Source organism: Pleurodeles waltl, chromosome 4_1 (genome assembly GCF_031143425.1).
Source record: "Pleurodeles waltl isolate 20211129_DDA chromosome 4_1, aPleWal1.hap1.20221129, whole genome shotgun sequence".
Lineage (NCBI taxonomy): Eukaryota > Metazoa > Chordata > Amphibia > Caudata > Salamandridae > Pleurodeles > Pleurodeles waltl.
In genome coordinates, this window is record NC_090442.1 from 657,620,581 (window position 1) to 657,764,759 (window position 144,179).

Genomic DNA, 144,179 nt, shown 5'->3' on the forward strand with positions numbered 1-144,179 from the left:
GTGCGGGTGGGGATGCAAACTATGGCAGCCCGCCTAGAGGGGGTGTGTTTGTGGATGATGTCAACTGAAGAACAGGCAGAAGCTATGCAAGGGTGAATAACAATCATGCAGGAAGTTGAAAAAAGGTTGAAGGAAATCAGCTGTAATAGAGTTGACCCAACACCTACAACAACAATCCTGTCAACGCATGCACGAATGCAATATTGAACCCCTCAGGGCCGACCTGGCTGCCTACCACCGTGATGTGGCTGCTATTCTTAAGAACCAGCAGCTCTTCCTTGCTGCAGTACTGCCCTTAAGACCCACACAGTTAGCAGCTACCGGAATGTCTGACTCCATGTCTTCAAACACTGAGGTGTGTGTTGCCCCTTCACAACCACCACCACCATAGGCAGAGGGGACAACACACACATCAGAAGATAAAGACGTTGAGCAGATCACCTTCACCCGTAAGAGTACCCGGTAGCACTAGTCCCTGACACATGGCCACCTATTACCAAGGTCCTGTGCTTTGTAACATGACAGTCTTGCAACAACTGTACTCAAGCACTGTTCTTCAACCCACTGTTTATCTTGTCAGCCTGCACTGTGAATGTCTCTCACTAACTGATTGGCAAATCCTGTCCCTCTGCACTGTCTGACACTTCACCCCAGCATGTCCAATGACATATCCTTTTGCACTTTTGTAGCATCAAAATGGAAGATATCACACTAATGGAGTCACAATCATGGACAATGTGCATATAGCACTACAACACTTTTAAATAAATAGCACTTACACAACAAATTTGTCTGTGTAATGTGACACATCAACCGTGATGGTCATCAGTGATGCTAACCTGAGGTCAATGAGCAATGATTGTCTAGACACCTGACCTGAACAATTCTTGGCTGATAACTATGCACAGTGGCCTGGATTGTGCCATCATCTGCCCTCCCTGAGGGTTATTTCATAGCAAAATAGAAACTATGCACCAAAATGCTGTGTTGTACAGAATAACGCCTCCACAAGGGATGTCTAAGCCAGAAAAAAGTCCCTTCGATTGATTCTGAAAGTCAAAACTTACGTGTGTGACATATTTGCTAAATGTTACCTAACACACACCAAACAGCATGAAGGGATATGTATGAGTTTCCATACAAAAAAGTAACCGTGCTGAACATTGTAACAAATGATAGGTGTGAGTTATGTATACCATACTACATGAGAGCATACTACCACTCACCTTATAAGGAGTTGCTGGGACATCAGGCTGCAGGCAGACTTTACACTGTGTTCCCAATACCAAATGTGGTAGCAAAGTATGCTACCTTGAAAACATACAGCACAAAATGACCACACTTTGGGATCTATAGTAACCGTGAGTGGTGGGTGCAATGGATGTCCGAATCTTAGCTAAGTAGCTTTGGTGTAGCTGCCAATGTAACAGCTCAGTTGGGATGTGGTTGCAGCATGGGACACAAAAGCAAATACCAAAGAGACACTGTTCACTCATGGCAAGGCCCTGATCTACAAGCATGTGACACATACTGTAAAGGGTTACCTAGATATTTATTAAACAGTAAAAACAGAAACTAAAACCAGCGGAAACACCTAACGTAACCTATTCTACTCTAACTACACATTACCCACAACTGTCCCTAACTAACTGAAGCTAAACTTACTTATCACATTTAACGAAACAATCTAAACATCATCCACCCACCCCCCTTATAAGACGGGACACATGGAGGACAACAGATACTAACCTAAACACATACTATCTTATACTAAACAATGATATAAATATTGTTTTGTAATCTTTTTATATATATATATATTTTTTTTCATTTTTTAAAACACCAAAACCCCAACATTGCCCATCACCCACCCACCCACACACATAATAAAAAACAGTTGAAAAAAGTATGAAACCAACACCCGCCACCCACTACCACTAACTAAACTAACTGCCTGTACTAACTTAACACTAAGCCCCCTAAACCCACTAAGTTAAAGAACCTGTGAAGGGTAGGGAGGGGAGGGCATCGTGTCGGAGTCGAAGCCTACATGTTGACCCTCCTCAAGGTCTTTTTAATGGCACGCACCCTCCGGTTGACTTGTGCCACCTCCTGCTGCAGTCTGGTCATTTTCCGTAGGAAACGGTCCAAGTTCCTTTGCATCTGGGCAAAAGCTGCAGGGTCTATAGCTGCAGCAGGGGTGGTCTGGGTGCCAGTCGATGAAGTATGGGCCCTTTTCGGTGCCATGTCCGTAGACTGAGGTGCAGGTGGTGCTGTGACTGGTCCTGGAGCTGTTGCTGTAGATGGTCCAGCAAAGGTCCCAGTTGCTGTTGGGGCCACCTGGGTGGTAGTGGTGGTGCTGGTGGTGGTAACTGTGGTGGACACGGAAGGGCCCCTGTGTGCAAATGCCCTCCACACTCCGGAGGTTCTCTCACGGTGATACCGTCTTGCCATGTTGCGGTACCCATGCTCCACATCCAGAATGTGGCGGTAACGTATTGCCCTGCGTTGAAAGTCTCGAAGCTGGATGGGAGTCATATTGGCTGCTGTTAAGACAAATAGAAAACCAAACATTAGGTACTGCATTGTGTGAAATGGCTCAAAAAGTAAATCAGACAATACATCTAATGTACCTGTAACAGCCCATATCATCATACAGATCACTGATAGTCCCTGAGTAAGTACATGGCAAGCCATCCTACAAATGTCCTATCATCAAATAGCACATACAAACCCTACAAGATGGGTAACAACTGGAATGACTTTGGCATCATAGTTCTGCCAGTTATCAGGTACAAATCATGCTGCATATCCTCCACCACTGACAGGCCAACAAATTTCTATGTTCTGGATGGCAATCTAGGGCCACAAGATCTGCGAATTTTAAATGGACTTGCCAGTATAGAATGCATGTGCTAATCATGAGTGGGTATCCTAGGTTTGGACAAGTGATTTACTGATTTACATGTCTGTGTACCAAACGTGGATCATCAGTCCTAGGTACACTATTCACAACCCTACGCCTGTGTCTGAGGTGGGGGGTTGGACATGCAACTAATCATTTCTAACAACAAGGACACCCAGGAAGCTTTGGAAAGCTGTACATGGATTTGGCCAACACCCCACAGGTAAGGAGGAACTCCAAATAGGATACACCCAAACCTTGGACAATCCCATCAGCACTTACCTTTGGAAATGCAGACCATTGTCTACATCATTCCCTACCAGCAAGCCATGACTTACAACAAACAGATATATGCAAGCACACTTCTGCCCATGAGCTGCATGCACACCTAGGCCATTGTACTCGAGTGCCTCATACTCGTAGCACAACATGTGGAGCTACATGCTGCTAGGATGTTAAACATGCAGTCCAACATGTTCATTAGTGATTATGGAAGCTGAAGTCTGTGCTGTGGGTAAGACTTTGGCATCTCTATTCTGTGAAAATCAGGGTCTGACTTGCTGACTAATTAACTAATATTGTACACAGCTACATTTTCTGATTTCAAGTTTTATCCATATAACTCATCCCTATTCACATTGCCGTGCCTACACGACTGACCTAGGATCCCACAATATGCCAATAGGATAAGGATTGCCCAACTCAAAGATGGTGATACAATGATACTCCACTCAAGGAACAAAACAGATGATTGACTAGCGCATTACACCTTGCTATGTGTCCAACGCACAGGAGTCAATCACACATCATCAGCAAACACAACACAGAACATAAATATCAACACTTACTGGAGATGTCTGGGTCCACAAATCGAGCCACCTCTCCAATAGTGTAGGTTGCAGGTCCACCTGTACGGCATGGAAGGGAGAAATGTGCTCAATGTTTCTGCACTGTACAACACTTCAAAATACAAATACTATGGCCCTCATTACGACCTTGGCGGTATAGAACCGCCAGGGCCGCGGCACGCGGGAGCACCGCCGACAGGCCGGCGGTGCCCCGCGGGGCATTCTGACTGCGGCGGCTTAGCCGCGGTCAGAGAAGGGAAACCGGCGGTCTCCCGCCGGTTTCCCGCTGCCCCCAAGGAATCCTCCAAGCCGGCGCAGCTTGCTGCGCCGGCTTGGGGATTCCGACTTCCCCTCCCGCCATCCAGTTCCTGGCGGTTCTCCCGCCGGGAACCGGATGGCGGGAGGGGGAGTCGCGGGGCCCCTGGGGGCCCCTGCAGTGCCCATGCCAACGGCATGGGCACTGCAGGGGCCCCCGTAAGAGGGCCCCAAAATGTATTTCACTGTCTGCTGCGCAGACAGTGAAATACGCGACGGGTGCAACTGCACCCGTCGCACAGCTTCCACTCCGCCGGCTCGATTCCGAGCCGGCTTCATCGTGGAAGCCTCTTTCCCGCTGGGCTGGTGGGCGGCCTTAAGGCGGCCGCCCGCCTTCCCAGCGGGAAACTCAGAATGCCGGCCGCGGTCTTCAGACCGCGGTGCGGTATTCCTGCGGCGCAACTTTGGCGGGCGGCCTCCGCCGCCCGTCAAAGTTGTAATGAGGGCCTATGTGTAATATTAACTCAGAAAGTCAAGTCTCTCAGACATGATGATACTGCATCCTACATACCACTGCAAACATGTACAGACCCGGGGACTCCAGTGAGTGATACACACATATCTGCACACGTGCAGTGGCCCTAACTATCATGTGGTGGCAAACATGCTCCTTCATTGATGAGCAGACAAAATCATGGAGTGTATTCCTCTCATCATGTGAGAGACATCCAAAGCCACTTTCTGTGAGGACTACAATACCAGTCACCCAGACATTGTGACTAAGACCAATTTTAGACACACAGGTACAATGTACAGAGGGCCAGGGACAGTTGTTAGCCTTCAATTTGTATCATTTTCTTCATTTTATGTGCCACAGCTATGGTGAGTTGCACCAACCATAGAGATATGAACCCGTGTGCATACCTTTTGCCAGCCATCTCTAATTGAAAAGGGGCACTACAAACTCAAAATATCAGTCTAAGATGTTACCTGAGGTAAGCTATTACTTGTTACGTATGTGTCAGAATCCAGTTCAGACATGTATCAGAAAACAATTGAGGGACACAATATTTATGGAAAATTTTGGGATTTCCAATATATGTTTCCTGATACACTCACCGACCACACCTGAAACATATGTTTGAGCCAAATTGCCATCATCAATTGACGTGAAGCCAGCACTAATTTTCAGGCTCCTGTTGTGTTTAGAAAGTTAGTCTATCTGTTGCGTCAACAAATGACGGTAATGTGTAGGAAAGTTGTATATCTCACAGGCAACTGTGGCTCATATCTATACCTAATTTGCACCGCATTAGTGCTGCTGTTTGACACAAAGGCGGCGCAAACTTCCGAAATACAATTGTATTTTGTAAGTCTGCGCCGCTCTTGCTTCAAAACAGGTCACAATTGCAGTGCTAACAAAGTAGAAATATGGCCCTGTATGTTTCACTAGCATTCAACATGTTCAAAAACATTGCCGGCAGAATATGAACAAATACTGTCACTACAAAGCATTTAAACATGCACATTACTCTGATTTGTACTCACCAACAGGGCCACCAATTACAATCCCCAGGTGGTCCAGCAGATCTTGCTCCCTGGCAACAAGGTCAGCCCAGCGGTGCTTCAGTTGGTGGTCATTTTGCGGTGTGTTGTATATTTTCTGCAGATGGTACAACACCTTTGCACACCGGAGCCTCCTTGCCTCTGTGTGATAGCCTTGGATCACACAACCACTTGCCGCTATCATCAGGGGTAGGAAGTAGCACACCAGCCAAATAAACCCACCCAGCTCCTCCTCTCCCATCCTGCCAAGACGAGGCCTACCTAAAATTATTGTACCAAAAATAAAGAGGGGATAAAGGGGGACAAAGGAGAATAGAGGGAAAGTAGGACAGGAAACTACAAACACAGCCCAACTGTACCCAAACTACCACTACCCACAACAGACTCCCAACACAACAAAGACAAATGTTGACAACTCAACTGACCACAAAAACACTCAGACAGGATACCACAGACAGTTATTATACACAAATAGACAATGTAAAGACCACACTGGAGACAAAATCACAACATGCACAAAGAGACAGGTCTATACACAGCCACACAGTCAGGAAATATCACAGATTGGAAAGTGAAAGTGAAAGTACACCCACTGTACCAATTCTGTAAACAGGATATCCTATTACATCACTTCCTGCCTCAAATGCGGTGCGTTTTTCTTGTTATGCGTCAAAATATAAAGACGCTTACAGTCTGTGCGTAATTTATTTTTGATGCACATGATAAGAAATAACCCTGCATCCATATATTTAAATATGTGTTATACTTAACCAATTTCCGGGGGGACAGTGTGGGAATTACCACTCAGGGACAATGGATGTTCCAGGGCATTGTGCATCATATTTCGATGCATATGCGTCATTTTTAGATGCATGTGCGTCTTTGTTTGACGCATATGCATCAACATTTCTGGCATTAACAGGGTTTGGGTCATTTCTCATTTTGAATGGGACATGACAGTTGTGAAAATACAGAGATAGGCTGATTGCATCCACATTGGGCATTCCGGTGTGTAGGCACATGTGACAGATCATACTACTGCGGACCATAATCCTCTACTTGGTGTACCGGATTTTCACACATCACTGACGCAATAGATGGCCAAACGTGTGGGATACAATTATGTATTACCCAGTTTGGGCATGTTTTGCGTCAAGAGAGGATAGCAAGGCGACACAACTCACTACAATAACTCAAAGCCTATGGGTCAATGTGTCTGATTTGGCTACTATTATTGTTGTTGACCCACTGTGTGAACATCACAAGATGCATTTTTGCTAATCTGCTGGTAGGCATGTGGAGTCAATGTGTCCAACCCTCAGATGCAAGTCAGTGTGGAAATGAGAGAGGACATGTGTTTGTCATACACATAGCAAGAACTGATGTGTGCACTTCCTAGCTTTTTTGGAACATAAACACCACCAATGACAAAGCATGCACTGGATAGATAGCAGACGGTTGTTCATGTCAATGTTCCAAAACTTAGCCATCACATGTCCTGGAATGTTGGATACTACTTCCTAGGCACTTGTTTGTTAACACACCATGAATGAGGCATGGGATCATACTATGTGGGTACCGTGTTTGTGACACGGAGTCACTAATATAAAACACAATTGTAATGTTACACCACAGTTGGAGTCATATAAATGAGCCATGTCTCTCCTGTGGCAGTGGAGGACCAGCAGACCAAGCAGCACATGTTCACCTATTTCCAGTGGTAAAATGCACAGAGGTGTCTGGTTCATGTGTGTGGGATAATGTTTAGCCTGTATAATTATTGGGGTCTATGTTGTTACAGTTACGTGCAGGTCTAGTCATGAGTCTGTGGAGCTATTTCCTGTATCTACAAAGTATCCTTCGCAGATCAATAGAAGGAAAGCCAATGGGGATCTGAGAACATACATGGGGATGGTCCAACCCTGTCACTGCAGACGTGTTATGAGACTGTCAACAGGGCAACTTTGGTGTGCTGACAAAGTTAATGACTCAAGAAGCTTATACCGGCAGGTTTCCTGACAACATTTGTACACAGGTTGGCCTTTAAAATTCCCACAGCATCTGGGAACATCAGTGCCTCTGTGCTGATTACTCTCACAGTTATTCACCAAACAAGCCCCATCAATATGTTGGGAGCAATGTGAATCAGCGTGTGGACTGTCAGGGTCCTAACATGTGTAGACATTTCATTCACAATATCTGACGTTGTTTGTTGTGCTGGAGGCACCATACCCAATCTATGCATACAGCCATGGTACACTGTCGCAATTTGTCACTCATGCGTACATGAGACCCAGACAAGGGATAGGCCATGATTCGGCTATTTGGAGACAAGTTCCCCCCCATGGTGCAATAAATAAACTGATTATGCCATACAATGTATTTGAGTATGCATTGTAGACCCACCTGACACAATACCCCAGGAGGAATATGAGGGTTCGGAAAGCAACTATGATACAAATGTAGGCCCAAGGAACCTTTAGGGTAACGCTAAGACAGGAGCCAGTCAGGCTTACAGGATGCAGGGTCAATCAGGTTCCAAACATTTCACAAGGTAAATACACAGTGGTCAGACTGAGAGTGGTCAAAGGAGGAACAAGACAGTGGAAATGGAAAAGTATGTTGGTCCTGTGTGTTGGAAAGTAACACATTAACCCAAGGGCTGTGTTACACAGCTGATTTAAACGGGAAGGCATAACAGTGTTATGGATGAAATGGCAGCTTCTATGCTGTTCCAAGCAGCTGCAAGTGCAGTGCATGTTCAAATGGCTGGTGTCCATGGAGGTGCTCACAGGTGTGTGCAGCATCAGTCTCTCACAAGTCCTGTAGGTGAGATTCAAGTTCAAATGGCCCACAGTACCTTTCGCATGGGAAGCAATGTACAGGTGATAACAGGGCTTAGAGACTACAAGCCAGTGCATTATTTAACCTGACGTCCATGCAGACAGAAGTATAATGGCTATGGCATACCATACTAAAGAATTTGTGGATTGTTTTCTGCAACCTATGGTTTACAATCTCCCATCTTTCATCAAAAACACTACACATATTCTTAGTATTTTGAATGACACAGTTTGGGAGAACGCCATGTTATTAGTTACATTGGATGTGGTATCTATACCTGCATTAACCATGAATTAGGACTAGAGGCCATACGATATTTCCTCAATAAAAGATCAGCGAGTCTTTGGCAACACACCACAATGGTAATTGAGATGATTAATCTGATTCTCACCAATAATTTTTTTCTGTTCAATAAAGAGTGGTATCGACAAAAACGGGGTGTAGCGATGGGCTCCAAATTCTCTCCATCCTATGCGAATCTCTTCATGGGGTGGTTTGAACATAAATGGGTTTGGGGTCCTGATTCTACTCAATGGCAACCCTATATATTATTTTGGGGTCGCTATATAGACAATTGTTTTCTGATTTGGACTGGTGGGGAGGATAAATTGGTGGAATTTTGTACCTTTTTAAACTCAATCTCCATGAATGTGAAATTTACTTATCATTTTAGCTCTGTGAGTATTGAATTCTTGGATGTAGAGCTTTTTATTGATGATGGGAAAATTCAGAGCTGGCTTGTTCGTAAAGCTACAGCATGTAACTCTATTCTTCATGTGAAGAGTGCACACCCCAGACACCAGGTGGTATCAATACATTTTGTGGAGCTTGTAAGGGCACGACGTAACTGTAGTTTGTACAATGAATTCTTAGACCATGTTGAGGATATGGGTAGAAGATTTAAAGCACAAGGTTACTCGAACAAGGTAGTCAAAAGGGCACAATATCGAGCTAAACAATTGGTGAGGATTGATACTTTGAAAACTAAAGATCATAGTAATGTGGTGGAACAATCTAGTAGGGTACATTTCATAACAGACTACAATGGTGCCTCTCTGATTTTAAAAAGATTCATGATGAAACACTGGAATGTATTACTGCAAGATGAATCATTAAAAAATTTAATATCAGAAAGAGTGCTTACATCGTATCGGAAAGGTAGGACTTTGAAGAATATCTTGAGTGCTAGTTTTACTACTGCTTTCTCCAAGAACACCTGGCTATCTTCCAGAGGAACAGGTTTTTTCAAGTGTGGCTGCTGTGGAGTATGTCGTTGGGCATGCCATAAAATTAAAGAATTTTCTATTGGTGGGAGAACTTTTACAATTAATTCGATAATTGACTGTAATACCACTTATGTTATATACATAATACGTTGCAAATGTACTCGAATATATGTGGGGAGTACCATACGCCCACTTAAGGTCAGAATTGGGGAACATGTCAGAGTGCTTAAAAACTATGATGTAAGATATCCAATAGTGGCACACAGTGCAACTTGTGATTCACAATCAGCTCACAAAAGTTTCGAATTTTTCGGACTTGAACATGTTCCTAGAGATCCGAGGGGAGGCAGTAGGGAATTGCCTTTACGTAAGAAAGAGGCACTTTGGATCATGAGACTGAGGGCCGTGGAATCAGGTCTCAACTCTGATAGGGAATTGGAGTTCTTTTTGGGAGATTGAAATGTGTAATTTTATTTATGCACAAATTGTATTTCAATGTATTAGATTTATTTCATACTGCATTGATGTGTTGTTGCTTTCATGTCTAGCGATTATCACTTTGCTGACTCAGAGATGTTTTGAATCATTGGAGCTACCAACTAAAATTCTCAAACACAAATTAATGCAATCTTGACAGTGGGATGATGATATATCTATAATAATTTATTTGGGGTATAGTTTTTATTTGTTATTTCTGACGTTTGCTTAATGAGACTATGGGCATGTGATACACGGAGCATTCATGTAAGAAATTTTGGATTTCTACTTCCTAAATTTGGTGTTGAATATGGAGTAGGTCACTATTTTATAGCCACATGAGATGTTTGATTTAGTGAGTTGTGATTATCTATGTGTTACAATTGTCAATTGAATTTGTAGGTTCTTAATTTGAATAATGGGGATGGGTATTTGGATATTTTCAGTTTGCATATTTGACCAATTGCATTATTGGTATTGTACTGTTTACTAGGAATCTGTTACAGTTGCTATTAAAAGTAGATAGGCTTTATACTTGAATATTGGAGGCCGGTACCTATTTGTTTCTGAGTCGAATCGGACTGTTGGCATTTAGACGTTGTTTCCTATAATCTATATGAAATCCTTTGTCCTATTTCTATGACAATGGATGATAGTCCCTTTTCGGTGTTGGCGGTACTAGCAGCTCTCTTTATAATTTCCGGGGTGTACGAGCGCGATGAGCGTACTCGGGACCTCGGCGTTTTAATGGAAGGATGCCGGTTTCTCCAATTAATGAGGGTGAGTGGCTGAGGGTAAAGAGCGTTCTGTAGTGGTTTCCTTTGGTTGGTAAAGATTAAGATATGAATCTAGCAAGTTTGGTCGTCAAGGGGATTTTCATTGTGTAATACTTGTTTTCCTTTTTTACAGTTTGTGGACTAAGACGGGCAGTGGACCACTATATGAACGTGTATTACTTTTTTCCACTATTGGGCTTTAAACATCAGGTATCTTGGAGGTTGTCATTTTAGTGGCTACATATTGGAATGTGGATTGGTCATACATTTTGTATAATTTGTGTTTTCCTAGTAACCCGAATATATATCTATTTTTGTTTTCTTTTGAAATAGATTTGGACTATTTTTGATTCGTTGTTGGTATGTGTTGGCAACGTTGAATAGACGGACAGGATTTACTGTTGACACTGGATTTCGGTTTTGAATGAAGGTATTGTCAGGAGTTTTTAGGAATTTGCTAAATATAACCATGAGGTCAGCAATACTAATTCACTGATTTTGGTGCATGTACATTTTTTATGTGATATTATGTTCGCTAGACACCTATTTTGCTTCTTACTACTAACTCGAATAGTGTGCTTAAATGGTGATTTTGAGGCACAACACGGTTTGTGTGAGAGTATTTGGATAACTAGGATTTATATTTGATGAGTGGTTAGTCTCAACTATGGTTTAATTTCTTCTGAGTGAAATTTAATATTGGTTTAAAATACATTGAATTTCTTTCCTCTCACTTGTTTCGGGTGTTTAGAATTTTTGGTTTTAAATTTGGTTTTTTTTTGCACAACAATTAAATTTGATGTTTGAGCATTTTGGTTTTTAACTCTAATAATTTGCTTACAATTTCTAGCCCTGAAGAAGTCGTTTGGGATGAAAGAATTTCCCTTGACGAAACACGTGTTGGCTTGAAATGTTTTTTCCATGGATGAAGTACTGAGTTATTGGATGATTTGATTTAATAAATCATTTGATTGGACCGGATGCTACGGAACTGTGTTAAACTGTTAATGAACTGGTTTTCTACAACATTACTCACTTGAGTTATTATACACCTGGATTGTTGAAATTGTAATTATTGTGGGGTGCCTCATTTTGTTTTCTATATTGTGCTGGGTTTATTTATAAACCTTTAAGGGACAGGTGTTTTCCCTTGTGAGGGTGCCTCATAGGTTAATGAATTCTGGCTAACTTGTATCCAAAGCGCCTTTTTTCCCTTATGAATACACCCTATTAGCTAAACTAAAGAGGGTAGCACACTGGATTTACATTGTGAGTCTGGGAGTGTGTAGAGGAGGGATTATCTGGGGACACATATTACCATTCCAGGAACCTCTGACAAAGGGTGTGGTGAGACCGGGAACATGTGTGTGTCAGGACTTAGGGCATGGACTGCCATGTGCAGGGGATGTCATGTGAGCAATGCTAGTCATACCTGGGGCCCTTGTGCTATGACTTTGCTGCTTATATGGAAATCTAGTCACACATAGTCCTTGCAAAGATAGGTGATGTAACACTTACTGCTGTCAAGGGTCTGGTCATACATTCCTGTTACTAATGCAATAGCACATCCACTGCCTCATGTATGAGGCATTTTTTCCATTATTGACTGATGGTGTCTTAGTTGTGTGCCATATGCTGCAAAAAATCATGTTGCCAACATGTATGTGTGAAATAGGTGTGGTCCTCTGCTATTGCCCTTCAAATGTGACATGTACAGGATATATGTAATTTACAGTGTGAGTGAATGTGGCTGTACATTCGTACGCATCAAACTAGTTTAGGAATGTTCTGTGTCCTAATCGGTATTTCAGCAATGCTCCATGAGGCTACACTCTGATTCTGATAGTTAAAGCTAATGTTATGCAAAAATGATTATCCAGACCATGATAAGGTGATTAAAATAGGTGTTTATTTACATATGGTAAGACAGTGGTGATGGGTGAGTAGAGTTAAAAGAAATTTTGGGCAAAATCTTGTCTCCGACGCAATTCTGCAGCTGTGTTTGGATGGTCCCCCTCATGTTGATGGCCTGCATCCTCCTCTTCCTCCTCTTCAGGCATTTGTGGGTCGGGTTCATACAGGGGAATGTTCCTTCTTGCACATATGTTGTGCAGGATGCACATGTCAAAATTATTTTGCACACCATTTCAGGTGAGTATAGGAGGCTGCCTCCGGTGATGTCGAGGCACCTGAATCTTGACTTCAGGATGCCAAAGGTCCTCTCAACTATGGTGCGTGTCCTCCTATGTGCCTCATTAGAGGCACGCTCTGCTGCAGTGCTTGGGTTTGCAAATGGGGTCATAATGGCTGGATCCCATACGCCTGATCAGCTGAAAGAGAAAATGAGTGAGAACATGTTGATATAGCTTGCCCCATAAATATCACTTTGCATGGCAGTAGTTCTCTTCTGTTGTCTGTGACTCATTGGTGTTTGTGTTATTGTGTGGATTCCTAGGCTTCTAGGATGTACCATCAGCATTGGGTTGTTTCCTTATCTGAACGGGTGTTTGGCTGTTGACCGGATGTCAGCAGTATTTTTGGAGAGTTGCAGTACAGTGTGTACTCCCTTGCATTGTGACTTGTGAAACAAGTGTCCCTGTGTCTTAACTGGGGGTGAGATGATACTTCCATATACAGAATCAATTCAACAGTGGTGGTAACACGATTGCATCTATGTACCCTTAACATCCCATACAATTTAACATATGCAATAGACTAATTTAAGCATCAGTGAGACCCTTAGATTTTGCAAGGTGACAATGTGCAAAACATCTCCGTGTGTTGTGAGCACTGACATGTTAACAATTGACTATGCACTAATTTCACATGTGTGACAAGTTCACTGCAGACCTATCCCTCTGCCCTTGCCAAGTCGACTTAGGTTGTAACGTGTTCCTATACTACTGAACATGTTCAGATTCCGATGGCTAACTTGGTTGTGAGGTTGTCATTTAGAGTTTCAAAAGGTCCGTATGGCAGTACATCTGTTGTGTGTGTGTTAATTTGTTGCAATGCGTATGTGTTGGAATGTGCACTTTCAATATTGTCCCATCAAGATGTGTTCTTCGCACAGTCCACTTGCTTCTTGGTAGTGGACAATGTGAGAGCAGGAGTAATGTGAGATATTGGTACGGCCTCAATGATTGCACGTGACCTTCATTGTAGTCATCATCATGCTATGTGTGTCATGGTATTTGACCTGCAGCAAAAAACATTCAACACCCCTTACACAGTACGTATTGTTTTGAAGGGTGTTGGATTGAGTGTTATTGATGTGATATTGAAAGTTTAATCTTCCCAGATGTACTGCCAGTTGGGGACATGTGTTGTCATTGTGTTGTTTTACATTTTTCCTTGTGTCTGTGGAGTGGCATCAGTTATTATTTGGAACGGTCATTTGTCCCTAGGTGTGTCTCCCATTGGGTGAGGATATCAAACATGCCTAGCGGTGTCACAACCTCAGTGTGCACCTGTCCACGTGTTGATGTCGCAGTGTATGTGTTGTGTGTCCTAGAGGGTTGCTGTGCAGTGTGTATATAAGTTGGTTTCTGTACTTACCAACAAGTAGGCCATTTCCATATCATCCATCCTGGAAGTGTTGATTGATGGTGCAGTGACGAAAGATGAATAAATCATGTACACTCCCAGGATACTTTGCCACGATGTTGGTGATCAAACCCCGGTGATCGACAAAGGCCTGCACATTGATGGAGTGTGTGTGCTTCCTGTTGCGGTATAGATGTTCGGTTGCAGCAGGTGGCACAATGCGTACATGTGTGCAGTCAATGGCACCAAGGACGTGTGGGAAACCATTAATTTGGTAAAACCCCTGTTTGGTCTCCTTCTGCTTCTGCTGTGTGTTGGGGAAGCTGATGTGGCGGGTGTGAGGGAGATGATGGCATCCAGTACCTTGGGGAGGAAGGCAGAGAATGATGGCTGTGAGATCCCATCAACCAGGGCGCCAGTGGTTTGAAAGGAGCCACTTGCCAACATGTGTAGTACAGCTAGCAGCTTGGTTTCTGGTGGAATGGTGCAGGGTGTCTGCAAGCTGGGTGCCAACTGTGGCTCAATGTTGCGCAGCAGCTTCTGAATGGCTTGCCAGTTAAGCCTGTACCTCTGAATGATGTCTTGTTGGCGGAGTCCCATAAGGGTTGTCCTTGCGTGGAATATCCTCTCCTGCCTTCTGCGTTGCCTTTGGGGTCCCTGCTGGTGTTGTGGAAGCTGCTGTTGTTGGTCGTATGCGTGCATGCTGGATGAAAAGCACCTCCATGTTTTCCTTTTGGAGCTCTGCTGTTGCTTCTGTGTGTTTTCATTAAATACAGGCGTGTTTGCCCCATTTTAACGCCTGCCCTGACCCAGGCGTCATTTTTTTACGCAAATCGGGTTGTGTGTCATTTTCCGACTCCGCCTCCCGGCCGTGCATCATTTTTGCGCACAGGTGATTAAGTAATTTTTGGGACGGGAACGCCTACCTTGCATGTCATTAACGCAAGGCGGTTTCCCGCATCCAGAAAATTACGCACATGGTGGGATTTTGGCCTTCAAGGGGTCGGGCGTCAAAGTTTAAATATGGTGCACGGTTTGCGCCGATTGTGCGTCAAAAGTTTTGACGCACATTCGGCCCAAACAGAGTATAAATATGCCCCTTAGTGTCATAGGTGAATAACAAAGTAACTAATACATAATAAGTGAGGCAGTATATCATCAAGGTGGTTTAAAATTCTCTGATGTAACATTAGATACATGCAAAACATTTTAACGGTATTTAGGGTGTTTTGGGAGCCATAACAATCATGATATCAAAAACAGGGGAACCCGCAACTGCCCTGTCCAGTCTATGATAGCATACTGCATACAACCAAGCTTTACATGAAATATTTGAAGAACATTTCCAGTTGATTGTTATTTGTTGGAAAGAAATAGCTAACTAGTTATTACATAATACTTTTGTGTCATTGGGAGCAGAGACCCTAGCAAGAAATACATTAGTGATACTAAAAGAAGATGAAGTATGGAAAACTATCTTGATTAGTTTCTACACTATATGCCAAAAGGCTAAAGTATGTGGACACCAAAATAACAGGTGTAATAAATCAATGATAGTAATAGCTTGAGAAAATGTAGAAGACATTGAGGGAGGGATCTAAAGTCTATTATAAATGAAGAACAATGTCCGAGTAGTATTGGCTGTCCTATACGTTTTGTATATTTGTAACTAGATCTTGTCTAAAAAAGTGATCGGCCACATAAGACCAAACTCCTTCGTCCATAGTAGTTTAATTTAGATTTAGATTTTAATACAGGTGTGGACGGAAGAATGTTATATATATGGGAAGATTTAGGGTGAGAGGTTAAGATATGAGGCAAACCAATGGTAATAGGCGTTGAGTCTTGAAAATCATCAAAGGAATAAAGAACATCTAACACTATATTTAATTTAATGGAGATCCTAGTCTGAAATAAATTGGGAAATTAACCCCACAACTGAAATTAGGGAAAGGAGACAGGATCATTACCTTGAAAGAGATCCGAAACCCGTAAAATGCCTCATTCTCTCAATGACTTCCAATAAATTGGTCTATTATTAAGTTTACTAATTCTACTATGTCATAAGGGCAGGTAAAGGAAAGCCTTGCATGAAATGGATCCTCAATGAAAACTTGATGGTAACATAAACAAGCACGTTCAACAATTGGGAAAGTAAGAACAGGAGTCTGCAAGTAAAGGGAAATAACCTCTTGAAAAGAAGTAATGTTTTCTCAACATAAAGCCATACTGGGGAAAAAAGGAAGCTATCATTTGCAACCAAAGAGATGCCTAACAAAGACAAAAGGCCTTGTGATATTGATGAAAATCTAGGAAGTTAACCCTAGGCTCCCACTTGGCTTTTTTGAGTTTGCTCAACGAGATTCCAGATGTCTCCTTCATTAACAAAAAAGAAAATAAAGGTGAATCAAGTTTCTTAAAGTAAATGGGGGAACATTTTACTGGTTTTGTGGAATTGGTGTATTGTATAAGGGGCGAGATCATCAACTTAATAGAGTTTATGCAATCCCAGCAGGATAAGAATAAGGATTCCAACTCAAATGTAGGGTCTCAGATTTGGACAGAACTTCCTCAAGATTAAGCTGAACTATCTTGATATAGTTAGTGAACCTAAGACTTAAGTATTTAATTTTGGAAGAATTCCAGATAAAACCAGAAGGCTCAAATAGGTGTGTGGTGCAAAATTTATTTAGAGGAAGTATTTCAAATTTATTAGTATTAATTTTGTAACCCGCGATCGAAGAGAAAAGCGAGAATTAATTTAGTAAGGTTAATATTGGAAGGTCAAAATTGGAGACACAAAGAGGAATATCTCTACTAATTTCAAATGTTTGTCTCTGTAATAAAAACCAGAGATTAATTAATTATTCAGATCCGAGAAAGGAAAGGTTCCAGTGCAAGAAGAAACAGAAGTGGGGATAAAGGAAAGCATTAAAAAATCACCTCTTTGGAGTATGAAGAGATGGGATGTTTTCCCATTCACTACCACTGAAGAGCCGAAAGAATTGTATATTAAGGATATAAAGGAGATTATTTTAGGTCCACGACCATGCAACTGCAAAGATTTAAGCATAAAATCCCAGCCGTGTCTATCAAAGGCTTTCTCAGCATCAACTGTTATTGCTGATAAAGGGTAGGACCAAAGGGAGGGTTTTCATAGAATATTAAAAAATAATTGAGTATTGTCTTATGCAGGTCTACTTTTAAAAAATCTGATTGTTCCTTACCAAAGCGTTTAGGTAAAAAGCAATCTAGGCGTAAGGCTTATATTTTTTTTTTAATGTAATCAACATTGATAAGAGAAATTAGCAGCTAATGTTTTGGAATAAGCAAGATCTTTATCATCCATCTTTATGTATGAGACAGATTGTGGCTTCTTTAATAGCGCCATGACTTGAATTGGAATAGGCAAAAAAACTGGATAATTGCAAACATTTTGTTGTTAAGATACCAGAAAAATGAACTTCTACAGAGAAGCCATTTGGGCTAGGTGTTTTGCATTTCATTAATGAAGAGATGGCGTATATAATTTCTTGGAGGGATTTTTTTTTCTAGTGATGATAAATCAATGTCACTAGCCTTAGAATGTTTAATATCTCACAAGTAAGTGTCAATCTTTGATTGAAGTGGGACAATTTCTGAGGTATGTATATATTTGTAAATATTTTTGAGTTCTCCAAGAATGTTGTCATCTCTGAAAAGCTAAGACCCTTGAGAATGCTTCAGATACTCTATTGAGATGCGTTGTTTGTTAATCTTAAGGTAGTAAGCTAATAGCTTTCCAACTTTCTCACAAACACCAAAATAGCAAGGTCTATTTTTGAGTAAAATGGTGGAAGCAGTATGTGTAGAGATTCACTGAAGTGCATTTTGGCTTTAACTAAATCATGTAAAGTGGATTTGGGCCTAGATTAATAAAACTGTTGTTCTAGCTTTTTGATAGCAGAAAACAAAATTTTGGGCCCATTATAAGTTTTGTGGATGGAAAACTCCATCCGCCAAACTCCAACAGATTGCCCGCCGCCTACCGGCGACCACTCCACCGGAGCTATTATGGGTTTCCTGCTAGGTCGGTGGGCGGAAACTTAAACACACCATTGACACTGCACCCACACACGACACAACCACAACAACCAACACATCTATACAGTCAACACTCACCTGAATATGTCATATGGCAACACAACATACACAACAACATCGGTCTCACATTTAATTGACACAAATACAGGCACAACCACATCACCCACTCAAGCTTTCACCACCTCAACCAGCCAATCCACGCACACATACATGTACTGACTCACATACACAACAAAGAGCACAAACCTACCACCAATACAGATCCCCTTGCAATGCGCACACATGGACATAGTTGGCCAGTATCAGTGTACCGTTATTCGGAAATGAATGATAACACCAGAATGACGTGTTTATGTGTGCAATATGCGTGTTGTGCAAGTGTGTCCCCGACGTATGCATGTCACGGTGATTTAAAAAAATTACTATGACATGTATATGCCTGCAGTGGTTCCGACCTCTTGTGCTGTGCCCACCCAACGTACCCAACATACCCTGACAATGCGTCATCCCTACCTTCGAGTCCGGCGAAGGGGGTGGATCATGTTTTCTCCATGTAACAGTGGCAGTCGTGACAGCAGGTGTGGTCCAGTCGAAAACATAGGTGGCATGGGGAAAAAAAGTGAGTCTTTACCCCTTCCCCTCCCCGCCCCAAATCTGCCAAACACAGAAGTGGAGGGTGGACCACAACTTTTTACTTGACGGTGAGGCACATCCTAATCTGCACGGCTGGAAGGGTTGCTGGGGCCCTACAGCAGCCACTTTGTTCTCTCTCCTGCCATCAACGCAGGTGGTGTTTCTTGGCAGAGACGGCAGTTCGAATGCAGGCTTTTGGTTATGGCACCCCCAACATCTAAATACAGCATGCGGACAGTCACGGCGGTGGATGGGTTTTCAGTCAAACAGTCAACAGCAAGACAGTTACTGCCGACATCTAAATCAGGCCCTAAATACTGTCAAAGGAATCTTATTAATCAAAAATGTAACAATCCATCTACATTCATCATCAATTTCTTGAGATAAGACATTAAAATCTAATTTTTGCTACACAGAATAACAACATAATTTTCCCAGTTGAGTGCAGGGGAGACACAACCTGTGTCTACGTGACCTTGTTTGAGCTTCAATGCCTCATGTTCAGTTAGTAGAGACTCTTTTCAAATCAGATCTAGATTAAGTTTACTCAAACAAGAGAGAACTCTATGCCTCTTTCTAGGATTATTAAAACCTTTAACAGTCTAGGAATTTTGTTAACTATAAAACACATATATCTTACACAGTCTTAAATTTTGACAAAGTAAAGCAACAAAATAAATAACAAGCCACTGCAAAAAGCCTACCATAAGAATGATAACTAAAAAAGGAGATAGGGTAGGAAATTGAGAAAACCAGAACACAGAAGAGGAAGAGGGAAATAAGATAATGACAAAAAAGACAGTGCATGTCAAATGAATGACAACTGAGGAGAACGTACCTGGTTGGGATGAAAAAGGGGGATGGGTGGTGGCAATATAGAGTGAAGGAGGCATAAATAGGGAGCAAAAACATGCCAAAGTCGAAGTGGATCATAAACAAACAAGTAGTAACAAGTGAGCACTTCACATAATGTAAAAAACTGTAATGAAAAAAGGGGTTAAGCCACAGATACTACAAGCATGGTTACAATACAGATATTCTGGGGGAAACAAGAATATGGCAATAAAAACAGAAAGCCATATATAATAAAAAGTTTAACTTTGGAATATGCAATAGACAGGAAAAATTGTTAACATCGAGAGAGCTCTGATGTGTCCATAACCTCACTTCCATTGGTGCTTTATTAACTTCCAAGGTTTTAGATTATCATCATAGGTTGTAGTCTTGTTTTTTTATAGGGGACCTTAAACATACATGGATAAAACAGCCCTTAATTAACTCTTAAAGTGTGAAGGGATGGATGCAAATTAAAAAAAGATTTCCTTCAATTGCCTGTAATTCTGGCAATCTTCCTGCCTGACCAAATCAATTGTTTCTTCACGTTGGCAGCTTTAAGTACTTCGAGGAGTCCAGTGAATTCTAGAAATAAAATAACACAACCTGTGTGTATGAAGGAAGAAGCAGTTGAACTCATGAGTTGACCAAGTATGTGGGGGCCTTAGGATATTTAGTACAGTCATCAGCGGTATGTCAACAAGCTGAGGTTAAAAGGAAACAGAAAATGAGACAGGATCAGTGAACTCTATCTCTTTTGGAAGGCCAGAAATGAATATGACGTTACACCTACTCCTATTGTGCAAATCCTCTGACTGTCGTTTCAACAACACTTTCAAGATCATTTTGTCCATATAATCCTGAATGTCAGTTACTCTGAATTCCAGCTCAGAAACCCTACTTTCAGTGAAACACCATCTACGCTCTGGGTGCATGTATTAGTTTCTTCAACAAAATGGTGCAACACCGTGATTTCTTCAAGTAGTATTTCCATAGAAATGGGTGAAAATAACTTGCCAGGTAAAGGAGGGTCTTCCTTAAGCCTCTTGGTCTCAGAAAAGGCAGTGTGAGATTTTGAGGAGAAGGAGAACAATGCAACAGGTTTAGGAATGGCAGAGAGTATCATCTAACTAGAAATGAAATTAGCTGCCATTGGGTTCATACAAGATATTGAGTTTGGGGGCACAGACGTGGGGAGAGAAGATTTATTCTTTACCTGCTTTATTCTACCTGTGCAAGGTCACGCAGAAAGACAAATGGTGTAAAAAACATTAACAGTCCTGCAGGACGAAGAAAAATAGAGTCCAGAAAAAGAATATGTATTGAAAACTATACGTCAGAAGGAAGACTTATTTCAAAGTCAAAACGACATTTAAAAGATAAATATTCAGGTTATATTTTACAAAAGATAGACACAAGCAAAGGGACAAACTCATGTCCCTCACCACTTTATTGTGAAGTAAGGAACAATTTCACAGGCATTGTGTGTAAAAACAAAAGCCAAAAGCGCAAAGTCCACACTGAAGCATGAAAATACGTTTTTGTTCAGGTGGTAACACTAGGTGGAATAAATTAATTAGAGTTGAAGCTCCACAACAGGAATTCTGACAGGAATCATCAATGAGCTAAATGGCTGCCACAACCGGTGCCTGCCTCCGGAGCGATAGCCGCAGCGACAATATGTGATGAAGAAAAGTTGTTACATCAGAGCGAGGATGCTGTGATCACCTTAGCATCTTCACAAGCATTCAGCTCCATGGTAACATCCATACAGAGGCAAAAAGAGCAGCGCCAACTTCAATTCAGGTTCAACGCGGCACAGAGCTCTCCATCTTAGGTGACGACAAACCCACAGCCCCTTCATAAAGTAACTTTGATATGCAGGAATCTATAAAAACAACTTCCTAATATTTACATTCAGAATATGCAGCAGAAACATTCTAGGTCAAATTTACAATTAGGAAAAGTTTTTAGACATATGCCAAGTCAGGCTTAAGAGGTTCACTTTAGCATGGGTTCTTTGCGTACCCATATGTGGTATGTTCAGCATTCCAAATTATAACTTCCACAGATTATGAATGGGCAGACATGGTCATGAGAATGACAACAAAACTGAGCGGTGGATTAAAAATGAAGTTTTTTAAAATAAATATTGCACTCTCCCAATATCCGCTCCTGATAAATTGGAAACACAGCATGAACAGATAATATAAATAAAATTTGCAGTGGGACGACCAAGTTTAAGTGATGCTGTTGAAAGAGGTTATATTGAGTGCTAACATGACTATTCTATAATGATGTAGCTATAGCCAATTAAAAGATAATAGGAATTTTAAATTATTAATGATATTAAATCTATCAAGTATTGCATACATAGGAAACTGGATCAAATTGTTTAGAGCTAAACTTTTAAAATAATTAAAATTGAGCATTCTCAAAATGTGCAAATTCAATCACTTCATTTCATTGAAATGCTGCCTTATTAAAAAAAGAAAAATATATATGAAATAGAACAGCCAGCTGAATTGTATAAAAGTATCTGATAACAACTATTTTACTTTACTTTGAAATGTGTCTTCTGCTAACCTGGGTGTTAGACATGGCACCACTGGTGTCGTCCTCCCCTAACTTTTTGTCTTCTATCCTCCTGTTTTGCTGACTTTGTTTTTGCTGGCTTTAGGACTCTGCACATTTTACCACTGCTAACTAGTGCTAAAGGACTTGTGCTCACTCCTTAAAACATGGTAGGATTGTCTTAGACCCAGTTGACATATTTAATTTACTTATAAGACCCTAATAAAGTGGCAGTACATTTACCAGGGCCTGTAAAATAAATGCATCTAGTGGGCCCGCAGCACTGATTGTACCACCCACTTAAGTAGAGCTTTCAAACTGGTCTCAGGCCAGCCATTGCAGCCTGCGTGTGCAGGTTTACACTGCCATTTTGACCCGGCAAAATAAACCTTCTGTCAGAACCAAATCTATCTTTTTAATCCATGTAAGTCAGCGCTAGAGCAGGCCCTGGACAGCCCAGAGGGCAGGGTGTACTGCTTTTAAAAGTAGGACGTAAACTTTCAAGTTTTACAACCTGGTAGTGAAAACCGCTTAAATTTATTTTTCAGTATTATAAGGGCTACCTATCCCATGAGATAACATTAGAGTTACCTTGTTCAATTTGAGAAGTTGTAACTTCCAAGTGGGAACAGACAATCAGTTCATATTTCGGGCCTCATTACATATTTGGCAGTGTTTTCGGAAGACGGCTGTGGTGGCGACTGCCAAAAGACCCCCATGTTGGCAGTTGTCCGACCTCCGTATTAAGAGTCACATAATGAAGACAGACAAAAAACAGCCAAAAATCTGGGCTCGCCAGGACACTGGAGGGCAGGAAAGAGGCGGTTCCACCACCAGCACTGCCAGCCCAACTAAAATCTACCCACCAGATTACGAGCCACAAATCAGCACAGTGGTTCTTCCATGGCGGTAAACCATTGGTGGTGCAACCGCCACAGTCAAAACCCACATCAGGCAGAACACCACACCACATTGAATAGTCTGAATACCCCACAAATGACACACACAGACATACCTACTCACTATAAAACACATCCCTACACAACCCACAATCCTTTGCAACCAGAACGCCACCCCACAACCAGACACTAGCAAAGGAAATTATAACTAGCTAAACAAACAATAGCCATTATACTGAGCACACATCCCACACTTGCACAACATACACAACACACAATTAACAAAAACCACACAATGCACATCAATCGTCACCCACTCACATCACAGCACCCACACATCATCACAAACTTTATTTATCCTTATAATCACTTCCTCACTGCCTTTATCACCACTACCATGTCCCCACAAAAACACCCACATTTCACTGATGAGGAGTTGAGGGTAATGGTGGATGAAATTGTCAGGGTAGAGCCACAATTGTTTGGAGCACAGGTACAACAAACATCGATTGCCAGGAAAATGGATTTGTGGAAAAGGGTAGTCGACAAGGTCAACTCAGTAGGCAGCCATCCACGCACAAGGGATGACATCAGCAAGAGGTGGAACGACCTACGGAGGAAGGTGCATTCCGTGGCATCACACCACCAGATAGCCGTGCACAAGACTGGCAGTGGGTCCCCACCTCCTCCCCCATAATTCACATCATGGGAGGAGAAGGTTTTGGACATCCTGCACCCAGAGGCCTTGACTGGAATACTTGGGGGGACTGGAGTCTGGTAAGACAACTGTATTGTCCTGCATGCATCCTCACCACCCAAATACTCCCTAATTTACTAAATTACCCACTGCACCTCCCACCTATTCACCTAATTCACCTCTCCTGCATGCCACCACTCCACCCAGTCCAACTGCCCCACAGCCCTTGGCAATGGCACGTTAACGACTGGCAAATTAAATCACTATGACTCCGAGAATGCATTAACATGTTTTGAACACCTTGAATGTGCACAACACATCACATTTCGTGCATGTACAACTAAAGTACTACCTACACCATCTAGATTGACCTAGTGAGGACCAGTACATGGTAACGACAGAAATGTATTGGCACACTCACAATAGCATACAAAACAACATACAGCTACAGCTCAGTGACCATTCCTTATGGCCACAGATCAAATATCCCACGCCAGAAATAGACTGACCTGGGTAGGAAAGTAAAATGGCTAAGTCAATGAACATGCATAACATCTAGATACAGGACTATTATCCTTGCATACTCACATACTGTGTTCCCACTAGGACACAATTGTGCATTGTACAGCTATAATTTGTGACATCTAGCAAGCCTCACAAATCACTAGGTAACAGAGCTGAACACTCATGTCAATGATCAGACAATACCAGAACTCATCTGCAGTGTAATCTGTACCAAACCTGTAAGCCAGCTCCCAACATGGAGTATGGCAATCAAGTCACAGAGTAGTATGTACATCAAAGGTACGCTGTGCAGCATCTGTCAATGTCATTGCAGGGAATCATGTAGAGCCACTGTCATGCATTCCATTAAGAGGTAATCAAACACACATTCCAACCTGAACTCTGTGTCACTCTCTCCACAGGTAACTCAGCTATTGCCACCACGGAGAGGATACCAGACACTGCCAGTCCCCTCAGGATGAAGGCCCCAGTGAGGACAACATGCCTGGATGTCTGGACAATGATGAACAACCTGGCCCATCTGGGACACCTGGTCGGTCAACAACACCCTGCCTCGCCCTGCCTACATCAACACCCTCCACCCCTGGTGCAACCACATCACAAGCAACCATTCACCGCCCAACCTGTGTTCCAAGGCCTGTTCAGTCTATTTTGTGCCCCACAGTACTGGGTTCTGAGTCAAACCTTGACATCCCTGACAATGATGGCCCTGTTACCACTGGGCATGGGCACACCTTGCCAGCGGCACAGGCAGCTAGAGTGCATGGGAGGGATGCTGTGGGCCAGAGGATGAGGCCTCAAAGGAACTCCACTGACCAGGAAACCATTTCCCAAGTCCTGGGAGCATACCAAAGTTCCCAGGACACGATGGGCCAAATTATCACCATGTTGGGGGAGAATCTAAGGCTGCAAAGGGAATACCACCAGGAAGTCATGTAGCAGTGGCAGGCACATACTGCCACCATGGCTACCATTGCAGGGGTTCCTCAAAACACCATCAGGCCCCTTCCTCTAGCAACTTAACATCTGCCCCATCTACATCTGTGGCAGATAGTGGAATGGAGGCCCTGCCAGGGGAACCACAGGCCTCAGACACCCCTCTCTCTGCAGCTGCGAACCCCACCCTGCAAACATGGACGTCCACCCAGACATCCGGCTGGAGCAAATACCAAGACCAAACCCACTGCCAGGAAGTGAACCTCTCCTGATATGTCACTCTTGTGTGCCACAGAGACAACCTGTTGACTGTTCCGAGACATGACTGCATTTTCCCATAGTACAAGCACACTGGATCTGTGGAACCAAGTGTTCTAGCTGCTACTCTGATGAATCCATCTACCATGACCTAACTCATCACCTCTTTTTCATTTAACCACTTTGATTTTGACCTTATTCATCATGATATGCACAATAAATCACAATTGAGCACAGCTACTGTATATGTGTCTTTAATAATACATCAACAATTGCCATGCTTGCCAACTGTGGTGAGGTCATGCCCCCCTGCATCGAACAGCCAGTGTAATGGTCATCAGACTGAGGCTCCCACAGCATGAGATATATAACAGAGCTGTCACAGGACAGGTGTCAGAGGGGTTGCGATCCAGGGCAACACCATAGTATAGTCAGCATTCCAATCTGCAAATAGAGCATGACAGAGAGTACTATCAGGATGGAAGGCATGGTGGCACACATTTCACAAATACAGGTAACAGAAGTAATGGCCATGGTAACCCACCTACAAAGCAGGGCACTCAGAATGGAACTATATACCACCAGGTACAGACTCTTCACATACACATATCATAGCTACAGGATCACATATCCCATGGAACACAGATATGGTATCACTGAGGACCCAACACATTAACCATATACAAACATAGGGCTAATACCTGGAGTAATTACCTTACTGCTTTCAATGTTTGCAATGGAAGTACTGATTGATGAGCTCTGTCCTAGAGTCAGCTGCTCCTTCTTCCTCTTGCTCTTCATCACTTGCCATATCAGCATTACCAGCCACTGGTCTTGCTGCCTCCTCCTCATCTGCTATCAATGGTATCTGATGTCTCAGGGCTAGATTGTGGAGCATGCAACAGGCAGAGATTATTTGGCATAGCTTGTGAGGTGAGTAGAGGAGGGCACCTCCAGATAGGTCCATGCACCTGAATTTTGCCTTAAGGAGCCTGAATGTTTGCTCGATTACACACCTTGTCCTCCCGTGGGCCTCATTAAAACGGAGTTCCCCTGGCTGGGTACCTCATTGGTGCCAACAGCCAAGGAAGGTTTAGATAGCCAGAATCACCTGTGAACACAATGGTAGAACAAAACATAAATAGCTTTAGTGACTGGCTATGATGTGATGACAGGTGACATAACACTGAAACACACAATACAATGCATACTTAACAAGTAGCCAGGCCCTCTCTGTAGTCGTACCATCAGATGTGGGACATTGCTGTTCCGCGTTATGTAGGAATCATGCACTGATCAAGGAAATCTGACTGTAACTTGTGAAATGTATTGGTCTACCAGACACACTGCCTGTAGGTTGATTGAGTGGTAGTGCTTCCTGTTCCTTTATACCGGCTCATTGGCACTGGGAGAGACCAGTGCTACATGGGTGCCATCAATGGCTCCTACCACATGAGGTATATGTCCCATCTCATAAAACTCTGCCTTCACAAGTGGCAAATCTGATCTTTGGGGTAACCTGACGTAGCTGTCCAGGTGCTTCAACAATGCACACAGTACATCCTTCAACACCAGACTGAACATGGGCTGAGACATCCCTAATGTTAAGGCGACAGTATTCTGAAAGGACCCTCTGGCAAGGAAGTGTAGCACTGACAATGCTTGAATGATGGAAGGTATGCAATAGGGATAGCGAATGGATGGCATCAGATCTGGCTCCAACTGTGTACATAGATCCATGATGGTATGATAATTCAGGCAATTCAGTCCTCCATGGTTGCCAGGTGAACAAGTGGACGGTACACTGGTCGTTGTCTCACTGCTCTCAAGGCAGGATAACTATGTTGAGAGGAGAGAACGTACAATGAGTTATGCAGTATGCACTCATCACCAACACATTGTATATGACCTGACACCTAACATCTGTAGAGGTGGCATAGGACTGCTGACATATAAAAAACAGACCATAAATATGCACCTAATTCACCGTCATTGCTGAACATTGGCATACGTGTAAATTGGAATGTACATATTAAACTTACTTAATTGTACATGTGTGGGTGACTTTGCTGTCATAGACTCATTACATATATGTTTTGGTATCTACCTATACCTAGCTGTGGCCTATGTACCTCAGAGTCACTTTACATAGTTCTCAACATATAGACAGCCTGAACACGTCATTGTGTAAAGATTATCACAATATGTTGCACAATCATGATGGACCAACATACGGTTACACTGAAAAATAGGAGGAGTAAGGGACTTACGCAGATTGTTTAGCACATCCATCAATTACATGTGCCCAGAATGGCAGGTGTCTGACCTACTATAGTGAACAGTTGAAAGTGATCTAAGTCCGCCGGCAGAAGTCGTCATGGCGGTAGGCAGTTGCAACTTGCCATTGGTTAACATTTGCTCCCTTTGGCAGACTGTGGCCAATAGGTATGACTAAAAAACACAAAAAGGGTATGGGGTTCACTTGTAATGAGGAGCTATACCCAAAGGATATTATCCTGGGGTTCCTAGACCTCAAAGGGTGTGTGAATGAAGTGTGAGTGCTGTGGAGTGGTGATGGGTAGGGGGGAAAGGGGAGGGTGTTTCCTTTACGGACTAGGTGGTCTCACACACTATATAGTGTCATGCTTCATCATTTGACCACCTAGCCCCACCCAGGTAGGACAATGCCACTTGGGCGGACTCAACCTCACCGTTAAAGAAACGGGAGGGAGTGTGTAAATTACTGTTATCTGGAATAAGCAGGATCCAGCTAAGCTAGGGAAAGATATAAAAACACCTAAGCAGTTACCAGTGTGCAATCTACACTTTTAATAATGGTGTCTGCTGGTGTATTAAAAACAAGGTTGGGACACCACTGTGAGAACAAGGACTCACTGGGCCACCTATCTAAAAATGGCCGACATGTTTCTGCCCTCTACAATGAGCCAAGGAAGGTCTGGGGGCACTCTTCAGGGCCTAGGATCCCTAAACGTCATGCAATGCAGAGACAAACATCCAACATTCAGTAGGAGAGTGGGTACAGAAAAATAAGAAATGATGAGGCCTACCTGTGGCGAGGAACTACCTAACGCAGGCCCCAAGTCTAAAGGCTACTTGCCCCAGATTCCAGGAGGGGGAGTGTCCCCTTATAGTCACACCTCCAGTGGTCCAGTGAGGGGACGGACTAGGCGCATAGCTAGCGCCTCCTTTGACGTAAGTGTGAATGTGTTATCACACACTAATGCCCCCAGACTGGTTTCAGCCTACTAGACCTTGTCAGTGAAGCACAGTGAAGGCAACCCATGTCTGGGCATACCTGTGACACCAGTTTTAACAAACAACAACGTGACAGAAGGAATCCATAAATTCATTTCACCCACTAGCCTTCACTCTGGCAGCATTCCAATCCATTGTTTTTCACTCAGTATGCTACTCCGTAAAGAGACTAGCCAAAGCAGTCTTTGTTCTGCTTCAATAGGATTCCAATTGTTATATTCTACTTTTTCTATATGAGAGTACAAGCTTCAAACAGCAGCATAGGGAGGTCGCTGAAACCAGTAAATGACCTTGAGGAACAGCCATATGGAGAGGGAGTTGAGCCACAACATGGAAACAATGGTGGGAGTGATGCCAGGGTCCACAGCAGTGCAATAAGTTAAGACCAAGGAATCACAATTGAACGAAAGCAGTAGACAACTGGATCAAGAACTGCACAGACTCCCTCTCACCTACCAAACCCAATGGACATAGTAGATTAAACAAGCATGCCACCTGGCACACAGAAGACCTATGAGACACAAAACAACACTGTCTACAGCTAGAAAGAAAATAGAGAGCCAGCCACAACACCGCTGACACAACTATCTTCAGGACTGCACTCAGACTATATCGACAGATAATAAGAGACACCAAGAAAAAGCACTTGTGGACTGCATTGAAGGGAGAGATCTTCTCAATCGTTTCACTTCATCCTCATCCACTGTCAACAACATTGTTGCCTCCCACCACCTCTGTAACAACCTATCCAACTTCTTCCCCAGCAAAATCGCAAACATCTACACCAAATTCAAACACCAACCAAACCCCAGAGAACTAATTGCTAACCTACCCACTACCAACCAAGATGGCCAACTGACTGAATGGACAACCCTCACCAGAAATGACACAGTGACAATTATGTGGACCATCCATCACGTTCACCACTTTCCCAGATGAAAGGAAGCTTTCAGAAATCAACACCCTCCTCCATGAGCTCACAGCTGACCTGAATCAACTGAGCATCATCCAACCCATCTACCTACTCCTCTATCCAGCCAAAGTGATTGAGAAGGCCATCAACAAGAAACTCACAACCCACCTCAACTTCACCAATCTCTATACAATCAGGATTCGGGAAGAACCACAGCACTTAAAAAGTACTTATCGCGGCCACCGACGACATTCAAATCATCTTGGAGCAAGGAGAAACAGCAGCCCTCATCCTGCTCAACCCCTCCGTGGCCTGTGACACAGTCACCCATAACACTGTCATCCTAAGACTCCATGAGATTGGCATACAAGAATATGCTCTCAAATCGATCTCTTCCCTCCTCATAGGCTATTTTTCACATTGATTTCAATAGAAACCCTTTTAACCTACAAAGTAATGTATTTTCTAAAGACTTAAAAATTCACAACTCAAGTTGTACCAAAGCCACAAAGTTCATTTTGGTGTCTAAATTAAGATTAAGATCTACTCTATTTTTCTAACCTGGTGTCGGATTTCTGTTGGGTCGTGCCATTTACTTATTGTCCATGTTGGTATTGTGAAATGCTTTACACATGTTCCTCCAAGTAGCCTGACTGCTCTTTCCCACATAACTAGGACTGAGATAGGGTTTACTAAGAGTGAATCCGAGGTCCACTACTGGGTATTGTGTTGGTATTCTATGGTAAGACTACCTAGTCTTACCAAATAATACCTTCACCTTGCTACACTGGTGTTACAGCAGTGCAGATCTTGAACTTGTGTTTCACCTTACCACTGAGAGAAAAGTATATTTTTGAGTACACGAGAAATCTTTAGTTTACTTCTAGGCTCAAAAAGTATTTTTTAGATTTTTTCTAAAAAGCAGGGTAATTGGAATTGCTAGGACCCTGTGTTACATCCCCGTTCTAATGGGCCACAAAAGTTTGCAAATTAATTTTCAAAGAAGATAAGACAGTTAGGTAAAAGAGTTTTTCAAAAGTTAAAAAAGTTCCCAACTCCTTAGATAAACCAGTGCACACTGGAGAAGGTCCTGAGTCTCGATCAGCCCATCCTCTCCATCCTCAAGATCAATGATCTGTGGGCAATGTGAAAAAATGTGGGTATTAGATTAAAAGCATCTGCCAAGAGAGGATACCTCTTTTGAAGAGGAAAGAAATAGAGAAGCAGCATCCTCCTCTGAGCTAGAGCCTGTGAGAGAGGGGGAGGAGGCCTTAGTCCCACTAAGTGAAGGGGAAGGTGGAGAAGAACTTTATCTTCTGCCCTTCCCCAGACCTCCCTCTGCAGTGGTGGGAAGTGTCCTAAGTAACTCTAGTAACCCCCACTGGTAGAAGGAGTAAGATCCTTGACGACATGTTTCAGCAACTCTTCCTGGAATAGAAGAAACTTGGACTTGAGGAAAGAAGACTAGCCTTAAAAGAGAGGAGGGCTGGATTGGGACTAGTTCCCAGAGATGATGGGAAATGAGGGTTCTTGTGACCCTAAGATCCCCAAAGGGACTGTCTGAGCATACAGTGCAGGTGATGACATAGGCAAATGGTTTGCAACATTTGAGAGATATTGCAGGATAAGAAAGGTTCGTCCATAGCACTGGGGCTCTCTGCTTTGGGAGTTATTCCCAGCTAAGGGCAGAGATAGACTTCTGACACTACCTGAGAAAGTGACTAAGTCCTATCCCGATATGAAAGAGACCCTCATGGAAGGGTTTAGACTCACCACAGAGGAGTACAGAATCAAGTTTAGGGACACGGGAAAAGGCCACGACCAGACTTGGGTGGACTTTCTAGACTCCTCAGCCAAAGCACTAGAGGACAGGATAAAGGGCAATAAAGTTGACACTTATAAAGGGCTATATCATCTTTTAACGTTGACTAACTGTTTTATAGAGAGATTACAACAGCATCTGGTGGATTCTGAGCTGCCTTCTCCCAGACAGCTGGGGAAGATAGCTGGCAAGAGGGTTAGATCCAGGGTAACCAAATCCCAAGGTGTAGGCGACTCCAAGAAGGATGCTCAAACTTCTCAGCAGGAGAAGGGGAATAGCACTGACAAGTGTAAAAAGACAGAGTCCTCACCAGGCCCCTAAAAGCACTCCAAGGAGGGTGGGCCCAGAGGCTCTTCCCAGACCATAAGAAAGGGGTATTACGGGGAAGAATTGGGCTCCCAAGAAGGCTTGTACATGCTTTGACTGTAGTCAGCCAGGGCATAAGAGAGGTGATTCAGTTTGTACCACAAAGTCCGCCACTGAAGGGCAGTCCAAGGGCATTGTTAGTGTTGGGTTGGGAGAACAGTTTACTCTGCAGAGGCCAGAGGTTACACTCAGGCTACCTTGGTTTCCCTGGGTGGGGTGAACATTGAACCCTTGCCCGTCTTACCTTCCAATTGGAAAAATACAGACAGTGGCCAAGAATTAATGGGTCTGAGGTAGAGGTTCTGAGGGATACGGATGAAGGCCAAACTGGTTTCCCCAGAATCACCTTATTACCAACTCTAATAATGAGACTAGGTCACACCTAATGGCTTTGGTGAACCTAGAGTGGGGAGGAGTAACTGGCCCAAAGAAGGTGACTGTGTCTCCTGCCATTCCAGTTGAATGTTCAGAAATGATTTGGAAACTTTTGCCTGGCCAGAAGATGAGAAGAGGGCCCATACAGAAATGCTGGGTCTCCCTGGGAGGGTCCCCCTGCACTACTCAGCTCTGCCAGGTCAGGCAGAGCTACTCAGTGCAACAGGACCCTCCACGGAAGAGCTTTGAAAGGAGCAAAGATGTTGCCCTACCCTTGAGAGAGCCTCAGGCAGCGCTGCCAGGCAAGAACAAGGAGACACCAGTGGTTCTCACAGAGTCTATTGGGAGGTTGGCCTATTGTACACTGAGGCCAGGGACCCCAAACCAGGGCCAACCAGGAGTGTGATGGTCTCTCAGGTGTACAAATAATTAATTCTCACTTTGGCTCATGATATTTCACTGGCTGGACACCTGTGACAGTCCAAGACCTGGGACTAGTTAGTGGCCCATTTTTACTAGCCTCAGATGTCTGAGCGAGTGAAGGAGCTTTGTCGCTTCTGTGGGACCTACCAAGACAGTGGCAAGACAGGCACACAGGCAAAGGCTCCATTAATTCCACTACCTGTGGCTGGGACTCCCTTTGAGGGGGTAGGAATTGGCTTGGTTGGTCCTCTTGACCCACCCACTGCATCTGAGAACAGGTTTATTCTAGTGGGAGTGGACCATGCCACTAGGTATCCAGAGGCAATCCTATTTAGGACTGTCACTGCACATGCAGCAGCAAAGGCCCTCCTGGGTATCTTCACCATGGTAAAGTTTCCTAAAGAAGTGGTCACTGATAGAGGGACAAATTCCATGTCTGCATACCTAAAAACTATGTGGGATGAATGTGGTATGACTTATAGGTTCACCACCCCCTATCACCCTCAGACTAATGGCTTAGTTGAAAAGGTTCAGCAAGACTATTATGGGCATGATCATGGGACTCGCAGAGAAACTCAGAAGGAGGTAGGATATCCCCTTGCCATGCCTCCTGTTTGTCTACAGGTAGGTTCCTCAGAAGGTGGTTAGATTCAGCTGCTTTGAACTTCTGTTTGGGCACCCTGTGAGAAGTTGTCTGAGTCTTGTGAAGGAGGGATGGGAAAGGCCTCTCAAGAAGCCTAAGCAAGACATAGTGGACTATGTATTAGGCCTATGTTCGCGCATGGCAGAGTACATGAAAAAGGCAAACAAGAACCTTCAGGCCAGCCAGGATCTTGTAAAGCACTGGTATGATCAGAAGGCAGCCCTGGTTGAGTATCAATCTGGCCAGCTGGTGTGATTATTGGAGCCTGTGGCTCCTGGGGCCCTCCAGGACAAGTGGGCTGGGCCCTATCCCATTGAGAAGAGAAAGGAGGAGGTCACCTACTTGGTTGACTTAGGCACCCCCAGGAATCATCATAGAGTGATTCATGTCCAACACCTAAAACCACACCAGGACAGGGCTGACCTGGCCATGCTGTTGGTCACAGATGGAGGACAGGAGGAGGAGAGTGAGCCACTCCCACACCTCCTGTCATCTAACCCACAAGATGGTATAGTGGAGGGTGTTGAGCTGTCAGCTACCCTCACTGCACAGCAGCAGGCTGACTATAGAAAGGTTCTCAGTCAGTTAGCAGAGCTTTTTTCCTTAGCCTGTGGACAAAGAACATGGTGTACCCATGATGTGGACACTGGTGAAAGCCTCCCTGTCAAGAACAAGTTGCACAGACTGTCTGACCAAGTTAAGGATTGATTCGAGACAGAGGTCAAGAAGGTGCTAGGGGTGATTGAACCCTCTGATAGACCCTGGGCTAGCTCAGTGGTACTTGTCCCCAAGCCTCACTCAACAGGTGGGAAACCTGAGATGAGATTTTGTGTGGATTATAGAAGATGGAATGCAGTCACTAAAACTGATGCAAAGTTGATGAGCTTATTGATAAGCTAGGGGCAGGCACATTCCTAAGTACCTTTGACTTAACATCAGGATACTGGCAAACTGGACAGACCCAAGGAGCAAAGGCAAGATCTGCATTCCACACTCTGGAGAGCCACTTACAGTTTAATGTGATGCCCTTTGGCTTGAAGAATGCACCTGACACTTTTCAGAGGTTGGTGAATCGAGTTCTCCCAGGCTTGGAAGACTTTAGTGCAGCTTACTCAGATGACATAGCTGTCTTCAGCTCCACCTAGGAGGATCAGCTGGTCCACCTCAGAGACATTTTACAGGCCCTGCAGCAGACAGTCCTGACTCTCAAGGCCAGTAAGTGCCAGATAGGGCAGAATTCTGTTGTCTACTTGGGCCACCTGGTAGGTGGAGGCCAGGTTAGGCCTCTTCAGGCAGAGAATGAGACCTTTCTGGACTGGCAGCCTCTCACAACCTAGTCCCAGGTCATTAAGCCTGAAACGGTACTATAGGATGTTTGTGAAAGGGTATGAAACCATTGTGGCCCCTCTCACTGAGATGACCTCTAAGAAACAACCCAGGAAAATCGTTTGGACAGCAGCCTGTCAAAATGCCTTTGAATGTCTTGAAAGCAGCTATGTGTTTAGCACCTGTCCTACAAGAACCTGGTTATGGGAAACAATTCATTGTCCAGACAGACACTTCTGAACTAGGGATTGGGGCAGTGTTGTCACAATCCAACGATGAGGGTCAGGAAAAGCCAGTAGCTTTTATTAGCAGGCGATTCCTTCCCAGAGAACAGCGCTGGAGTGCCATTGAGAGGGAAGCCTTTGCTGTGGTTTGGTTCCTGAAGAAGCTGAGACCATACTTGTTTGGGACTCGCTTCAAGGTTCAAACTGACCACAGGCCTCTCAGGTGGTTAATGCAGATGAGAGGAGAGTACCCCAAGTTGTGGATGTTGTCCATTTCCCTACAGAGGCTGGACTTTGTAGTGAAACACAGACCAGGGACTGACCATGCCAAACCAGATGGCCTTTCCAGGTTCTTCCACTTAGAAGATGAGGACTACCAGAAGGGAGGTTAGTGATCATCCTCTTTCATCTGGTGGAGGGGCTGGAAAGTGCCCCTTTTTGGAGGGCCACCACCCACTTTTTGCTGTCAGATGCTGGGGTTTTTGACCTGTCAGTGTACTGAGGCCTGCTAACCAGGCCCCGGTACCAATGCTCTTTCCCTTAAATTGTATGTCAAATTGCATAGGCCAATTGGCAAGGACCTTTTAATCCCTCTAAGTCCCTAGTAAATGGTACCCAGGGCAAGGGAGGTAAAGGAATCGCCAGGGCTGCAGCACTGATTGTGCCACCCTGATTGACCCGAGTAAAAGAGAGACTGCAGAGCTGCCATGTCAGCCTGCATGAGCAGCGTGCTGCTCGAGTGAGACTCTGCCCACACCATCTTCAGGCAGACTCCCTGTTACTGCGCATGGACAGGTCAGTCACCCCCTAAGGCAGGCCTCCTCTAGTCCAGGAGGCAGGGTGCACTGTTCCATGAGTGAGGACATATGTGCAGGAGCACATATGCTCCTGTGCTAGCATTTAAAACGCAATACCCATTGGATGACCTGGGCTGGCATCTGACCACTGCTCAGATGTCCAGCTCTGCAATGACCTGGCCGAATCCCGTCAAGGTTGGTGTGAAACACTGCAATTTCTTAACCCTGAACATGATGCCCATGTTTAAGAGTAAAAAGCAGATGCCGAGGTGGCCCCCTTGGAAGGTGCCCACCAAGTTATTGAGTCCTGTACTGTTTTGGCAGGCTCTCCCGAGCCTCTGTGCCACCACAGACAAGAGTCTGACCTCCTGCTGGTGGTGCTAGCACCTTAGCAGGATGAAGTACAAAGGGCCTGAGCAGGGAGAGGTCACACCTCCTCCCTCCCAGGTTGGCTAGTCAGAAAAGCATCAGGGAAGTGAGCCGCAAATGCTTCACCCACTTTTGATGTGTAAGTAGCTGTCCCCCCCCAGTGGAGGACAAAGCCCTTCCTGCCCTTCTCAGCGAGGCAGGCAGGAAATTAGCTATGCAGGAGGCATGCACCTGCCCAAGTCTAGCCACACCTTAAGGTAGGCTAAGAGGTCTGCACAGCCGAGGGAGGGTTGTGCCATCTTGGCAGACCCTAGGAATAGTGAGTTCTGGGTAGAAACATGAGACACTCCCACTGGAAGTCGTCACTTCAGGGGCTGATTGGCCGCAGGGACTAGTAGCCCATTGGCCACTGTCCCTCACACCCTTAAATGCCCCCTAAACCAGGATTTAAGGGGCTCCCCTGGCACCAGAATTTAGATCTTACCTGGAAAAGAAGAAGAAGCACAAAGAGATGTCTGCACCAACAACAGGACCTGGACTCTAGCCAAAGCATGAAGAGAGGACACAGAGTGACCTACGGAGACCAGTACTGAAACTAAGTGGCCGACGTGTGCCCGAGGTGAAGACTCATTGGTCCGGGCAATTCACAAGGGAATCCAAGGAAGACTCTCCTGATTGGTGGTACTAACTTGCAGGAGTAAAGGCGGGCTGAGATCGAACAACTGAGATCCGACAGACTCTGTATGTCTGAATGTAAAGAAACTCAGTGCCCAGCATCTAAAGAGTGGGAATGAGGCCTGTGCCAAGTTTCAAGCCTCTACACCCCGCCAAACAACCTACAGCTGCCAGAAAGCCTGTGGACCACCCTTGCAGCTACCAAGGCTTGTATGTTGCCAGCCTGGAAACTGATGGCCACATGATGTTCACCGACTTCAGAGCGCCCCATCACATAGAGACTGCTGTCACCAGTGACCACTCTCCTGTGGGTTTGCAGCCCAAAGGAAGTGACTTTGGAGTAGCAAAGCATCTTTGGCACGACCAGCCCCATGATTGACAGCTCAAAGCCACCTCTGCATCCGGAGCCGCCAGCTGAGGTGGTGAAGATCCAACTGTTGATTCCTGGCCTCCCAAAGACTCCTACATCCGAAGGAAATGTAATGGATTGCAAAACACACTAGCCGCTGCGGAACGTTCAGCACCAAGGACAGACAAGTCACCTGTGCAACTGGACTCTCTAGGCAAAGAAACATAAGTTTGACTGTTGAATCTTGGTCTAGGTCCTCATAGAACTTTACGTTCCTGTGGGTTCATCAAGTGCCTGAGTGCACACTGCTATTTTTCCCATTGACTTCAATGGAAACCCTTTAAACCTTCAAAGTACTGCATTTCCGAAAGACTTAAAAATTCACAACTCTAGTTGCGTAGAAGCTAAAAAGTTGGTTTTGGTGTCTAAATAAAGATTAAAATCGAATCTATTTTTCTAAATTGGTGTCAGATTTCTATTGAGTCATGTCATTTACTTATCATCCATGTTGCTATTGTGAAATGCTTTTCACATGATCCTCCAAGTAGCCTGAGTGCTCTTTGTCACACTACCAGGACTGAGCTAGGGTTTACTGAGAGTGAATTCGATGTCCACTACTCAGTATTGTGTTTTACTTTCATGGTAAGATTACCTAGGCATACCATATAATACCTTCACCTTGCTACAACCTGTACCTGGAAGCAAAGCATTAAATGATATATCGTGAGGAAGATCATTGTCTCTTACAGCAATGGCACACATGAACTCTTATATGAGAGAAAGTTTGCTTTTATTTATGGAGCGATTGTTGCTTCACATAAGTCCAAGAGATTGGCAAGACACCCTAAGGCAGGGTGAACAGGTGAGGGCATACCTGCATGGGCATTATGCCCCAATAGTGTCTAAGTCTATTATTTGACCCTGTAAGTGCAGTGTAGCCATATTGAGTACATGGGCTAGGAGGTTGTCATTACAAACTCCACAGCTCCATGATGGCTTCAATGAAGACTGGGAAGTTTGGTATCAAACATCTCAGCTCAATAAACCCACACTTATGCCAGTGTTGGATTTATTGTAAAATACACATTGGCATCTTAGAGAGTGCCCCTGAAATTCATTCAACTCTCTAGTGTGTGGCTGACCGGTATATGCCAGCCTGCCACCACCAGACAAGTTTCGGAACCAATGGAGTGAGATCCTTTGTGCTCCCAGGAGTCAGGGACAAAGCCTGCACTGGATGGGGTGCTCCACACCTCCCCCATGCAGGAACAGCAACACTTTACAGTGAGCCCCAAAGGCTCCTGCCTTTTGGTATGTTGCCTCAGGGCACTCCAGCCAGTGGAGATGCCCGCCCCCTGGACCAGGACCCACTTTTTGGCAGCAGGTCCGCCGGGAAAGTTAGTAAACACCAGGAGGAGTATCCACCCAAACTGGGACCACCCCTAGGGCGCACACAGCTGAGGCGAACCACTCTTGGCAGAATTCTCCATCTTGTTTTGGGGGGAGATGGCCGATAGGGTTAGGTATGTGCCCCCATCCCCAAAGTGAGTGGGCACAGGAAGGTTGTAGCCACCCCTAGGGTCACTGGCCATTGGCTACTGGAAGACCTCTATATCTAGTATTTAGGGGCACCCCTGAACCTTGTCCTTCAGATTCCTCATGACCTTAAAGAAGAAGAAGGAATGAAGTGCCATACCTGTAGACTCCAGACAACAACTGACTTGGCCTCAGCCCTACTGGCCTATCTGCAGCTTCAAGACTCCTGCTATAAGAAGACGAGTCATCCTGCAGGACCAGCAACCTCTACAAACTCCCAGAGGACTGCCCGTCTACCTAAGGACCATGAACTCCGGAGGACAGCAGCCCTGCCCACAAAGAAACATCCAACAAGGACTCCAGAGCCCTCTGGATCAGCGAGTCCTGCCCACTCTGCACCTGACACCCACGGCCCAAGTCCAGGTTACCCACCTGACCAGTGAGAGTCCCCAGGCAATTCCGACCTCAAGTACACCACAGGTTGACCCCTCCTGGCCACCACCACGACGCCTGCAGCCTGAATGCAGAGGACGTCCCCTGATGGCGACCGGATCCAGTGATGATACCTGACGCCTAAAGGTTACCCTGCACCCACAGTCCTCTGGCCTGGGAAACTCAGTGGACAGTCCAATGATGACCAGAGGAGCATCAACCTACCTGTCTAGTAATTGATCTTCTTCAGCTGACCCCCTGGCTCAAGCCTGCAGCCTCTTTGTGAACCTGGGGTTCCTCATTGAAAAGCATTGGGTGCCCAACACTGTGTTTGCACCCTGCACCCGGCTGCCCCTGTGCTGTTGAGGGTCTGTGTTTGGTGCTGACCTGTGCCCCCCGCGGTGCTGGTCTAAACCCCCCAGGGCCCATGCCCTGAGACTGCGGGTACTTAACTGCAAACCATTCACTTCTAAGTGCCCCAGTCTCCATAGGATTTAATTGGGCGCCCAACACCAACTTTGACCTCGGCACCCGGCCGGCCCCATTTTGCTGGTGGTGCATCCTTGGTGTCTTCCTAAACATTGCCCTGTGGAAACCTTAACCCCCCAAAAACAGGAACTATAAGTCTAGTTCTTACTGTGTATGTGCTTTTTTCTCCCTCGGACTGCTTTTCCTTTAATGAAAATTGCACAGTCTACTTTTGATATTGAAAAGTATTACTTACCTGAAAATTGTTTCAACTGTCAATTACAAACAAAGTGCATTCAATACTTGAAAGTGATATATTCTTGAAACTGTACTTACCTGCAACAAAGATCTTTTTGGGTCTAGAAATAAAGTAAAAATATATATTTGTGATACATAAAACATTGGACTGGAGTTAGTCATTGAGTGTGTGCCTCATTTCTTGACTGTGTCTGTGAGAGCAATAGTATAATCTACTTTAGCCTCTGTAAAGCCTGTGGGGAACCCCTGGACTCTGTACATACTATACCTCACTTTGGTATAGTATATATAGAGCCAGCTTCCTACCCCACCACTGCCAAAACCAACCTACACGCTGCTCTCCTCGACACCGCCAACTGGATGACCACTAACCACCTCAAGCTCAACTCAAACAAAACCGAGATCATCATCTTCGGCCCCAACAAAACCACATGGTACGACTCCTGGTGGCCCACCGCCCTAGGCCCTGCACCCATCCCCGCAAACCACGCACGCAACCTCGCCATCATCCTCAACCCCTCCCTCTCCATGACACAGCAAATCAATGCTCTAACCTCCTCCTGCTTCCACACACTCCGCACACTAAAAAGATCCTTCAAATGGATTCCCCCAGAAACCAGAAAGACAGTCACCCATGCACTCATCAGCAGCAGACTGGACTACGGTAACGCCCTCTACACCGGCACCACACTCAAACTCAAACTCCAGAGAATCCAGAACACAGCTGCACGCCTCGTCCTTGGCCTCCCCCGCCACAAACGAATCTCACCACACCTCAATTCCCTTCACTGGCTCCCCATAGACAAGAGAATCACATTCAAGATCCTCATCCACGCACACAAATCCCTCCACAACACCGGCCCAACCTACCTCAATGAAAGAGTTAACTTCCACACTCCCACACGCAACCTCTGATCAGCCGATCTCTCCCTAGCCACAGTCCCCCGCATCCAACACACCACCACAGGAGGCTGGTCTTTCTCCTACCTCACCCCCAAAACCTGGAACTCCCTCCCCACGACCTTCGCAAAACCAAAGACCTACTGGTCTTCAGAAATAACCTCAAGACATAGTTGTTCGATCAGTGACCCTCCCTGCCCCCCCATGTTTCCCCTCCCCAAGCGCCTCACGGGTGAGTAGCGCGCTCTACAAATTTTTTTGATTGATTGATTCCTACACATATGTTATCTGAAAATAGTTGTTTGCTGTTGTTGGAGCTGGTTTCTATTATCAATGTCAGATTTCTCTCTTGGCCTGCCACAGTTGGTGGAGGTAGTGTCTGAGTGCTTCCTTGTAAGTGGTTCTGGCAGTGGTCTCTCGGATGGTTCTTCATCTCCTCTCCAGTTGCTTGCAGTAGAGCTTGGATTCCCTGAGGTTGTCATTGTTCCAGCTGGCTTGCTTGTTGTTTCTCCATTGTTGTGCTTGATGGAAGCCAGGCCGTTGGCGCAGTTTGTGATCCAAATGTTGAAATTTCTTATGCTGTTGACTAGATTGTTGGTGGTATCTGGTTGGTTGACTTGCAGGGCAATGAAACAGTCTGTTTCTGTTACTTTCTTCCAGCTGCATCCTGGTGCATTTGGCCTTACCAGGGGGCGACCTGTGGTGGTGTGATGAGGAAGTGGATGATGGAGTGACCCGTTCATATGAGAGCGGTTGCGTGTCGCTGGAGGTGAAGATGGGGCCCACCGTGTGTCTAGCATTGTGCATTCTGCCCTGGGCAAGCTGAGTGCCTCCAATGTTCTGCAGGCTTTCAAGCAGGTTTGTAGAGCTGGAGTCTGTGGGGTCATCCAGGTGGAAGTTGAGGTCACCCATAAGAATGAAATCTTTGGAGCTGATGGAGAGGGGGGCAATGAGGTTGGTGATGTGATTTCTGAAGATGTTCTGTTGTCCAGGAGGTCCATAAGCAAGGGATCCTTTGACTCAAAGACACAGAGAGATTTATTTGCATCATTTTTTGGCACTTTTAATGCCTGCTCAGAGCAGGCGTTAAAAGGAGGCACAACATTGTTTACCATGGGCCTCAATGGGCTTTGCAGGGTTCAAAGCTCCAAACTCGTGTTAAAAACTTCTGATGCTAGCTCCCTAACTACTGCCATGGTGCATCGTCTCTAAGTTACGGCGCACACATGGTTGCGTTAGGGAGGCACTAAGGGGCGCAAGTAAAGTGGGGCTGCACTGGGTGCAGCGCCACTTTCCTAAATCAGGCCCGATTGTCGTAGTAAACTTCAATGCAAAGAGTAGGCCCGGCTGTGAACTGGACTTGTGGTCCATGGATTACACGCAAACCTTTGCAGCAGCTGTTTACTCACTGGCCTTTATGTGAATAAAAGTGCATGGAGCTTTGAACACTGTGCGATGGGAGCCAGATTATTTCGGGACAATAAAATCCCTTCAAAAAGAAATGTTATCTTTGTACCCCACGTCTTTACCTGGGAGGCAGTTCAAACCAGCACACCTGCCCGGCTGCCTTGCACTGCCTGGGAGGCAAAATGTGCAAGGCTGGTGGCCCCTTTCATTAAGGCAGATCAAAGGCCCACGTCTTGTCCAAACAGTGCGCTCGGAGGCCCACATGAAAGGCCGCTCTCCGCCAACAAACACCACGAACCGGCCTGGAATCCCCATCTGGTCTGCCCGTCTGTCAAGCTGGGGCCTTTTAACATTTTCGTAATTTTTACAGGAGTACAAAGAGGATTTTTAATCGGTTCTCAGCTTGATCAATAGCAGGTCATTTAATGTTCGTTCTTGAAACTGAGCCGCCCGTCCTAGGGTTTTAGAGTGCGGCTCGTACAACCCTAACTTTTGGCTCTTCCACTAGCACTGCACCAGATTTGGCCGTTTTAGTAACACAAGGTGCCCAACGACCCTTCAGAAAAGCTTAGCTCTATCTTAAAAGGTCGTTGGATGTAGAGATGCTTTGGTTTTACATATATACCGGGACAGGCAGTGTATCCTTCCCCCGTTCTGCGCTTGGTGCACCTGCGCAGTGTGAGCTTCTAATACTGTCCGCAATGAGCTGGTTCAATGATGGTGGCACGCTACTAGCGCTGGCGAGGGATGTAGAGACCAGCTGTGGCGCATGCGGGGGGGAGGGGGGGGGGTGCGAGCCCCGCCTCCACACCCTGCTTTTTTGGTGTTTACAGTGCATTCCTATGACAAGGCGGCTGACATATTGAGGTCACGCATGACAGTTGTGTGTAGTCTGAAAACTGTTAACTGCTCGCATCAAAAGTAAAACAGGGATTTGAACAAAAATTCTGCTCCTCGTCGAGTTAGGCATAACAAGGAGAAATATTTTCATTCCTCCTCGTTTTTGCCACTTTGCCTGTCTGCCACATTGTACATCACATATGCAAAGTGGGAAATGCACTGAAACATAGTTTTTGGCCTGGAAGGGACGCTTTCCAGCACCAAACCTATGCTTCCCATAATGCAGACACCCTTACCTGTAGCGCAAGGGTCTCTGTTCTAGCTCATGCAGCCAAACTCTTAGATAGTTATGGAGCTGTTATGCTTCCTCCCATTCATACAAACACAGCACAGCAACTTTACTTGCTGCCTTGCATGACATCTATGTAAATCTGGACTCTAGTGCATGCAGGCCAGGGGATACCGGTTCAGGGTCTGGAGTCATCTGGTCATGGCCCACCCACACTTTAGTAGCAGCATTGCATGTCATCATAATCACTGGAAATGACTGCCACTCTACCAACAGCGCAGCTGCCAGGGACATGGCTATCACTAGGGCAGCAGGTAAAGTGGTGCCCAGGCCAACAGGTGGAAGGCCCGCACAATTTAATTATGTCTATTATTTAATTATGCACAGCAGCAGCCTTTGTAAGGCAGTGTTGACCATATAACCTCACTTCACCGTCTAGGTTACAAATAGAAAGTCAGAAAGCACTGATCAACATAAGACCACCAGGCACTCACTACTCTCTTTGCAGTTCTATAGTCTGGAGTTGCTTTAAGCAGGACGGGTATCCTCAGACATGGGTCCCATGCATACTGTGTCACTGGAAACAAGCCATACCTGCCTGGTGAGCCCTAACTAGGGTGAAACCGATTCTGAGTTGCTTGTGTTCCGGGTCAGGGAGGAACTGGCCTGGCAGTTCGGGCTGGACTGTTTCCATTCGAGCAAGCATAAGCCTGATATGCATATGGGTGGATCCAAACTGAGATGGCAAGGTGTGCACAATTAACAATGGACTGGGATGCTGCCCTGAATAGTTACCAGTGGCTGAGAATAATTCAAGCATTCCATCCATCACGTTGTGTATACTTTAGTGTGTCACCAGAAAGTGGGGCCAATATACATAGATGTGGGTCCCGGGGACACTGTTCCACTGGAACCAAGATACACCTCGTTAATGCACACTAACTAGGGTGGAACTGGTCCTGGGTTGCTTGTGCTCCAGTTCAGGGAGGGCCTGGCCTGGCAGTTCAGGATGGACTGCTCCCATTGGTGCAGTGTCAAGACTGATTTGCATATGGCTGACTGAGATGGCATGGTGTGCAAATAATGATGAACTGGGATGTGACATCAAGTAAATACCATTGGCTGAGATTAATTCAAGCATTTTATCCACCACTTTTTGTATACTTTATTCTTCAGAATTGTGGGCAGGAGTGGGTCTATGAGCAGTGTGCTGGTAGCTGGAGCATCACTTAAAGCACAGTTTAGCTGCTTCTTAGCATTAGCACTGCAGCAGGTCATTGCAAGGTTGTCAAACAGATTTGTGTGGGAGACTGGGCTCTTCTGGAGACAACCACTTGGGCATCCTAAAGTTAAAGTTAAGTTGGTGAGTGGCCAACGCGTGATCATGAATAAATGGTGGTTTGAATGGGCTCAGAGTTGAACTGTCGTAGCCAACCCAAGGAGTACGCCCAGGAGTAACATAAATTGATATTCCCACAATTGTATGGTAGTAGATTATACCCATTGCCACAGGGGTATAGTCTCCACATAGAAGCGACTACCAGGGCAGGGAGTGATTTCCCACCCTTGAAACGTTGTCTGACTACATTCTTACACACCCAATAGTGTGAATCCACATGCATGTCCTCACTCCCTGAACCGCTAATGGGGCAATCCAGTGAATGAAGTAACAATGTTACAAAACCTAAGTAGATGTCATCAAAGTAAAATTCTTAGAATGCTCATTGTTGGTGATGTGGGAATAGTGCAATACCATTTTAAAATTATAGAAATTAATGCAATAACTTACTGAATTAACATGTAGGCCTTAAACAAAATGAACTGCTTTTAAATCAAGTAAAAGGAGTAGGCTGTCATATTGATAGGTATTAGGTTTGAATAGATGAAGTACCACTTTCTGCAAAAGCTGACCTAGGGTAAGAATGTGAAATATTGAATTTTTGACAAGCTAACATGATGTGAAAGCTATGACTTAAATGCAAAAGAAGTTAGTTTTGACCTTCCCATTGGCATATGTTTCATAGAATATAATAAAAAAATAAAATATTTTAGCTTTAGTATAACTCTGCAAAATGTTTCAAAGCATACAATGGTTTATTATACGAAACCCATAGGTAGTTTGTGATTTAATAAAACGATGCAGAAGTTTAACCATGAACTGGCGTTTTCTCAAGCAGAACAAAAGATGAGACCACTCATAGAAGTATACAAAATATTTGATGTGGCATTTTAACATTGTTGTCTATGGACTATTGTTTCCGCGGTTAGACGACGGCAAAATGTTCACATTCCCATGAAGACGCAGAACACCGAAAGCTGATTGCCTGATGAAAAGAAGAAGAGTTAATATGTTGAAAAAGTTTAGAGTTATTGTTTTACATTAGTGCATGTTCCTAGGATAGGTTCAGACTTTTTTCAGACACTCTTGCTGTAAACTTTCCCAGACTCTCTGAGAGACTCATTCACTTTCCTGTCCAAATTTATGCTGCTCTGAGGCCCGACTGAGTTTCTTGAACCTCTCTTTAAGGGATGTTCTGCTTTGATTGATAGTTGATATTTGACTTTGAAGCTCTATGCTTTAACCTCTCTATATTATGCTCATTTCTGACGGACACCTTTTTCTCGTTCTCCCCAGAATTAGAATAGGGATTCTCTCCTTTATAGAACACACTTTATGCATTTATTCGGTTAATGATTATTATGACTTATTAACTATTGTTAGATGTTGATGATACTATTGCTGATTTCAATAAAGATTGAACAACTAAAACAAATGATATATAAAGCTTTTAAACTCACACCAACTCTCATCATTCACTGAAAATAATACTCAGTATTGTTGATGAGAGTTTAATTGATGAATCTCAGCTTGCGTCCATAGTCCATTGACCTGTGAATGGGTTTTCTACCCTGATGAGTTGGTAAGCCATACTTTCTAAACCAATATTTAACTGAGATCCCCACTCCAGCAGTAGGTACATTTTTTTTCTTCTTAACTGGATGGTCCAGTTAAGGATGTTGGTCCTACTGAACCAGGTACAGCAGTAAACCGTAACAGCACTCAAAAGTTTGATAGCACATAATTTACAGAAGTACCCCTGACTTGAAAAAACAATTAGGTGAGGCAGAATTGACTTGTAACTCCAAAGTCAAATTGCTATTCATTTGGAATCCCAGATGAAGTTACTATTTAACAGGGATGTGACACAAGTCCATGTTAGGGGACCAGGCGATGCTGCCTCAGAGGTCTGTTGTCATGCCCACAATCAAATCTCTGCTTTGTTACTGGTAAATCAGAGTCAATTAGTCCCAATCTAGTTTCATGGATGACTATGGTGTTGAGATTGAAAAAGAACAATAATTGCATCCTGATCACCCCTTATGACACAGAAGATGTTGGTAACAGCCATGAAGTTATAAAAGTGGTACCCAGTGGAAGGGATAAGGTTGGCCAGTGGTGTCAGACAAACGTTGAACAGAAAAGGGAAACAGAGCACAGGTGTGAAGGACAACAGAGGTAACATGTGAAGCATCAGATCTGGAATGGCGATATTTGCTCCTATAATCCCACGTATGTTGTGCACCAGCTTGGCTTCTCAAAAAAGCAACCAATAATACTTCTAGACAAGATCTTTTGTGTATGTGCTATATCTCTGGCAAGTGTTGTCTTTTCCCAAAGTGGGAGGTACGTTATAAGAGAGGTTCAAGAGACACCTGTCCATTTTCCCTATGCCAGAAAGTAAACTAGTATCCCTATAGAGCCTGGGGGCAGAGGGAAATCTACCATGTGTGAACAAGGTTACCTCACAAGAGGACACTCTAATCTTTTATGATCTGTGGCTAGGTCTGGATTCCAGAGGTTTGTTCCATGGGGGTTTGTGCTGCATTTGTATGTTGATTGATGTAGGACCTATGAGTTTTGCACTCTGGGGCCACTGTGAATGATTATGTGATAGTTTGTAGAAGGTTAAGATGTCATTTTGCTTTGCAGCTTTATTGAATGAGTAACCTCACTAATGTCTGTGCTTTACAGCTCTGTGAATGGTTTAACAATAACTCAAAGCTTGCTATTGTACTTAGCCATGTGCATGGATGATATATAGATGTGTAAACTACATCATGATAGTTTACATTTTCCTCCCTATTAAGTGATCTCCAGAGGGGAAGTAATAGCAATATTTAGTGAGGTTCTACAAGAACAAAGTGGAATAAATACTCCTAGTTTGAGCTGCTCATCTAGGGCTTCTGGAGATCCAAGAGGATGTATCAGCTTGTTTTGCACCCCATACTTGAACTATAGGGCAATTATTTACCTGAGGAGTGCTTGCCGAACGAAAGAAAGGTATGGAGATGCTGGATGGATATATCTGTAGTTCTAAAAGGTTTAGATACAGATTCCTATTAATAGAAATGTTCTTTGTATTTATATTTTTACTCAAAGTCTGTACTTATCTAACAGTTGTTACAATTGTTACATGTGTTCTACAGACTACGTTCAATAACGAGCTTCAAATGTAACAAAATCTTCATTGTTTATTACTCGTCAAAGCAAGAGGGGAACTTTTACGAAATACAAATATCCTGCAAGATGTCTCTGGCAAGATCTGATACTGTCTCTGTACTAATTTACCTATTTGAGCTATGTCCTTAAGGAGGTCGCAATCCCAGTCAGTTTTTTCAACTCAGCAAGTTCTAGGCTAGCTACATGCGTCTTAGCGCCAAGGGAAATCTACCCAGGAGACTGGACTTATTCCAGCCTACTTTGGATGTGTCCCACATTGAACATCACTGCAGTGAGTTGAAAAACATCCAGATATTTGTTCTGTAGAGTCTTGCTAGACACATGCGTGTGAAAGCCAAGGGATAGTCAAAGAAGATGTCCGAATTTTTCCCACTTCACTTAACAATTCTGTGCTGCTGGTGTACCTACTCTTCGTGTACTCACAGGTTCATTTGGGTATGTGAGCGCGTGTGGCTATCTGGTCAGATGGACTGCTATGTGCATATCCTGGGCTTAGCATACAGTTTCTGTAAGGAATCAGTGGCTCGTAATTGGTAGGCTTGGCTCAGCAGACAGGCTTTCCTCACACAAATCCATCTGGTACTTATGCAACAGCTAACCACTACAGTACAGTTAAGAAAGTAAAGAATTTAAAATGTCCAAATCAAGTTAAATTAAAAAAAATGCCATTAGGCGAAGGAAAATTTTTGTATGGGTCAAGATTTTAGTAAAAACGCTTTGAAATGCTTATTGGTAGAACCAATTGGCATTGAAAGGACACAAAGAAATCCCCATTCCCACCCCGCTACCACTACTTTTAAAGGTTAATAGTACTCAGAGGTTTGTGAAGACCTCTAAGGGATCAGGTGGCATATGCACGTGCTCTTTCCTAGTGCTTCTGTGCGGACACAAAAGTTTTACGGTTGTCTGGTTCCAGTTTCTTATGCTGAGTGCGCGTGTATGTGTATGCTTTGTGGTCACTTGATAGTCAAGTTTTCACGTTGTGAGAGGGTGAATTCAGGATGAGTCCTCTTTAAATCAGAATCCTCTAGTCCAGAGTTTCCCAAATTGTGGGTTGTGACCCAAATTTTGGTGGATTGAGAAAGTCCAAGCAGTTAATAAAGATGCTTTGAAAGTTTGTATCTATCTTGTTACTTTTGCTACGCTTCAGAGACAGAGGTCAAATTTCAGGCTGTGACTTCTGACAAATTGCTGCTTCTTTTTTTAACATGGGGATTGAAGTTTAAAAACTCATCTCACTTTGCAGTCATGGAAAGAAAAGTTACGTAAATTATGTGACAGTCTGGCTGGAGTTTCCTGTGAAAGGAAAGGCTGTAAAATTTAATTTTTTTGTAATACACAACAAAATGTAATTACCAGTAAATGAACTGTACGCATTCAGCAGTTAGGAAAGCACAAATTAAGCTAAGCACACTTTTTTGTAATTCTAAAGTGTGATGGAAACAAAGATTTTAATAGGATCAAAACAAATAAAGACACTTAACATGATGATATTCAAATGATAAATATTAATTGAAACCCAATTTCCAAACCTTATCTTTTGCGTGCAATGAAGTTTATCAGTAAAAACTGTATGACTGTGCAAAGTTAGTGTCCACTTCAATGGAAAATGTGCTGTCTGTAAATGACAGTGAGCTACCACACAATGCTTTAGTTTAATTAAACAAAATCATCCATCTCATATTCTTTAAGCCCTTAGCTGCTGGGCCTTTTACTCCCAAGTGCTGAGAACTTTTTTTGCTATTTGGTGTAGTCTGTGCTTAGGGCTCCATAACTGTTTTTTTTCACATAAGGTATCCATGCCACATCTGCAATCCTTTTTTCCCAATACGCTGTGAGTTCTAACGGTAACCAGGGTTTGTGGATTCCCCTGAAGGGGACCGAGAAAATTGGCAAAATAAAGCAAAATTTTGAGTTTTTTGATAAAAATAGAAAAACGTGCTCTTGATAAAAGTGTCTGGTTTTTTTCTAAAAATGACACCAACAAACGTTTTGCTGTACTAAAGTCACCAAATTCCCAGCTTTCAAGGACATGTAGAGCTGAATCAACAAACCTAATTTTGTACCACAGTTTTGGCCTTTTTCAAAGAGGTAGCCCTTTTTCCTACTTTTGTGTTCTCAATCTACTTCCAGATTGTGGTGGAAACCAGAGTGAAATCCATGGGGGACCCAGGAAAGCTATAGGATTTTAAAAAGAAGACAGACATTCTGAATTCAGCAAGGGGTCATATATGCAGATCCCTCAAGGTTTTCCCAAGGAAAATAACTGTTGAAATAAAGAAATAATGAAAATGAGTAGGAAAAAAAGCCATTTGTGACAACATTTTCATCTGTAACTTTTTGTCACGATGACCGATTTACAAAAACAATATGCCATTACCTCCGCTAGACCCTTCTGGTTGTGCAGATATTTAGGGTTTGTAGGTTCTCCTAGAACCTAAGGTACCCAGAGCCATCCGCTGAGCTGCACAGTACAAAGGTTTTTTCCTGAGTACATAGTATAGACCAATTCATATGGCGAAATATGTAGACTGAAAAATGGTTATCAAGGAAGTGTATGTTTTATTGAAATGGGTACAAGAAATGGAGTTTAAAAGCAATGATTATTTGTACATCTCTGAATTTGTGGGTACCTGTACTAGCATTTGATTTAAAGGGTATTTTTCAAAATGTCTTCCTTCTTATACTGGTTTATATTTGAAAGTCACGAATGCAGTGAAATCCAGTTGGTAATAACACATGTTCTACTATTTAATGCTCCCACAAGCATTGTAATAAAAATGGTATCTCATTTGTGTGAGTAGGCCTAATGCCCGCGACAGGAAGTGGCCCAAAACGCAACATGGGGCATCACATTTTTCCACTCAAACTGCCCCTTTTTTTGCAAAGTGGGTACCTCTAGGTTTTGGACCCTAGCTCAGCCAGCACATAGGGAAACCTTGCAAACCTGTAGAGGTTTGTAAACTAGACACCTAGAGCTATCCAGGGTATTGTAACTTGCATGGCTCTCACCAGGTTTGTTTTACCAAGACTTCCTTGCAAACCTCAAACTTTGACTAAAAACACATTTTGCTCACATTTCTGTGATGGAAAGTTTTGGGTACCATTAACAAGTTCTACTATTGTACTGAAATTTTCTATAAGCCAGCGACTGTCTACAGCAAACAATAATTTCCAACACAGAAGATAACTACAGCTTTGCTCCTGATCCAGTTGCACTGCCCATCCTTTGTGCTGCAGGACTCACATGTTAGAAAGAGTCAGAGAAGCTGTGACGTAGGCTGTAACCAAGAGATTTTCTATCAACTACTAAAAAGACAAACCTCTACAGAAAAGGGGGGCACTTAAATCAAGTATTCTCTTTTTTACCTTGATTTTCCTCAATGATCAATTCATGTTGTCTCATAGGTATGCTCTCTGTTTATTACTATGTCAGGGCACAGAAGACTCACAAGAACCTACTACTCATAGGTATGACGGAACATGACGATGTGATCTGGAATCCGTGGGCCGGAAGAGCCGGAAGAAGTGAGACGGGGAGGCGAATGGTGGAGCCGGAGGAGTGCAAGCAGGAGAACAGATGTGGACGGAAGACGGGACAACTGGAGGACGAGGACGCAAAGAAGAAGATGAGCGGAGGATGCGGAGGAAAACCGAAGAGCCGGGAACCAGCCATAGAGAAGCGGGAAAGTGGAAAAGCCTGCCACGCCGAAGGAGGGACATGGCTCTTGCAGGTACGGGACCGCGTATGTGGTCCATTTGCAAAGTTTGTGGGGGAAGGTTGGGAGGGAGCGGGAAGGAGGGCTGGGCACCTCGGAACACCGCACATAAGAATTAAAACAGGACAATGCCCTCATATGAAAAATGACAACAAGGGCACCTTTATTTTTGAGCACTGGTATTTTTTTCTTGTGTATTTGGTTTTGCACAGAGAGGAAATAAAACATTTAAAAAAGTAGTAGAGATGAGGAACAGAGGGATGTAACTCTTTCAGCTTCTTGAGCAGCACAATTCTTCCTCGAGTGGGGCACAGCAAAGGGGTTTCTTCCTGTCTCCCCCCCTCCTCACTATAATTACACCCAATCTGAGTGCAAGAAAGGTGATAATAGAACAAAAGGAACACTTACTCGATAGAGGCTTCTTGTTTTGTTTTCTCCCCTTTTCTCGCTGGATACGTAGGAGTGGACCAGCAACGAATCCTTGATGACCTGAGGAAACAAACAGTGAAGAGATTGTCAGGGGACGGAAAAATCGAGACCTGGAAAAACAAAACATATCCTCCTAAAAGACTCTGAGAAATAACTAAAACTCTTTTTGAGAAATAAAAATCGAACCGTTCATACACTCCCTAGTGTAAACCCTCTTATATACGAAAGAGAAGTACTAAAAACCTCCCTGGATCGGTACTCTTCCTGTGACAGTGGTGTCAGAAGTGGGATAAAGACGTATTATATACAGGAGAGAGCCAGGGAGGTAAAACCAACTTTTGCAGACTGGATAGCCCAGTTGGTTGAGGGACAAAGACACCTACAGCTTTTATGGGAGGAACGGGTTGAGGAGGCTTGTTCTGATAGAGATGCTCTGCAGACTACATTGAAGAACGAAGCCACTATAATGGCCAGTAATTCTTTGGTCATGAAATGGCCCTAGAGAAACTCACTGAGACAATTGCCACTACTAGAGTACACCCTACAGTACCCAGCTCAGTCTTATAAAAATATCAGGAAGGAGAGGACCTGGATTCTTTCTTTGCTAATTACGAGAGGGTTGCCACATCTGCCAATTGGCCACGGGAGCAGTTGGGTCAGTATATCGTGGCACTGTTAACCAGTACTTTACAATCGGCCTACCAAGCTGTCAATCCAGGGGGGTGACCCCTTATAGCGATATATAAGAGGCAATATTATAACATGTGGGACTAGATAAGGAGAGCTATTGACTCTGTTTTCGTCAGACCAAATGGAATCCGTCAGAGAATCCCCAAGCTCTGTTTTATAGAGTACAGGATGAAAGATATAAATGGCTTCCCCATTGAATGTACCAAGGAGGAACTCTTACAGGCCATTCTATTAGAACAATATTTGGATGCTTTGCCCACCGTCACAAGCAATTGGATAAGGCAACATCCCGATGTTAACATTCCTTCTGCGATTGAGCTAGCCTGTGCATATCATAGGGTACCAGACTTGCTAGGCTCCATGGGAAGAAGTCTACCATCAGTCAAGAAAACCTCGCACCTTTCCCCACTCATGAAGAGTCCTACTGGATTTCCCACAGACAATACCCCATCCCAACACTTTCCGATTAAGGAACCCCTTTCAACCCCGCAATGTTATAATTGTGCAGAGTAGGGTCACATAGCAAGGAATTGTCCTAATAAAAATGTCCAACATCTGAACCCATGGAGATAGGTCTGGCTAAAGAGAGGGTCTTGTGGGCAGGAGGTATAAACCCGAGATACATGACCAGCCTGACGGTAAACAGTATGTCCAAACAAGCCCTAGTAGATTCTGAATGCAGCCAGAACATCGATAACGAAAAACTGGTTAAGCGGGAACAATGGTTACAGGAAGAAAATATGGTCATAACATGTGTACACGGGGAAAGCTAAAGATATCCTGTCGCAGAAATTTCAATAAATTAGAGAGGTTGGGAAGAGAAAGTTAAGGTGGGAGGGATTCCCGATCTGGTAGAGGACATTATTATACATACAGATTACTCCACCTTTCCTCACCTTTTAGATAGTATCAACACACAAACTCCCATGGAGTCAGGGTTACAAGAGGGACCGTTCTCCCGGGAGGACATCGAACAAATTAAAAATAAAGAACACAAGACTGAAAGTCAGAAAAAGAACCAAAAAACAGCATATTGACTGAAGGAACCAAGTAAAGATGTGGAGAATATTCTCAAAGGGATAAGAGCACTAACCAATTCAGGGGAGTTTAGGATATGCCAAAGGGATGACCCACGCTCAAACATGCTTGGACTACAGCAACCTCTGACCCTACAAATCAGGTGGGCCCCTATTTTCTGATCAAAAATGGGCTGTTGTATAGATGTGTCCAACACCAAGGAACCCCCAAAACACAGCTAGTGGTTCCCAATGGTTACAGGGAACAGGTATTGCATTTAGCCCATGGGCAGGTAGAAAGAGGACATTTTGGTCGAGACGAAACAGAAGAATATCTACTACTGCGGTTCTATTGGCCAGGAGTATTCGGTGACATTAGGAGACACTGTCGAGCATGTCCCAAGTGCCAACTGGTTAACCCCAGGAATGAGCCAAGAGACCCTCTATTTCCTTTACCAATAATAGAAACACCCTTTTCCCGAGTAGGTATGGACTTGGTGGGTCCACTGGTGGCTTCTTGTAGGGTTATCAGTACATATTGGTATTAGTGGAATATGCTACAAGATACCCAGAAGCTATTCACCTCACCAGTATAACAACCAAGAGCATAGCCCAGGCCATGATTGGTTTCTTATCTAGAGTAGGGTTTCCTAGAGAAATCCTTACAGATCAGGGACCCCCATTTATGTTACGATTAATGTCAGTCAGTGCGACAAATACCAACATCTGTCTATCACCCACAAACAGATGGCCTGGTCGAGAGATACAATAAAACTATCAAAATGTGTTAAGAAAGACCATAAACGACACCAGGGAAGACTGGGACAAGAAGTTACCCTTAGTCTTTTATGCTATCAGAGCTCATGGTCAGGTCTCCACCGGACATAGTCCCTTTGAGCTGTGGACATTCTAATCGTATACCAGAGAATTAAAAGAAAACATAAGCTCAGAATGGAAAGAAGTGAGATCCCATCTCGAAGAGAGTTAGGGAAGACAAAAGAAGCAGTATGATGTAGGCAAGAAACTATGAGACCTAACTATAGATAGCAAAGTTCTGATTCTCCTGCCCACAGTGGACAACAAACTTCTAGCTAAATGGCAAGGACCTTACCGAGTTATGAAGAAAATAACCCCTGTTACTTATAGAATAGAAATTCCCGAGGGTTCAAACAAAAGTCAAATATACCATAGTAATTTGCTAAAAGAATAGGAAGAGAACAAGACCCCTATCACTACAAACTACGAGATTCCTATTCTCCCTACACTCGAAGAAGAAGCACAGGGAGTAGAGCCAACCTATGGGGTGGAACTGAAATAAAGTTAGTACTGAAAAAAAACAGAAAAGTATTTTCAAAAGTCCCTGGTAGAACCAATTTGATTCAGCACCACATTAGAACATCCGAAGGGAAAGTTTCTAGGCAAAAAAACTATCGCCTTCCCGAAGCACGCAGGCAGCTGGTGGAGGAAGAGGTGAAGGATATGCTAGAGGGAGGTATCATAATGCCATCCTCTGGTCCATGGTGTTCCCCAGTGGTTTTGGTACCCAAACCAAATGGAAGTATCAGATTTTGTATCGACTTTCGCCAGCTTTACTCCATGTCACAATTTGATACATATCCTATGCCTTGGGTAGATGACTTAATTGAGCACCTGGGCCGGGCCAGATTCCTAACTACCTTAGATCTGACAAAAGGGTACTGACAAATCCCTCTAAACCCCTCAGGTAAAGAGAAAACAGCCTTCTCTACACCTTCTGGACTGTACCAATTTACTGTATTGCCCTTCGGGTTACACAGAGCCCCTGCTACGTTTTAAAGGTTAATGGATTTTGTGTTAAGACCCCACCAAGAATACGCAGCAGCGTATCTGGATAACATTGTTATCTATAGTCACACGTGGGAACAACACGTGGATCAATTGTCCTAAGTTCTGCAAACCTCACAAGAGGCTGGGTTAACCGCAAATGCGGAAAAGTGTAACATAGGTCAGACTTCTATCAATTATCTTGCCTTTGTCATTGAGAGTGGGAATATTAAACCTCAAGTCGATAAAGTCGGTCCATAAAGCAAATACCCGTACCTAAAAGCAAACGAGACATAAGAGCATTCTTCGGAATGATAGGGTATTATAGGTGATTTATTCCTCATTTTTCCACCATAGCAGCACAATTAACCACACTTCTAGAAAAAACTCATCCCAACAAGATAGCTCGTTTGACCGATCATCGGTATCAAAGCTATCTGACCCTCAAAAACCTACTCACTATCAAACCTGTGTTACAATGTCCCAACTTTGAGAAACGGTTTTCCTTACAGACAGATGTGCTTGATCAAGGGCTAGGGGCGGTTCATTTGCAGGAAGATGATGAAGGACAACCACATCCTATTGTATACATTAGCCAGAAATTATTTCCTAGAGAGAAGAACTATCCCACCTTGGAAAAATCTATCAAATTGACTATTGAGGCCCTCCTACATTACCTGTTAAGGACAGTCCTCTTGCTCCTCACTGGTCATGCCTTTTAACTTGGTTGGCTAAACATAGGGATTTGAATGCAAGAGTTCTCTGATGGTTCTTATCACTCCAACCCTTTATGTTTCAGGTCAAACATACTCCGGGCTCTTGGTTGACCAATGCTGATTATTTATCCCGATATCCTACAGACTCGTGGTTACAACAGCCACTCTCTGGGGAGAGCGATTGTGCCAGTGCACAGGATTTGATGGCAGTCGGGCCAAACTCTGAGTCCCCCAGAGGGACTCAAAAGAATCTACTACTCGTAGGTACGACAGAAAACGATGGCGTGATCCAGAATCACTGGGACAAAAAAAGCCAGAAGAAGTGAGACAGGGAGGGGAATGGTGGAGTCGGAGGAGCGCCAGCAGGAGAACGGACGCGGACGGAAGACGGGACGACTGGAGGACGAGGACGCAAAGAAGAATACGTGCGGAGGTTGTGGAGGAAGACCGAAGATCCGGGAACCAGTCGTAGATAAGTGGGAGAGCGGAAAAGCCAGCCACGTCCCCGGAGGGACGTGGCTCTTGCAGGTACGGGACCGCATATGCAGTCCATTTGCAAAGTTTATAGGGAAGGTAGGGAGGGGGAGGGCTGGTCACCTCGGAACACCACACATAAGAAATTAAACAGGACAATGCCCTCATAGGAAAAACGACAAGAAGGGCACCTTTAATTTTGAGCACTGGTATTTTTTTCTTGTGTATTTGGGTTTTGCACAGAGAGAGAATAAAAACATTTTAAAAAGTAATAGAGATGCGGAACAGAGGGGCGTAACTCTTTCAGCTTCTTGGGCATCACAATTCTTCCTCGAGTTGGGCACAGCAAAGAGGTTTCTTTCTGTGTCCCTCCTCCCTTCACCACTATAATCACACCCAATCTGAGTGCACAAAAGATGATCATAGAACGAAAGGAACACTTACCTGATAGAGGCGTCTTGTTTTGTTTTCTCCCCTTCTCTCGCTGGCTACGTGGGAGTGGACCAACAACGAAGCCTTGATGACCTGTGGAAACAAACAGTGAAAAGATTGTCAGGGGACAGAAACATCGAGACTTGGAAAAACAAAACATATCCTCCTAGAAGACACCGAGAAATAACTAAAACTCTTTTTGCGAAATAAAAATCAAACAGTTCAAACACTTCCTAGTGTAAACCCTTTTTCATACGGAAGTGAAGTACTAAAAACCTCCCTGGATCGGTACTCTTCCTGTGACAATTACCTTCTGTCTGCTTGCTCTGTGGTTCATTATTTCCACTCAACATATGAAATACCCACTGTCACTCAGCACCTGAAGATCTGCTTCTTGTCTAATAAGATGGAGGACTCTAACTGTCTCTCTTCCCAGACATAATCAATAATGTCTGCCATACCTCATACCTCTAACGAAAAGATGGAGACCAGTAACTCTAGTCTTTCTGATGGTCCTCACAATCTTAATATGATTTAATCTGTCACCATATTATATCACATTCACGTTCATTACCTGCTAACCCCTCCTCAACAGGATAGGCATATACTGCACAGAAAGGGCCTGTGGACCCTTGCTGGCAATTGGAGGACATAGATATAGGCTATACCAGTTCACTCAATTAACCAATCAGTAGTATACTGTCAGACGTGCAACATTAATTAATGTCAGTGGTAAAGAGGATGATTGTAACATAGTGCATCTTTGCAAATCTCCTTTCTTGACATCTCATAATAGCAGCAAACATAACATACATACATAATAACACTGTCTAACTGGCCAGATTTCTGATTCCCCTCTTCTTCTATACCTGTTACCTTCCCAGGACTCATCAGATCTCAAAGTGGAGAACTTCCTACCATACCTACCACAGGAAATTGAAACGAGATAAAAAAAAAAACAAGCATTGGTCAAGCCAACAGGTTTCACCAATGGCTTTAACAATATTCCAAACATAAAGAATTAAAAAGAAACACCCTTGTTGTGGCCGGCCACATCCTTTTGTAGGGGAGTGCACCGCCCATGTGCGCACCAATAAAATGGCAGAGCCGCTTTTTTCTCTTTGTTGTCACAAATATAATTTGGATCAATAACTAAAAAAAGTGTGAAAGCTTAATTTTTAGAAGGCAGGCAACTCAGGGGCAGAAGTAACACAGTGGTGTGGGTGAGGGATGGAAGCAACATGGATGTGCATGGTAGGAAGCACTGCGGATGTGGGTGGGGTGAAAGCACAGGATGCAGAGACAGAGCAAAGCGGAGCATGAGGGGCAGCACAAAGTCCGAAACATAGCAATATGTAGAAGGTGGGGGAGAAGCACATTGGCAAGAATGTAACGGGACGTACACGGGGGGCTCAACATGGAGAGGCAGAGAGAAGCACACAGGCAACAGGGAGCAACACGGAGTGCAGTGGGAGAGAAATACATGTGGGAGACTGCTAGAACACACATGCACTCCGAAGCTTAACCCAAAAGAAAAGGGTAGTGCTTGAAAAGTAAGCTGTGGAAGCTTAGAAGCCAGCCAATCAAAATAAATGTAATGGAGGCTATGCTCCCTGGGAGAGACAAACACAAGATTGCCAAGCTTCAACACAAAGATGAAGCAGGAAAATGAGGGTAACAGGAAAGCCATCAAGCAATGGGCGAGCTCCAAGCCCTTATGCTCTTGCTAAGCTCACAGTATGTCTGGCAACAAACAGTGCATGCACTGTCCAGTAAGCCAGACCTAAAAATTACCAACACATTAAAGAGATCTGCTAGCATAACACCAACTATAAAAGTGTGTGTCTTCTCACACTTCCTCATCACACCTGTAAGCGCTGCATCCGATAACACGATAGTAGCTCCCTATAGGTCATAATGGACGGCATGGAATCACTTCCCACAACGGTTCAAAGCAATGACCACATACTTCCAACCACACAGCCACATAAAAGAGAAAGTTACCCGCGTGGACAAAAGGGAAGTAAACTCTATACAATTGCTACAACATAATACCATCTTTATTATGGAAAAAGACAGGCAGACAGAGAAAACGTTTCTTTAAAATGCCGCTGATCGGAAATACTTGAATATCCCAAAATGCCTAATGGAGTCAATTATCCATTTTTTTAAGAATTGAAAATTACGTTTTTTGTGAATAAAAAGAAAATGCAAAACAGTTCTCAATGCAAGGGCTAAGTTACTGCAGCTGGCGAAACTCTTCATTGAATAAACTCTAATTTGCGACTTCATTTCTTTTCTGTATTTTTTTGTTCTGAACAAAAAGCGTTGACAAGAAAAGGGAAACAAAGCTGTGAATTCATTGTGGTGCGCCCAAGCGCAATTCAAAGCCGGCTGATGAACTCTACGCAGGCATTCTCAGTGACTCAGCAGACCCGTTTACCAGCATGACACCGATGAGCTATGCTGCTGGCAGAGGCGCGCAACCCACAGCGTGAGAAGTTTGATGTCATCGAACAGTTATTTTTTTCTGTTTCTTGAAAGAAGATACCCCACCGAGAATCGAAAACTACCCCTAAAAACATCTCTGACTAGTATGAACACACGTGAGAATCTTGGTTTCCTCCTGTCACTGTTTGAATCATCAATTGTATTCCAACACTTTCATTCATAAAGTTTTTCTGTCTATATCATGTCTGCAAACGCGCGACCTGCGTTATGTCTTACTTTCTGCCCATTAATTAAGGTTGCCATGGCAGTGGGTCAATCAAGAGGCATGTTCAGGCCTGCCACAGTTACACTGAAAGAAAGATGGACACAGTCCTATGGGGAACAGTGAAGAAAACAGCAGCTATAGTAAAACACACACAGACTCAATAACATATGTAAAAGAATAAAAGTAGAAAAAATACACTATGCTGCCACCTCGACATGGCGGCCATATGCATGCAATACCAAATAGAATTAAACATACAGTGGTGATGTACTTGCAATGGTAGTGTGCACTGTGTATCATTGTATTAAAATGTCAGCGTAGCCACTGTGTTCCGAACCAAGGGCCAAATGTATGAAATATTTTTGCACTCGCAAACGGTGCGAATCGCCAAAATCGGCCGTTTGCGAGTGCAAAAACGTGGTCTGCGATGCATGAAAGGCATTCGCAGACCAAAAATAAGAAATCGCAAAACTGCGATTTTTTGCGTTGCGACCTGGTTTTGCGAGTCGCATTTTGCGATTCGGTATTTCCAGTAGGAAATTGCGAGGCGCAAATTGCAATTCGCAAAATCCAATTCGCAAAGAGATGCATCAAAAAATCGCAAATTGCGATTTTTCACAGAATGGCATTTTGCACATGCAAAATACCATGAACTGAAACCAGGTAGTAACCAGGTGCAACCTACATAAAGAGGCCCAGAATGCCTCAAACTCTTTTCAACAATGGCTGCACTCTACGTCATGGCGAGGAGGATGAGGATCTTGGCAGGTTTGAGGAGAGGGAGGAGGAGACAGGAGCGCATTTTCAGAGTGCACATTACACTTTTTGACCAGACAGAGGAGGAAATATTTGAGAGGTATAGATTGAACTCAGCCATGATACTTGATCTGATAGCTGAGCTACAACCCATACTGCAGCGCAGAACACTAAGGACTCACAGCATACCCACCCATGTGCAGGTATTATGCTCCCTCCACCTACTCGTCTCAGGGAGCTATCAAGGGGTCATAGCAGCAGCTGGAGGGGTCACACAGAGTACCCTCTCCAGATTTTTCAATGCATTCATCAACGCCATGCTGAGCAAACTACACCAGTACATCAGATTCCCTCACACCCCACAGGAATTACAGCAGACAAAAATAGAGTTTTACCAGATAGCACAGTTCCTCCACGTCCTAGGTGCCATAGATGGCACACATATGGCAATCTGTCCACCATCAGCCACAGAGTATTTGTACCGCAACCGGAAATACCAACATTCCATGAATATACAGGTGATATGCAATGCCTCCTACATCATTACTGATCTCGTGGCCAGGTACCCAGGGAGCACTCATGATTCTTACGTCTTTCACCACAGCGGGATTCACACAAGACTGCTAGCTGGGGAGTTTGGTGAAGGATATCTACTAGGTAATGTCCCTCTGTACACTGGTGCATTGATGGCATACCGATGTCAGATGGCTCAGTTACTCATCACACCCTCTGTCCCTTCCAGGTGACAGTGCTTACGCAGTGCACACCTACATGATGACGCCCTACCTCAATCCAACAACACCAGCTGAACGGAGATACAATGCAGCACACAGGGCAACCCGCAACGTGGTGGAGCGCACCTTTGGACTGCTGAAGAGTCGCTTCCGGTGCCTCCACAAAAGTGGAGGGGCACTACAGTACAGTCCAGAGACCACATGTAGAATAGTGGCTACTTGTGCAATCCTGCACAATATAGCTACCGCCAAGGGCATACCTGTAGAAATCAGTGATACTGAATCAGATGAGGATGACGATCCCATACCACCTCTACAGCCAGCAGACAGGACCAATGCAGCAGAGGGAAGGCAAAGGCGTGCTGACATCACACACAACCATTTCAGACGTGAGTATTAATGACACAAATCCCCTGACAACTGTACCTGTAGTGAAATAAATGTATTACCTTAAGTCAGGTAATGTACGTATGAGTAATAAAAAAAACAGGTAATGTGACAAACACAAACCAACGAAGAACCAGAGTTATGCACTATTACTTCATAGTGTCAACAGCAGTCCAATAGCAGCAAGAGTCATTTATTTCGCCCACGCACACCACTCGGGTGCCCAGTTACATCACTGACACCTCTATTGTCACCCTCAATGGCAATGCTGTGCCTGGCACTGCGCCGTCCGGTGTCCGCTGCAGGTACAGCAACACTGCTGAGGCTGGAACTGTCCTCAGTGTCCCCCAGTGCTAGCTCACTCGGAGTGGCTGATCTTGGTCCCATAATGTGTTCGATCACATTTGTGATCTGCACAAGTCCATTGACAACGTTCCTGCTGCTGTGTGCTGCCTCCACTTGCGCAGCCACTGCACGACGGGCAATCAGTGCTGTAGAATTTGCCATCCTGTTAGAGGAACGACAGTAGCTGCCAAACATGGTACGGAATCTGCGCTCCTGTCTGCGCTGGCTCACCCTCTCATGGCGCAGCTCCTGGCAGAATTCACGGACAGCACTTGTAAGGTCCCTGGTGTCCTGTGATGGCTGCACCTGTCCCTCACGCAGCTGTACAATGTTACTATTGAGGGAGTCAAGTTGGCGATGCAGGCCCATCATGTTGCGGTTATGTTTGCGCAGGTTTTTGTCTAATGCAAGGATCCGCTTATTTTGCAGGCGCTGCTACTGCAACATAGCAGCTTCCAGGCCACCAAATAAGGAGGGACCCTCACCTGACTCATGCTGCTGTGCCCAGGACTCTGTCGCAATCCTGCGTGGTGCTGTGGTTGGATGACACCTGCCCTCCTGAATCTGGCTGCGCCTGTCTGGTGCTGATGGGGTACTTGGCCCTTCCTGCTGCTCATTGGAGTCGTTGCTCAGCTCTGGCAGTGGCAGTGCCCTGGGCCTGCGTTGTACAGTCGCTATGTTGAGGGACCCACTGGTGTTCGAATCTGAGGGCAGATGGGTGTCTGTGTCGCCTACCCTTGCAGATGCTGTGGTTGCTGGGCCTGGCCCACCTGCAACAACAATATGCAGCATGTCAGTTCTGTATGTTACATTTTCGGTCAGACAATGGCAATAAAGGTACAGGTACTGCTCTACACAGCGTTGTGTGTGTTGTGTTCCTCTGGGTGTCACTCAACTTAAATACATTGTTGTGCTACTTTCAGTTCTGGGTTGTGGACTGCCACTCCCATAATGCATTGTAGTGCTGCTTCTAAGATGTGGACTGTACTACTTCTCACACTGTTTCACATTACTTGCTAATTCCTAAGGGGCTTTTGTGCATACACATATAGGGTTACAAAACAATATTGCACTTACCTTGGCTGGTACTTGGTGTGCCGGAGGTGTCGATGTCTGTGACTCCAGTCACAGCTTCAGGGAGGAGTGTGAACTTTCTCGCAATTTGCAATTTTTTACCGAATCGTAAAAAAATCACAATTTGCGATAATGCAAATTGCAATTCGGTAAATGGGCCTTGCAAACCACAAATAGCGATTTTAAAAGCTCCAGTTTTCATACATATGGCCCCAACTTCATGCAGATTCGCTAAATCATGACTCCTCTATACTTCTATCTATTCAGTAGCAGCTTAGGTTGGAGTTTAGTTTATGAATTTCTTGGGGTTTTTGACTTAAGCTCCTTCCTTGATACTCAGTAGACAGAAACGTTCCAGGCACTGCCAATTTTCAAAATCCTCCACCCTGAAGACGATGTCCTCCATCTGAGATCATAGTATATTATTTATATGTTCAGGGGCTATTGAAGCACCCTCTTCTGTATCTGTAGAGTCCTTTTGATTTGAATAGTGTTCCTTGTTTTTTCACAGATAAGTGTTGGGTGACAGACATAATCGAATCTTCGGAAACATTATAGCCTTTTTTGGCCCTCGTGGTTTGGCAGAAATCCTTGAGGTGTAAATGAACTTCTCTTGGAAGTGCTACCTTTGCTTCAAAATTCTTACAACACAAAATTCATCAGCAACACTAGACAATGCAGGATAACATTTATAAAAGTGAATCGGTTTCAAGAAAGCAAACAACACAGAAAGGCCAGCTTTAACATACTTTCCTAGGCTTGGTCTCTAAGCGCTTTGTGTCAGTGCCTTGATGCTCCATTAGGAGACAATACTCTCTACCAGTATGCTTACCCAGAGCTGCTTGATGTCTTGCACGTTTCTCTCAGCTTTTGAGCTGGTGCCTGCAGATCAATACCTCCACCAATAAATGTAGAAAAAATCCAAGTGGTTCCTTCAGAGATAGCGCTGAAATGGGTAATGGCCAGAGGACAAGTGGGTCGCTGAAATAGTGATTATTTTGATTTGTAATTTGTAGCAGCAGACAATTACATGTGAGACATTTTGGCGCTACCTCTGGAACCTGCCATTACATTGTATAAATGATGTGGTATGTAAAGAGATGTATTTTTGACACTTATGAATACACAGATTGATATGGTTCTGTTCTCAAGCTTCAGAGAATTCCATGGCTTGCAGTAAGCACACAGAAATCATGCCCACCACGTACAGTCTTAGTGGAACATGGAATCACTAGTAGATTGGTTTGTTGGGATCTCAAGACTCTTGTGGAAATGTATTGTTTGAAATAATTTGACATATATTGAAAACACGGGTGATGTATAACTTTGTAACACAAAACAAGGGGTCTTTTAACAGGTTGTCAATGAAGAATCTTTAAGTAAGATGATTTGCGATCTTTGGTAAGTCCTAAGATGCACTGAGAGGCGGTATTTTGTATGTTTCCAGGAAGAATTACAGCTGCCTTACCTGTCTTAAGACACAAAGGAGCATATTTATATCTGCGTCTGCCATATTACATTAATGTGGCGCAAGGTGTCTAGCGCCACCTTGCGCCACATTAACAACATTTTTTTACACTGTAGCCCAACAAGGCCAAAATCTTCGTGCCACATTTACAAAGTGGCATAACGCATGCATTGCGCCACTTTGTAGTCCCCTATGCTACATTATGCTTGCACCAGGCATAATGTGTGCAAAGGGGGTGTTACCCTGTTAGGGAGGCCGAAAAAATGGCACAAGGAAATCTAACAGATTTCCTTGCGTCATTTTGTACAGCACTTTTAACGCCTACTCAGAGTAGGCATTAAAACGGGGCTTCCATTATTTATAATGGGCCCCTATGTACTGTGCTGGAGTAGCGCCAATATTTTGGTGCTACTCCTGCAGAGTACATCAATAGGGTCATGAAAAATGACACTATTACCCCTTACCCTTCTCCATGGAACACCGTATTTTAAATACAGAGCACACATGGTGGTGATAGGGGGTCGGTAAAGGGCACAAGAAAAATGGTGCTGCACATTGTGCAGTGCCAATTTTCTTAAATATACCCCAAATAATTTTCACTCATTCAAATCAAGCCAATCTTTCGATCTATTACATCCATAGTTATAAGTACAGTCTAGTCGCAGTCACTACTCATGTGCATATGAATAAAAGTTAACACCAAACGAGAGAATGAAGGTAGCTGAGTAGATGGTAAATGGGGTTCGTCTATGTTCCGAACCCCAGTCTTTATCAATTCTGAGTTGAAAGGTTTCAGTGACACTGCTTGATAACGTTTTGGTAAGAATGAAACAAAACAGCTGGAAGTAAGACCCTTGACACCAGAGTAAGCTAGCTAGAGAGCCACTCTTTAGCATAAATAGCATTGAAAAAAATCAACATCAAATGAGTGTAAGCATCCGAGCTACAATGATGTTCTAAATGCTTTTCCCTATACCATCTGTGCCAGCGGACGCAAATACACTGAAGCCTCGGGGCTTTGTGGCAGTCTCATTGCCATATCTGCCCAAAGCTAAAGTGTTCTTGTGAAGCTGTCAAAAGCTGGAAGAAACTTGGAAACTTGGAAACATTCTTTTTAAAGAATCAACCTCAAATTAAACATACAAAGTTTATTCAAAAGTCCGGATAGAGCTGTAAAGTGCACCTAACCATCAAACTTCATTAACAACAGCTTTGATGGTATTAGACAAATAATTCTGATTCCCTCAGTGCTAAATAAATAAGCGTATATGCTTATACAATACGAGTTCAAATGGAGTGGATTAAGGTTGTTGTATTATCCTCGTTCAGAACGCCTGTAGCACACTGTCAGAATGACTGCTTGAACTCATTAGCAATTTCAACAAAGTTGTTTAAATAGAATCAGTGATGTCATCAATGATGTATTTTAACCTGTGATCAGAGATATAAAGTATGAGATCATACGCAGTGCATGATAGATCACAACTTATAGGCAGTTTACTAAAGTATAACTGGCATATTTCAGTGTTTTTTTTTTTTTTTTAACATTAGTGTCTGTCACATTCTAACACCTAAGTATAACATCACTTTAACAATTGTTTTTTCAGTGAATTTATGTTTTGTGGTGATTGGTCAAGGGGGTGCACAGATAAAAGGGAGTTGCAAAACACATTTTGCCACCAATGCAAATTCCCATCGACTTTTGTATTGGCTACAGCGTGGAAACAGCTTAGCAGATTTACATGTGACAATTCCTGCCAAGCGAAAGCAAACTGCTATCTTCAAGGGTGGGCACCTCAAGAGATAGCAGTAGCCGGCCCTGGGGGGAGGGGGCAATCCTCCAGGGCCATTATTGGCTTTCTACAATTTGGCCACACCCCTGGGAGGTGGTGGTCCCCAGGGCCACAAACCAGCCAGAAGGAGCACTGCACACACCCCCTTTGTTGTTGTATTGGCCATGCCTGGGGGAGGTGGGGGTCCCCAGGGCCGAATATGCCCAGGATGGGGGGGCTATGCGGCCCACTTCCCCTTTAATATTATGTCCAAGGGAGGTGGTGGTCTCTTTGGCTCTTAAGGGCAAAAGAGAGCGGTCCATGCAGCTCCACTCATATTTGTTTACTAAGCCACCGGGAGGTGGTGGTCCCTGGGGCTCACGTGAGCCCAATGAGGAGAGTCCACGCAGCCCCCTCTTGTATTTAATTTAAGCACCAGGGAGGTGGTGGTACCTGGGGCACTTTTAAGAGCACAGGGGGCTGTGTGCACCCCCCACCCTAAATTTCATCCATAAATTTCCACCCTAAATTTATAATTTGGTATGCCCCGGGACCTGGCCCACTCGGGGGCTTAAAAAACAAAAAAACACAAGTGCAGGAAACCCTACTTGTTCTTTCTTAAATTTTTCACTGGATTCGCGGATCCTCCACTATTTTCGATGAAAAATTAAAAGAAAAATGCTTTTTTGCTTGCTGGGTTAGGGGGTCAGGATATTCCTACCCTGCCCACTTTTTTTTAAAAAACTTTTTTTGGGGGGGACTCGGCTGATGCTGTGTCTCAAAATGGCTACCAACACTTCCTGGTTGAAGTGTTAGCAGCCAATCAGAACTCAGAATGAGATCTCTGGGATTCACAGAGGCTCCGTATCTCTAGATATACAAATGTTGTTTTCCTTTAATTACTCTAAAAAAACCTAATGAACAGATTTATACCAAATAACAAAAAAGACTCAGCTACTTTTCTGCCAAATTTGGTGTAATTGCGTCCAGTGATTTGGGCTGTAGTCATGTTCTGAATTCCAATGGGAAATTACATGGAGAAAATGTGTTTTGGGACCCTACTTTTTCTTGGCCCCTGTTTGATGAATCACCCGAGAACTTTCCAAACAGCAGCAGAAGTGAGTGGCAAACCAGTTTTGAAAATTTCATAAGGACTCATCAAACGGTGCCAAAGTTATTGGCAAAACAAAAAAAGCTTTTGTTATGGAAACTAGATTCTAACTATAACTACCTATGGAGACTAAGTCCTAGCTATAACTACCTACTGGCGACCGTCAGTAGGTAATATATATGCATATATATTACCTACTGTTGGTCGCCGGTAGTTATAGTTGGGACCTAGTCTATATAGAAAAGGCATTTTTTTGATTTGCTAATAACTTTGACACCGTTTCATGAATCTTCATAAAATTTTCCAAGAAAATATGAAGCTCACTTCAGTGTATGTCTTGAAAGTTTCAGTGTGGGTCCCAAAACGTGTTTTCCCCAATTATTTTTTCCATAGGGATTTTGAACTACTAGAGGGAATTACACCAAAATTGGCAGAAAGGTAGCTCTTGGTCCAGAAAGAGCCTTTTTTTATTTGGTGTAAACCCGTTCAGTAGTTTTAGAGAAATTAAAGAAAATCCAAATGTGCATATATAGGTATAAGAAGGATTCGCGACTCCTTCCAATCTCGTGCTGAGATCTAATTGGCTGCACACTTCAACAAGAAAGTGTTGGCAGCCATGTTGGGACTCGATTTTAGAAAAACAAAATAAACAAAAGGGGGCAGGATAGTGTCACCCTGACCCCTTAGCTCTGGTGGTGGAGTCCTATAATGCCTCTATTCCACGGCTAAAAAACACTTTTAAAAAAAAGAATTTGCGGCAAATTCATGCCAAGGTCGCAAATCCGCTGCAAAAGTGCGAAAAAAATAAAGCACAGGCTCCCTTGCTTCTTAAAACCTAAACCCCCAGATGGCCAAAGTTCCGGGGGCATTGATAGTTGTAATGGGGGAGAGCCATCTGCAAAGATGCAGGCAGGGTGACGGAGGAAACAATTGCTTTCACAAAAAGAGAGCTGCATGTTTAGCAGCTCCCTCTCTATGACATCAATGACGGCACCCACAGGAGGTGGGAGGCCAGCAGGTACCATGGTGGACTTTAGGCTCAACCCACGGTCCCCAACAAGGTCACATCACTGAGCTCCACGGGAGGGTCCCTGGGGCCGAGGTCAGCCTGGGGAAAGGTGGCCGTGTGGCACCCAGTCATAATGCTGGGAACCCAAGTGACAGCAGACCTCTATTGCGCATCTGCTTGATTACTCCAGGGTCATTGGTCAATGCTAATTGTGGGTTTTTAATTATTGAGAGGTGCAGAGAATATAACTCTGTTACTCCATTTATCACAGCCAGCCTTGACCCTACCCACCCAGTGCATTTTACTGTATGGATTTTGTTGCTGGACTGGCCTGGAATCAGTAGAATAACAGTGTGCTGTGGGGTAAGAGTGGCCAATCCAGCCTCAAGTTCTCTTGTGATGACAGTCTTGTATTATGTAGCTAATGGTGTGCAACCTGAGCCAGTTCAACAAGATAATAGACTTCAAAATTGGGGTCTGCAAATCCACTTACTCATACGGTAACTGTAATTTATTCCATGCAGTGACATCACTGATGACATCATCTGCTAATTTTCTGTTCAATTTACTTTACAAACTGGTACAGCCTTTTAAATCAGTAAAAATGCTAAATGGTGTAGCATCACGTGAAATATAACTTACACAAACATATCTAATTATATCAAATAATTACACTGTATTTCACTTCTTCTAGATACACTAGCCCCATTAGATGGCCAACCCCTTACTATGCACATCCTTTGCCATTTGCACAAATTATTCATGGAGAATCCCCTACCTCCAGGAACTCTAGCTCATTAGGTTCTAAAACTCTTACTCTGCACATCTTTTACCCTGTTCACAGCTCTTCACAGAGAGACAACTCCATCTAGACATCCAAGCCCCCTTTAGTCAACAAGCCCCTACTACGCCCAGCCGTCACCCTGTTCACAGCTTTTCACAAAAAGGCCACTTTCTCTAGATATATAAGCAACATTAGGTGGCCAGATCTCTACTATGCACAGCCTTCACCCTGCTCGCAGCTCTTTGTGGGGATTCCACTCTTTTGAGACACCCAAGGCCCATTAGGTCACAAGCCCCTACTACATGAAGTCGTCACCCTGTGCACAACTTTTCATTGAGAGCCAACTGTCCACAGACTCTCAAACACTATTAAGTGGTGAAGTCCCTATTACACACACCTTGTCCTGTGGACAACTGTTCATGGAGAGATCACGCCTGCAAATCCTATTAGGGGGCCAATCATAATGCACATGCATATAATCATTAGCAGTAAGGAAGCTATAGCAACTTTGCTCTCATGTAGCTTACTAAATACCTTTCAGTGTCTGAAGCACATAGAAAACTCATTGGATGATGTCCTCAATTATGCAATTTGAGATGTCATCAATGATTTCTTCGAACATGTCATGCGTGATGTAATATGTGAAGTCATTTGCAGTGCATGGCAGGGGGTGCAAGTTATAGTTAGCTCTGTAAACTATAACTGGTGCATGTCAGTGTTTTCAGTGTTTTTAGTTTAAAATGGTATTTTTTAACTGACATTTTCACCTAAATATAATACCACTTTGACCTTTGTTTGTTTTCAGTGAATATATGAGTGTAGATATATGTATGTTTCTACATTTCATTTTCATTCACTTTGAAAAACAAAGGTTACAGGGATGTTATAGTTAGGCTCACATTTTAAACGTACAAAACCATAGAAATTCACCTGTTTTAGTTAGAGTTATCTCATGTAACTATGGGCCAGATGTACGTAACTATTTTCTGCTCGCAAATAGCGCAATTCACAGAATCAGGCAGTTAGTGGCCAAACAATAGCTCTTTGGTATGTTCCAATGCTATTTGGCAATTCGGTAATTTATTTACTGCATCACAAAATAGGTCTGCAAGTCACTATTTGGATGGGGCGTGCAGTGGGCTTCCCTTCCAAATAGAGAGTCGCGATGGCACGGGTGATTGTTCTGCAACCGCGAATGCGGTTGCAAAACAATCACAGTTACCATCAACTTCAAGTTGGTAGTAGCCCATTCGCAAATGGGAGGGGGTCCCCAAGGGACCCCTGCACCTTTGTGAAAGGGGCGCCAACATTTTTTCAGAGAAGGCAGTGAACCCACAGACCACTGCTTACTCTGAAAAAATTAAAAAGAAACTGTTAGACATGGGGTCTTTGGTTGGCAGTCAGGTTAGCCCCTGTCCAAGCAAGGACCCTCACTCTAGTCAGGGTAAAAAAGAGTCACCCTCAGCTAACCCCTGCTTACCCCCTTGGTAGCTTGGCACGAGCAGTAGGCTTAACTTCAGAGTGCTATGTGTAAAGTATTTGTACCAACAAACACAGTAACTTAATGAAAACACTACAAAATGACACAACACAGGCGTAGAAAAATACAGAATATTTATCTAAACAAAACAAGAACAAAACGACAAAAATCCACAATACACAAGTCAAGTCATCCATTAAAAAGCAAAAAGAGTCTTCATGTAGTAATAAACACACACTAACTCTGTTAGCGTTAAAATGTACCTTGGGTGCGTCAAAAATAACCCCACACGGGTGAGTATGCGTCACAAAAGGGCTTGCGATGCGTCAATTTCACTAACCAGCGAGACCTTGCATCGTTTCTCCTTTTGTCGGGTCGGGTGTGTTGTTTCTTCTCTCTGGAGGAGAGTGATGCGTTGATCTGATCAGCACTCTCGGGTCCGGACAGGCTTGCGATCTCACCAGCCACCGTCAGCGATGCTGTGCGTCGTTTATCCAGCTCTGTGCGTCATTCCTTCAGTCGCGTTGCAGGCGAGCATTGATTTGTAGCCGCGAAGCCGGCAGCGTGTCGATTTTTCAGCCGCAGATCGGAGCCACATTGATCTTTTCCCTGCACAGCGTTCTGTGCATGGATTTCTTTCTCTTAGGCTGCCAGCTTCTCGTTTCAGGGTCCCAGGACCTGGATGGGCACCGCAGGGCAGAGTAGAAGTCTCTCCAGAGACTCCAGGTTCTGGCAGAGAGAAGTCTTTGCTGTCACTGAGACTTCAAACAACAGGAGGCAAGCTCCAAATCAAGCCCTTGGAGATCTTCACAAGATGGAAGGCACACAAAGTCCAGTCTCTGCCCTCTTACTCTGGCAGAAGCAGCAACTGCAGGATAGCTCCACAAAGCACAGTCACAGGCAGGGCAGCTCTTCTTCCTCAGCTCTTCAGCTCTTCTCCAGGCAGAGGTTCCTCTTGGTTTCCAGAAGTGTTCTTAAGTCTGTGGTTTTGGATGCCCTTCTTGTACCCAATTTCTCCTTTGAAGTAGGCTTACTTCAAAGTAAAGTCTCTGTTGAAAGTGAAATCCTGCCTTGCCCAGGCCAGGCCCCAGACACTCACCAGGGGGTTGGAGACTGCATTGTGTGAGGGCAGGCACATCCCTTTCAGGTGTGAGTGACCAATCCCCCCTCCCTCCTAGCACAGATGGCTCGTCAGGAAATGCAGACTACACCCCAGCTCCACATATCTATCTGCTGCCAAATGAAATCGACACTTTAATCAGATTTAATGGTAGTCCCCATGTTAACCTATGAGAGGGACAGGCCTTGCAAAAGTAAAAAAAATGAATTTAGCAATATTTCACTGTCAGAACAAATAAACCACATTACTATATGTCCTACCTTAACCATACACTGCACCCTGTCCTTGGGGCTACCTAGGGTGTTTGACATGTAGGAAAAGGGAAAGTTTAGGCCTGGCAAGTGGGTACACTTGCCAAGTTGAATTTACAGTTAAAACTGCACACACAGACACTGTAATGGCAGGTCTGAGACATGATTACAGAGCTACTTATGTGGGTGGCACAACCAGTGCTGCAGGACCACTAGTAGCATTTGGTTTACAGGCCCTGGGCTCCTCTAGTGCACTTTACCAGGGACTTACTACTAAATCAAATATGCCAATCACGGATAAACCAATTAACAGTACAAATTAACACAGAGAGCATATGCACTTTAGCACTGGTTAGCAGTGGTAAAGTGCTCAGAATACAAAAGCCAACAGCAACAGGTCAGAAAACACAGGAGGCTGGAGGCAAAAAGATTGGGGATGACCCTGCACAAGGGCAAAAGTCCAACATAAACTTTTCATTTTTTTGTTTGTCATGCATCTGGTTTTCCTTTAAGGAAAACAGGCTGCATTACAAAAAAACAAACTGCTTTATTTAAAAAGCAATCACAGACATGGTGGTCCCCAGGAGGCCACCATTCCTGTAAGTGCATCCATTCCCATTGGGGTTGCAAATTAAGCTCCACCTCATGATTATTAATGAGGTAGGTCATTTGAAACCCCACTGGGAATCGCTACGTGTCTGAGATACATTTGTACATTTCATTTTGTGAGTCTCTAATTGTGATTTGCAATGAATCGCAATTAGAGACTCGAAAAATGAAATTGTAATTCATTTGGCTCTAAAACTCATGCCCTAAGGAAACTATAACTTGCAACCCTGCCATACAAAGTTTTTTTTGTCAAAAATGTTACAGCAAATATTACATTGATAATATCAGTGATGTTATCAAAGATGTCATCAGTGCCGTAATTTGTGGGGTAATTAGCAGTGCATGGCAAGAGTTATAGTTAGCTCAGGGCATTAGTTATAGTTACTTGATATAACGCTATAACAGATTAATTTCTATGTTTTTTTTCTTTAAAATGTGAGCCTAACTATAACGTCCCTGTAACATTTGTTTTTTAAGTGAATTTCTGTGGTTTTTTAAAAATTCTATTTCCTAACTATAACGTCCCTGTAACCTTTTTTTTTCAGTCAATTTCTATGTTTTTTTTTTTACATAAAGTAATTCTCATTACTATACATTATTCCAACCACTGCCGTGCACAGCCATTGGCGTGCACGGCAGCGGATGGCTGCAGGGCCTCCAATCCTGAGAAAGTGAGAGATTGAGAGACAGACAGAACGATTTAGCCTTTGATGAATGATATACTTAGAATGAGATATTTCTGGACAAACTGAAAAGAAAATGTTTTGGCAAATTAAAAGAATGAGATCGCCTTTCAGTATATAATTTAAATATTTGTAGTTGAAAAGAAACTAAAGCATGAAATGAGAACAGACTCACCTAGACTAGAAACCTTAACCTTTAGTGTGCATGTCTGAGACCTTACCCACTAGGCCAGAGGTGAATCCTTACTCTGTAGCGTCCAGACTCAGCTATGACATTCAACCCACAGATTTTGAGGGGGAAAAGACTTCAATGTTCCATCATTAGGAATGTTTAACAGTCAAAACACTAGAAAATAAAAAGACACACCGTCATGAGATACAATAATTTGAACCTTCAGCCTCCTGTGTGACAGTCCAAGAGCATTACCATTAGGCCAGAATTGACCATGTCCTTCTGTCCATCAAAGTGCTTATATAACATTCGAACCAAACTTCTTGCTAGTTTGACAATTTGAAATCATTGCATTAAGTGACCATTGCAGTCTCCCTCTCCCTCTCTCTCTTTCTCTCTCTCTCTCTCCCTTTCTCTCTCTCTCTCTTTCTCTCTCTCTCTCTCTCTCTCTCTTTCCATCCCATGGAGAGAGAGATAGAGCGAGAGAGAAAGAAAGAGAGGGACAGGACCGCAGGGGTAGCTTCAAGGCCCCTGCGGTCCTAGCCGGCTCCCCGCATCCTGCGGGAGCTAGCATTGCTCCCACAAGCAGAGAGCTGATTAAAATAGCAGTTCCCTACTTACTGGAGCAACGTTTTCATCTGTCTCCCTGCACGCATATTTGAGTGCAGGGAAACAGAGGAAATACTTAACTTTCTGCAAGTTAGAGCTGTTTGACAGCTCTCACTTGCAGAAAAGTGAAGTGTTTGCTATGACTTGGTGGGAGCTGTGAAAGCTCCTGCCAAGTCAGAGCAAACAGCTATGTCCCAGGGGTGGGCACCAGGGCATGGTGGACGGCGGTTCCCAGGGCAATCTATAGCTCCTCGAGGGGGGCCACGTGCATTGTATTTGATTAAAGTCCCGGGGAGGTGGCGGTCTCGAGGGTTGCAGGGGGGAGCATGCCCTCCCCCACATTGTATTTCATTAAAGCCCCAGGGAGGTGGCGCTCCCCGGGGCTGTGGGAAGGCTGCATGGCCCTCGATTATATTACATCAAAGGCCTGTGGGAGGTGGCGGTCCCAAGGGCTGCGGGTGGGCTGCACGCCCCCGCATTCATTATAAATAAAGTCCCTGGGAGGTGGCAGTCCCCGGGGCATCAAAATACCCTAGGAGGGGGAGTCCTGTGTGCCCCCCCTCCTTTATTTCAAAATGCCCCTTGGACCTGGCCCACCAGGGGGCTTCGTAAAATCAAGCACGGGAGCCAGCGCTTGTGTTTTGTTTTAATTTTTGCAGTGAATTTGTGATGTTGTGAATTCACAGAAGGGTTTTATTTTGTGTGTGTTCTTTTGCCATGGCAGGGTCCCTCTGGACCTCAACACTAGAGGTAAGGGGTCAGGTTATAATTACCCTGGCCCCTTTTCTTTTTTTTTTCTCACTTTTGTTTTGGACTTAGCTGAAACTGAGTCCCAAGATGGCTGCCAACACTTCCTAGTTTGAAGTGTTGGCAGCCAATCAAAGCTCTGCAGCTCCATGCACGAGTTCTTATTATTTGCAAAGTCATCAAGGAGGATCCACGGCCCTAAATATACAATTTATTTTCCCTTTAACATCACAAAAACTACTGAACCACTTTACACCAAATAAGTGAAAGCTTAAGCTGCATACTGAAAGCTACCTTTCTGCCAAATTTGGTGTAATTCTGTCCAGCAGTTTGGGCTGTAGATGAGTTCAAACCTCCTATTGGAATTAACATGGGAAACGCACGATTCTTGATAACTCCCCCCTTTTCTCGGCCTACACTTTACAGCTCACGTTGAAACTTGCCATGCGCAATAAGAATCACCTGCACACTTTTTGGGGAAAAGTTTGTGACAATTTGTCAAATGGTGCCAAAGATATAGGCAAGTCAAAAAACGCTTTTTCTATGGAAACATGGTACCAATTATAACTACCTATATATATAGGCATATATTACCCAGTGGCTGTTGGCACTGGGTAGTTATAGTTAGGACCACGCTTTCATGCAAAATGTATTTTTTTGCTTACTAATACCTTTGGCGGCAATAGATGAATCTTCACAAAACTTTCCAAAAAAACCTACTCAGTTCATTCTGGGGAAATTATGGGGAGATCCGTCAGGCGGGGGCTGAGATAAAAGGTGGGCCCCAAAATGTGTTTTCCCATGCAATTTTCCATAGGAACTACTGAATTAAATAACATCAAATTTGGCAAAAACATATATCTTGATCCAAAAGGTGTGTTTGTTGTGATTTGGTGTAGATCCATTCAGTCCTTTTTGAGAAATGGACGTTAAAAATGGATGTGTATTTCACACCGGAGATCTGCAGACCTGACAGATCTAATATTCAAAAAGACGGTGCAATTCAATCACACACCAACGGGCTGCACAATATCCAAACAGGCTCGTGAAATGTAGAATCGAAAAACACTCGTATATAATATCATTGGCTCCAATTTATTGAAAGGAATTCAAATGCAGGTTCATTTCACACCGCATAAAAAAATATAATAAATGAAAGGCACATATAAAAATTCCAAAATTCTCTAAAGTGCCCACAAGGAACAAGCACACGCTGTCCCAACCAAATGTCGACGCGTTTCGGCAATAGCCTTCAACTGGACATTGGCAGACATTTTTACACCCAACTATTTAAACCCTATAGTCCTTCTTTGCTATTAACTACATAGCTGAAAAGGAAAGTGCAAATACAGTGGCCATTTTATAACATAGCAGTTTTAGGATTCAAAGATAGAAAATAATCACCCTGTGCTTAGCTGGGATATGAACTCTTAAATATACCATTATGTATATCTTTTATATTATAATACAACATCACATTTGTCATATAATCACCTATGAATGCATAAATAAATCTGTTTTCTCAATTGATAATTAATAAATAAGAGGAGGAAGACAACCCACATATAAATATTTGTTTCTTTCTTTTTCTCTCTCTAGTATCAAATTACTGTCCACCTTGGCAATTCCAAAAGCTTAATATATAAATAGATAGATAAATATATGTACTATAAATTATTTTTAATACAATCAATATATATAAAAGCTATAAATAAACAGAATAATTCCAACCAATATATATCGAAGAGTGGAAATAAAAGACATATAAAAAAGACAAATATATCGATAATAGATATAAATAACCAAAAATCTATACAATTTATGCTGACATATAAATATCTCAATTAATCTTAATGACAGTATTAAATTCAATTATAGATGAATAATTACACAGTTCGTAAAAGTGGTAAAAAAGTCCTCCAAATGTTAATATTAAATCAACAGGAAAAATTGAAAAAACTGAAAAAATTATTATTATATCCATGACACAGGCAAAAATTGTATTAATATAAGAATGTAAAAGAGAGCCCCATCAGATCCAACAACAGGGACATATATATTCAAACCGGTAAAACTTCCCTCAAAAATTGATGTTAAAGTGCAGAAGTAATAAAATGAGTGTAAAACCATTAAGGAAATTAATGATGTAATATATAAAATGACAAAATAGACTGTGTCCTAATCCGGAAGTATTATTAATCAGTAACAGGGTCCCGAAAAAATCTTCAATGCGGAAGGAATTTCATAATTTCTAATCTAGGGATATGAGAATGTAAAAATATGAAATATCACAGATGTACATGAAGTTCAGCATCCAAATTATGACCCAAGGGGTTTTCTGTGCCTAAGAGTAGAATCATTTTTGATTCAATTTGTCTTAAGTGGGCAGTTCTATTGCCCCCCCGGGGATGGCCAACGATGGTTTTAATGCCATAAAATATTAAAGAGCTGCAATTGCCTTCATGTACATCCCAAAAGTGTTTTGCCAAAGGGTAAGATGGATCATGATTCTTAATAGCTCTGAGATGTTGTAGAAACCTGACTTTCAATTTGTGAATGGTGCTGCCTACATATTTTTTATGGCAGCCACATTCAATAACATATACGACATATTCAGTTTCACAGGTGATGCCATCAGTTATATCACAAATTTTCCCTTCAAATGTGGTATATGTGTGGGTGTTTTGTCCATAGATATATATATATATATATATATATATATATATATATATATATATATATATATATATATATATATATATATATATATATATATATATAATATATATATATATATATATATATTTGTAAGTTTTTCTCACCCAATCGGAAAGAAGGTCACAACACCAGTCAGACAGTTTCAAAATATATTAAAGAAAGTAAGAAATTGTACTTCCTCCCAACGCGTTTCAGCCGTAGCCTTGTTCACGGATGGGGGTATAATGCACACAACAAGTATAAATACCATTAACAAATACACAAACATAAACAAAGGACTCACACCACAGTGCTTAAATGTTTCACCCTGAAAACAAGTGCCATCTTGTAAAGGTAAGTGAGATAGCATGCCTTTAGTGGGATACCATTGATATGAGTATAAATATAAATGTAAATGTAAGCAGTTTCTTTCCTGTCTAATTGTCGATTTATATAACATATTTGTGTCAACATAATAATCTATAAATATATGACAGTATATTACAAATTGCACATTCAATATTTAAACAGGTAGCCCTCTATTGCATATTGATATATCACATTAATTTACATTAATTTGATACCTTTATCAGGATGAGGTGCTGTTCATCTAAATAACCCCAAGAAAAAATTGTGAATAAAATATACAAATAGAGATTTATAAAAACTCTAACCTCTAATCATAAAAGCTCAAGAGAGTCCATTATAGTAATTGATTAGCTGCCAAGGTGAGTGTTCATCTCTTCACTCAAATTTAACCCATTCGGGGATAGAGTCATGAATTTGATAATATATTTTGATTCAAGGACACGTAACATTTTCTGTCTGTCTCCACCTTGTACATTAAGTTTAATTTGATCACAGACCAAATATGAAAGTTGTTTTTCATCACCTTGATGTACTTCATGAAAATGTCGTGCTACCGGGTAATTACGATCAAAGTTACGAATGGCTCTCACATGTTCTAGCATTCTCTTTTTTGCTTTGTGGATCGTACTTCCCACATATACCTTGTCACAGGGGCATCGTAAACAGTACACATAAAAATCAGTATTACATGTAAAAAATCCCTTATTGGTGTGTTCATTTTGACCAGCGCCCCATGTTACAGTTTTGCAGTCTTTACTATGTATATATATATGTTACCGAACCTTGAAAAACAAGAAGACACACACTCAGGTGTGCTGAGGTGAAGAAAAGCTGTGTATTGCCCCAAATCAACACATCTCGACATGAATGGTATTGTACATGAACAAGACCATTCAGGTTGAAATGCATTGATTTGGAGAAATAAACAGCTTTTCTTCACCTCAGCACACCTGAGTGTGCGTCTTCTTGTTTTTCAAAGTTCGGTAATTTTGGTGCATTCTCCACCACACAACCCCAGCTGGGCCCCGGATTCAGGAATATATATATTTTGCCACCAGGTAGTTGTAGGTAGGACTGCGTTTCTATACAAAAAGCGTTCTTTACTTGCCTATATCTTTGAGACCGCTTGATGAATCTTCACAAAACTTTCCCCCAAAAATTGCCAGTTTCATAAGCTGCTGCCTAAAAGGTTTTCGGGTGTTCTGTCTGTGGGGGTGAGAAAACAGGAGGGTCCCAAAACATGTTTTCCCCATTCATATTTCCATAGGAATTTTGAACAGCAATAGCGCAAAAACGACTGGACAGAATTACACCAAATTTGGCAGAAAGGTAGGTCCTGGTCCAGAAAGAGTGCGTTTTTGTTTTTGTGTAAATCCATTCAGTAGTTTTTGAGAAATTAAGGGGAAAACAAATTTGTATATCTAGGGACATGAAGGATTTTAGACCACTAACAATCTTGTGCTGAGATCTGATTGGCTGATAACACTTCAACAACAAATGTTGTCAGCCATCTTGGGACTCGGCTTCTGCCGAGTCCCAAACAAATCTGTGATGTAATTGACCATGTTATGAGTGATGTAATATATGAGGACATAAGCAGTGCATTACGGGAGCTCAAGTTATAGTTAGCTCAAGTAACTATAACTGCTGAATTTCTACAGTTTTGTACGAGTAAATTCAGACCGTCCCTATAACGTCCATGTAAAATTTGTTTTTTTCAGTGAATTGCTAAGGTCTGTTTTATTCTATTTCTTAACTATAAAGTGCCTGTAACCTTTGTGGAACAGCCAGGTCAGTCAATGCAAACGTCTTTAGTCCATAGTTACTTTCTCCAAAGTGCCAACAGTGTGAGTCTGGCTTGTGTCTGCCAGAGCCTTCAACTTACCATAGAGTTTACTAAGTGCAGAGTGTATTTAAAGGGAATAATGCTCTGCCCCTACCACCATTTCAAAAAAATGCTAGACTGCAAATAAACATTTTACAAAGCAATCTCAAATCGTCCACAATTTTTTCTACAGCGGTACTATTAAGAACAGTTTTTTGCTAATGCTTGGGTGTCTGCTGACAGGAAGGGCTGGAGAAGCAGTATGCGGTGCGAGGGGGCAAATAATAATTAAGAAAAAGAACACTTACCTGCTGTGCCGTGCCACCTCACCTTCGCCACTCCCCCTCGGTGTTGCTTCCCTCCCCACCCAATCCAGACGCTTCTTTCATACTCTTATACACCAGGATTGGCCTGAGCAGGCTGAAATGTCCCTCAGGGAGTGAGTGGGAACCTGCAGTTGGTCTCCACCTGGCTGTGAAACACAGTCAGGTGGAGACTTCTAAGTGCGCATGTCAGTTTGGACGGCCTCAGGAACTTTTATTATAATTTTATTTTTCTGCTGTCTGTGTATATGTTATGTAAACCATGCAGGTTGCTAAAATCAAAGCATTGCACTTAGTTTTCTTTGGGACATGTGTAATGGCATCTCTAGTCAACGCGTCCTAAATGTCCCTTGATAAAGTGCAGATGTCTAAAGTGCTTGGTACAAGACACAACCATATAATTATATACTCCACAATAAAAGTGTCCGTGCACGCTGCAGTTTAAAGTGCAACAGTTGTAAAGTGTTGAGAAACTAAAGTGTCTAATGAGCAATTTAGAGTACACGTAAGGCATGTTCTGCATATCTCCTTTAACTCTGGAGTGTTAACCACGAGTCATTTGTTGGTAAAGTACTCATTTTAAAAGAGTCATGTGCATCTTTTAGCACTGCACTTCCGGTACATGCAGCTGTTTTACTCTAACAGACTCCCCAGGGCTATCCCATCCCAGTACACTGTAGGAAAGACCACACCATGTAATATATTAATATTAATTTGAGCAATTTGATGCCTGCTGAAGTATGTTTACTTAAGAGATACGATCTGATGGTTATGAGAAATTAATGAAAAAACAATGTGTTTATATGTATTTCAGGGTGCACCACCGAGCGGCTCTGAATGCGCAGCTTGAAAACTGGAAACCCACACTGTGCGTCTTTTACTTCTGCAGCAAACACACACTTTCTGTTCCAGTTCTAGGGTGAACAGATTTTGAGGAGCAAAAACCGGGACAAGTCAGACATAAAAGAAGGACTAAAGACATTACTCTCACTTTTATATCTGATTAATATAACAAAATTGGGGTGGTGACATGAAGAAAAGGCGCTCACCTACAGAGTGTACTATGTGGATATAAAAATTAAATCCTGATATCAGCAGATGGTGCACAGACAAGGTACCTCCCCTAATAAGCCTTGTAAGTAAAACAATCAAATGATTGTTAACTATTTATGTAACAAACTATGCACACATCTTCTTGTATCTCAAATGATTCACATATAATTCAGCCCCAATACAGTCCTCAAAATCGTCTTTATTCCTTCATGTGTAAATCACTCCAGCCAAAGCCAACACGTGTTTCATCTGGGGCGTGTCGCCCCACGACTTCCTCAGGGCTGATATTGGCTGTAAACTGAATTATATGTGAATTATTTGAGATACAAGAAGATGTGTGCATAGTTTATTACACTTTTATATCTGTCCTGTCCTGTTTTTTTCTGTGTAGCTTTGTGAGAGAGAGTGAGTGAGTGTGTGCGTGTGTGTGTATACACACACACACATTTATATACAGGGAGTGCAGAATTATTAGGCAAGTTGTATTTTTGAGGATTAATTATATTATTGAACAACAACCATGTTCTCAATGAACCCAAAAAACTCATAAATATCAAAGCTGAATATTTTTGGAAGTAGTTTTTAGTTTGTTTTTAGTTTTAGCTATGTTAGGGGGATATCTGTGTGTGCAGGTGACTATTACTGTGCATAATTATTAGGCAACTTAACAAAAAACAAATATATACCCATTTCAATTATTTATTATTACCAGTGAAACCAATATAACATCTCAACATTCACAAATATACATTTCTGACATTCAAAAACAAAACAAAAACAAATCAGTGACCAATATAGCCACCTTTCTTTGCAAGGACACTCAAAAGCCTGCCATCCATGGATTCTGTCAGTGTTTTGATCTGTTCACCATCAACATTGCGTGCAGCAGCAACCACAGCCTCCCAGACACTGTTCAGAGAGGTGTACTGTTTTCCCTCCTTGTAAATCTCACATTTGATGATGGACCACAGGTTCTCAATGGGGTTCAGATCAGGTGAACAAGGAGGCCATGTCATTAGATTTCCTTCTTTTATACCCTTTCTTGCCAGCCACGCTGTGGAGTACTTGGACGCGTGTGATGGAGCATTGTCCTGCATGAAAATCATGTTTTTCTTGAAGGATGCAGACTTCTTCCTGTACCACTTCTTGAAGAAGGTGTCTTCCAGGAACTGGCAGTAGGACTGGGAGTTGAGCTTGACTCCATCCTCAACCCGAAAAGGCCCCACAAGCTCATCTTTGATGATACCAGCCCAAACCAGTACTCCACCTCCACCTTGCTGGCATCTGAGTCGGACTGGAGCTCTCTGCCCTTTACCAATCCAGCCACGGGCCCATCCATCTGGCCCATCAAGACTCACTCTCATTTCAACAGTCCATAAAACCTTAGAAAAATCAGTCTTGAGATATTTCTTGGCCCAGTCTTGATGTTTCAGCTTGTGTGTCTTGTTCAGTGGTGGTCGTCTTTCAGCCTTTCTTACCTTGGCCATGTCTCTGAGTATTGCACACCTTGTGCTTTTGGGCACTCCAGTGATGTTGCAGCTCTGAAATATGGCCAAACTGGTGGCAAGTGGCATCGTGGCAGCTGCACGCTTGACTTTTCTCAGTTCATGGGCAGTTATTTTGCGCCTTGGTTTTTCCACACGCTTCTTGCGACCCTGTTGACTATTTTGAATGAAACGCTTGATTGTTCGATGATCATGCTTCAGAAGCTTTGCAATTTTAAGAGTGCTGCATCCCTCTGCAAGATATCTCTCTATTTTTGACTTTTCTGAGCCTGTCAAGTCCTTCTTTTGACCCATTTTGCCAAAGGAAAGGAAGTTGCCTAATAATTATGCTCACCTGATATAGGGTGTTGATGTCATTAGACCACACCCCTTCTCATTACAGAGATGCACATCACCTAATATGCTTAATTGGTAGTAGGCTTTCGAGCCTATACAGCTTGGAGTAAGACAACATGCATGAAGAGGATGATGTGGTCAAAATACTCATTTGCCTAATAATTCTGCACTCCCTGTACACACACACATTTACAAGACCACATATATAAAATTAGCTATGGCTTGACCTCCCACCCTGCATCCCCAACCCACCTCTCTGCTCCCCACTCCCTCTCTCTGCTGGGAGCAGACAGGGGACTGTGTTGCCTGACAGTAAAAAATAAAATACTTTAATTATTTCATACTTTGTAGGCCTATTTAACTTATGCTTCCCTAGATGATCTGACCTTTGTCCCAAAAACAGGGACATGTATTTAATATGCTGACCTTTGCCTAAAAACCGGGACATTTATTTAAAATTAAGAGAAGCCTCGGGACACCGAGACAGTCCTCTAAAAACCGGGACTGTCCTGGGAAATCCGGGACGTCTGGTCAACCTATCCAGTACGTAACGTTTCTTTTCTGAAGGAATACGGCGGCAATATTAAGCAGTCACTCAAAGGCTCCGGGGCACTTGGGTCATACGCGGTAGCGCCGAGAAGACGAGCATGGCCCTAGGTGGCGTGGCCTGCATTAAGCACCTGCCTTAGAGTGCTAAAAAATGCCAGGCAGTTAAATTCCTCTGCCAATGTCACTGTACTATCGAGTATACCTTTAACATAGAATTCCTCTACATTGGGGAGGTTCTAAAGGGAAGAGGGAACAGTACGGATATGTATGGCAGCCCCAGAACGCTGCTTTAGAGGCATTAAAACTAGATTAACGCTGTGGCTGCTGTGAAAGCAATACCGCCCGGCCCTTTCATTCTGAGATATGGGCGGGGCTACTGGAATTATTTGATTCTGCGTCTTCCCACTTAATTATGGATTGTTAGCATTTGCCACATAATCCACCAAACAGCTGTATACATTTCAGATTTTACCCCAAAAAAGTGTGTTTCTAGCTCAAATAGATCCATAGTTACTAAACACGTGGCGATGGGTGTTGCTGGCCAGTGGATGGCGCTCTGCAAAATTTGACTGGTAGTCTTTAAATTGCCTATTGCTGTATTTGAGTGTTGAACTGCTACTAATGAAATGGAACCTTTGCCGCCACAGTGTAAACTTGTAGAAAGGACAAAATTATGCAGTAATACTGTCACAAAATTGGCGCATGATGTCGCAAAATTAGCCTTTTCTTGCTGAATAGTTTAGTTAGTCCTGCCGCATAATTTAATGCTCCTCTGCCGAATAATTACAGTCGCCCTAGGTGTAGTCAGCGAGCAGCACAACGAGTGCAAAAGTGGGCCAATGTACCTGCTGTACAAGTCTAGGTTACCTTCAGGCCACAGGTAGTGCTTTTCATACTTAATAATTGAACAAGTGCACCAGAAGCGCTACGAGACAATTGATTTTGTGTCACATGCTGTGCAAGTGGTAAATATCACCACTATTTCATACATTTACTGTAAGAATAGCATAACTTGTACAACATGACATTCAACATTTTCGTCACCGTGATATTCTAATTGCATATTTGTACGCGTCAAACGTATATTTGCTTATATATCACTGTAATTCCAAAATAATATCCCAATACTTGATTATCTTTTTAAAACAGAAATGCTCTCTTCTTTAGGAACATCCTACTGGCAGAGACACGAGTAAAATTACAGCAGGTGTAGAAAGTAATTAACTAAAACATTTTGTGTACTTCACAGCAGTGCTTTATATGGGCCGGTACTCGCAGGTACTGAGTACCGGCACTTCTTATTTTTCTCACTCTGAGTACCAGCACTTTTCTGCTTCCAAGGAGAGTACCAGTACTCATGAAAGGTAGGCTTATTAGCTGCTAGTGCTGGTGAGCACTGGGCTGTCAGAGCTGAACCTGCCCCTGACAGCTCAGGTGCCTCTGTAGCCCTAAACTGACCCCCACTGAGCTATTCAGCAGGGATTATGTGCCTAATGTCTGGGTATTCACCATCACTGTGTTTGACAGAACAAGGTCCATTCAGGCCCAGTGTCGTCAATCACATTTACACTATGGTGTGCATTTGTGCAAACACAGGAATAGAGGCAGCCCCGCTGACAGCGACAACTAAGAAAGCAATGGGAGGAAACAAGTTTAAAATGGCTTTAATCCCACCTGAGTCTTTTGAAGGAGGGTCTGCTTATGTGTGTGTGTTTGCCTGCTTGTAAGTGTGTGTTTTTGTGTGACAGAAAAGCGGATAAAAGAGGGAGAGAATTGGAACACTTTAAGGAGGACAGTGTGGAATGCTTTGTGTGTGCTTGTTTCTTTCTGTTGTGTGCACAATATCGTGCAAAACGACAGCAAACAACAGATGGCATTAAGATAAATATCATTGTGTTTCGCTTTCATTTTGTGTAACGAGTTAACTTGTTTTGTTTATTTAAACACATTTCTCATGGGCCTTGGTATGTGCTGCAACTGGTATACACGTCATAAAGTATCCTCATGTCTTGCTCTTGGCCCCGCTGCTAGCCCCACCCACCAGCTACTAGTTCATGTTGAGAACCTGCACTTATTTTTCCCATTTAAAGCATTGCATCAAAGTGACATTGTAAATTAAGATGTCGTAACTCCCTTTCAATATCCAAAATTCCATGGAATTTATTTAGCAGATGTTAGACAACATGCACTGGGCAAGCACACAAAATACAGAGGGAGGAGGAAAAGCTGTAACTGCACATCACACAGCAAGACTAGGGTAGGAAAGCAGAGAGAGTCACGGTGATAGCTAGAGAAAAAGAAATAGACAGACATGATATAAACTGGCATTATTTTACAGAGTGTCTAGGTACTGGTTGCAAAGACTGACAGCAGGCATGGAAGCAGCATTAGCAAAAGCGAACGAATGCGGACGATAGGAGTACTCGGTGATGGACTTGTCGATGGGGCATTCTCGTACTGCCAGGCTGGACTTAAAAAGATGAGTGTGAGGGCTTATGTGCTGTGGACCGTGACGGGACAAAAACAGCCTGTCCACACACTGGCCCTGTCTGGCACCTAGCAGTGCGAAAGTACCCAATAGTCCAGTTTAACACAGGGAGTACTATCATTCCCAGTGTTTAATTTGTAAATAAAAAGGTGCCGGAGCCCAAAGCCCTCCTCCTAAACACGTGGCTGCTGCAATTAAATGTGCGAACACAGAATACTGAGGCAGCGTAATCCTGAAGCCATCCCGGGACTCTTTAATATATATAAAGCCACTCCCTGCCAGTTCAGCTCACTCTTGCAGCTTTTTACTTTCTCCCTTTGTGATGCTTTTTGTTTTTTCTCTTCCTCCGTCTTTCCCATATGTGTCTTTTGCTTGCAGCAAATGCTTGAGGCAGAAGAATAAGCCCCTGCCCTCAAAAATAAGAGCCGGTGCTCAGCACCGGAAACAACAAGCACAAATTAAGCACTGATCATTCCAGTTTATACAATCTTGGAGGATTTTAACAACTTCTTGTCTTTCCAAATTCTATATCTTTTAGTTGTGTAGTGTAAGTGCAGTCTATGTGGGTTTTAATAACCGAAATGAACAATTAATAGAGACATTCGAAACGATCACCGTGGGTGCACCACATTATAGTCACGCAGTGGGTCATTACTGGTCAACATAACATGTATGAGTTATTACATTGATTTCAATGTAGTTTTTAATTAGGATACATTGCCCCTTGATTTTGCAGTCCTTTGGCACAAAATGTTTCTAGTTTCTAATGTCCCAAGCTTTTCTAAAAGTGAAGCTTTTCGCTCCTCCCCCATCAGGGCCCAAAGCAACAATGTTCAACACTCATTTAGCACTTTATCTAAGGTAGAAAACAGATCAGCCCCACCCAGGTCAATGAAAATAATGACATTCTTACCCACATAACGGAAACTAGTTTTACAGGAGACAGTATCTCACCCCCCACCCAATTACTGCCCTTGCCCTTCAATGTAATCCAAATTCATTTGAAGGGCAAAGCCAAAAACCCTCTGACAAAGGGGTGTGATGGTCGTCTATCCTGTCTCTGTAGGCTTCCAGGCGACCTCAGCTGCACCCATGCAACTTGCTCATTATCAAAATGAACCTATGCCTAGTTTTGCCCTAAAGACTTACCACCAGTCTACGTGTTATACGCTTCTCTTCCTCCTTCAGGTACCCTGCTGCTTAAGCAGGTTCGTTCCTCATCTGCCCCCCTCCTGGTAACATGATGTAATTTCATTAGCTGCACTGGTTGGACAGATGACACCTAGGCAGACTGAGCTGATTAGCGATTTGTCTCACCTCCATCTAAAGTAACCAGCCCAACAGCTGACGCAACATGGTGCGTAACCTAGATTTATTTTTCCGTATAGATGGTATGCCTTCCCCCATACATGGTCTAACCTAGGATGTCCACTAATTCCTCCTTGGCAAACATTAATTTCAAGGACCAGAGCAAACCACAAAGTACCATAACTCTCCTCCCAGTTTTACTGTTAGTTGACACCTCACCCCCTCGTCCCCACGTCCTCATCCTGGAACAACTGACTGCACTCCAGACTCCACCTAATCCTTAATCCATGATGCTGCAGCCTTTCTAGCACTGATTCATTGGTCAAGAATAAGGTAGTTAGAAAATGGCTGGTTTTCGGCTGGATGAAGTACCATGAAAACATATGTTGCAGACTCTTAGCTCTCTGCTGCATCCCTCATGTCCTTACATTTTCCAGACGTTTTTGTGGTATACCAGACTGGGATTACTGTCTGACTTCACTCTCATTCAGGGAAAGGCCGGGTCATGCAAGCAAGTAGGAGTGAGGATGGAAGCTGGCTGAACCTGCCGGATGGAAGAGGAGTGTGTGATGAAATAGCTGTGCTATTGATTACAGAGCAGGAGTTTGGGCAGAAGTTGTAATGGTAACAAAGGAACACGGGGCACAGCTAGAAAGTGAAGAGGGAGAGGCATGGTGCGGAGGAGGAAGTGAGCTGTGAGCAAGACAGGGTTGTGTGGCATGTGGGTCGAGAGTACCGTCTTCAGAAGAGTGGTGCTGATGTGGTCCTTATAACCATTTATGATGGGTGAATGACTGTTGCCTGCGCACCTATCTGTTATTGTACCCATTTTATCCCCCATAAAAAGTATTAAAAGTCAAGTGGACCAGCTGGGAGTCAAGCTCATGACCTGCAATTTACACATTTTATCTCCAGTGAATGTATCAGCTCACGCTAGACAGCAACTTACCTCCCATAACATTATATACCTTAAGCGGATCATGTCAGGATTCCTGACTGTCATACATGAAGACACCCGTCCACCACACTCATTCTAACTGTAGAGATAACAAACAGCATATACAGGGAGTGCAGAATTATTAGGCAAGTTGTATTTTTGAGGATTAATTTTATTATTGAACAACAACCATGTTCTCAATGAACCCAAAAAACTCATTAATATCAAAGCTGAATATTTTTGGAAGTAGTTTTTAGTTTGTTTTTAGTTTTAGCTATGTTAGGGGGATATCTGTGTGTGCAGGTGACTATTACTGTGCATAATTATTAGGCAACTTAAAAAAAAAAAATATATACCCATTTCAATTATTTATTATTACCAGTGAAACCAATATAACATCTCAACATTCACAAATATACATTTCTGACATTCAAAAACAAAACAAAAACAAATCAGTGACCAATATAGCCACCTTTCTTTGCAAGGACACTCAAAAGCCTGCCATCCATGGATTCTGTCAGTGTTTTGATCTGTTCACCATCAACATTGCGTGCAGCAGCAACCACAGCCTCCCAGACCCTGTTCAGAGAGGTGTACTGTTTTCCCTCCTTGTAAATCTCACATTTGATGATGGACCACAGGTTCTCAATGGGGTTCAGATCAGGTGAACAAGGAGGCCATGTCATTAGATTTCCTTCTTTTATACCCTTTCTTGCCAGCCACGCTGTGAAGTACTTGGACACGTGTGATGGAGCATTGTCCTGCATGAAAATCATGTTTTTCTTGAAGGATGCAGACTTCTTCCTGTACCACTGCTTCAAGAAGGTGTCTTCCAGGAACTGGCAGTAGGACTGGGAGTTGAGCTTGACTCCATCCTCAACCCGAAAAGGCCCCACAAGCTCATCTTTGATGATACCAGCCCAAACCAGTACTCCACCTCCACCTTGCTGGCGTCTGAGTCGGACTGGAGCTCTCTGCCCTTTACCAATCCAGCCACGGGCCCATCCATCTGGCCCATCAAGACTCACTCTCATTTCATCAGTCCATAAAACCTTAGAAAAATCAGTCTTGAGATATTTCTTGGCCCAGTCTTGACGTTTCAGCTTGTGTGTCTTGTTCAGTGGTGGTCGTCTTTCAGCCTTTCTTACCTTGGCCATGTCTCTGAGTATTGCACACCTTGTGCTTTTGGGCACTCCAGTGATGTTGCAGCTCTGAAATATGGCCAAACTGGTGGCAAGTGGCATCGTGGCAGCTGCACGCTTGACTTTTCTCAGTTCATGGGCAGTTATTTTGCGCCTTGGTTTTTCCACACGCTTCTTGCGACCCTGTTGACTATTTTGAATGAAACGCTTGATTGTTCGATGATCACGCTTCAGAAGCTTTGCAATTTTAAGAGTGCTGCATCCCTCTGCAAGATATCTCACTATTTTTGACTTTTCTGAGCCTGTCAAGTCCTTCTTTTGACCCATTTTGCCAAAGGAAAGGAAGTTGCCTAATAATTATGCACACCTGATATAGGGTGTTGATGTCATTAGACCACACCCCTTCTCATTACAGAGATGAACATCACCTAATATGCTTAATTGGTAGTAGGCTTTCGAGCCTATACAGCTTGGAGTAAGACAACATGCATAAAGAGGATGATGTGGTCAAAATACTAATTTGCCTAATAATTCTGCACTCCCTGTATGATGTACAAAAAGCTGTAAAAACTGGGTATGAAAGCAAGAGATGTATATAACCACTAAAATCCACACGGCTCCTGAACTAGAGACCTCAACTAACATCCACAGAGTGACACCAGGGTCACTTTTTTCAGACCGCTACCCCATACACTGAGAGGACGTCTACCAAACTTCACAGTCAATGGCAAACGTAGACCAAGTATTTCAACTGGTTTACGTAAGTAGTGTAGATCCGCAGTCCTGATGAAAGCACATGACCTAATGATGAAGACGTGAAGAAGCATGTCGTCTTACCTACCTAATGGGTGAGTTATCATATACCTTAGGTGAGGAAATGATATAGAATCCATATTAAAGATGGTAAGGCCTCTTATTTTTTCGAGTACATTTTACTGATTTTTCCATAGCATACAACATAGAGTAGAAAGCATATTGAGAAAAAACTACCCCTCCTCCCGAACATTCCCCTCCCAGCCCACACCCTCAAATGATCACCCAATAAGAAACTTTATGACCATACTTTTAGTTTGCCTGGGGTGTTACAACGCTCCCACCTACGCTTAGAATACACCTGGGTATCACAGTTAACATGGATTCTCATAAGTGGTCATCAGTCGGAGGGATCTCAGGGACCAGGGGGCAGCTATACTCTAGCTCTTGTCCGTAAGGTACTTTACCAATGCTTGTCATTGGCTATCAAATTCATGGCTGAATCTGCTGGGTTCCCAGAACATTTTCTCCATAGCCACTTATGCCCAGAGCTTTTCTGCTTATTCTTGCAATGTTGGCACCGGTGGGGATTTCCACTTCAGTACCTTGAGTTGCTTTGCAGGCCAGGTGCTTATTGCTAATAAGGCTCCAATCGATGGGTGGCAAAACAGTGATTTCAAATGGCATGAGGCCGAGGACAGTAGTTGCGGGGGCAGGCTTCAATGGGTATTCCCTGTACCCCGATATGGCTAAGGATCTCCTTCTAGAAAAACAACAACCTGGGGCAGGGCTACACCACGTGAATTGCACCCCCTTCATGGTCACAGCCCCTCCAACATAGGCCATCTGCTGTTTCACACATCTGGTTCAGTTTAGCAGATGTAACTTGACAGAGTATCGTAAGTTTCTACCTGGACTCCCTATTTTGGAAACGGTTGCAGAGGAAAGGGCTATAATTCCAAAGTTTCTGCCAGTGTGTAATGAGGATGGGTTTCCCCAGTAGCTGTGACCACCTTTCCATGTATGACCATTTTATGTCTGTGCCTACATCAGTTAAGATGACATAGATGTTAGACATGCGCCCCCAGGTCCTGCACGAGTTGCAAACAGCTTCTCCCATCCTTTGAAAGCTCTGGTCGCTGCTGCTTTGTTTATGGGGTATAGTGCCCAACGGTGTAATTGGAAGTATCACATACAGTCGAGTTCCTGCAGGTTGCATTCTTATTTACATTGGGTAAAATCTTTAAAAGTATTCCTCTAAAAAAGATCTTGTTACATTCTGCAGCCCCCATCACACCAATGAGTGAAGTCCCCGTTGAAGTCCCTAGCCTGAAATCCACATCAACCTGTGTAGGAAACCTGGCTTTTTGCAGGTTGTCCCCCCACTCGTTGTCCCCCATTTTGACTACTAGATGCTTGTTTGTGACCGGTAGTGCACTGGGTTACTGCTAACCAGCCAGTGTTTTTTCCCCAAAAACAATATTAATGACAATTGTAACCCAATAGACAAGGACTTTAGCACCCCTATTAGCCCCTGGTAAATGGTAACCCTGAAACCTAGGGCCTGGGTATTAAAGAGGATTCCTAAGGGCTGCAGCAGGTCTAATGCCACTTTAAGGGACTCACACTCAAACACATGAAGACTGCCATTGCAGAATGAGTGACATGGTGGAAATCATTTTGAAAACACAACATTGAGCACACCCAGTGTGGAATGCCCGTACCCACTGCATGTAATATATGTAAGTCACCCCTACAGCAGGCCTTAGAATACTAAGGCTGGGTGCATTATATTATATTTGAGGGTACATCTGCATGAGCAGATGCAACCTGTGATGTCTAGTTCAATTGCTAGATATTGGAAGTGATTAGGCGGCTATCTTAAAGACATTTACTGGGCACTGCAGTTGCACCAGCTACCAGCTCCCTTGAAAACTATGTCTGATATCACAGGTCTGGTCAGTTTATTATGAAACGCTATGAAAAAGGTAGTAGGCCTTGCATATTTATTGTGAAAGGCATTTGTTAAAGCTATCAGGTACTTAATAGTGAATTGTTATCACACCTTGTTACAGACTGTAGACAGGTACATGGTTACATCACATCTCACAGATTATTGTAGTAGGCAAGTGTTTTGGTGTTCATTCCTTCTTCTTGCAAATCCTTGAGAGTAGAAGTTCTTTACTAGTAATATTAATTGTTAAGCCATTTTGAGGGAGGCTGTATACTGTTTTGCCAACAATAATGTTGTACTTATGTGTAATTTTATAACTGTATGGAAGTTGGTTGCCGTTGCCTGTACACTTCAGCAGGCCTGTGCTGAAGTCAATGGCAAAGGCTTTAAGGAATATTCATTTCATTAGGATACATTCTGTCAGATTCCTTAGGCTTGATCTGTTTAGTATGAAAAGGTATGGCAAACCCACTAGACCTGCCTTACTTATTGTGTAAGGTATATGTTAAAGGAAGCCTGTGGAGAGATATTTTGTTACATATAGGCGGTCATTCTACCGCCGCCCGCCAGGCGGGAACCGCCATTTGGCCACTACGCGGTCAAAAGCCCGCTGCCGGCATTCCAACCTTCCCGCTGGGCCGGCGGGTAGGAGGCCTGCAACACAGAAGCCGGCTCCGAATGGAGCCGGCGGTGTTGCGGCCGTGCGACGGGTGCAGTTGCACCCATCGCACTTTTCACTGTCTGCTAGGCAGACAGTGAAAAGCTTCATGGGGCCCTGTTAGGGGGCCCCCCAGGGGCCCCAGGACACCCGTTACCGCCAGCCTCTTCCTGGCAGTGAAAACCGCCACAAACAGGCTGGGGGTAAGGGGGTCAGAATCCCCATGGCAGCGCTGCTTGCAGCGCTGCCATGGTGGATTCGCCCATCAGGGGCTAAAACGGCGGGAAACCGCCGGCCCCGGTTTTCTGACCGCGGCTTTACCGCTGCGGTCAGAATGGGCTTGGAAGCACCGCCAGCCTGTAGGCAGTGCTTCCGTCATTCGCGACCCTGGCGGTCTTGGACCACCAGGGTCGGAATGACCCCCATAATCTCACAAATCACCATAACAGGCTTCTCTACTCACAATTAGGCCATTTTAGAAGGGACATACTTGTAACTTTATCACAGTATACATGCAGGTTGTCTTGTTGGAAAGCTTATGCTCAATACAGTATGCCTGAGTTGATTATGATGACAAGTCAATCATACAAGCTATAGGCTTGATAGGCTAATTGCGAAACTCTATTTTAGGTGAGATATGTTTATTATGAAAAATAAGGACAAAGACAGAAGTCTAATGTATTTATTATGAAACATGTATGTTAAAGCCAATAGACTTTTAAGGGTGGATAGTAATATCACTGTGTTAAAGCCTGCAGATGTGTATTTTGATATATTTCACAAATTACCTTTTTGGCAAATCTTTTATTATTGACAAGCCCAAGGGGTAGAATAGTGGCACCCTAAAAGTTCTTGCTAGAATACCTTTGGAAGTTCAGATGGCTAGTTGTCTGATAGGCTCTTGTAATTAAAACATCTCTAATCACAATATGTACAATCATAGATAGGGTTTGCGCCAGCCCTCTTCTGCCATTGGTCAATATGAGCGCCATCTAAAATCTGCTTCCACCCATGACTGAGTTGGACAATGGGTCAGCCCACTTTAGCTATTGGCTCTCTTGACCTGTGAGTGATGGCATTTGTCTGCTTAAATGTGTATGTCTGACTGAAAATAAGTGCACTGTAGATTCAGGGCTGGTGGTCCGTACCTTAAGTTTTCCATGTTCTTATTTAAAGGTCTTTTTTCAATTCTTACCTTCTTTTATTTTTGTTTTTGTGGTAGTGTATACCACAGCTCCCCAGACCATTCTAATGGGCCACTTGCTTGTCACTCATTCCATTTGCAGTGCCCAGCATCCCGCTCAGCTAGAACCTCGAAACCAGGAGACCATCGTGGAATGGAATTGTTCATAGAATATTACTGTTTTGGCATTCCTGGATGGCCAACAAATGCTCTGAAAGTCAGCACATGAAACAAAGTTCTGTAATATCTTATTTCATACAGATTCATCGGTCGGGTGAAGGGTTAAAATTAAACAGTGTGTAAAAAAGCATTCTTTGCAAATAAAGATGACATTATTTGCCAGATCGTCTTGAAATATGAACTGTAATGTGATTCAGTGAGAACACAAGGTAAAGGTCTTGATCGGTGGCTCATAAAAAATGGATGGAAACTGAACCAATCCATATCTGCAGTAAATTATTGTCCTCAAGACTTGGATGAGTCTTCCACAAAGATGCGCAAATCACTAAATTGGGAGGCCCAGTTAAGAAGAGCCAATGGTGGACTTGACCTTGCAGCGGTATTGTTTTGAATTGCTCTTTGTGCCTTTGCTGCTACCAATACACGTTTGTGGGTTATTGAAAGCGCGGTGGAAAAGACAGAAAATGTTGTTATGCAGTCCTGTAATCCATCCAAGATACATTGATTAAGAGGCTGGTAGTTGTTTGCTGTCGTAGCATGGAGGTGATGTACAGTTGATTCTTTTTCCACTGATCTTTACTGGTCTGCATTTATCCACAGAAGTAGAGGTTTCCATGCAATGTGTAGACAACCCTACCGTATGAGTTGCTCTGCCAGTCCCGAAGTGATGTATTTTCTATAATACATGAGATTGCAACCAGAGGAATCAGACAGTGGTGTATCACGGGTGGCCTTGGGTAAGGAAGGAAAGGGGCACTATCCCGTGTTGGGTAGATAAACACAGTCATAACATGGGTGCATGTGTTAGGGTTCTGGTGACACTGCACCTGCTGCACTACTGATAGCTATGCCCTTGGACCCACTTCCTGACAGAGTGTCTTGTTGACTGTGGTTAATTACCAGTCTGTGAATTAAAGAGCCAAAGTGATTGAGTATTTGTCCTCTTCAGAATGTATAAAAGGCATGCCCTGTGCACTGTCTATTCTAAAAGAATCATGCCAAAGGTAAGCTCAATGGAATGAAGAACCTTTACTCTGAGGATACCTGTGCAAGTGTAAGTTATTGTCCATTATTGTGCATGTGTGGATAGATAAGTTGTTAATGTGCAGATCCAGGATTATGACCCACTAAACCCCTTAGGAAAGAGTTGAAAATACTTATTTAAAAAACACTGCTTCTTGAGGCAGCAACAATCCACCACTGATGACAGACTCCAGCTACCACCCAATCACTAGATCATTATATTTGTTTTTGACTCTCTTTCTGGCTCCCTCACTGATGTTCGTCAAGGTTCACGCTATACAAATACACTCCATACACACAAACCTACACACAGTTCCTGAACCATGTTTTAGATGATTGTTGTTGATCCAGAAAGTGAACACATTTCTCCTTGGAGTTGCTTGACAAAGATGATGCATTGGAACCCATTACATATTTCACTGCTCTAGGGTGTAGAAATTACCATATCCAAACTCACTGATTCCAGACGGGAACTGGACCCTAGCAAAAAGCGCTGTCTGGTAGGCTTCAACCTAAAAATTAGTCTACTGAGGCAGCATGTTTACACCATCATTTGGAGCTTGCAATTGCCCACTGTATACCCAAGGAATGAGGCTGTCAGGCACCCAGACCCAGAGCATAGTTTCAATAAGAAACCGGACCATGCACAATAATCCAGTGGTTTCAATTACTGGGAGTGTTGAGGGCCACCTCCTCATGACCATCACCTGGGAGAAGACCCAGAAAGACCCGACCATTGTTTCAGTTCTACTAAAAAACTGTGCCGAGCCCTTTAGTGCAGGGACTTAGGTGCAATCGCCATGAAGGGGAATTCACCTACCCGAAGTGTTCGGGCCCCCCACCCATGACCATAAGCCCAGGATCCACCCTGCACTGCAGGGGGGTGCAGTGTCCTTCCTGTATTATACCCTTGACAGTTTTCAAAAGAGAGCTTAACATTTGCATGCTCTAACATGAAGTACAGAAAAACAGAAGAATCTGTAAATACATTTTCAAAGAACATCATGCTTCACTAAGCTTTCTGAGGTAGTTGTGATAATACTCAGTCTGAGCAAAGGTAAAAGACACATATTGAACATTGCCCATAAAGATGAGATGTCAGAGAGCATAAAAAGGAGACAGGATTGCACAGCTAACTAATAGTCCTTGGTTTTATGCATGAAAACCACTCAGCTGCTCTTGATCAGTCTCAGTCAGGAATAAATACTTCAACAATGATAGCAGAAATACTAATCAAACATGGCTGTAAAAAAACTTTATTGAATGAAGTATCCCTATTCCTTCAGACCTTTACAAGGCAAGCTTTTCTCTACTTGTGATGTTATCCCAAGAATAATTCATACTACAAAGACAACATGACCAAAGGGCAGTTCCATTCTCATTTTAAAGAAAAATGTACAAATGTGACCAAATTGCTCATACCACCTCACCAAGTGTGCTAAGCAGGGATATAGCCTTGTGGTTATGATGATAACGCTGTGACCAGCAGACCCAGTAAAACAGAGATTCTGCTAAAAAATGACTATTTGTCCGAGCCTTTTCAGCTTAACTGGTCAATGTAGTGATCCATACATTTGGGAGACACCTATGACTATCCTTTCAGGTCTATCTATGTGTAGTGTTATTAACAAAGATGTTGAATGTTCAGCTGCTTTATCTACAGTGGAAGTGTCATCACCTGACAAGGGCAAGAACTCGCAAGCAAGGGAATGATAGGTACAAGTCAAAAGACTGAGATTTGGCACATACAAATTGTGGCGAAACATCAGCCCTCATCCTCCTGGACCTATCTGCCACCTTCGACACAGTCTGCCACTGCACCCTGAAATCACGCCTCCACAAAACCGGAATTCGAGGAAAAGATCTCAACTGGATCATCTCATTCCTCTCCGGCAGAACCCAGAGAGTCCGCCTCCTCCCCTTCCGCTCCGAAGCCACCAACATCATCTGCGGCGTCCCCCAAGGCTCATCCCTCAGCCCGACGTTGTTCAATATCTACATGGCCCCCCTCGCACAAGTGGCCCGACAACACAACCTCAACATTCTCACCTACGCCGACGACACCCAGGTCATCCTCTCACTCACCAAAGACCCGCGCACTGCCAAAACCAACCTCCACGAGGGAATGAAATCCATCGCCGAATAGATGAGAAACAGCGTCTCAAACTGAACTCGGACAAGACGGAGGTCCTCATCCTCGGACCCACCCCCTCCGCCTGGGACGACTCCTGGTGGCCCACTGCACTAGGAACCCACCGACACCGCCCGACCACGCTCGCAACCTGGGCTTCATCCTCAACTCCTCCCTCACCTTGTCTAAACAAGTCAACGCAGTTTCCTCCTCCTGCTACAACACACTCTGCATGCTCTGCAGAATCTACAAGTGGATCCCGACAGAAACAAGAAGAATGCTGACACAGGCCCTCGTCAGCAGCAGGCTGGACTACGGCAACGCACTCTACACAGGCATCCCAGCAAAAGACCTACTACGCCTCCAACGCATCCAAAACGCCTCCGCCCAGCTGATCCTCGATGTACACCGCCACAGCCACATCTCCCACCACCTGAGAAACCTTCACTGGCTCCCCGTGGACAAAAGGATCACTTTCAAGCTTCTTACCCACGCCCACAAAGCACTCCACGACACCGGACCAGCCTACCTAAACAACAGACTCAGCTTCTACACCCCCACCCGTCAGCTCCGCTCCACTAACCTCGCCCTTGCCGTCGCCGTCGTCCCCCGCATCCAAAGAAAGACCTCTGGCGGCAGATCCTTCTCATACCTCGCCGCCAAAACCTGGAACACCCTCCCCACCAACCTGCGACAGACCCAAGACCTACTCACCTTCAGAAGACTCCTCAAGACCTGAACAGCACCCCCCCCAGCGCCTTGAAACCCTCACGGGTACGTAGTGCGCTTTATAAATCCAATGATTGATTGATTGATTGATTGGAGCACTGTGCAGCAAAAGCTGGGGTGATTAGATACAGGAGGAGGTTCAAAAAGATGTTGTGGTCGTTACACAGGAGCAAACTATTGTGTTGCCCAAAATAAACAAATTGAATAAAAGTCAAGACAATTCTGGAATGGCAGTTCCTAGTACCGCTCAGAGTTAGAAACCACTACAAGAATCAGAGAGATAATAGCAGGCAGTAATACAGGGATTGGTGCATATAATTAGGCTATCTTGTTTTAGGTTTAAACTGATAATAACTTCCAAAACCCCACTGAAAGGGAAACAGACCTCATTGGTGCAAAAATATAAATACTTGCATAATCACAAACTAAAATGTCATTCAAAGAAGGCAAAATGAGAGAGAATAAGTGATTTTTATTTCTTCCTCAAGGGATCAACACAATGCAACTTTGTTACACATGCAAGGTAGCAGCCAGAAAGACTGGTCTAAGATTATTCTGCTTGAGTATTGCTGTTTTGGGTTGCCACTAAAATATTGCTTCTTCTCCTCCCTTTTATTTTCTCGAGGTTAGTGTGCTTGAATTAAAGGCATAAGGTTTAGAAGAATGTTTTAGGTCAGATCTAGTTGTTTCATACAATGTAGAGAATCTGGGAATATTATAGTCATATTTGATCTGTTACCAGTGTTTTAATTATTCCACTGATTAGTGAAATGGCTGGCTCAAAAGAATCTTGGTCAATATGTACTATCACCTTTAGCCACAGACACAGAATAGGTAAAACCCCTTTATACATCAGCTCCCTTTTCAAATACATCAGTATTGATAGCAGGTCAACTTCCACACACTTCAGACTTTAAATATACAATGCAAGGTGTAATGATAAGTACCTTTGATAACAGTGCAGCCAACATGCACCTGCGATAGTGGTGAACACATGAGACAAGACTTTCCACATACCAACTAAATTAAGAGCTGCATAGTGCCCCATTACTATGTGCGAAACCTTAATCTAATCCTGGCTTGTTACCCAAATGTACTTTACTGCTGGGAGTTTGAGCCCATAGTTACAATGTTTCTTCCCAGTAGATCTTTATTAGTTTACTATTCACAGTATAAATCTAGTGTTCATATTGGTCACCTTGTTTAAATCCAAAGTAATACAACAGAGCAATCTTAGATCAACAGGCGAATTATATGTTCAATGAAATTGTATTTCAGAACCATTAGGGAATGTTACAAATTTCTCAAATTTGTCCAATAACCAAACATAAAGCATCAGTCAGATTATTGCCTTGCAGCATCTAAGTTTCATGTCGGACAAGTGCAACAAGTGGCACAACCACTTCCTGTAACAGACCACAGAAAAGACAATTTGAAAGAAAGAAAAGTGACTAAAACAATTTCCATCTCAGTCCATGTGCACATTTTGTCTGGTTACTCAGTTATCCAGATTTACATGAATAATGGTAGCCTTCGCTTTCAAGAGGGTGTGATGTCAGATTGTGCTTCCATCTTTTCCAAATCAACATTCAATGTCATGTAATGTTTGCCTCTGTCATCTGTGTTCTGGGAGCCAGATAGTGTGTCAATTTCTGCACATGCCCATTTTCATAAATCCTTTACAGAGTCCCAGATGAAGGAAGCCAACGCTGCATTCCAAGACATGGCATGAGTCTTATCACTAACAAATCTATACATTTACACATATGTTTAGTTTGCTTTGAGCCAACCATCAACCCCAAAAGACATAATTTCTCTCTTTTGTTGTTAATATCCCCATTAATTCAATGAAATGATTGACCTCTTCATTAAAAAATTGAGATATCACAGGGCAATAAATTACCACCAGTATAATATCTGCATCTTCTTCCCCAAATGTTGACACTCCTGTATAAATCCAGCTCATTAAATTTGGAGTCAGATACATGATATATATGTAATTAAACTGGATATGTTTTAGCCTGGAGTTTTTGGAAATCATTTTCACACTACGTAACCATGTTCCCATAGTTATAATGCTAACAGCAAAATTCAGGCCCCATAATACAATGTGATATGTGAAGAGTTCAAGACTGACTTAAAGTGAGACATTTGCCAACGGGACACGTGGTATCTATGAATGCCCACACATCAGCAGCGCCACTTAGTGTAGCCAGGCAAAGAGTGCCGAAAAGCAGTGGCAAGCATGCTTAAGGCACGAAGTTTCTGGTACCTTAGTATGCAGTGCTACAAATGAATCTGGTTTAATTCAAACTTTTTAAAGATTTCACAGGGTACTTTGCTGTTGGCAGGGTTGACTGCCCATGCAATGTCATAATATTCAGAAAGGAGCAGGTGAATTACTTCAACTATGTCCAGGAATTTGCTTGTTAAAACATTTGAATATAGCACCCTTAATGTTTCCTAATCCTGTAATCCTTTTTAAAATATTTTTATTGGAAGAGTTTGCTTAAAAGAGAAGAATAGATTGATGTTCATCTTATAACATATCAGCACACTCCTATAGAGCATTTCTATTGCAGAGTATTGCACAGAATAATCCCAAAACAAAAACATAACAGCAAGCACATGCTTCATATCCCTCGGGTGACCTTAAACTTTTACACCAATTTTTAAAAAAGTTGAAAGCATAGACCATAACTTGATTTACAGAGCTGGAGGAACTATGAGGTCTGGAATTATATATCTGCATCAGGTGGCTCAAACTTCAAAATTCACTCCAAATATAGCTTTGACTCCATAAAAGCACAAATAATATTACTATGAGTAATAACTGGTAGTAATGAGGGCAGCTAGCTGATGATAGATTCCAGGAACTGACACAGCCTCTGAATGATCAGTCTACTCTATATCGGTCCACAGCCTCAAAAAAATGTCTATATAAACTTGACCTCAACGCACAGCATTGTTCTAATCCCTTTATCCTTGGCATATGTAGGTGCTAGATCAGATTTCCAATTTTGTAAAATTATGGATCTTGCAATAAGAGTAATCAAAAACAATTCTTTCTAAGGTCAGAATTTAACTTTGCATCCGGTGAGTAGTCCACTAGTTTAGCTATGGATCATTAAGAAAATCGATATTTACTGTTAGCCTGCAATATTCCTGTATTAAGTTCCAAATTTTCTTTATCTTTGGACATTGACCAATAATATGAGTATAGTGCCCGATAACTTTGTTGAACACCTAAATCAAGGTATCTGTATCTGAGGATTGATCTTATGTAGCGAGGCTGGCGACCTGTAGAGCAACCACTTAGCGTAGAATTGCATACAGTAAAAATGTGCCCCCTTTATTGGAGAGAGGTTATATAAATTTATCGTCTTCCAAGACTCTTTCTCTATATGCAATTCTTTCCTGGACTGCAATCTCTATTATCTTTTCTTTTTTTGTAGCTTAAAAGCTTAGCCTTCCCATACTGAAAGGATCTATGGGTGCAGGTTTCATTTAGGTCTTCCACTACACCCAATCTCTCCCTGATGGATATGAGGTTCAGTTGTTTTCAGAAATGTGCAATTTCGATAAAAGACCATTGCATGAGTAATTTCACGCAGGGGTGGCTCCTCCGCTATGGTGGAGGAACGCCCCCCCCCCCAGCAGCAGGAGCTGCAAATCTTTAAAAATAAAATGATAATAAACAATGTTTATTATCGTTTTATTTTTAAAGGGGCGGGACCATGGGGGTGACGAGTACTGAGGGGAGTGCACAAAGCACTCCCCTCAGTTTGCGAGTATGTTTGGCCGGCTGTTTTGGGCTAGCCAAACACACATGCACACAAGGGCTCGCTCCAACCCGGCACTGAGTTGCCAGGTTGGAGAGAGCAAGCCCAAGCTCCCAGTCTGTGTTGGAGCACCCAGCCATTGCGCTCCAGCCAATCATAATGCTGCTTTGAGAAGCGTCATGATTGGCCACAGGGCAGGCTGGGTGCCTGGAGTGCGACAGAGAGCAGCGATGCGGCTGCAAGGTGGCGAGGTTCGGGTAAGTTTAAAAAAAAAATGTTTTATTTATTATTTATTCCTTCCTCCCCTGCCCCACCACTTTTCACAGTGCCCAGCAGCAACTGATTTCACGTATTTGTTGCCCGATTCTTTATCTAACCATGTTTTCCAGTTTTTAGAATTAAAAAAATCAGCAATGGCATGATATCTGTTAATCTCCTGCCTAGTAGGGGATGGGGTCCTATGGAAATATTGGCCAGTTTGGTGGATTCATTTATAGCAGGGATGGCATAGATTTGTAGAAACTGCTCTTTTCGTTTCAGCAGCTATTGCAAAAATGTATGTCAAACGTATTTAAGAGATCTGGTTAGGTATAAGAAATTGCTAATCTCGTATTCCTGTAAAATTAGGTAAAAAACATCTATTGGTCTCTTGACAACTGGGAGATTAAAACGTCGATAAGAAAGATGTGCAAGGCTGGCAAAATAGTATTCTCTCAGATTCAACAGTGCCAGGCTTCTTCCTAGAGCTGGCTTGTAGAGGATGCTTTTCGCTATTCTTGACACTTTATTGGCCCAAATAAAAGTTGAAAACATTCCTTCTATTTCTCAAAAAACGTTCATTTGCAGAGCGCAAGGCAAGACGGTGAATAAAAAGTTAAAAAGTGGCAAGTTAGACATACGTATCAGTGCAACTCTTCCCATTATAGAAATGGGGAGAGCCATCCACTTTGAGAATAGCATTTTAATCTGTTTGATCAAAGGCATGTAACTTAATACAGAACTTAACACAAGACTTAATACAGAAAGATTATCAGTGTCCTCCGTGGTATATATCCCAAGAAACCTGTTGGATTTACAATTTACACGAGGATGAAGCTCGGGAGATGAAGTGCCTATGGTGCAATTACATAAAATTATGTTTGCATTTTGTTTGTTTCTTTTGTATCCACCCACCAATTGAAATAGAGAAAAAATATTGAATACCCTTTTCTGAATTTCTAATCCTGGCTTCAAAACCAGTGCAATGTCGTCTGCAGGAAGTTTACATTTAGACCCCCAACTAATGGGTGGTCCTATATCACAATCTGTTCTTATAGTGATGGTGAGGGGCTCTCTAAAAATAGCAAATAAAATATGGGCAAGGAGGAACCCTTTTCTTGTTCCCCGATTCCCTTTGCATACACCTATGTCTGCTGAGTTTATTATTAGTCTGGCGGATGCCTCCGATACATCTTTTGTATAACACATATCATTTTTTTGGGGAAGCCGAATGTTTCTAAAATATGAAAAGGGCTCTCCAAACAGGCTAAGTCGAAAGCCTTTTCAGCATTTAATAGTAGAACGTGGGCTGGAATTTGCCTCTGCTTAAAAAAAGATCCAGGGACTCTATCAAGAAATTTGTATTGGTGTATAATTACCTGCCTGGAATAAAACTACATTGATCCCTATTAACCCATGCACCAACTATCTTATTCAATAGATTAGCAAATAATTTCATGACAATTTTATAATCGTCTGATTATAGGAAGGATGATTGGTCTATATGAGTTAAAACTCTCCGGGTTCTTGTCCTTTTTAAGAAATCTTATTACTTTGGCATTATTAAACAATGGTGGGATGTTGCTGCCTTTTAAAATATGATTGCTGAATTGCAAAATCTGTTGATTCAAGATGGATAAGAATTTCTTATAAAACTTAATTATGATGGCATCCACCCCACAGGCCTTACTGTGCTATAGATTTAACTGCTTCATCCACTTCGCTTATTGTGAATCGGGCCACTATGGCCGGTGTTTGACTTTGTCTCAATTTTGAGATGGTGATCTTGTCTATAAAGGGGCATACCTGTTTTATTTTGACCCTTTGTTTCGAGCTATAGACTTTCACAAATTGTTATCCCCTAGAAATATCTTGTTTCCCTAGGGGATCAGAGACCTGTGTGTTTGTCTCATCATCATAAAGAGAGGTGATGGTATTCTGTGCTCATCTATCCCGGACCTGCCAAGCTGAAAACCCACCAATGTATTTGCTTTTCTTATGGGTATTAGTATTGTAGTTCTGGACTTATTTTGTTTTGCTTGTGGATGAGCCAAGTTCAGGTTTCTGAAGAAAATTCAAATCTTCTCCAAGAATTAATTTACCTGGGATGGTCGTTAACAATTGGAAAAGTTCCATCAGTGGGGGTAGATCATCTTCAATGGTGGTATAAATAGTTGACAATACTACGCTAGCGTTTTTTATTTGCCCACTAAGCAAGGCCCATCTACCTTCCCTATCTGTGTGAAAAGTGCTAATACCTCACTTGACCTACTTATTTATATAAATTGCCATACCCCTATGGGCAGGCTTGGCACTAGATCAACATTCGTACCCAGCCCCGCTTTTTAACATTCCAGTCTTTTGTTTTATACTTTCTTTAAAATGGGTTTCTTGAATCAGAACTATGTCTGGAGAATATGTTGTAATCCAATCTTCAGTTGCTTCTGCTTTCCGCTTGTTATCTATACTGTTAGCATTAAACAATATAATCTTCAATTCTGTGCTCCAAGCCCTACACTCACTCATCTCACTAGCTCTCTATCAGTTTGAGAGCCATATCTAAAGGTCTGATCACCAAATCCTCCTAAGGCTTCCGGTCGGCTTAGGGAGTTTAAGCGTTGTTTAGCAAGATGCCCAGAATACCTGTCTGAAAAGCCACCAAGACACAGGTAAAGTAAAATTAAATACAAGTCATTCAATACTGTGCTGCATAAAATATGGGTTATAGGATTAGAGAAAAGACAGGCATTTTCCCTTAAGAGGCATCACCTATAGGCCAGCTCCAGATAACGCACATATAAACAGCTAATTTCTTTACCCCAATTATCGTTTTAAAGTGCATAGTGCTGCTGATCCAGAACCTCAATCGTAACAGATATAGCTCAGGGTTATTTTATCCCTTTTAGTCTTTCTTGGAGACTATAGCTGAGGTGTTGAGTATTTGAAGTGTCGAAAGCATCTAAAGTGTTGATAGAGTACAAACTTCCTTGGATGCCGAAAGTGTCACGCACTAAACATGGTAAAGTGGGAAAGTGCCTGAGTGCTAAAGTGTCCCATGTCTTTTAAACTGCATCTTGTACTACTTGACTGCATGGAAAACATACCCATACAGAAACCAGGTACAGCTTTTCTGAAGTACTCAAAGTAGGCTTTCTGGCTCGGCACTTGCTTTTACTGAGTGTTTTATTCTAATGCCTCAGAACAAAGTCATGGTACATCTTACGATTGTGCCAGAGCCCGAGTCTTGGCCATATATCTTGGGCTTATTGTATCCCCAGCATCTTTTCTGCCAGGATGCTGCTGAACTATCTAAAATGCTTGAAGTGCCAAAAGTGCCGAGAGCATATAGTATACTAATAAAATTAGCTCTCCCCCTGAGGCCTAAAGTGTCACGCGGCAAAGTGCCAGAGTGCAGATGACTGAGGCTGAGCACCATACTGTACCCATGCAAAAAATCTGATGAACTTTTATAGGTCACTTTATACAAACTCTTCCATTTTTATAACTGCTCTTTTCCTCCATCATCCACATTCACCCCTGCCCTGAACCATTCCCCCCCCCCACTTTTCATGACCCTACTCGCACCATGGTTTTGTGCTGACTCTCCGTCCTTCTGCCCCACCCAAATGCCCGTCTTCTACACGCAAATCATTTAAAATGACCAAACTAATTGGAACCCCCTCAACCTTGTTATATTTCTTTCAGGAATCATTTTACCTCCTCCATAGTTGCAAATACATTAGGTCAGCCCTTATGTAAAACTTTGAGTTTTGCCTGCTGAATGATGGTAGCCTGCACCCCTAACTATTGGAAAAGAGGAAGTAAAGTCTTAAAGTCCATGCACGGGTGAGCAGAGTCTACTGTCATGTCTACAAAGATTTTGATTAAAAAGTCCTTATCGATTTCAAACATTTTGTGATGAATTGTCTTGCTCAAAATCCCTTCTTTAACTTGAAATTCAGCAAAATTAACTAAGAATGTGAAGGGGAACTTTGCACTTGCTGAGCCATAGGAAGGCACCTGATGGGCACGTAAGTCTTGTGGGTAGCCAAGAAAAGCAAATTTTCTGATCAAATCATTTACACCAATAATGGGCCGTGCTATGTCTTCCTTATGCTTGGGTATTCCTTTGATTCTTAAATTGAACCTTCAAGAGTGATTTTGTAGGTCCTCCTGGTTACTCCATGGAAGTTTCAATTGCTTTTCCATTTTCTCCATGACCCCCGAGGTCTGCCAAAGTCTATCTTTGCAACTTGAAATTCAATGTTCCACTTCATCCATTCGCTCCAGTACCTGGGAGATCTACCCTTCTACACTTGTTTGATGGTCAGCTATCTGCTTTGCAATTTCTAGCTGTGAGTTCCTAAATTCTTTCATCTCCCCAAAAATCACATAAAGGATTTGTTGCAGGGCTGGCGGGTATTCGTTCGCAGTTATAGCTTCCCCGGCATTAATGCTTTGGTTGTTTCTCAGAATGTGTGATTCAGTAAGTGCAGCGGGGTGGGTCTCCACGGTTATTACGCTGATTGCTGGCCATCCTTTGATCTCTATCTCCCTGAACCGCCCCATCATGTCCCTGTGTCGGGTTCAGGGCCTCGTTAGGCCTATCATTTGTGGAGGAGAATATCTCAGCTGTGGGCTCTTCCATATTGCTAGTAGTGCTTGCCCTGTTTAAAAAGAGGAGTAAAAGCTCTGCAGTTTTGCGATTTGATGAAACTGGGGAGTCTGGTGCCCCCCTTCAGCAGTCTTGGCAGTTCTAACACGGATACACCCATTGATTCCTCTACTGCCCCCTGCACAGTGCTCTGTGTTGCTGGTTGGAAGGGTATCTGTGCTGCTTGACCAGTCCTCTTTGCTGACCTCAGTTCTCGGACTGCTTCCATATTATTTGCTTTTAGGTTACCATGGAAAATCGCCATCTTTAGAGTTATCCCCAGAAAAGCGTGCACGTTTCCCCGACAGAGTGGCCTTGCTGGGTCTGCCTCCCCCCCCATCCCCCTCTATGCAGTATTGCTGGCATGCTCCTTCCTGGCCCATCCTGCCACCCTCTCCTACGGCTCGAAAAAGACACAGCTGCTCCAAACCACTCCAAATGCTAGAAGAGAACTACGACACAGAATGTATGTTCGGGAGCAACTACAGACTCACGGCACGTTGTTGCCAATTACTCTCTGTCACTGGGTGTTCAGTATTGATAGTGCCCACTGTCAGCAGGATTCCCCGCAGCCCCGAACTGCTAACACGTCCCGTCCTAGGTGATTTACTTACTCTGGGACTCGTTTTAGGCCAATGAATCTTTTGACCCTGATTGGAGACACCATAAGATGAGATAACTAATCAGCATATCAATCGATAGGTCAATAGTCTCATCAATGTTCACAACAGCAAATCAACCAAATTAGTTAATGACATTAATAGTAATCAAAACCCCCCATGACCTTTCAGCCATGAATAACCACATGAAATTTAATAAGGTTCATGAGATTTATTCCCTGTTGATTACAATCTACTAGCAAGTTTATTAGTCTCAACACCAGGAAGCACATCAATAATCTCACAATATGGCAACTTGAGTAAGATTTAAGCAAAGCAAAGATGATAAACATTAGAACAAAACACGGCATCAACATGGATCTATTTAGCAGAGTATCATTAGCGCATCTATTCAACACAGCAAAGATTCAGTCATTTTGTCTATTGTTACCCAATATTAGTGAACTCCTTGACTAACCTCGAATTAGCATTAGCATAGTGGCCTTCATGCAAAACAATTTAGTAACACAAATTTGGAAAACATCTAACTATGGTCTCTGTCAAAAGCAGTTGGTACCTAGAAAGGAAAGGCAAAAAGACAATTTCAATTTCATTATCATATAGTTACCGTCCGTAATGGGTCAGCATACAGAGTCAGTCTTCGTCCTCAGGATAGTAGTTGATTCGTCGTCAGCCAGGATAGAACAGCAAAGTATCAGAAACCAGGGCAGAAAGTTCTTCCCTCCTAAGGAGCGGAAGTAAATAGATATTGGGCAAGACAAGGTGAGGATGGTTTTGAAGAATCAAAACAGCAAAGGTGAAGACGGAACGCCAGAGTAACAGCAGGGGTGTCCCTCTAATGGTTGATGTCTCTTTGTGACACTACGTTAAATTGAATTTGCCAGACAAGTCTCAAATTTCCCATTGGTCAGTATTTGGTGCACCACTATCACTGTTCAATGGTTGAGTGGTCACCTCACTAGATTTTTCACCTAAGACAGTTCTTGTACAGTTCATTGGCTCCTGTAATTTATGTCTTCATCGGGTGAGATGCCAGGTAAGAAAAGTTACACGCACGACTTCAGTCAGTAGCTCCATTGTCTTTACCAGTTCAGGCGACCTTGTACCTGTTGCGAATTACACTGTTGCATTCAACAAGAATGTCTCCTTGAGCAAGTCGGGTCTCATGAGAAAGAATTTACTACGGTTACACACGCGTATCCAGCTTCTGGAAAAGTACAGCTACTCGTCCTGAGGAAGACAGCACATTGCACGTTAGAAAAACACAATTAACATGAGACCAGGCAGCTAGGCCCATACTCTTGCTAACTAAGGCCTAATGATTTACTCAACAAAACCTTAACATATAACTCTTAATGCTAAAAAAGAATCATGCATTAGTACATTAATAATTAATTATTAGTCAATTTCATTAATCATTGTATATATTGATGGCCACACCCCGTGGGCACATTTCAAACGCGTACATTAGAAACATATTAATTCATTTTCTATGCAGCTTCATTACACATTATTTTGCAAGCAGTTCATGTTAATTTGTGATTATAAAAGCTACACTCCAACAATCCCTCCTCTGATGACTCTTGTCATCACACAATTCCTTCCTTTAACAACCTTTTCATTTCTTGATCTCCTTCACCTCAATTTCTTCCTTTCGTTTTGCCTTTTCATGTTTTGCTCTGAACATTTTCTCCCTTTTCTTTTCTTCCCTCCTCGCTTTATGTTTTGCCAATTTTGCTTTAAACCTTTTGCTAATTTTGCATGATGACCGTAGTCCAAATAAACAAGCCAGAATAATCACTATTCCCTGTATTAATTTTCCCAATATCCCATGCCAAATACTACTAAACCAACTTCCCACATCAGCAAGTCCTTTTCCCAAACTCCTGGTTCCTTCAGTTCCTTCTAATCTGCCCTATCTCTTGTTAGGTTATTAAGCATACTTCTAATCTCATTACTATTGTCAGGTATGTAGGCACAGCAGTGATGCTCATTAAGCATCTTACAGACCCCGCCACTCTTTGCTAAAAGAATGTCTAAAGCAAGCCTGTTCTGAAGAGTCATAGCCCTCTCCGCAGCCAGTTCAGTATCCATCAGGAGCATAGCCCCTGTGAAATTTGTCAGCATGTTATCCACAATAGTAGACAACGTTTGAATCTTTACGAAGTTTAAGACAATCCCTACTGAAGGAATTATCGCTCCAAATATGTCTCCTACTACACCAGCAGCAGTTTCTCTCTTTTGTCTAGCACAAAGTAATTCTGTCACTTTCGGAAATTTCTTTAAGTCCTCTGGTTGGTAAATCTTTGGGAAGACTATCCCCAATTAACATGTCCCATACCATCCCTTTGGAAGACGGTAATAAGCATTAAGTCCACAAATATAATAGACCCCTGGGATCGCCCGATCCATTCCATTTAGCACGAACGTCCATTTATTCTGAAACAAAAACACATGCTTACATTCACTCGTTCCCACAAACACATTATCATAATATGACTTCGGCCGTGTTATACAAAGCCTATCTACATGTTTCGCATCTAAAGCTAGCTTCCCTTGTTCCCTAATCCCATTGTAATTACCATTATTAAGAAATGATCGTTGCTGCAAGCCCTTTTCTAATTTCCCTTTTAAAACCCTCCTTCTATCTTCAGTGTGATCTAGAATGCTTTTCTCTACGGGTGTAAGCAAGCATGTCAAATTATTGCGGTGTGCGTATGATGTACTGATCGCTACTCTAGGTTCAAAGAAGGCTTTAAACAATTTTATGGCATAATATTTAGCTACACTATTCAGATCTTCTATGATAGGCACATAAGAGATTACAGGGTCATAGTTAGAGTAAAAATATTGCACTTCCTCTTGATTATGGAAACGTGTTAGTAGCAGACTACAACTAATCCCATAGGTTAGTGGCAAGCTGTGATAAGTAACTCCCTCTTGAACTGAAAGAGGAATTTGTGTACACACATAACAAATGTTTGCATCTATAGTGTCAACATACTCACTCAGCAAGCGATAGAAAACGTTAGTAGACAGTTTCCCTTTTGCATTAGTTTTGTCATGCAGATACTTTGTATCTTGCTCAAACTTCTCCCAAAGTGTTAGTGTAGCGGTCTCAGAAACTGTAGCATTGTTAGCTTCATTCTCATCCACCAATCGCATTTCCACAAACAAAGCTATAATTAATATCACGCACACAACACCCAAAGGAACACCCAAGTATTTACAACGCCTACTCCCCTCATTATCATCTCCCGTACTAGCCATGATCTGTAAAGAATCAGAAAGTGAAGTACTACAAATGCAAACGACAATCAACAGAGGATGGCCAAAAGCTTTTTTTTTTTCTCTCTCTTTTTTTTTTTTTTCTACAGCAAGGCTAAGCAAAGTCTCTCTTTAGAGAGTATTTACAGCTTCTTCATTTGCTCCCAGGGTTGTCAATCCGGTTAGCAGCTTGTCACAGTCAGTTTTCAAAAGTCACTTCAGGTTAATAGCGACACATCCAGTAATTTATCAGTCTCTGTTTTCAAGTTTCTTCAATTCAATTTCAGCTTAACACAGTCTCGTTATTTTGTGGCTGACCTCAGGTACCATAGTACTGACCTGGAACTTCTCGATCAAAGCAAAATGCTAGGAGCTCTTGTTGCCTCTCTGCTGAAGTTGCATATGCCCATTCAGGACTTGCGTATCTTCTGTTTGCTATTCTCTTTCTTTTCAATTTGCGGTCACCTTGCAATTCTCCTTCGCTCAGGTCCTCTTTTCTTGTTGTATCAATCTCCTCCTCAATTGTCTCATCAATGACTTCTTTCCCTTTTGCTAATCACGACTCTGGCCACTTATCTCCTTTAAGTGTCCCTTTATCGTTTGGCATTTCTGGTTGCTGTTCAATGCTCTCCTCTTGTGCTATGGTGTTTTCTCTTGCTGGACCTGCAAGTGTCTCAGGAGGACTCTGGATACTCGGACCTCCTTCTGTCTCAACTCCTTCGCCTTCTGGATCTGTCAAGGGTTTGACTTCAAACCCGTATCCGTCTGCTTCTGGGAGAACCTCCCTCTGGGTCGGTTCTCCTGGTGCCTCAGTTGAGATAGGCCCACCGTCACCCCTCTGGATCTCGTTTACTGTTTGAGTGACCAGGCCGTCCTCAATGGGCTCGCCTCCAGTCTCAGTTCCCCTTTGATTACTCTCCGGCCCTGAGACTTCCTTTTCTGTAGCAGTTATTTTCGATAACTCAATTTGCACCTAAGCTCTTCTCTGTCGTGGAACCCCCACTTAAACTTAAAGGTTCAACAAATGGAAAGAAATGTGGAAGCGATTTTTCACTTCGCCCGTAGACTAGGACACAGACCAGTCCATCAGATTATCACGCTCTATAAATCCAAATGTGTTTCGGCTGCAATTTACGGGGGGGCCTTTGGGGATATACCAGCTCAACCATACTACAACGGGCGGAGAATACATTTCTCCATCGGCTACTTTTGGTATCTAAAAACGTAGAGAACATTATATGCCATGAGGAGCTGGGAATCCGCTATATTAAAGACTTGATTGATATTGCCCCACTTTTGCTGTGGATTAAAGTATGGCTAAACCCTGCGGCTACTCTAATACAGGATTGTGTAAAAGACTGTATCTCGTTAGGCAACCACAATAAAATTCCATGGTTAAATTTTATTCAATTTTTTTTCTCGGAAATTGGACCTGGAGTTCATGTATCTTAAACCCGAGCTTATGCCTGTAAATGCCAAGGAAATTGTTAAATCTCGATGCATAGAGTACGCCATGAATAATAGATATCAAGTGGCTGAGAAATTGAAATCTTTTGAGTTATATGTACATATTTCAACTTCAAACCTGATAGAACCTTATTATATCTGGTTTCCGTTTCCCTCCTTGTACTCTCTACTTGTACTTTTTAGATTTAACATGATTCACTTTAGAGTGGCGTTTCCAACAAAATGCATGTGGCAAAAATCTTTTACCGCCATGCCCCTTTGACAATTTTTCTAAACAAAGCACTTGTCACTTTGTTTTATTCTGTTCACTTTCGTCAGTTCCTAGGAAAGCTTTTATATTGCCAATTTTGCGTAAATTACATACTTTCACTCATAAGGAGGCACTGATTGGTATTCAAAGACTTTCATCTAAACAAATTTGCAGCTCAATTTTAAGTTTTATCAAATCAGCTATTACTATTAGAAATCAATATGAACTGGTCGATGTGACTGTTTGTTAATGTAAATTTTACTGTTGATTTTATTACTGTTTAGTATTTTATAAGTATTAACTATTATTTATTGATTTAGAAGGGCTAAGGGATATGTCTGGATTTTTGATAATTAGTTTTGTAATATTTGCAGATCGAAGAAACTGGGCTTCTGAATTAAGTAATAAGGATTGTATTTTATGGCAATATGCCGAATAAAGATTTTTGACTGACTGACTGACTGATAACTCAATTTCCTCATCAGTTGGATACGTCATCTTCTTTGTGTGACTGGCATGGATCCAATTTGGAATTCCCGCACACTTCACAGCAGTGGTAGTTGTTAATATCACTTGGTACGGCCCCTTCCAACGTGGCTCCAAACACGACTTCCTCACGTTTCTTGACAACAACCCAGTCACCAGCTTTCAGGTTGTGACCTGGACATTTATCGGTGGCAATGTGGTTGCTTCCACCTGGTGAGAGAAAGAGCGGACCACGTCAGCCAGACCCTTGTAGTAGTCCAACACCATATCATCTGTGATATTCACAAGAGCATTTGCATCTGCGGACAATCACATAGCTCGGCCCATGAGAATTTCATGAGGAGACAGTCCTGTTTTCTTGTTGGGTGTGTTTCTCATTGACATCAACACTAAGGGCAATGCATCCGGCCATTTCAAATTTGTAACTGCACACATTTTTGCCATTCTAGACTTCAGAGTACCATTCATTTGTTCCACTAGTCCTGATGCTTCAGGGCAGTAACTGCAATGCAACTTCTGTTCAATGTTCAGCGCAGCACACAAGAGCTTAACCACCTCATTGTTGAAGTGACTTCCTCTATCTGATTCTATAGAGATCGGAAACCCGAAACGTGGTATCAATTCCCTAAGCAGCAACTTCGCTACTGTGAGACTGTCATTCCTACGTGTATGGTAAGCTTCAATCCAATGACAAAAAATGCACACAATCACCAACACGTATCTCAGACCTCCACACAGAGGCATCTCGATAAAATCCAATTGCATCCTGCTAAATGGTCCTCCAGCTCTCCCAATGTGGCTCAAATTCACCACTGTTCCTTTCCCTGCATTCATCTGCTGACAGATAATGCACCGGTGACAGATCACTTCTGCGGCTTGTCTGAATTTTGGATTGAACCAATCAATTTTGAACAATCCGTTCATGGCGTCTCTCCCAATATGTGCTTGCCCATGGTAGAACCTTGCAAACTGAGACAAAAGACTGTTTGGCAAAACCATTTTCCCCTCATCTGAAACCCACAAATCATCTGGTCTTTGTACACACTGCATTTTAAGCCAAGAGCGTTTCTCCTCCCTGCTGGTACGACCCTGTAGCAATTTTATTTCTTCCATCGTGTCAACCCTCAATGCGTAACCTGTGCATGTCTCGTTTTCTGTTTCAGGTAACAACTCCCACTGATCCTTGAACGATATACAATTCAATGCGCAAAACCTTGCGACTTGATCTGCATATCCATTTCCCATTGACACAAAATCTTGCGATTTCACATGAGCATTGCATTTCACCACGGCAATTTCAAGAGGTAACTGAATCGCGAGCAACAATTCCTTAATTCTTTCACCATTTTTCACTGGAGAACCAGAAGAGGTAATGAAACCCCTCTGGGACCATAGCTGACCAAAATCATGGACAATCCCAAATCCGTATCTGCTATCTGTATAGATAGTCACTTTCAATTTGTCAGCGGCATGGCATGCCCTAGTAAGAGCAATCAATTCAGCCACTTGAGCAGAGTATATTCTTTCAAGCCAAGATGCTTCTAGGATACCAGTGATTGTACATACAGCATATCCGGCTCTCAGTACTCATACTGAGTCTCTCAGACATGAGCCATCAACAAAGATAATGTAGTCATTTTCTTCCAATTGAGTATCCTTAATGTCAGGTCTCGGTTTGGTGCACAGTTCTGTTACCTCAAGACAATCATGTTCTACCTCTTCAGCATCATCAACATCTGTATTTTCATTGGGAAGCAGAGTTGCCGGGTTTAATACAGTACAATGTTTTAGTGATACATTTGGTGACCTCCAATATAATAGTCTCATACTTGGTCAATCTAGCATTTGTCATGTGCTGGGTCTTAGTTCGGGTCAATAGTGTTTCAATTGAATGTGGGACCATTACTGTTAAGGGATGTCCCATCACTATGCCTTCGCACTGAGTGAGGCTTTGACAAATTGCTGCAACTGCACACAGACAACCCAGTAAGGCTGCTGCGACTGGGTCCAAAGTAACTGAAAAATACGCCACTGGTCGGTTTGCACCTCCATGGACCTGGGTCAGGACAGACAAAGAACAAGCATCACGTTCATGACAAAACAGGACAAAAGGCTTTGTGTACTCAGGCATACCTAAAGCTGGAGCCCTGCACATACACTCCCTCAACTCAATGAATGCCCTTATCTCTTTCTTGGACATAGTTAGGGTATCTGGGCCATCCTTAACCTCTTTAGCTGTCAGTCTCACCAAGGGCTTGGAGATAATGGAGAAATTCGGGATCCACTGACAACAGTAGCCCACCATTCCCAGAAACATCATGACATCTCTCCTGGATGTCGGGGGGTTCATCTGTAATATTGCAGTCACTCTTTCCTTAGATATCTTCCTCGACCCTTTCTCAATCAAATGGCCTAAATATTTCACCTCTTTCTGACAGTATTGCAGCTTCTTTGGGGACATCTTGTGTCCATTCTTTCCCAAGTGATTCAATAGGGCAATAGTATCGTACTTGCAATCATCTCTTGTTTTGGAGGCAATCAATAAATCATCAATGTACTGTACTAGAGTCGATTGGAAAGGCAGTTCCAATGACTCCAAATCTTTCTTCAGAATTTGGTTGAAAATAGATGGTGACTCCGAAAACCCCTGAGGGATTCGACACCAACTGTAAACCTTGTCCAGGAATTTGAAACTGAAGAGAAATTGGCTGTCCTCGTGAAGAGGCACAGAAAAGAATGCTTGGCACAAGTCAACGACTGAGAACCATTCTGCATCACATGGAACTTGAAACATAATCACAGCTTGGTTTGGCACTATCGGGAGCAATTTACCACTATGTCATTGATCTTTCTCAAGTCTTGACCAATTAGGACTTTCCCACAGGGCTTTCTTAGACCCATTATAGGTGAATTACATGGGCTGCTCATCACTTCCTTCAAGACCCCCTGTTTCACGAAATCTGAAATTATCTGCGTCACCTATATGAGGATATCCTGTGCCATGTGGTGCTGCGGTACCTGGGGAAACACGGCATTTGGTTTCACATCGACTTTGACTGGTTCTAATCCTCTTATCAGTCCCACTTCTTTTCCTATCAAGTCCCACACCACCTCTGTGACTTTCCCCTGCAGGTCTGTGGGCAAATCAGTCATTGTGAACATCGGGAAGAAGCTTATCAAGGGGTACTCTTCATCTGTAGTCTCTGTTTCTGGCTCTGAGATCAGACCATCGTCCCCCTCATCATCACTGTTTGTCTGCACCTCGATTCCCTCATTCGAACAGGTGATAGAACACCTCGTCTTACACAGTAAGTCTCTTCACAGTAGGGACACGGGACTTGAATCACAGACTACAAACCTGTGCAATCCCTGAAAGATACCAATTTCAACTTGAACCGGATCTGTGATCGGGTTGGTCAGGAGCTGGTTTGCCACTCCCACTACTTTTATTGTGCGTCCTGAAAGGGGCAATTTCGGAACCTCTGCACTCCTGACTGTAGAGCGTGTAGCTCCTGTGTCAACCAAAAATGAGACCTTGTGACCCATCACCTTCCCTTGCACAGAGGGTCCGCTCTGGTCTACTTCTAGGGACGCTGCAAGCCTGCACTCCTCACTATCTGAACTGTCATCCGACCATTCATTGTTTATTCCATTCTCACCACACAATGAGAACTGTTGTACTGTGTTATTTTGATCCATTCCTTGACTTGTGACCTGTTAAGGAAGCATCACCTGTTGCTGTCCCATTGGCGCTAAGGGCAACTGCATTTGCTGTCTAGGTACCACTGGAATCTGCTGTTGTACTTGCTGCATCTGCACTGGTTGCATACGTGGCATCTGTACCTGTTGCATGGGTTGAAGACCCTGCATTTGAAGCATGTTATTCTGGAAATTGGGACTAGGACCCCTCATTCTTGGTCCTTTAACATTTTGAAACGCACATCATTGCTTTGTTGAACCGCACCTTCCTGCACCATCATCGGGCACTCCTGCTTCCAATGTCCCACGCCCCCACATGCATGGCATGGCATGGTAACACCTTCTTCATCCCTTGCATGTCATCTTGTACCACAACAGTATTCAAATCTGGCCCACGGTTCACAAAACCTCCTCGACCTCTACCTCTCGTTTGCGGCTGAAACATTCGGTTTCCCTGCGGCTGTTGTACCATCTGTTGTACTCCGTTTCCCAGCATCCCTGCTTGCGCTGCCTTAATTTGCATCACCATCACTTTCTCCTTTAACTTTCTCTGATTCAACTCAATCGCATCACTACAGTATTTTGCATACTGTAACACCTCATCAATCAGCTTCGCTTACCAGCAATGATTTTTAATCATCTGGCAAATTTCTGGTCTCAGCCCTTCAACAAACCTGAACACAAGGTGATTCATGTCTTTTGGCTCTATGACTTCCGTGCCACTGTAATGCTTGAATGCTTTTAACAACCTCTCATAGTAAGCATGTATCGACTCTTGTGCCGTTCGATCAATCTTCTGCCAATCAATATTATGCGGTGACACTTTCTGCTTCAAGAACTCAATTACCTTATAGTAATACTTCATTACCTCCGGAGAGGGTGCTCCGGTAGCCCTATCCCTTGCCGGTTCTGCAGTCGGCCAGTCAACACTTCTCTTGCAGTCAAGCCACAAATCGGCAGGAACTATGATCTCAAACAATGTATTCAAGTCTTCCCAAAGACACTTCGCGAGCTTCACAAATCTGTCTGTCTGCTGATACCACTCTATCGGCTTTTCCCTCAGCCTGGGGAAGTCATTTGTGAAGGACAGAATGTCACCTCTGGACCACGGTACGTGGACAAGAACCCCTCCAGCCGTCTCTCTCATTGGTAACATCTTTATGGTACCAGTATCTGGCATTGGTTTTGCCTGCTGCTGTTCCAAGCCGTCACTTTTCCTTTTCTTTCTCTTCTTTGCCCATCTGCCTTCCCACTTCTCTAAGGCTCCCCAAACCTGCGCGCTCTGTAGAATTTCTTTAAGGTATGCCTTCATTCCAGTGGACCTCATGTGATCAAAATCTTTGGGTTCGAAGTCCATTCTGTAACTCCTCTTAGATGCTTAGTATTGTCTAAATCTATGCCATATTTTTCTGCTAGATTCGCCAACCTTTGGTGCACCTTGCTTACTACTTTGGTTATTTTTGGACACAGATACCTCAATTCTCCTTCAGTGCATGGCTCCAGCCTATTCACTCCCATCCTCCCTTCAACTAATTTGTCTGCTTCCACGCCCAACCTCACAAAATTCAAGTATTTCTCTCTCTCTGACCGCTCTGCTGTCGCAGGGGTAGTCTGCAGTGAACTCAGCTTGTCTAGCCATTCATTCAGCTGTTGCGCAGTCAAACCTTGCAATGAGATATTTCCAGCCTGCATCATTGGTGGTTGCGACATGTTCGTACTGGGTATCTGTGGAGTTAGTAGTCCCAACCCAGCCTGTCTCATTGTCTCTAGAGGAACCCCAATCGGACTAAAATCCAACAAGGACCTAGATCTCTCTGCTATCTGTTCTCCCAGTGTCATCCCTTGGGAACTTCCTGCAAACCCTCCTCTTAGCACCTCATGATTCATTACCCCTTGGTCATATACACTAGGTTTTGCCTGTGCATACAAAGGTACGGGTTGACCAACTGTAATCGGCAAAGATATAGCACCTGGCGCCTGCCTGTTTCCCAAACCCTGGGGGGCATTAGCTCCCATAGTCTGATTCATTTCGGGTGCTGTGACTGACTGCAGTCCTGTGACCGAAGCGTAATTCAGAACCATCTGTTGCTGCGGCTGGGGCAGCAGAAGTGGAGTTGGCTCCAGTTGTACCAACTTTGATCTTGTATATGCTTGGTCGTGCGGCACCATCAAATTCGTAGTGGTCTGTAGTACTGGAACATCAGGGTAGAGCCTCCGAACCGGTGGTGGCTGCAACCGTGTCTGCATCTCTGACACAGTGGATACGCTGACACTATTCTGCACTGGAGCTGGTGTCGCCACTGCATTTACCTGAGCTGTATGCGCTGTCCCCTGATTCTGCGTTGAATTTACAGGACCTGCACTAGTATTTGGTCTGTTGTCATTCATGGCATATGGCGGTGGACGATCATGTAACAACTGATTAGGGAACCCATCGTCATCAGAGTCATCTGCATCTGCCCAAGACCTGTTATACCCTTTCCTTCTACTCGAACCCTGGTCTGTTTTACAAGTAGCCTTTCTTCCGTGTGTATCGGCTTCTTGAGTTATTGCGAGAAACATCCTGACTCCATCTATCATTTCTCTTCTCCACATCCTGGTCTCGCTATCCCACCTAGCCTCCGCTAGCGTCTTTTCTCATTCTCCTCTCAAACTTTTGCTGCCTTTGTCGTATGGCCATTAATTCCCAAATTGCTAACGCCTCAAACTGTGCTGGCCTTGGAGGCGGCTTCTGCTCATTTAACGCCTTCCGCAAATTCTCTAGAACACTTAGGTTAAACGTCCCATTTTCTGGAAATGCCAAACACCCATCTTTCTCTGTTAATTTGCACCATTGCTTTAGCCAAAGACATGGCGCGACTCCCTTCTCCTCCATTACGGCATAAGCCGGAGTATCCTCTGGCTGTGTAGGCTCCCCCACACTCGCGGTAATGTACACATCTCCCCTCAAAGCGCTCTTTAGAGCCTTGAAGAACTTCATTTTTGTGTCTCTTATTTCGTTTATAACTGAATCAGGAAGTGACTTTAATTCCCAGAACACCCTTCGCCTACCTCCTTAACCAATTGTCTCTCACGGACGGCTGCCAATCTGTGCGCGACCCTTCTCACTAACTGACCTATCCCAGCGCGGCTCCAATGACGTCACACTCACTGAAGCTGACAAAGTCCTGTGGCTTGTCTTCCTCACTCTCTATTCACGCAAAACTAATGCAATATATTGCGAGCACCTTAACAACAAAACTCTAATTTGCCGGTTTACTACAGGAAGGGTAACACAATCGCTTCAGAACTTTACAGAGATTTCACTTGAAGCATCGCCCGCTACTCTCTCCTTCTCAGCTCCCGCACTCGCAAGCAGAATTCAACCTGCAAATTCTACTCTCGACTTGTCAATGGCACATCCTAGTGCACCTTAGAACTTACCAAATCTCCATCGAAGGGTTTTCACTCACACACTGTGATTCAAACTCGACTCGTCAATCACGCCCGATTGACCTATTAAACCGCGCAAATTACAACATAAACCAAGTGTCTCATACACTTATCAGTATACTCCGGAGTCTTAGACCACACAGGGTCCGTACATCATCAACAACCACGTGGACAATTTTGAGCACAAAGCGCCACACTCACATGAAGTTCGCCGACTTCCTTACTCTCATACTGCGGAGTACGCCCACATCACTAGAACGCCGAGAACATACCCAACTCACTTCGGCAAGCTCCGGGGTCCCGGGAAAGTCATTTGGGGCTTAGGGGAACATCATCTTTCCAATTTGCATTATTTCAAAAACAATCCTAAAACAATGGACCCTTGTCCTAGGGCCCCCAAAGGGCCGAAACGGTCCTTTGCTATCAAAACTGCTAACGCGTCCCACCCTAGGTAATTTACTTACTCTGGGACTCGTTTTAGGCCAATGAATCTTTTGACCCTGATTGGAGACACCTTAAGACGAGATAACTAATCAGCATATCAATCGATAGGTCAATAGTCTCATCAATATTCACAACAGCAAATAATCAAATTAGTTAATGACATTAATAGGAATCAAAACTCCCCATGACCTTTCAGCCATGAATAACCACACGAAATGTAGTAAGGTTCATTAGATTTATTCCCTATTGATTACAATCTACTAGCAAGTTTATTAGTCTCAACACCAGGAAGCACATCAATAATCTCACAATATGGCAACTTGAGTAAGATTTAAGCAAAGCAAAGATGATAAACATTAGAACAAAACACAGCATAAACATGGATCTATTTAGCAGAGTATCATTAGCGCATCTATTCAACACAGCAAAGATTCAGTCATTTTGTCTATTTGTACCCAATATTAGTGAACTCCTTGACTAACCTCGAATTAGCATCAGCATGTTGGGCTTCATGCAAAACAATTTAGTAACACAAATTTGGAAAACATCTAACTATGGTCTCTGTCAAAAGCAGTTGGTACCTAGAAAGGAAAGGAAGCAGACAATTTCAATTTCATTATCATATAGTTACCCTCCGTAATGGGTCAGCATACAGAGTCAGTCTTCGTCCTCAGGACAGTAGTTGATTCCTCGTCAGCCAGGATAGAACAGCAAAGTCTCAGAAACCAGGGCAGAAAGTTCTTCCCTCTTAAGGAGGGGAAGTAAATAGATATCGGGCAAGACAAGGTGAGGATGGTTTTGAAGAATCAAAACAGCAAAGGTGAAGACGGAATGCCAGAGTAACAGCAGGGGTGTCCCTCTAATGGCTGATGTCTCCTTGTGACACAACGTTAAATTTGAATTTGCCAGACAAGTCTCAAATTTCCCATTGGTCAGTATTTGGTGCACCACTATCTCTGTCCAATGGTTGAGTGGTCACCTCACTAGAATTTTCACCTAAGACAGTTCTCATACAGTTCATTGGCTCCTGTGATTTACGTCTTCATCGGGTGAGATGGCAGGTAAGAAAAGTTACACGCACGACTTCAGTCACTAGCTCCATTGTCTTTACCAGTTCAGGTGACCTTGTACCTGTTGCGAATTACACTGTTGCATTCAACAAGAATGTCTTCTTGAGCAAGTCGGGTCTCATAAGAAAGAATTTACTACGGTTACACACGCTTATCCAGCTTCTGGAAAAGTACAACTACTCGTCCTTAGGAAGACAGCACATTGCACCTTAGAAAAACACATTTAACAGGAGACCAGGCAGCTAGGCCCATACTCTTGCTAACTAAGACCTAATGATTTACTCAACAAAACCTTAACATATAACTCTTAATGCTAAAACAGAATCATACATTAGTACATTAATAATTCATTATTAGTCAATTTCATTAATCATCGTATACATTGGTGGCCAAACCCCATGGGCACATTTCAAACGCGTACATTAGAAACATATTAATGCGTTTTCTATGCAGCTTCATTACACATTATTTTGCAAGCAGTTCATGTTAATTTGTGATTATAAAAGCTACACTCCAACACACCTGACTCCACCTGTCTCTGACCTGCCCTACGGTCCCCTCAGCCTCAGACTGCAAGCCAGTCATCTCTAAGAAGATGGCGCCGGATGCTGAGAAGCTTGCTGATTGCTTTCAGCTAGATGAAAGACACCCCCTCATTCACAAAGTAAGCGGGGAGGGCCTGGGAGAGGTAATTTTAATTAAGAACAAAGCTGAATTCCCTTTCTGCTATCACAAACTTCTTAAGCATGGGTCAAAAGCAAAGCCTTTTTAAACAGACTCACAAATATTGCATTATAAGGCCTCTGTTATAATCTTCCACATTGTAGAACCATAGCACCTAGGTGTTACACGTGATGCATTGAGTCTATCATATCAACACTAGAACTGGGGAGAGTTGAGAGTTGGCTGCGAAGGGAGATGTACTGAACTGGGCTGTGCCTTACATGTTGGTAGAATAAAGAAGACTTAAACTTCCACAGATGTCTAAAATATTTCTTAACATTGGTGGTAAGTTCCTGTGAGGGGCAGAACGGCCACCAACACCCCTCATGAAGAGAACCTACCAGAACCCTTCTATCAGCACTTCATTTTGATTTGATACTTGTTAACATACTCTGTTAATTTACTGACGTATGCTGTGAGTACCTTGCGTGTTTTGACCCATTTTTCACTATTTTGAAAGAGATGCTGAGTGACGGTTAAATAGCTAGAGCCCTTCCTCACGGCCGCATGCTGCTTAATGCGCGCGCATTGGAGTGGGTCACGTGGAATGGAACTGACTCTTACATCCTAGTTCCAGTGCAAGGGAGAGGGCGCGTTGCCGAGTGCGCTCGAGCAGCTGAGACTGATGAGGGCGCAATGCTGAGTGCGCTTGTGCGGCTAAGCCTTACATGTCCTGTGACCGCTGCCCTTCGCTGTGAGCTCCGTGAGGCCTCTGAATCTTTTTACCGAAGCTGTTTCATTTGTGCAACCCGTGTGACCGGCATCATAGTTGCATCGGTGAACAGGTGGGGAATCAACAGGAAAGTGTGTCACTGCAGATTATTTGACACAACGTGTGCATTTGGTCCCCTTACCTAAGCGACCACCAGCAGTAGAATTAGTCAGAAACTTCTTAAAAGAAATCGAAAGACTCCATGGTCTCCCTGAAATCATTGTAACAAACAGGGGAACAGTTTATGGCTATTTTGGGAACACTCTATCAAAAGAATTGGGAATTGTTAGGAATGTGGTCTCTAGTCAGCAGAGGTATGCACCTTGTCCAAGTAAAGACCACAGCCTTAGTCAGGGTAAATCAGATACACAACCTAAATTAACTTGTGCTCACCCTCTGGTAGCTTGGCACATAGCAGTCAGGCTTAACTTAAAAGGCAGTGTGTAAAGTATTTATGCAACTTTTATCACAGTAAAGCAATGAGCATAACACAAAAAATATTCCACACCAGTTTAACAAAAATAGTCAATCTTCATCTTAATAAACAAAACCAAAACAAAAAGAAATCCAACTTATATTTTGCTAGTAATATGAAAGGAAAATCGTTCAATAGAGAAACAACAGTGTTTAAAAAAAATTAAGTTTCTTTTAGGGACTATGCGGTAATTTGCGAGTACCAGTATGAGCGTTGGAACACATAAATGGTCCAAATACACAGGTGCCCCCCATAGAGGAGCTATGCTAATCCCAAATCAGCATACCAGGAGCCTCCATGATTGGAAAGGAGGCGACTGGAATGCAGCAGAAGTCTGCTTCAAGTAAGTAAAAAGTATGTTTTGGTGTCACTTCCCTTCCCCAGGAATATTGGTGGAACAATGCTCAAGTTACTTGTCACCCGCGGCACTAGTGTGAGTCATCGCAAGTGAGGCAGGGTGGTCAGAGTGCAACATCGCGAAGGGACTACTGTGTCCCACTGCCAGCAGTGCCAGCGAGTGTGCTCCTAAAAGTAACAAAAGAACACAATACTCACTCCTGGGGGCAGCAGGTCGTCAGCCTACCCGATCCCGTCAGCAGTTCGACTCCTAATGCACTCCATACTTGGAAAGTGAGCGTCACCCACAGCGTGACTCTGAAGTCCAGGCCATCCTCAAGTGGGCTCCACAGCCAGGGGTGGCTTTTCGAGATGCTCGGTATGGCAGTCCTGGGGTTAGGGAGCATGTCTCACTGCCATTGGTGCTGGTCTTCGGTGATCACGTCTTGCAGTAGAACGCTCAGGTTGCCAGGAGTGTGGCTCACAGGCGCCAGTCTTCGCTGAGTGCATCTCACAGTGGAATGCTTGGGATGCAGGGAGTGCGGGTCACAGGCACCGGTCTGTGGTAAGTGTGCCTCAGAATAAAAGTGATCAGAGGCAACTCAGCAGGCGCATCTGGTGGCCCCGTAGAGTTTTCTTCACAAGTGCCCTTCTGTAGATCTTGGGGTGCCAGCAGCAATTGGTCTGAGCATATGGAAAACTTTAATGGTCCTGAGTTTTCCACAACAGAAGGCCAGCTTAACAGGCCCTTTGAGGTATTTGGGGGTAATTGAGTGTAGAGGACATGATCCTTCGTCCTTCACTGCAAAGGCAGCAGGCCAACACAGCAGAGCACAGTGCAGAGTGGCAGTCCCTCCTGACAAAACAGCTTGTAGCAGGCAAACACAGCAAAGCATTGGCAAAGTGGGAGTCCCTCCTGGCAGCATTGCTCCTCTTAGTTGCAGAGTCTCCTCGGGACCCCAACGTGAACTAGTTTGGTGGGGTTTAGGGTCCTGGACTTATACCCAAATAAGCTTTTGATGTGGGGGAGACTTCTAAAGTGTCCTCTGAGGTGCACATGAGTCCCTTTCATGCTTTCATGCTAGCCCTGTCTGCCAAGCTATCTGTGGGGGGGGTTGAGGGGGGGGTGGAATCAGTCTTTGGCGTGGGGATAGGACACTATCTATTGAAGTTTACGTGTCAAGCCCTCCCCTTCCCTCTGCCCAGAAAGACACATCAGTATGCAAATGCAGCTGAGTGTCCTGTGTTTGTGGCTGTCTAGAGGGAATTTACAAAGTGTAGCTGTCATCAAGCCCAACCCAGACATGTATTCAGAGACAGACTAAGGCACAGAATAGTTAAGGTAAGTAAATGCCAACTTTCTGAAAGTGGCATATTCAGACCTGCAATTTAAAATCAAACTTTACAATACGTTGTGATTTTAAATTGTGAATCTATAGACACCAAACTCCACATCGCTATCTCTTCCCAATTCAAAATTATACTCTAAAGAGATTTTAAGGTGATTCCAGTGCTATCCTATGGGGGAGATGCTCTCTGCAAAACTGAAAAACAAATTTAGGAGTTTTTCACTGCCTGGAGATGTTAAACTTAAAAGTGCATGCCCAACCTTTTAAGTACACTGTACGCTGCCGGTGGGGCTAACTAGGGCCTATCTGAGGGGTGATATACATAGTACAAACATTTGCAATGCAATAGGTCTCACATTTGCTTGAGTTAGAGCTATTGGCATTGTAAATTCATAACTGGACTTTTCTTGCCACATAAATTGGCCAACCCTGCCTCATAATTTCATCTTTTCCTGCTACATATTTCCAGTGGCCCTGCATATAACTAAAGCACTTCAATTTGCCTTCTTCCTCTATCTGCAGCAAAAAATGAAAATGTTGCCATTTAGCATCCTAATTTAAATCTGCCATGCTAATTCCAACAGAATATCACATTTACTACCCCGCCATCATAGTTGCTGACTGGCTGCACTTGTCACATAATCTATCATTTTCTGAATAATTTGCAAACTTAAAAAAGGTTTATAAAAAATTGTTTATATCACAAATTGATTACAAATCACTAAAAACGCTGCCACACTTGTTGCAGCAGCACAGTGGCACGCAATTTGCTGTGGAGTTGCAGGTCAGTTTTTAACTACTGATGGCTGTGTTCACGTGTTACACTAACAGTATTGGGGTAGAGTTAATCATGCATAAACATAACACAGAAAGGTATAATACTGCTACAAGATGTGCTGTACTACACCAATAATGTGCCTTTTCTTGACACAAAATATTTAGTCAACCCTGACAGACAATGTGGTCCTCTCTCAGTACATAATTCCAGTGGCTCCGATTATAGGTAGAGCAAGAAAATTATCTTCAAGGGGTCAGTGGGAACACCTTGGATGAGGTTTAATTAGATGAGGCCATTCGATGTGGGTTATTAAGAGATCCAAAGCGGGTCAGTGAGGGGGAAGTGGACTAATGGGAAGAATCAAAATATTCTAAAACTAGAGGCAATGGCAATGTGGGTGCATTGAAACATGGGGCACTAGGAGTAGTTCTTCCACTATGTGTCGTTTGTGAGTACTCTTCCAATGAAAAGTATTGAGGCTTAGTTTGGCAATGTACGTACACTGAACATTTTGACTTGAATCACCAAAGCTGACAAGCATGTACAGCGAACGCAGTTAATAGAAGTTTACTAGTCAGCCTAAGGAGTGTTGGTGGTGTCAAGAATACGTGATCTGACCTTAAGACCTCAATTAAGACTAACATCTCAGGTTGCATGGCGAGACACTGAAGCTTGTGTGGAGGAGGTACTGAGATGATGTGAAGGGGACATATGCTTGCAAGAGGCCAAAAACAGTAATAGCGGAGGGTGTGCAAATAAGGCAGCTTAGTAACATATTATTGGGGGTTGACAGGGCTCACACAGTTTTTCATGACATGTTTTAATCCCCTTCCAATAGATAAACATCTCGTTTATGGATGAGGCTGCCTCTTCTGAAATGCCAACGTTTTCCCCCAAGACTAACTCCAAAATGTCACTCAGAGTGAGCGTGAACTGCATTCTTTTGAAGCCAGGTATGCATATTTTGCCACCTGGTGTGTGTACAAAGAGACAGCAAATTCTCCTAGGCTGCATTCACACTCGGGCTCTTGGAGTGTGCACAGGAGGGAGGGACCACATCTGTTCACACCCCGCCTCTGCCATGCAACACTTTCCCTTTCTGAATATGTATGAGACTGGTTTCCATACCAGGGACAAGAATGGGTGACATCTGTATGTTCACTGGACACTTAGAACATCTGCCTGGCTAGAAGTCAGAAAAAAAATGAAAACACAGCAGTCTGGTTCTGGGCATCTGTCAATAGAGTGGAATGTAATTCAGCAGTGAAGCATGTGTTCTCTAGTACGTTAGAGCGAAGCAAACAAGCAGCCTAGGAAGATTTATGGTCCCGATGAGGGAGATAAGCTATGCGTGGTATGTGGATGTGGGCTGGCAGGGAGGGGCCCCTGATGAAAGAGACTCCAGATGGGAGGCTCTGCAAGTTTTAAGTGAATGCTCTTGTCCTGTGCTGGCGCCCATTTTATGAAAAGTTTTACACTGTGCATTCAGGTTAAACAGGAAGGAGAGACAAGTAATATGCTGGCTGAAAAAAAATGTGTAACAACATCCTGGAAAAAGCAAACACTCATAATGCTCTGCAAATGAAAAGGGAAGCTTCCCTGAACACGAGCAGGAAATGAAGAAAAAAAAGTCCCTTACGGACCAGATAAACAGGACAATTCGTAATTGGTAGTAGTTGGTCCCTGCTCTCAAAGAGTAAAAGGAGGGACTAACAGTCATGACTGAGCACTAGCAAGGGAGGATATTTAACTGGCAATGAAACGAGCAAATTAAATTGCTTTAAGCTCACTGAGGTATACTTAAAAAGTATACAAGAGGCCATGCGATTACGCTTGACCTAAAAAAGGAAGGTTTGAGGCCTGGCAAGTAGGTACACTTGCCAAGTCAAAATGGCAGTTTAAACTGCATACACATTATCTGCAGTAGCAGGCCTGGGAATGGTTTGAAGGCCACTGTAGTGGGTGACACAATCAGTGCTACAGGCCAACTAGTAGCATTTATTTAGTAGCCCTGGGCACATATAGTGCACTTTACTAGGGACTTACATGTACAATAAATATGCCAATTATGGATAAGCCAATGTTACCATGTTTTAGAGTACAGAGAACTTGCACTTTAGCACTGGCCAGCAGTTGCAATGTGCACAGAATCCTAAAGCCAGCAAAAATGAGTAGGAACAATAGGAGGCCGGAGGGCCAAAAGTTAGGGCAAACCACACCAAGGATGCCAGGTCTAACAGGTACTATTAATTTCAAATCTCCCAGATATCATCCCCAATCTGATGGATGGACTAAGAGACTGAATAGATCAGAGAGCAATAACTGCATTGTTTTCTGTCACAACATCAGGAGGATGGGTCTCTTGGATTCTGTTAGTAAAGTTTGCCACCAACCTTCTGCATAGACCCCTCTGGTTTTCTCAATTTTGTGTACATGTGGGTTTCATCCTACAATTTGCCCTTTCATCTTTTCAACAGTCAATGTCCCTTCAGTTCAGACTCTGTTACAGTCCCTTTTAGTGGTTCACCAATCAGCAGTCCACAATTTGTTTAAGGTCATGGCTTCTTACAAGAGGTTTGCAGAAAGAAACAAAACTAAAGTATTCCAGATGGCAAAAGGCTAGCAATCCTTGATACACCTAGTAATTTCTCTGTCACACCTCGGTTTGAAGGTCACACCTCAGTTTGAAGGTCCATTTACAGTACAAGTATTGGTACATCCTGCAGCAGTCAGACTTAAAATCCAAGATGGTTGGAAGATTCATCTTGTCTTTAATGTCTTTTGAATCAAATCAGCCAGAGGTAATCAACAGCTCAGATGTTCTCCAGTACAGGAGCTTGAGATGGAGGAAAGTTTTTAAAGTTAGAAAAGCCCCCCTCTAGTACCTTGCATGATATAATGGTTATAGTGCTTCTGATATGTCATGGGAACCTGCTCCTACCTGCTCCCAGATCGGTAAGAGAATTCCATGCTCAATTTCCCAACAAACCTTTCTTATAGACCAGGGGAACATCTGCCAAGGGGGTACTGTCATGACCGACCAAGGATGGACAAGAACTAGCCAGGAAGCATATGATGGGGCATCATACGGGAACAATAAACATATGTTTCAAAATGCCAAGACTTCGTACATGGAGGTTGTGGAGGACTGAACAGTGATGGCTGGGGCTGAGACACAAGTAGAAGATCTTCCAGGTCAAGCAGAAATGATTGACCAGTTATGAGGATTGAAACAGTGCTTCTGGGACAATTTAAAAAGCAGAGGAGTGGGAACAAGTTGCCTCACAACTGCTTAGTTTTAGGGTATCTTTTTGATCAGTTGTACACCATTTTCCAACTCCTGTACCTTTGTTTTCTCCTCCCTTCCCTCAGTGTGAGGTATAAACTGTGAGAGCAGAAATATCCAATGCAGTATAGGCTTGACCCAATTATACTAATTGTCAGCACTAGTATTAGTATCAGAGGTCAAGGGGCAGAAACATTTAACTAATTCAAAAACCAAGATTTGCTTTTTATGCTTGGAAAACTTACACTTCAAACAAACTTGGAGAGACAGGAGAGGGTTGATTAGCATGCATATTTGCATGCTAAATAAAAATAAAACATGATATTCCTCTGTTCTGAACATCAGACTGGTAAATATCCCAGTCGTGCAAAGAAACTAAAATGATGATAATACAAGAGCCACAGTATTTCCTGCAGTGTGTAAAGGTTTAGTGATATTCTGGCTTAGGCTAAGAGCATTGGCAAAAGCTCTGCCAAAGACTTGATGCAAAGTAATATTTGCCCCAGCCAGGTAGATTTCTTTAGCCATCAGCCCAATGTACGTAGCCTGTGGAACTGCAAAGCAGCAAAATAGACAGGGATCTCACTGGTCCACCCTTCAGCTGTCACAGGAAATGAAAGCATGCAGACTGCTGCACACTTTCCAGAGACCCTAGTAGAGGCATATTTTAGTGTAGTAATAAATCTTTACTATACACTCACTAGCTTATTTAATAACAACAATAGCAATGGCAGAATGAATAATTAGCATGGGTGCATATTATAATACTGAATGCAAAAAATACACCAAACATTTTATAGCAGAGCTAACACAATCCAGCAATGTATCCGTTGATGATCTTAAGAAATGTACTCTTACCAGAAAATACATGCAGCTACATTCTTTCCAAAGTCTGTTGTGCACCTTGTGTTGTCAGACATCGAAGTCCATAGGCATATCGCTCAAGTATCTTTCAGAGTGCCTCCTGGTGCAGAGTAGTCCTCTCTAGCGCATAGCAAAAGAACAAGGCCCATATCTATACTTTTTGATGCAAACCAGCGCCGGCGCTGGTTTGCATCAAAAAATTTACTGCCGGCTAACACCATTCCTACGCACCAGGCGGGCGCCTTATTTAAGGATTGACGTTAGCCGGCGCTGCGGGCTGGTCAGAGTAAAAAAAAATGACTCAAACCAGGCAGCGCCGACGTAGGGAAAAATGGGGGTTGTGCGTCAAAAAATGGTGCAAGTCAGGTTTGAGTAAAAAATCATGGCTCAAACCGGCTTTCGCCATTCTTTAACGCACAACCCCATTTAAATTACTCCTGTCTTAGCAAAGACAGGAGTCATTCCCCTTGCCCAATGGCCATGCCCAGGGGACACCTGTCCCCTGGGTATGGCCATTGGGCACAGTGGCATGTAGGGGGGCCAAAGTAAGGCCTCCCTATGCCACTTTAAAAAAATAAAAAAATTATACTTACCCCAACTTACCTGTACTTACCTGGGATGGGTCCCCCCATCAATAGGTGTTCTCCAGGGGTTGGCGAGGGTGGCAGGGGGGTGTCCTTGTGGGGCAGGGAAGGGCACCTCTGGACTGCTTCTATGGTCAGAGACCATGGAAGTAGGCCCACATGTCCCTTAGCGCCTGCCCTCACCCAGGCGTTCAAAAATGGCGCACATCAGGCTGTGTGCCGTTTTTTAAGGCCTGCCCCCTCCTGTGTGTCAAAATGACGCGGGAGTATAAATAAGGCGCACAGGCCTTAAAGTCATTTTTTGGATGGGAATGCCTCCCTTGCATGTCATTAACGCAAGGTGGTTTCCCGTATCCAGAAAATGACGCACATGGAGGAATTTTGACGTTCGCGGGGTCGGGCGTCATTGTATAAATATGGGGCAAGGTTTGCGCTGAATATGCGTCAAAATGTTTGACGCACATTCGGCGCAGACAGAGTATAAATATGCCCCCAAGTATTTTCAAGGCATGCATGAGAAGGCGTGCATGAGAACACCAGTGAGAAATACACATATCTAAGAGAGTGAGTTTATATTTGTGGGAATTACACACACGTAAATCACAACATGGGCCTACATTTATTATTACTAATTAAAAGCATCAGTGATAATAAATCACATATAGGTAACATCTATGTAAGATGATTCAAACACCATAAAGCTAAACCCTCACAGAATCACAAAGACCCAATGATAAAACACATATAATATTATCCTACCGTCGGACAAGGTTCAAACACCATAAGACATAAACCATCATTTGAAGGTGCAATCCGAAAAAGATGATCACAAAATGCTTTTCAGCGAAGACTGGCAGTGGAGTACACGCCAGTGCAAAGCTATTTTTATCCTTCCTCTTGCACACATTAGTACGCCATCAGGGTTAGCACATCAACTTTCGCCAATATGGCCAGATATAGAGACCAGCATGTTGGGTGACCAAATTTGGCCAATGTGAACTAACTGCATGTTGCACCTTATCTGTCACGGCTTCGCTTCTTAATCAATTTAAACAGTTAGATTATTACTACCTGTTGAATGTGACATGCCTCTCACTGCGGATTGGCAGTAGAATACACTCCAGCCCAACCCCATTTTTATCCTTCCTCTTGGACATATTAGTAAGTCATCCTGATAAGCGCTCCAGCTTTCTCCCATAGGATAGATATATAAACTGGCATTCTGCATGGCTGCACAGTAGACATGAGCAGTATACATACCCAGCAGGTACACCAAAGGCACTCCCACCTGCGCCTGTTTATGCCCACTGCTACCGCCTGACTTGGCTGGTTGGCTCCAGGACTTCTCTCCTACATTTACTAGGCGTTCCTGTCTTACCAACTCAGAGCAAGTTTAAAACTTGCTAACGAGTATTAAAACATTGACAACTAATGCAATAACGAGCAGAGTTAACATGTAGGCCTAAGACAAAAAGTAATGCTTTTTAATTTATGAAAATGAAGTCAGCTGTCACGTTTACACGTATTAGGCTTGAATAACTGAAGCAGCATTTGCAAAATGTTTCTAAACATAAAAAAGCTTAGAATAGAGCTTAGTATAGAGAAGGAATAAGTAGAATGTGTTTTAGTGATGTGAGCTAGAAGCATAGCCATGAAACTACAGTTTAAGAAAAGTAAATGATGAGAACTCGTGTGGATTTATACAAAGTAGTTGATAAAAATGATTCACTTTCAAACATTGCTGTTTGTGGACTATTGTTTCCCTGGTGCGAAGATGACAAAATGTTACTGTTCCCATGAGGACATCGAAGGCTGATTTGCTGACTGGAAGAAGAAGAAGAAACATGTTGTAAAAGTTTAGATTGTTATGTTTATATTAATGTGTGTTCCTACAATAGGTTGCTTTATTCCTTACCAAACAGCCTTTTGCCCGGATCTATGCTGCTCTGAGACTCTTGAGTTTCATGAACCTCTTTTTCTGCTTTAATTGATAATTGATATTTGATTCTGAAGCTTTATGCTTTAACCTCTCTTTTTGGAGCTCTTTATGGGTTCTGACTGGCACCTTTTTCTAGTTCGTCCCAAATCCATTCTTAATCTTAGAATAGGGACTCTTTCCTTCATGGAACACACTTAATGCATTTATTCTGATATCGATTGGCTATTTTGATTTATAAACTATTAATTGATATTGATGACATCATAGGCTGATTTTCAATAAAGACAGGCAATGAAAAAGACTGATAAAGCTTTTCAACTCACACCACCTCTCCTCATTGACTGAAAATAGTAATTGAATTCCTAATGGTTATTTATCTGCACCTCCTGGTTAGTCTCATCTTACGTCAAAGGTCCATTGGACTGAGATGCTGGGATGTCTCCCTGATGAGGTAGTAAGTCTTACAGTGTAAACTGATATTTAACTGAGATCCTTGCGCCACCAAAGTTAGTAGCGAGAAGATGGTTTACAGCCCAAAGCCTGAATTTTGAAGATTGATGGAGTGCGATTTCTAAGGCGGTTGCAGAATCGGAGGTGTGAGTATCAATCGGGTAATGATTATTTGTGAAGGTACTAATATTGATCAATGTTAGTGGAACCTAATATGCAAAGGTGACGCTGCACTGATTAGGCTGATTTCCCACTGGCCTAGATTTCATTAGCAAGTATGAAAATCTTTTTGAATGAGAAAGTAAAAACCTGAATATTCCGGTTGTTGAATTGGTCTTTTTGTTTTCTTTAGAGGAACAGACAGACTGTTATTTTATGTTGCATAGAGTTGTTGCATTGTATTGTGTGTGTATATGAAAAAATTGTAAAGGAGGGTGAACAGATGCAAGGAGTTATTTGTTGCGTCATATTGTCCTGCGCTGAGATTGGTCACTTAGGGTGAAACGCCAGGCAGTGATTGGTTGATCTGTCTGGAGAGTTGCATAGATATTGCTTGGTTGGTGGCAAGAGATACACTGAAATTGGGAGACAGGCTTACTGAAACATTGATGTATATAGAACAGAATCACAACATTGAAGAAATTAATTATGTTGTTTGTTATTTGTTGACAATTCATTTTAGCATAGCGTGCTTTTAGCGGGGATGTTTTATTTTCTCAAATCAGCTGCTATTCTGCAAAAGAGTTTTTGTTACTTTCAGTGCACAACATTTTACTGTGTACCTCTGCTCAAGGCTGCTCAGGGCTGTACATGATAATCTAGCTAGTATTACTGCCACAAGAGTGCGCAGACCCCGATACCAAGACACATGATCACAGCAGGTCTGTTTCTCAGAACACCAACACTTTTTTATTCTAAAACATCACACAGGCCAAAGGTGGTTAGAGAGGTCAGTCGAGCCAGAGAAACCATTCTATACTATATGCCATTTTATTGCCACTTTGCTGACCTCAGCTCTCTCTCTGCAACCAACCGAGGAGACAGCAGACTGACCCCTGTTTTTCAGGTATGGGGGCAGGTGTATCTTCCATGGACTAGGTATGGGCAGATTAGGGATATCACCTCTATGGTCTCGTGTTGTAGATAGATATGTGGGTAGGAATCTTTATGCACATATTTACTCCAATATGTTGGGACTGTTTATTTGCTTTTCACTCATGATAACGATTCTAACGGTGCTATGTTTCATCTTCCTAATAATCGCAGCTCATATATTTTAGCATAGATTTCAGTCTTTTCAATAAATGCATTGACAACTGGCCTGCATCTTTTTGTCTTTCCTATGTGACCTGTGCTAATGAGAGAAAGGGGCAAGATCTGCCAACCACAACTTCCCTCAGGAGTAAAAGAGTGTCATGCATCAAGAAGCCACAAATCACCTTCACTTCTAGGTTTGGGTGAGGTGCTACTAGCTGAAATTATTAGACAAACCTTAGAGAAGAGAACACACCCACACCAAGTGCCTAAGGATTTCATATTAGAATTATTAGAACCTAAACACTTTTCCAATTTGACTGTAAATTCTATCACCAGATCTAGGGGACATCTATGGGTGTGGTTTATGCTCCTTACTTTGCCATTTTGTTTATGGACAATCTTGAGACAAAAACTATTCTCTCTGACAATAGTCCATTTCATAGCCACATAACAGTATGGAAACATTACAATGATGACATATTTCTCATCTTGAAGGTTGGTACAGGCACTTTATCTGCATTTCTGTATGGATTAATACGCATTGTAAGGGACTTAAAGTTACCCTTGAATACAGCAAAGATGACATTTCCTTTCTGGACCTTAAGATTAGAACATGTAAAGGGTAACTATACACACGCATGTACCAGAAACCAACTGAAAGGTACACATTAATAGCATAATCTAGTCATCATTCTCGGGCGCTATGGGACTCCCTACCCTACTCACAATTTTTGAAGATTAGAAGAAATTGTTATCTTAGGCATGATTTTTTTTAGAGAAGCAGAAATACTTTCCATCAAACTTCTCTCTAGATGGTACCCATGTAAATTAGTCACTAGATCCATGAAGAGAGCATTATTGATCCCTAGAGAAAAAAGTGATACAGATAAACTGGTATGTGTGACCACATTCTCACCCATTTCCAATCAGGTGAATAAAATTATACTACGGCATTGGCATGTGCTGAATGCAGGGGAGCTCTCAATAGAACACCACATATTATCATTTCGCAAAAATAAAAGCATTAAAGATCACCTGGTGACAGCAATCCTTCCCCAGCTAAAACTAACCATACATCAAATGATCTATGGGGTATGACCCCCTTGATTGACCACCGGAAGTGTGGGAATTGGGGGGGGGGCATGGGTGTGTGTGTGTGTGTAAGTACACAATTGAGACAAAGGAATTTGTGTAGAAAAATGTAAGAACTGCACTAACTCACTTCTCTAACTGTAATACTGCTAATGTCATCTATGCTATTACCTGCCCCTGTAATTTGATATATATTGGTCAGAGAACACAAAAAGTCAAAGTGAGACTATGCCAACACAGGAGCCGTCTTTGGTGTAAGGTGGCCAACATACCCTTGGTGGAACACTTCAAGTGATTGCTGTAGTGAAAGTACCCGAGCGTGGCAGTAATATTTAATCGATACCCAACAAAGAAGAACTCAAAAGGATTTTGAGAACTGACAGTTTCCACAGTGGACTGAATAGGATAGAGGACTGGACATCATTAATGAGACTCCTGTTTCCTGTTTCCTGAAGATGACTTCATGTGAGAAGTATGAACTGCGACAGCCTGTTTCATTTTTTCTCTCTTATATATTTTTTTGTATTTTTATTTCTTACTTTTTTGATCTTATGGTCTTGATGCTACTCCAATTTTTCAAATATTTTTGTGCAATATGATTATGATACAATTTTGACATTGATGGATTTTGCTGTTCTCCCACAGGAGATCTCTTTTGCCTCCAGTAGAGCACCTGCATACTTATTAGTATGGGCATATATTAAGTTTTCATACTATTGTATAGGATGATTTTGTGTTTCGGGTAACCACCTTTTATATGATGATTATCATAATCACAATGATTATATTGGTGCACTGCTAATGTACATACTTTGAGATATTTGTGTGCACAGTGACTGAGGGCCAGATGTAGGTAACAGTTTGCACGTCGCAAACAGTGATTTTTGCTGTTTGCGACTTGCAAACTGCACAAAACCCTTTTTGCGATTCGGTAACCTGGTTACCGAATCGCAAAACGGGTTTGCGAGTCGCAATTAGGAAGGGGAGTGCCCTTCCTAATTGCGAGTCGCAGTGCAATGCCAGATTGCTTTGTGACCGCGAACGCGGTCGCAAACCAATCTCAGTTAGCACCCATTTCAAATGGGTGCTAACCCATTCGCAAAAGAGAAGGGGACCCGATGGGATCTCTTCCCCTTTGTGAATGGCATTAAAAACATTTTTTACAGAGCAGGCAGAGGTCCTATGGACCATGCTCTGAAAAAATGAAACGAAATCTTTTCATTTTTAGTTAAATGCTTTATTTAAAAGCAGTCACAGACATGGTGGTCTGCTGTCTCCAGCAGGCTGCCATCCCTGTGAGTGCCGCGAGTCTCAAGGGGGTCGCAAATTGCGACCCACCTCATTAATATTAATGAAATGGGCCTTTGCGACCCTCTTGAGAGTCGCAGATGGTGTCAGGGACACCATCCTACATTCCGATTTGCGACTTGCAAATTGTGAGCCGCTCTGACTCGCAATTTGCAAGTCGCAAATCGTAACAGACCTAGGGCCATATGTACAAACACATTTTCCCATAGACACAGAATGGGTAAAACCCTTTGGTACATCTGGCCCTGAGTCCCTTGTTACTACTGAGGTGCTGTGAAGATGCATTATTATATGGATTTTGCTTTATCTTTTGGTTCTGTTTTTCAAAAATCTTCAGATTGCCTCTAGTATTCTAGGTTGTGACATTGAACGAATGATCACTGATTGATTAATTTATGTTTCGCCTTGAATGTTCTCAATAATGATCACCATATCATTATATTTGTTGTTTAAGTGGTCGATCGAGCTCGCCTTTGTTTAGCCCACATATTGAGCGTATTGCCCTTTATGTTCATATGGACGATATTGGGTGAATCTGGTCCTACTTTCTCTCTCATTCTAAACACTTTCTCATCTGTTTCGCTCCACTGTGGTAAACATTACTTCATCTATTTTCCTTTTGCCCTCACTACCTTAAGATGGCCGCCTCTGATATAGGCAGTCCTGCACAACGATTAGTTCTGCTTCTATTTTGATTACTTCGGGCCCAGACCGCATAATTAAACCTTTCACTGGTGATTGTTTGCGGTCTGCATCCTGTTTGGCTCTGCGGGCACTGCGGTAAGGATCTGCTTTTCCCCCCACCGGTAGCATTCTTCTTCTCTTTTCATTTACCCTGTTGGTATCTTTGATATAAAATACGCAGATACTTTCTCTCACTGGCAGTTGCAGGCTTCCGTCTTCACTGACTCCAAGGCTGGGCTCCCGACTTCTTATGCTTGATGTGGCCAACTTACAGAGCGTCTTTCATTGTTTATGCCGAGAGCTGTCAATTACAGGTATGCGTAAGGCCCACTGAGCTCACCTTCAATTCCACACTTTTATGGCACGGATGCAGGTCATAATTGCACTAGGTTTATGTTACTAAGATTATCAACTGTGAGGCACTATATATTTTAGATCCCATATATTCACGTGTGGATTAGTGTATACTGCAGGGTGAGTATCTTTTATGCATCATTTTTCACCACACATAGAATTTTCTCTTTTTGGCCAATTATTATTTCATTTTCTCATTCTTTCCTTTTCTTCTGTTTTCCCGTCCCTCCCTTTCTCTTGTTTTTACATATTTTCTTTGATTATCATTGCACATTTATTCCCGCGCATGGATTATTGTGTCCTGATGATGACCCTCTGATTTAAGGAGGATCTAAATGTCAGCGACTTAGACACTCTGACCTTACTGGCTTTGTACAATTGATTTTGGGTGCAGCTGTGTCGCGTTGTGTATATTTGTGTCACTGTACTTTTATACATTTTTGTCACATATTGATGCCTGTGTGTCTTCCTACCTGTTTTTGTGCACCCCATGCGGGTGCTCACTCCTACAAATTATTTCAATCATATTAATAAATATTTAATTTTAAACAGCTGATTGGACACAACCTGGGTAATATTTTTCCCCAGTGTGTTATTCATTATATGATTTGTTTAGGGGCCTCTGTTCTTCACAACAATTATTGGATTTCCAATCAGTTGTCTAGAGAGGAAGTGAAATTACTATGGGGGTTATTCCAACTTTGGAGGAGGTGGTAATCTGTCCCAAATGTGACGGATTTACCACCAGACGTATTACGAGTTCCATAGGATATAATGGACTCGTAATACGGCTGGTGGTATATCCGTCACTTTACCGTCACTTTTGGGACGGATTACCACTTCCTCCAAAGTTGGAATAACCCCCTATATTTCCTGCCAAGACCATAGTTAAAAGAAGATGGCAAGCAAGACGACTCAATTTCCCATCCCTCAGCACAGGACATTACATCACGGTATCCCACACTCCCCCACACCTCCCAGGGCCTACTAAATGACAGCTGCAACACAGGTGTAGAGGGCGCGCCGCTGGTGCGCTGAAGGTGCACCAAAGACAAGCCAATCAGCACCTGTTTGTGCCCAGCGCCAGGAACCCTGGTCCAATCACTGTTTCCCTAACTGCTGCTGTGTTGAGCCTCACACGATGGTAGGAGCTTTCACCTACAACCACTGCTGGTTCTCCAGCAGCCACACACCCCCAACCCCATGCAAGTACTAACGCCCTCTACACCCCCTCCTAACACACACACACCACACAAGAACCAACAACACCTTCACCCCCCACACTACACCACAGCAAACCTGTATATCAACACCCACTCACATGTATGCTTCTCAACATACGATCACTCAGCAAACACACAACCGAAATATGGGATTCACTGAGTAGTGACACACCTGACATCCTCTTTATCACAGAGACCTGGCTCAACCCCTCTTCGGCTCCCAACATCGCCACGGCAGTCCCAGCGGGCTACAAGATCTCTCGACAGGACCACCTTCACAAGCCCAGAGAAGGACTCACTATCCTCTACAAGGAATCGATCAAATGCAAAACATCCACGTATAATACCATCTCATTTATGGAACACCTGCACTTCAAGCTGCAAATCTAAGAAAACTTCACAGTGAATAAAACCCCCGCCTACCGACTACATGGACCACAAGTCACCTTTACCAACCTCATCACCAACTTCGTCGCTCCGCTCACAGCTCAACCCCAGAGCCTACATTCTCTTCTGTGACCTCAACTTTCACCTGGATGACCGAAACAAGCCCTGCTCCATAGCACTCCTCGAACATCAGACTCTCCCAGCTTGTCCCAGAACTAACACACACTGGATTCCATGTTCACCAAAAGTGACGGCACCAACTACAGTTCGACTATACCACTAATATGGACCGACCACGCGATCATCCACTTCCAAATCAATACACTCATGTCAACACCACCTACCAGGTTCAGCATTCCATGCCCAGCTGGGGCAGAAGCAGACTGGCTCAGCGCCCTTATCACGGATCAACGTAGCTACACAGACAACCTCAACAAGGACATCAACAAATGGGTCAAGAACTGTGTGGATTGCCTCACACCCATCAAACCCAACAAGCATTGTAGATCATACAGGCAGGCCAGCTTGTACACAGAAGACATCTGAGACACCAAACGCCACTGTAAACTGCTAGAATGGAAATGGTTAACTAGGTACAACACCAAAGACATAACTACCTACAAGGCTGCATTCAGATGCTATCACCAGCAAATAAGAGACAAAATAAAAAAAACACTAGTGGACCCCATCGAAGGAAGCTCCAACAGCTGCCAGGAGATCTTCTTGATCATCAAGGATTTCACCTTGCCCTTAGCCACTGTCACCAACATCACTGCCTCCCAGCAACTCTGGGACAACCTATCCAACTGTTCCAAATCGCAAACATCTATAGCAACTTCATGCACTAACACAATCCCAGAGAACTTGTTGATAACCTACCCACCACCAGCCAAGATGGCCAACTGACCGAATGGGCAACCCTCACCAGAAACAACACAGCATCAATCATGCAAACCATCCATTCAGGGGCCCCAACAGATCCATGCCCCCACCTCATCTAAGACCTGGAAACATCACCAATCAGCACAACCCTGACCCACATCATCAACACCTCCGTCATGTCTACCACTTTCCCAGATGTATGGAAACTATCAGAAATCAACGCCCTCCTCAAGAAGACCACAGCCGACCCAAATCAACTGAGCATCCCATCTCCAATCCAGCCAAGGTGATTGAGAAGACCATTAACAAGCAACTTACAACTCACCTCAAACTTCACCAAATGCTAGACAACACTCAATCAGGATTCAGAGAGAACCACAGCCCCGAAACAGCACTCATCATGGCCACCAATGACATTTAAATCATCCTGAACTGAGGACAAACAGCAGCCCTTATCCTGCTTGACCTCTCTGGTTCCTTCGGCACTGTCTCCCATAACACCCTTATCAGAATACTCTATGTGACTGGCATACAAGGATCTGCTTTCAAATGGATCTGTTTCTTGCACAAGGGAAAAACCCAAAGGGTCAGGCTGCCACTCTTCACATAAGAGACCAAGAAATTGATATGCGGAGTCCCATAGGGATCCCCCGCTCAGTCCCTCCCCTTTTAACATATACATAACATCATCTGATCACAAGACATCACCATCATCTCCTTTGCCGATGACACCCAACTTATCCTCTCCCTCCTGGACAAAGCAACCACCGTCAGAACTAACTTCATCAATTGCATGATCATGGTAGCAGACTGAATGCGGATCAACTGCCTGCAGCTTAGCTCTGACAAGACGGAAGTACTGGTGTTTGGCAACAAGACCTCCCCATGGAACTCCACCTGGTGGCCATTGGAGCTAGGAGCAACACCCACACACACAGACCACCCAAGAAAACTAAGGATCATCCTGGATGACAAGCTCAAGTCAGCACAGTGTGCACCTCCTGCTTCCACATCCTACACATGCTGTAAAAAATCTTTACGTGTTCCCCTCAGAACACCAGAGGGACCGTCACGCAAGCACTCATCACCAGCAGGCTGAACTACGACAATACTCTCTAATTCGGAATTCCAAACAATTCCTACACAAACTCCAGATCATCCAGAAACCAGCTGCAAGACTCATACTTGACCTCCCACAACGCAACCACATAACACCTCACCTCATGAAGCTTCACTGGCTCCCCAATCATAAGCGCAAACTTCTTATGCACAGATACAGTGCCCTTGTCATGACCACACAAACTTGCCAAGTCAAATCAAAGAAGTGCATGAGAAAAGCAAAGAGATATCCTCAGTGGAGACAGCAAAGCCCAAACTGGAAGAAGGTTTGCAGAGTAATCTTGCGCTTATTTCAAAGGAAGAATCAAGAAGAGAAGATCCAAGATGGCCGCTGTGAGTCCTGAAGGTTAGTTACAGTTCTAGTCTTGCAATCGGTTGGTTGCTAGGTTACGAGCTCTCCAGCTGGAAGCCTTGCACTTCAACTGAGGTCTGACAGGAATCAGCTGTGTGGAGAGAGAGCGCGCTTCAGAACAGAAACTCCTGTTAGGTAAAATTACATTTGAAGATTATATTACAGAAAACGGATAAATATTGTCAAGGTTTATTCGAAGAGTTTGATAGTAGACCGTTCCCCTGGAAGTCGGCAAGGCTACAGAGTTAATGTATGAATTAACCTTATGTTTACAAGGTTCTTGTTTAAGATATTAAAGTCAAAGAAAAAACGAACTTTAAAAGAGCAAGTATCTACAAATGTCAAGGTAATCAACAAAGGCCAAGTTTAAAGGAGAAACGAACTGTTAACAAATAAGCATTTACAAATTCAATGGTAATAAACCAAAATAGAGTTTAAAAGAGAAACAAACTTAAATAAACAAGCATTTACAACTACAAGTTATCGACAGATGTCGAAGTAAGGAAGGAGAAACTAACTGTAATAAACAAGCATTTACAAATACAAGTTAGCAACAAATGTCGAAGTAAGAAAGGAGAAACAAACTTTAATAAACAAGCATTTACAAATACAAGTATTGACAGAAGTCACAATAAGACAGGAGAAATTAAATAACATCAGCTGATTTGAAGAACGCATTATCACCAACTATATATATATATATATAGCAACATAAAACCAATCTCTAACAAAGGTTGAGAAGTTCTTCCAGAATCAGTAATAAGCATTTTTTTAAGAAGAGCTATCATTTATAGAGAGAAGCAAGGCTACAGAGAACTCAGGGTGAGTGAAGAAATAATAGAATTAAAGAGAATTAAGTGTTGAGAGTAGAAAGTGAAAAACTGATGTTGAATGTCCCTAGTGACTCTTGCAGGTGCTGTATCCAATCTTAGATGTGAAGAGGCAGACTGAGTACTGGCGTTCATCATCTCTGTGGCAGTCTCTCTACCATCCCATTCCCCTTTCCCCCTCCGGGGTACTCAGCACGAAGGATTAATATTCGTTGTGAGTAGCTCGGGTCGGGACTGAGGAGTTATCTTCTGCTTCTGAGGAAATCGAATTGAAGTATCCTGACAGATTGAAGTGCCATCACCCTAATTTTAGGGAAAAAACAGATTTCCTCCTGAGCAGAATGGCAGAAGGAATTGATATAAAAGCATTAGCCACCATTTTGGAAGGGTTACAGAAACAATTAAATAACACCATAGAAGAAACAGTCCAAATAAAACAGCGAATAAATGAGTTAGGGAACACCGCTAAATCAAATGAATCTGTGTTTTCACAAATCCCTAGCCCTTCACAGTCTGCAGGTATATCCACTCAAGTAATTCATGCGGTTTCCCCTATTATTCCTTTGGCTCAACCCGAGCGCTTCGGTGGGGATCCAAATAAGGCGCTGATTTTTCTGACCCAATGCTCATTGCATTTTTTATGTAGACCAGTCATTTTTTCCGAAGACCAGTCCAAAGTGGCATTTATATTGTCTTATCTGGCAGGAGATGCGGCTGCATGGTCCATGCCAATAATTTCCAGAAATGATCCTGTTTTATATAATTTCCAAAATTTCAAAGAAGAGTTCTTAAGAATATTTGATCGGCAAACTGCAGCTCAAGCCACTGACAATGAACTACTGGAAATCAGGCAAGGTAATAAAGATCTAGTAGCCTATCTGGCTCATTTCAGTAAACTCATTGTAGAGACTGCCTGGCCGGAGTCAAAAAGAGCCACCATATTTTATCGTGGACTGAGAGATGAATTGAAAGATGCCTTAGCACAAGTTCCAAATAGACCCACCGAAATTTCGGAGTTAATTGATCTTGTGTTACAGATTGACCACCGGTTAACTGAACGAAGAGCAGAAAAGAGAAGAGAGTATCGACCATTTCCCCTGAGAATTGATCGTGTAAGAAATTATCATATGAGAGCCGGAGAAGGGATAACGATAGAAGAACCAATGCAAATTGGTTCCATCCGAGGTCCTTTATCTAAGGAAGAAAAAGAGAAAAGAAGAGTGAATCAACTATGTTTATATTGCGGTGCATCTGGGCATTTTGTTAAAAACTGTCCCAAGAAACCCAAAGCTCTTCAGTCGGGAAAAGGCCAGCTTCATCAGTAGAGGGAGTTGCCCTGATGAAAGCAGAACCCAAGACAACTCCTTTAGATCAACGAGTGGCGAATACCTTACAAACCGCAGCGCCACATTTGGTACAAACAGT